Below are 144,179 nucleotides of genomic sequence, written 5' to 3' on the forward strand. Positions count from 1 at the left end.
AATACTAACATTTACAGCAGATGCTAAGTATTTGGTTTTGATTGACAACAGGAAAACAGTCACAGCCAAGATACCAGGGATCTTACTCTGTCAGATTTTTACTGATATGAGTGAAAATTTTAGATTAAAGGTTGCAGTTTACTTTCAGAACTCTTTCTACACATAGTATTATTTCACAGATAACTTCCTTTCCCACTCTCTGAAATCTCCATCTTCCTCAGAGAAGTTGAGAGCTGGGAAATAAAATAAAGCAAGAGGTACAGTGAAATAGAAGGGTGAAGATAAAGAGATTTGAGTGGAGATTTAAATAGCCCAGGAGTTGTCACTAACATTTTTAACATTTGTTAAATGTTTTAAAAAATTAATGTATAGCCATATAGATTACACTCCCAAATTTTAGATGTGAGACTCTTAGTCTTGGAAACACACAGTGTGAATGTTGGCTAAAACTTGGGGAGTTATATTCCTGTATATTCTATTTGGAGGAGAGATATTAAATACATAAATGATTTGGGAGATGATGGATATGCTATACATAATTCATTGGAAAAAGTTTGCATATGTCTTAAACTTAAATCACTGTTTCCAAAAGTACATATGTTTTCCAAGCCTATTAATTTGAATATATAATCCATATTTTCTTTTTTAACTTTGTGAAAATGCTAAAATGAAGTTGTCATAAAAGTTAAATTTTCACCTCTTATCTCGAATGCTAGATTTTTGTGTATCTCCTCAAATCACTCTTAAACATCATATTTTTTCATGACCTAATAACAGAATGAAAACTGGAATAAACAAATCATCTTGACTTTTTCAAATAGCCACGTTTGTTGTTTTAAAGACAACATGAGGTCACTGAGTGTGACTGTTTTTCTGCATGATATTTTTCAGAGTTCAGTCAGTCATATATAACTGTTTTGCCTGAAAATACTTCCTTTGCTAAGTTTTTGCATATATTTTGGCATCAAATTTCAGCATAACAAAAGCACAAAGTTAACATTTATATTAGCTGATTTTTAAAGTTTGAAGTAACTTACGCATTGAAAAGTGGGAAAAATAAGATGAAAATAGGTACTAACATTAAAAAAGAAAAATGAACATAAATTTAGGTTATTGCCTTGAAACTACATGGTCGATGTAAAACTGCTTTGTAAAAACTAATTTTACTGTCAATAGTACCTGCAGAGCCATATATAAAACCCTCTCTTTAGCAATGACCATCAATCTGATTTTTCCAGTTATCGCTTCTTTGCTTTTCTTTATATTTTTACTGTTATTATATGTATCTGTGGAAAATTATTAAAGAGATGGGAATACCAGACCACCTGACCTGCCTCCTAAGAAACCTGTATGCAGGCCAAGAAGCAACAGCTAGAACCAGACATGAAACAACAGACTGGTTCCAAATCAGGAAAGGAGTACATCAAGGCTGTCATCCTGCTTATTTAACTTATATGCAGAGTACATCATGAGAAATGCTGGGCTGGATGAAGCACAAGCTGGAATCAAGACTGTTGGGAGAAATATCAATAACCTCAGATATGCAGATGATACTACCCTTATGGCAGAAAGCAAAGAGGAATTGAAGAGCCTCTTGACAAAGGTGAAAGAGGAGAGTGAAAAAGTTGGCTTAAAGCTCAACATTCAGAAAACTACGGCATCCAGTCCCATCACTTATGGCAAATAGATGGGCAAACCGTGGAAACAGTGACAAGACTTTATTTTCTTGGGCTCCCAAATCACTGCAGATGGTGACTGCAGCCACAAAATTAAAAGTTGCCTGCTCCTTGGAAGAAAAGCTATGACCAACCTAGACAGCATATTAAAAAGCACAGACAACACTTTGCCAACAAAAGTCCATCTAGTCAAAGCTATGGTTTTTCCAGTAGTCATGTAAGGATGTGAGAGTTGGGCCATAAAGAAGGCTGAGCACCAAAGAATTGATGCTTTTGAACTGTGGTGTTGGAGAAGATTTTTGAGAGTCCCTTGGACTGCAAGGAGATCCAACCAGTCCATCCTAAAGGAGATCAGTCCTGAATTTTCATTGGAAGGAGTGATGCTGAAGCTGAAGCTCCAATAGTTTAGCCACCTGATACAAAGAGCCAACTCATTGAAAAAGACCCTGATATTGCGAAAGATTAAAGGCAGGAGGAGAAGGGGATGACAGAGGACTAGATGGTTGGATGGCATCACCGACTCTCTGGATATGGGTTTGAGCAAGCTCCAGGAGATGGCAAAGGACAGGGAGGCCTGGCGTGCTGCAGTCCATGGGGTCGCAAAGAGTAGGACACGACTGAGCAACTGAACAACAGCAAATATGTATCCCTAATAATACTAAAAAGAAAGTGGAGCACCGAAGAATTGATGCTTTTGAACTGTGGTGTTGGAGAAGATTCTTGAGAGTCCCTTGGACAGCAAGAGGATCCAACCAGTCCATCCTAAAGGAGATCAGTCCTGGGTGTTCACTGGTAGGACTGATGTTGAAGCTGAAGCTTCAATACTTTGGCCACCTGATGCGAAGAGCTGACTCATTGGAAAAGACCCTGATGCTGGGAAAGATTGAGGGAAGGAGGAGAAGGGGACAACAGAGGATGAGATGGTTGGATGGCATCACCGACTCGATGGACATGGGTTTGGGTGGACTCTGGGAGTTGGTGATGGACAGGGAGGCCTGACATGATGCAGCTCATGGGGCCACAAAGAGTCAGACACGACTGAACTGAACTGAACTGAATAATATAGATTAGTTTTGCCCGTGTTTTAAAATTCTACCTAAATGGAATCATACTATAAGAAATTTTGCTTTTTACCCAATCTTAAGTTGTTAGATTCATTCATGTTATTGTGTCTGTATATATTGTATCTGTTCTATATTGTATCAGTTCTCTTCTAATGCTGTACAATATTTCATTATGTCAATTTATCACTTCTGGTAACCATCATTTTACTGTGTTTCTATAAGATCAACATTTTTACAAGTGATTCCACTTGTAGATGAGAACATACAGTATTTGTCCTTCCCATCTTATTCCACTTAGCACAATGCCCTTTGAGGCTCATCTATGTTATCACAAAAGGCAAGATTTCATTCTTTTTTATGGCTCAATATTATTCCTGTGTGTGTGTGTGTCACATTTTCTTTTTCCCATCAGTGCACACTGAGACTATCTCCATGTCTTGGCAAATGTAAATAATGCTACAATGGACATAGGAGTACACATATCTTATGATACTGATGTATTCATTTCTTTCACATGTATACCCAGGAGTGGTGCATTAAAACCAGTAGTTCTAGTTTTTAATTTTTTGAGGAAAGTCCATTCTGATTTCCATAGTGGCTGCACTAATTTACATTCCTACCAATAGTGCAAAATGATTCACTTTTCTCCACATCTTTGCCACTTGTTCTTTTCTTTTTTTATAATGGTCACCCAAACAGGTATGAGAAGATAACTCATTGTAGTCTCATTTGCATTTCCCTGATAGTTAGTTTTGTTGACATCTTATCATATACCTGTTGGCCATTTGTATGTCTCCTTTGGAAAAAAATGTCTATACAACTCCTTTGTGCTTAGTCACTCAGTCATGTCCAACTCTTTGTGACCCCATGGACTGTAGCGCACCAGGCTCCTCTGTCCATGGGGATTCTCCATGCAAGAATACTGGAGTGGTTTGCCATGCCCTCCTCCAGGGGATCTTCCCAACCCAGGGATCAAACCCAGGTCTCCCACACTGGAGGCAGATTCTTTACCATCCGAGCCAATTGGATTGCTTGTATTTTGCTAGTGAGTTGTATAAGTTCCTTATGTATTTTGGATGTAAATCACTTATCAAATGGTCGATTTGAAAATATTTTCTCCCATTCAGTAGGTTGTCTTCTGATTTTGCTGATCATTTCTTTTGTTGTACAGACTCTTTTTAGTTCGATGTAGCCCCATTTGATTATTTTTGCATTTGTTCCTTCATTTTGATGTCATGTCCAAAAAATCATTGCCAAGACAAGTGTCAACGGACATTTTCCCTGTGTTTTCTTCTTTTAGTTTTATAGTGTTTGGTCTTACGTTTAAGTCTTGAATCCATTTAAATCAGCATATAAGCAATGCTTGCATCTTTGCATGCTTGCTGGTCATTGTCCTCAAAAATATTTTGAGGATTTTCTGATACCTGAGGATAGCTGTTTTTACCTTTAAAAAGGATTTGCTTTTCTATCTACTTGGTATCTAGGGGGCTTTTCAGGCGTGGACCACCTAAGTTCAAGCCTTGAGAGTCCATGGCCTGCCTACTCATGGTATAAATCTGTGAGGAGTCTTCCAGAGCTTCCTGGCGAAAATCTGCTTTTCTTTTCCTTCTCTGTCTACTCACCATTCCATTCCAAAGTCACCAAGGCAGCTCCCTCAGAGCTCCCAATGGTTGTGGAGGTAAGAAAGGAAAATGTAAATCAGGTTCATTCATAGCTCAGACTTTGCCCCTGGGGCCCCAACTCAGAAGAAGGGTTCTTCTGCAAACTTCCCTCCTTCAATAGGCTGAGAGCCTTGATGTCCCTCTGGACAAAATACAGACATTCAACCAAAGTTCAAATTGCTGTGGCATTAATAAGCACCTTCTGGAGAAAGATAGCCGTGATGATTCAATATTCCTCTTACCTTGTAGTTACTGGATCTCATCTAAAAACTAGCCAAGGAGGGCCCACTAGTTTTTCAGATCTTGAATATTTTTAAATTGCTGTGTACACACACACACACACACACACACACACACACGCACGCATGCACAGACATACCCACATATACATTTTGCTCATAATATTTTATTGCTTTCAGTGAGAGGGTTAATCTGAGTTACTCAGTTTACTATTACCAGAAACAAGACTTAGATGGCGTTTTTTTAATGTCTTTTATCAAGATGGTTGACCAAGCAAATAATTTCCCAGCTCCATTGGTTTGCTTTGTTTACTTTTTATTTTCAGGTTGGTTGCTGGACATTTTTTCCTGTGCCGTAATTCTTCTTTGAACATGGTCCCCTGACTTGCTACAACAGTTCCCTTCCCACACAGTCCTTTACTGGTCTAACTCTTTCTCATCCCTCCAGACAGGCCAGGAATCATCTTGGGAAGTCTTATCCCACTGCTTTTCTAAGCAATCAGCGTTGGAGTCTCCCATTCATTTTTATCAGAGATAGAGAAGATATACTTAACAACCTAGGCACTGTGGGGGTTCTAGCCAATACGATCGATATGTAAGTCAACAAGAACAAATACCAGCTATAAACAACTAGTACCAGTGTGTCCTGAGTAGATATTAGCTGTGCTTGAAGCGTGTACGACAATCAGGTGGAGAACACATGCGCACTCTCCTAGTATACTGCTCAATAATTTACTGTTTCCATGTCTCCTCTGGTAATTCATCACATCATATGGACAGGAGGCAATCATACTCACCCTGGAATCTTATGTTGCATGAATTCTTGGAGCAAAGAAAGCCCCAATAAATGTTTTTGGAATTAACAAAAACTTATATGGAAGGAATTACCTCAAAATGTCATTGAATAAATCACATCCTATTCCTTCACAGCCTTAACTACTGGGAGTTCATGGACAATGAATTTACTTCACTCATCCTGTTGTAACACCTCTGCTGAACTTTTGAACAAATCTTGGAATGGAGAGTTTGCTATCAAACCCTCAGCATGGTGGATGCCGTCATCCTTCCTTCCATGGTTGGGATCCTCTGTTCAACAGGGCTGGTTGGCAACATCCTCATTGTATCACTATAATAAGGCAAGGGCTTCTTTTTCTTTTCCATAATTAACTATGTTCTATAATTCCTAAATGAATCCTTTCTCCCTTGTAGAATTTTTCCTAATGGAATCAGATTTTGGAAACATTTGTTTAATATACTTAAAGAAGATCTATAGATATTTTCATCATGTAAATATTTTCATCAAGTAAATGCTGAGTCACAGATTTCAAAATGAAAAAACCTAGGCCAATGCTGACTGCTGAGTCAGTAAATTTTTAGAGCAGCAATTCTTATTCTTAGCCACACATTAGAACCATGATGGAGCTTTTAAAAATCCTAATACACAGTTTCGCCCCCAAACAAATTAACTCTGAATCTCAGGCAGCAGAGCCTAGGCAAGGATTGAAACTATTTCAAGGCAACTATTTTATTTTCTGGCAATAAGAGTTATCCTAAGAGGCTGATCTGGTTTGGCTGGTAAAAGAGACTCTTCTGCACTCATTTGGGCAAGAGAGAGACTCTACCCCAATCACCCAAACATTCAGGCAGTCATGCGTGGTGGGCTGTTCCCTACAATACAGACCACCCCAGTGTGGGCCAAGCTGAGAGGCATCTGCTCCCTTTCACCTCCTGCCTTTCTGTCACAACCCCCACCTAATTCAGCTAATTTCCTGCTTCCTCTCAATCCTACAGCATAAGGTTTAATTGGAGCATGAAGAACAAGTTACAGTTGGCCCCCAGTATCCATGGGCTCAGGATCTGCAGGGTCCACACCTGCAGATTCAAGCAATGTCAAAAATATCTTGAAAAAAATTCCAGAAAGTTCCAAAAAAGCAAAACTTGGATTGACCGTGCTCTGGCAGCTATTTCCATAGCATTTACATTGTATTTAATACTGTTTACATAGTATTTTCATAGCATGAGGTACTATAAGTAATCTAGAGATGATTTAATGTATTAGGGAGAATGTGTGTTGGTTATAAAGAACATGGCACCATTTTATGTAAGGGACTTGAGCATCTTCGGATGTTGGTATGGGGGGTGGGGGTGGTGGCTGTCCTAGAAATGATCCCTCGTGGATATAGAGGGACCACTGTACTTGTTCTCTACCAGCTTCAAAAAATGGATTTAGGGTTTGTATACACATACCGCATTATTACATGATTATCTTTGCTCTACTGATTATTTTCACGTTTAAGTTTTACTTGTTTTAATACATACAAGATGTTAAAACTTTTTTGACCTGGTCTCTGATCATGCTTATAGCCACCATTTTAAAAGATTTTCGACCTCAGTTCAGTTCAGTTCAGTCGCTCAGTCATGTCCACCTCTTTGTGACCCCATGGACTGCAGCACACCAGGCCTCCCTGTCCATCACCAACTCCTATAGTTTATTCAAACTCATGTCCATTGAGTCAATGATGGCATCCAACCATCTCATCCTCTGTCATCCCCTTCTCCTCCCGCCTTCAATCTTTTTGTCCTTATTTATATATATTATAAAACAATTTTAGGGCTTCCCTTGTGCCTCAGTGGTAAAGAATTCACCTGCCAATGCAGGAGACATGGGTTCCATCCCTGGTTCTGAAAGATCACACATGCTGTGGAGCAATTAAGCCCACGTGTCACAACTACTGAGCCGGTGTTCCAGAGCCCGGGGACCACAAAGACTGAACTCATGTCCTGCAACTGCTGAAGTCCACACATCCTGCAGCCTGTGCTCCACAACAAGGGAGGCACCACGATGAGAAGCCAGCGCACCACAGCAAAAGGTAGCCCCACTTGAAGACCCAGCACAGCCAAAATTAAAGAAACAAAATTATTTTTTAAAAAAAACCACATTCTGGATTTCTACCGAAAGGTGTTTTCAGCATTATAATAACACATGACTACAACAAGCTTTTGTGTAGTACGTTACACTACAAAGCACATTATAAACGCATTTACTCCCCCTCCCCAAACAGCAGTATTATTATTATTATACTCATTTGAAGAAAAAGGCTCAGGAGAGAAAATAACCTATCTAGCATCACACAGCTATAAAGTAACAGTCCTGGCACTTGAATTCAGATCCCATGATTCCAAATTCCAGGCTATTGACCCCACGTCAATGACATCAAACTGGAGAAGGAAATGGCAACCCCACTCCAGTATTCTTGCCTGAAGAGTCCCATGAACAGAGGAGCCTGGAGAGTTACAGTCTACAGGGTCGCAAAGAGCCAGACAGAACTGAAGGGACTTAGTACGCCGGCGGCGCACATGAAACAAATCAGCAAAACTGTCATTAAAGCTAGAAAGATGGCTGGACTTCCCATGTGCATGGAAGAGTCCCCACAGGACCAACCAAAAACAAGAGCAGCCCTCGGGATGGTAATACGAGTGACACTCTCCCTAAGAAAGCCCATCACTAGTCACTTTGCCCATTCGGCTTCTCATCAGCCAGGCCACTTTCAAATTTTTATTGGCATTATCTCTGTCGTTAAATATTGTTTATCAATGGTATTTTTATACCATCCATAATTGAAGGTTTATTTGGTATACCGGAATTCTACTTCTAATAAATTCAGGCATTCCTTACTGTGTCCTGTAAAACCATTTGTGAATATCAAGCATTTAAAATTATTTCTTAAGTTCTGGAAGCAGTTCAACTCAATATGTATTACTAAATACCTGTTATATGCCCAGCACTTTTATAAGTGTTACATACATACCAAAGAAATATGGCAGCATCTATCTCTAACAGTTCACGATTTAGTGGAGGAGATAAGATTCAAATACATGAACCCATTTGAAAAATAATGCAAGGTATTAAAAACAATCAAATGGGAGGGGGAAAGGTGGTTCAAATAATAAGTTCCAGGAAGGGAGAAGAAAGTAATCAAATAGTCTCAGAAAACTTTAAGGAGGCAATAGCATGGAGTAGAGAGTTAATAGAGGACTTTCCTGGCGGTACAGTGGATAAGAATCTGCCTGCCAATGCAGGGGACACGGGTTTGATCCCTGGTCCAGGAAGATTCCACCTGCCTTGGGGCAACTAAGCCCATGTACCACAGCTACTGAACCACACTCTAGAGCCCACGAGCTGCATCCACCAAGCCAGCGCACCACAGCTACTGAAGCTCAGGAGCCCCAGAGCCCATGCTCTGCAACAAGAGAAGCCACTTTGAGTAGTCTGAGCACCACAATGAACGGTAGCCCCAACTCCCTGCAACTAGAGAAAATCTGGGCAAAGCAACAAAGACCCAGCACAGCCAAAAATAAGCAAATAAATAAAAATTTTAAAATGAAAGAAAGTTAATAGAGACCTGGGGTGGGGGGTGCGGTTTCCAGCTCACTCTGTTTGCCTGTTGCACCTGATCACTTCTCCTTCCATCTTTCCTCATGCCCCTCAGAATTTCTGCCATCCTGTCCTAAAGATTTCCTGGTAGCTCAGCTGGTAAAGAATCTGCCTGCAATGGGGGAGACCCCAGTTTGATTCCTGAGTTGGGAAGATCTGCTGGAAAAGGGATACGCTACCCACTCCAGTATTCTTAGGCTTCCCTAGTTGCTCTGCTGGTAAAGAATCTGCCTGCAATGCGGGAGACCTAGGTTCAATCCCTGGGTTTGGGAAGATCCCCTGGAGAAGGGAAAGGTCACCCACTCCAGTATTCTGGCCTGGAGAATTCCATGGACTGAATAGTCCATGGGGATCAAAGAGTCAGACATGACTGAGCAACTTTCACTCACTCCTAAGGATACAAATTGTGTGCCTCATGCCTCTGGAGCCTTGGTCCCACAGTTAAGAAACCAAATTCTTATAAGGTGTTAGTCCTCCAGAAATGGTTGCATTTTTACAGACAACTTTTATTTGCAAAGACTCGAGTGAAATTCAGGCCCCGTGACAAGCAACTGAAGAAATATTTGGAGCCAGAGAAATTTCTTGGTCCCTCTCAAATTACACCAGTAGACAATGGACCTGGTTCCATCTACTCACATGGAGACCAACCTGGCAAAAAGAAGAAATTTTGAATGTGAACTCTTTTAAAGTCAATATTGAGCTGTAATTCCTAGAAACAGATTCTCAGTAGTAAGTAAACTGCCATTAAACTGGAATAAAAAAAAAAAGACGGAAAGAAGGAAAACCTGAGCTGTCATCCTTACAAACTATTTGCAATGATTGTGAAAAATCTATTACTTCTTCATATCATCACCATTTTACAGATAACATGTGAGAAGATATATATTAATAGAGCTTTTAAGATAAACCTTTTATTTGTTCAAAAATCATTTGAAGGCAACTTAGTCTTTATTTTTATTGCTAAACTGTTAATATTATTCTTTGCAAACTCTTCTCCAAAAATTTATTAATCAGTCCAAAGTCATTTGAAAGTAAATTAGTTTTAATATTTTGGGCTTAAAATTTAACACTTTTTGTTAATTAATCTCCAAAATTTTTAAGGCAATTTACATTAATGTTTCTAATCATGCTTTGCCATGATGTTTTACTTGTTACCTTCTTAACAGAAGGTAGCTCAGTTAAAGAATACACTGAATATTAGTAGTACTACACTAAACATAAGGAGAAATAGATACACTTAAAGAAGATTTAGGGCTTTCTCATTTATGATAAATACTGTATCAGAAGATAATGAATAGAATAGTCAGATCATTAGTGACACTAGGAAGCAAGAAATAACCTAACTTCTGACTTTGCCAATGGAAGACTACAAATATATGAAAATAATAGATTTAAAGAAGATGGAGCTTCTGGAATAAGATATCTAATATGGCTTTCTTAAAAACTGATTTGTGCTTTAGGAGTGTAACTATAAAGTAATAAGGCCAGATCACTATTGGTCTGTCATATTTTAAATTCATAGCAGGTCAAAAGGGATTTTAAAATGTAGGAGGAAAATTGGGCCAATTATAACATAAGACTTTCCCCTTTTCTTCTTGGGAGAGGGACTTACGAACTCGGCCCCATTACTCAACTATTCTCCACAGCCACAGTGGGTCCTGGGGAACTACTTCGATAAAGGAGACGCCGTTTTTCTCCACGGTCCTCCCCCGCCACCCTCAGCGTCCTGAACACATCCTTCTCCTGTCTGCTGACAGACTGTTCCCCAGTGGGCAGAGACTCTCGCAAGGATGCTCTGTCTCCCTATAAATAAAATGTTCCCATTGTGTCTTCCCCTGCCCTAGACTGGTTGTCAAGTCACCTAATTTACACTTAATCATGAATTACTGAAACATCTCACTTTTTAACTGCCTCCCCCCAGTGATGTCTACATTTTACACAGAGGTTACAAGAAGGATAGTGACTGTTCCTGAAGGAATACTAATGGCCCAGTGATGGAAATCCAGTTGCTAAGACAAAGATGGGAAATGCTTGAAACAAGCCTCCTCCTTTTTCCCACCCAGCTGAAATAATAACTAAAGCCCCCTCTGACCCAGCCCTCTACTGCTCTCCGAGTAGCAGCCATATGTAAGCTGTTGTTGGGGTTGACCCACACCCATGCTGCACACATAACGATATGTTTAGATGCTACGAACCTCACAGCCACATTTGTTTAAACGAACTGGAAAGATGGCTGGAGACCCTTGTTGCTATGGTCCAGTGCATCAAGACAACTCTGGAACCTAAAGGGGTTGAATGTCTTCTCCCAAGGACATAATAAATGAAGGCACAGAAATGAAACTAGAATTTCCAATTCGATTCTCTTTATGCAGAGTTAGCAAATATGTCACTCTGCTCTAAACTCTCCCATCCTTGGCAGTCATCTCTAATCACACAGGTCTGTCCTTTCCCAGTGCCCGTGTGATGACTCAAAATTCTTTTTCAGCACAGCTCTTTATGAAATAAATCACTGCTAATCCATTGGAGTTGGCTCATGCTGATCTCAAAACAAATGGACTGCCAGTTATTTCTCCAACAAAAGTGGAGTTTACTTGGGCTCACCAAAGTACAGCAATTTGGGATCTGCAGCTATGGCAAGCCACAGGCAAGACCCATCCAACAGGGGAAGAACAGTCTCTCATTAGCTAAGCTTTTGCCAGGCAAGAAGAGGAAGTCTTTCTTCTCTTCAAGCTCTGCTACTGCAGAGCGTGAGAGTATCCCCTTCTGGTGCTCTGACTCCATTTTAATTGAGGTTTCAGTTTATTGATTTTTACACTCACAATAGGAATTTAATTCAATGAGAGTTAAATGCCAAACAGGGACTGGTGAGGCAACTCAGAGATAAACAAAATTAGGAAGCTACCCCAAGGCCACCACCCCTTTCCTGGCCCTAGGTTGGATAGAGGGGGAAAAAAGTGGCTTAACAAATCCTGGAAATGTGGGATGCCTGGTGGGGGCTGCAACCACAGTGGGATCTGGGCCCAAGGAACAGAATCTGCAGGGGAGGAGGTGGAGCCATGGGAGGGAGGCTGCCAGGGCCACAGATGCCAACAACACAAAGGGGAAGGAAATGCCCCGCCTATCCTTTCTTCTCACCCTCCAGTTTCCTTCCAACAGTGCTCCCTATTGGCCAAATAAACCAGTTAGCAAGGAGACCTAGAAATAAAGGGCAGAATAAGCTGATCAGCAAAGCATCATCCTACATGTGTGGTATTACATGGTTTTTTGGTTTTATTTAACCTATTGCATATATGCACTCAGATCATGAACTCCTTAGTGTCAAATTCAGACTTAAATTGATTCAGGTATGACCTAAATCAAATCCCTTACATTTATACAGTGGAAGTGACAAATAGTTTCAAGGGATTAGATCTGATAGAACGCTTTAAGAACTATGGATGGAGGTTCGTGACACTGTACAGGAGGCAGGGATCAAGATCATCCCCAAGAAAAAGAAATGCAAAAAGGCAGAATGGTTGACTGAGGAGGCCTTACAAATAGCTATGAAAAGAATAGAAACAAAAGGCAAAGGAGAAAAGGAAAGATATACCCATTTGAATGGAGAGTTCCAAAGAATAGCAAGGAGAGATAAGAAAGCCTTCCTCAGTGATCAATGCAAAGAAATAGAGGAAAACAATAGAATGGGAAAGACTAGAGATCTCTTCAATAAAATCAGGGATAGCAAGGGAATATTTCATGCAAAGATGGGCTCAACAAAGGAAACGGTGTGGACCTAACAGAGGCAGAAGATATTAAGAGGAGGTGGCAAGAATACACAGAAGAACTACACAAAAAAGACCTTCATGACCCAGATAACCATGATGGTGTGATCATTTACCTAGAGCCAGACATCCTGGAATGTGAAGTAAAGTGGGTCTTAGGAAACATCACTACTAACAAAGCTAGTGGAGGGGATGGAATTCCAGTTGAGCTATTTCAAATCCTAAAAGATGATGCTGTGAAAGTGCTGCACTCAATATGCCAGCAAATTTGGAAAACTCAACAGTGGCCACAGGACTGGAAAAGGTCAGTGTTCATTCCAATCCCAAAGAAAGGCAATGCCAAAAAATGCTCAAACTGCCGCACAATTGCACTCACCTCACACGCTAGTAAAGTAATGCTCAAAAGTCTCCAAGTCAGGCTTCAACAATATGTGAACCATGAACTTCCAGATGTTCAAGTTTAGAAAATGCAGAGGAACCAGAGGTCAAATTGCCAATATCCACTGGATCATGGAAAAAGGAAGAGAGTTCCAGAAAAACATTGACTTCTGCTTTATTGACTATGCCAAAGCCTTTGACTGTGTGGATCACAAAAAATTGTGAAAAAGTCTTCAAGAGATGGTTATATAAGACCACCTTGCCTCCTGAGAAATCTGTATGCAGGTCAAGAAGCAACAGTTAGAATTGGACATGGAACAACACACTGGTTCCAAATCGGGAAAGGAGTACATGAAGGCTGTATATTGTCACCCTGCTTATTTAAGTTATTTGCTGACTACATAATGTGAAATGTCAGGCTGGATGAAGCACAAGCTGGAATCAAGATTGCTGGGAGAAATATCAATAACCTCAGACACGCAGATGACACCACCCTTATGGCAGAAAGCAAGGAGGAAGTAAAGAGCCTCTTGATGAAAGTGAAAGAAGAGAGTGAAAAAGTTGGCTTAAGACTCAGCATTCAGAAAACTAAGATCATGGCATCTGGTCCCATCATGTCATGACAAATAGATGGGGAAACGGTGGAAACAGCCACAGACTTAATTTTGGGGGGCTTCAAAATCACTGCAGATGGTGACTGCAGCCATGAAATTAAAAGACACTTGCTCCTTGTAAGAAAAGCTATGACCAACCTAGACAGCATATTAAAAAGAAGCGAATTACTTTGCCAACAAAGGTCCATATGGTTTTTCCAGTGGTCATGTATGGATGTGAGAGTCGGACTATAAGGAAAGCTGAGTGCCGGAACATTGATGCTTTTGAACCATGGTGTTGGAGAAGACTCTTGAGAGTCCCTTGGACAGTGAGGAGATCCAACCGGTATCCGTCCTGAATATTCATTGGAAGGACTGATGCTGAAGTTGAAACTCCAATACTTTGGCCACCTGATACAAAGAACTGACTCATTTGAAAAGACCCTGATGCTGGGAAAGATTGAAGGTGGGAGGAGAAGGGGACTATAGAGGATGAGATGGTTGGATGGCATCACCGACTCAATGGACATGACTTTGAGTAAACTCCGGGAGTTGGTGATGGACAGGGAGGCCTGGCGTGCTGCAGTCCATGGGGTCACAAAGAGCTAGACATGACTGAGCAACTGAACTGAACTGATATATGGTTATTTCTGGATGCAAAAAGAAAACATTTTTAATAAAATTTCTCTTATACATTAAACATATAAAGAATAACTCAAAATCAATCATACAGCTACTATCAAACAGATAATTACTGTGATTACTCAGACATACTATTTCAGTGTACTTTAATATTTAAATAAGTTTGGAAAAAAATAAAAATAAAAATAAAATAAATAACTAAATAAATAAGTTTGGGGTCATAACTAGTTACATAGTTGATTTTTTTTTTTTTATTCAGTAAGTATTTTCCCATTTGGGCTTCCCTGTGGCTCAGACAATAAAGAATCTGCCTGCAGTGCAGGAGACCCAGGTTAAATCCCTGAGTTGGGAAGATCCCTGGAGGAGGGAATGGCAATCCACTCCAATATTTCTGCCTGGGAAGTCCCAAGGACAGAGGAGACTGGTGGGCTACAGTCCACTGGGTCTCAAACAGTTAGACATCTCTGAGCAACTAACATTTTCACTTTCCCATTTGATTAAATATTCTTCCAAAGTATGATTTGTAAAAACCATATCATGACTGCAGTCATGAAATTAAAAGATACGTGCTCCTTGGAAGAAAAGCTATGATAAACCTAGACAGTGTATTAAAAAGCAGAGATATTACTTTGCCAACAAAGGTCCATATAGTCAAAGCTATGGTTTTTCCAGTAATCATGTATGGATGTGAGAGCTGGACAATAAAGAAGGCTGAGCACCAAAGAATTGATTCTTTCAAATTGTGGTACTGGAGAAGACTCTTGAGAGTCCCTTGGACTGCAAGGAGATCAAACAAGTCAATCTTAAAGGAAATCAACCCTGAATATTCATTTGAAGGACTGATGCTGAAGCTTCAATCCTTTGGCCAATTGATGTGAAGAACTGACCCACTGGAAATGACCCTGATGCTGGAAAAGACGGAAGGCAGGAGAAGAGGGTGACAGAGGATGAGATGGTTGGATGGCATCCTTGACTCAATGGACATGAGTTTGAGCAACCTCTGGGAGACAGTGAAGGACAGGGAAGCCTGGTGTGCTGCAGTCCATGGGGTGGCAAAGAGTCAGGCATGACTGAGCAACTAAACAATATCATTTATTTCGTGGTATTGTGGTATACCTTAGTTTATCATTATATTTAGACACAGTCATATTAACCATATGGAAAACATGTTAGCTGAAATGATCATTGGTTTACATATTTTTATTTTAAATGTTTGGTTTGTAAGAAACAGAAATCTGATGAAGTCTGACAACAGAAAATCTGAAGATTAATTAGACCTAAAAGGAGAATACAGGTTATATACTTAGAAAATTTACCATTCCTATTTAATTACTTTTAATTTTATGTTGTTACTTTCAGTTAAAAAAAAAAAGCAATAATAGGATGTGTTATACTTGTTTCCCTAGTATCTATGACCAGATAAATATATCACTTGCTTCAGAATTCTCTTTTGCTATAGACAATGTCATCTAGAAACACTTTATTTAATTCTTTTGAATTGCCAGGCAATGACCTGCACTGTCCTCAACAAAGGAATTACCATAATTCCTAATCAGTCAATGAGCACCTGTCTGAAGGAGAGCAAGGGTAACAGGTCTAATTGCTGCAATTAGGACCTATGCAACCACTTATGGGTTATGTCCCAATTCAGATGGAAATAACATCTATTTAACAGACTAAGATTTATAGGATTTTATATTATTGTGTTTCTGCTTTTTTTTTCCAGCTGACCTCTAGTGTCAGTTCCTCCGCACTGACCCTTCTCCTGGAGGAAAACCAGGAGAGGACAAAGGATTAGAGACCAAGAACAGTCACTTAGCAGCTCTTTTGGTTGACATGATCTTTTCCTCCTTCTTCTTGGTTCTTCTGATATGAGTCACTCAACAATGCCCAGAGTGTGTTGCTGAGTAAGGATTTGATGGCAGAAACTTCCTCACATGGTGTGTGGGGCCAGGGCCTGGGTAAAATATCCTGGCCCTGACTGATGCCTCACATGAGCCTTTGATGCCTTAGACGTAAAGTTCACAGGCTGTAGAATTTGCAGGCCCTGGATAACGAAGACACCCACTAGCTTTCAAACAAAAAAGCAATAGCACCAGATCCAGAGTGAACTAGTAATTGTGGTGTAATCTTCAGGCTAATTCTTCTGTGCTATTTAAATCTTTATATGTTCTCAGTACATATGCCGCTTCCTCCAAGAAATATGCCTTGACCACCCCCAGAGGAGAGAGGAGAGACTATTCTTATGTGCTCCTTGTGCTTTTTCTAGCTTTCTTTCATAACATTGTAAAGTCATCACTTATTTACCTATGCTTAGACTATAAGCTTCTTGATATTAGGGTTTATAGGTTATTTACCTTTGCAGCCCAAAGCACAATATTATGCCTGACATATAACTAGTGTTCAATAAAATATTTGTTGAATTAATAAATAATATCTCCTAGATAAAGGTGATACATGTTTATTACTGAATGTCCCAACTCGGACAATAGGGATCAAGTGAATTTTACATTAAAATTTCTGCTCTCAGAAAATTCTTTTGCCTTCATTTTCCCAAACAGGAGGAGGGAAAGCTCTGTCACCACCTGTTCAGTCACTTCATGTGTCTACTCTACACAGTCTGGATTTCAAGATCTTAATTAATAGGCTTTTCTTTGAGTTAGATTTTATTGGAATCTTTCTAAATAATGGTTGAAATTTTTTTTTAACAATGGCTTCAGTTGAGATTTGAACTTAACAGCTTCAGTGGAGGGGAAAAAAATCACATTGCACAGTGGAAACATTTATTTTTCCTGTTTAGCTGTATTTGATGCTGCTGCTAAGTCGCTTCAGTCGTGTCCAACTCTGTGCGACCCCATAGACGGCAGCCTACCAGGCTCCCCCGTCCCTGGGATTCTCCAGGCAAGAACACTGGAGTGGGTTGCCATAGGTAAATCCAGTCTTCTGCATGAATGAGTTTAGAGTTGGTATAATTTGTTGCTGTGTAGAAATTACTTCAAAACTTAGTGGCTTACTATGGAAAACAGTATGGAGACTCCTTAAAAAACTAGGAATAAAACTAGCATATGACAACAACCCCACTATGGGGCATATACCCTGAAGAAACCATAATTGAAAAAGACACATGTTCTCCAATGTTCAGTGCAGCACTATTTACAATAACTAAGACATGGAAGCAATCTAGATGTCCACTGACAGATTAATGAATGAAGAAGTTGTGGTATATATATACATATATACACACACAATGGAATATCACAGCCACAAAAAGGAACATATTTGAGTCAGTTCTAATGAGCTGGATGAACTTAGAGCATACTATACAGAGTGAAGTAAATCAGAAAGAGAAAGACGAATATCATATATGGAATCTAGAAAGATGGTACTGATGAACCTATCTTCTAGGCAGCAGTGGAGACGCAGACACAGAGAATGGACTAATGGATACAGCCGGGGAAGGAGAGGGTGGGAAGAATTGAGAGAGTAGCACTGAAATATATGTATTACCATGTGTAAAACTACTATGTTGGGGCAAAAATAATTTCAATTTTGCATTGTTGAACTTTGCATTTGATATTGGAATGCATTCTTAAATAAATGTGGTTATGTTATATTAAAAAAACAAACAGTGGGTTAAAACAATCAACATTTGTTCTCTCACACAGTTTTGCGGGTCTGGAGCAGCCCTGCTGGGTGACTGGCTCAGGGTCTCTCTCGCTGTCGCAGTCGAGCCGTGCATCTTTAGATGACCATCCAAAGGCTTGGCTGGGACCGGAGCACCCAGCCCCAGGTCGCCCCCTTACAGATCTGGCAAGCTGGTGCTGGTTGTTGGCAGGAGGACTCAATGCCTTTCCACGTGGACCTCTTTATAGTGATACTTGAGTTATTTCACAAGAGGGCAGCTGGCTTCCCCCAGAGAAAGCAATCCAAGAGATAGCAAGGAGAAAACCCCTCCGTGCCCTTATGTCCAAATTTCAAATGTCATACTGTCAATTCCACCACATCCTATTCACTAAAAGTGAGTTACTAAGTTCAACCCACTCTCAAAGGGAGGGAATTGGGCCACACCCTCCTGAAAGCAATATCAAAGAATTTGTGGACATATTTTTAAACCACGGCAGGCAGTTATCAAACAAATAGTTTAAAACGCTTGAATATACACAAGACAAGGCATTCATATGTGCATATGTGGTGCTTTCCTTTTAACTTTTAAACTTAATTTTAGCAACTGAAAAATCTGTTAACAGATGGCATAAACTGAAGATGTACCCTCTCAATGTCAATCCTCAGCTTTCCCTCCATGTCTCTTAGGTCCAGGAAAAAAAATGATTCCTGACATTTTTATCTGTAGCCTGGCTGTGGCTGATCTGGTCCACATCATTGGAATGCCATTTCTTATTTACCAGTGGGCCCGAGGAGGACAGTGGGTGTTTGGGGGGGCCTCTCTGCAGGATCATCACATCCCTGCAACCAGTTTGCCTGTAGTGCCATCATGACTGTAATGAGTGTGGACAGGTAAGTGAAGAGATTCTGAAATATCTCAACCTTATTGAGAGGTTCCTGTACTTCCCCGAGGTCATCCCAATTTCAGCAACATCAGTGCTGGTTTGTAATAGCAAAGCTCCTCTCCATTCATTTGTTTCATTGTAGGACAAATCAGTTAATATTTTTCCAACTTTCACAGAGGTCCATTTTTTAATGGAAAACTTAAAACACTGAACATTTCCTCTTCCCCAATCATTCTTTCCAACTCAGTTTCATTTATAATTGACTGAAAGAAAAAAGCCCACAAAATCATGAACTACTAGCAACCAGAATGAATTCACTCCCCCCATGCCTGCCCATCATTATTGCAAGAAGGAAGCCAAAGTGCTGAGAAGTAAAGGAAACGGCTAAAGACACACAGAGTCAGTGGCAGAGCTGATAACTGAAGTGGCTCTCCTCACTCCCTGTTCAGGGTTCCTTCTGGTAAGTTCTACATCTCACAGACCCTTGTTATCACCTAGCGGCTTTAGAGAATATATGGAATAGAGGGCTCCTTTACAGCTATGAAGAGAAGTCAGAGTTACAAGAAGACCATCCTTTGCACTCACTATTAAGATCAATTAATGCAAATGCTGCCATTTTACATCACCAGACATATCCCAGAACATTGATTGAAAGCAAAAGGAGAAGGGAACAAGAGAGGATTGGATGATTAGACTGTATCACCAACTCAATGGATATGAATTTGAGCAAACTTGGGGAGATAGTGAAGGACAGGGAAGCCTGGACTGCTGCAGGCCGTGGGGTTGCCAAGAGTTGGACCCAACTTAGCAACTGAACAACAATCCCAGAACATGCCATAGCCATGTTTACCAAACTTGTAAGCCAATGTTACTCAAGGAGATGATGGTGATGGTGAGATGTTTGTGGAGCCAGTGAGTGGTGAAGCCCAGTTCAGAGCCAGGCTGTCCAACTCTAGAGATGTCAGGTAGCTGGCAACTACCTCAGCATCTGACTTCTTGTAGGAAGCACGTGAGCGAGGGTGTTAGGATGTTCCCTGTGGCATCTACATGGTGTGGACTTTCACACCAGGTCTTAGCAGCATGCCCCAAACAGAAACAAATCCTGAAGACAACGGTAAAAAGCACAACAGTAATTCGCCCACTCAGAGAAAAACCCATGTGAAATCTCCATCCACCTTCTTTCCACCCCAGTCCCAACCCAGCACACTTAGTCCCTCTTGCTCTGATCTACTTTTTCTTTCTCTCTTGCTTTGAACATATTACAGACTTTAATTTCCTCGGTATACAGAGATAAGTGTGTGTTGTTTCTTGTCTAGCTTCCCCCACCCATCGAATGTGAATTACACAAAAGCAGGGTCTTTGGTCACTAGCACATTCCAAGTGTCTGTGTAACAGTGCCTGGCATACGGGCACTCAAACGCTATTATGAATGGATGAACGTTAGTCTTAAATTTCTCTGAGTCTATGGAGGACTATTTCTTGAGCTCTGCCTCTTTTACCCTTCCAACAGGGCCTTTTAGGGTTGGGAAGGGATGAGCAGTTCATCAGATGGCTGAACAAAGGAATAGCAACATTCCTATAAATCAAATTTGCTGGATCATTATTATTCAGGCATGAATAATGATGGTAATGTTTAATGCATTTTTTAAATCCTGCTGCCTTCCTACAAAAGAATTCTCAAAATATGCAGAGTATACTTCTCAACTTATAATTAACATCACATTTTTTAATCTACATGCTAGGTAGGTAGATCTGGTGAGTTCAGCTGATGCCACCAAAGCTCACAGTGTGTGGAATAAAGCCTGGTAAGTTTAGGGTTCCAACACCAGGGCCAGGGCCCTGTGCAAGGCAGGAATGACTGCAGAGAAGCAGCTTAAAGTACGAGCCTCACTGTTTTGATCCCATTCTCAGAAGAAGAAAAGCTTCTTCATACCACATACGTACCATGAAGGCAGAAGAGTATTGCTTTTTCTTTTAAGAGGGGAAACTGAACCTCTTCTGTAAACCTCTTACTACAAATAAAGTGAAAGCATATTGTCTGCCTTAGAACAGACCACAGAACATTTCCTAATCTTCACAGGGTTTTTCTGAGTGTGTATATGTGTGCGTGTGTATCTTACACAGTTGAATTGAATAGCATGTATTTTTTTTTTAAACTTATGGCCACAAAATAATAAGGTTTTACTTTCAAATAAAGATACTCAGGCCTTTATCTTTCTCCCAGAGGATCACACAGCCAGAGACGAATGAAGATTTTGTAACGCTGAACTTTTTTCCCAGCCTCTGGAATTTCTTGTAGTTTTAACTCTACTAAATTCATAAAAATTAAAGAAAATGTGTAATTTTGTAAAACAGAAATGAAATTTTCTCTGTAATACCAAAACTAAATGTCAGTGCCATCAGTATGTGATATTATTTATACATTTATTTTAATTTTCAACTTGTTCAGTCCCTAAGTCCATGTCTAACTCTTTGTGACCCTATGGACTGCAGCATGCCAGGCTTGTCTGTCCTTAACCATTTCCTGGAGTTTGCTTAAACTCACGTCCATTGAGTCAATGATGCTATCCAACCATCTTGTCCTCTCTCCTCTCCACCTCCTGCCCTCAATTTTTCCCAGCATCAGGGTCTTTTGCAGTGAGTCAGCTCTTTGCATCAGGTGGCCAAAGTGTTGCAGCTTCAGCTTCAGCATCAGTCCTTCCAACGGATATTCACAGGTGACTTCTTTTAGGATTGACTGGTTTGATCTCCAATTCAGTAGACCATAAATATCAAGTGTTTCCCCAAACTCTTTGATTTTCCTTTCTCTGATTAGTTAATAATTGCAAGTATGTGAAATATTTTAATAGTGGGTTCCTACCTTTAAAGTCATATGAAAAAAATTTTAAACACCCAAAATATTAAAAATATTTGCCTCCAGATGAAAGCTACCTAGACTTTTGATAGTGGTTACTTTTTAAATTAAATTTTCTGGAACAACAACCAAGCCAGTAAAAAGAAGCCAAAATTCCCTATTCATTCATTCAGCAAATATTTATTGAGCATGGACCATATGCCAGGAACCATGCAAGACACATGAGATACAGCAGCATTAAACTAATAGCCAAGGCTCCTGCCGTCATGGTGCTTCCATTCCAGAGGTGTAGACAGACATTCTGTGAAAAGTCACATGGGTAAATGTGTATTACTGTTTCCACACAATGATACATCCTAGGAAGGAAAAGTAGAGTCCCCTAAAATCCAAATTTATAGTCATGGGCCCTTGTATAGAGTGAGTGGTCAGGGGAAGCTTCTCCAAGAGGGAGACCTAATGGGGATGATAGGAAAGGCAGCGGGAACTAGAGGCAGGTCCTGCCAGATGGGCTGAATAGCAGGTACCCGGTACCGCAAGACACAGAACTTGAGGGAAGGCCAGAGACGGGCACAAACTTCAGCCTGAGTGAAAGGAAGGCCAGGTGGAAAAAGACCTCAAGGGTCATGGTGAGAGCTCTGAATTTTATCTGAAAGGCAAAGAAAAGTCACTGAAGGGTTTTCAGCTGGGAAGGTCATCAGAGACAATTCCCTAACCCACTGACGCCATGACTCCGTCGTCTTTAATCCCAGACAGAAAGATGGTGGGGCTGCTTACAATCACTAGCGATTCCCTTCCTCAGCAGGGAGGGGAGGGGAGTTTGTCTCCTTAGCAACAGGTGACTGGTAACGCAGGTGCGGTGTGGGGAAGGAGGGGTGGCTGAGGTACCCAGGGCCACAAGCCTGTCCCTGCAAGGGCTCCCTTAACTGAGTGCAGAACTGAAAAGCGAGGAGAGAGAGACTTCCATTTTCATAAATCTTCATTAAGTAGCTCTACAAAATCTTGGAGAAAATTAATGGACCATAGACCATATTTCACATTTATTGAATGCCCACTAATCCTGCTTTCCTACAGCCCCCAGGCCCCTCAAAACTGTGCTTTCTCAAAAACCCTCCTCTGGATCTGAGCTCTCTTTTTCATACTTTAGCTTGTCTCTGAAAAATTATTCTTGGATTTGCTGGAGGACCAAACATGTTTGCTCTCTCAGGATTTTCAAGTCTAATTAATGATTATCTTTTCTTCTGGATCAAAATGGGGGAAAAAAAGAAAAAGAGAACCCTTTCCCCATGAAATTAGTCCATTTCCACACCCCCATCAGCCTCAAGCTCCAGTTCTCTGAGGGATTTGCATTGTCTGTGCTAGGCGTGTTTGATTATTCTCACTGTTCGTTCTGTGACCTGAACCTCTAAGAGCCTTTGGCCCTGACTCTAACGCCCTCTAAGCAGGATGTCTGTCCCAGGGGCCTGAACCTCATGCTGCTGGGGACCCTCCCACCAGCCATCGCTCCTTCCTGTCCTACATCCGTACACCTTCCTGGGAAGTAGGCCACTCCCATCTGGAGGGAATCTCCCTGCCCTCATTCAGAGGCAGTTTTCCAGAGCCTCCTGCACAAGGGAAGCACCTTTGCAAAGAAAAGGGTTGTGGGACTTCCCTGGTGGTCCCAGTGGCTGAGACTCCATGCTCCCAACACAGGGGGCCAGGGTTCGATCCCTAGTCAGGGAACTAGATCCCACATGCTGCAACTGAGGATTTTGGATGTCGCAGCTAAAGATCTCGCATGCCACATCCCATGTGCCACAACGGAGACCACAACTAAAACCCAGCTCAGCCAAATAAATAAATAAATATAAAAGGGTCAGCAAACCTAAAAAAGTTTGCATGGCAGAGTTTTTCAGGGTCTTTATGGAAGTGACTGCTGTGTATCAGTGAGTGGTTTATTCAGACTTACAGGGTCAAGAATTGTTTTCTCTACAAGTACCGGCCAGCTCTTAAAAAATATAACTTTCTTTCACCCTGATAGAGGTGTGCTTCAGGGAGGATCATAATACTAATAATTTACTCTTGTCATGAACCTTTCATCCTTGGAGCTCAATGCTTTTATTGATTGTTCCCAAACCCTTCTCCACTGGCTTTGCGGGTACTTGGCTCTCGTCCAGCCATTTCGACTGACAAGCTGGATAACCAGGAACAAGACAATCTGCATCAATCTGGGCCTCTGGGCAGCTTCCCTCATTCTGGTGTTGCCTGTCTGGGTCTACTCGAAGGTCATCAAATTTAAAGACGGCGCTGAGAGTTGTGCTTTTGATTTAACATCCCCTGACGATGTACTCTGGTAGGTTGTTAAAACTTAAGAAAAATAGAGTTGAATTAAGTTGTGAAGTGCTTCATCCTCCTTGTGAACACGTGAGCAGCCACACGGAGTGTCCTTGGGGAGCCTCTCCGGGCCAGTCTCTCCACTTAAGTTCTCTGCTTCCCACCATCAAGTCGATAGTTTGATTTTTTTAAGGATGGGGTAACCTTTAGAAAAAAATTTTGCACTTAATCATGTAACCTCAATGGGTGCAACTATATTTAAATATGTATTCTAAAGACCCATGCAAGCCAGTTTCAGCGGGGACACAGCAATCAAAGACAGGGGGACATCACAGAAGGGTCTGGAGTTCTGAGACTCAAATCTTAACAACATGCAGCTGGAGTTTGGTTGGGTCCCTGGGAAAGATCTATCCGAGTCCTAATTCTCAGCAGTTGTGGATATGATCTTACATAGAAATGGGGTCTTTGCAGATATGATCAATTTGAGATGACGTCTTACTGGATTAGGGTGGGCCCTAAATACAGTGACTGAGGCCTGGTAAGGAGAGGAAGATTTACAGAGACACATAGAGAGCATGCAGAAGCAGAGACTGGAGTGATGTGTCTGTAAGCCGGGAACACCAAGCATGACCATGCAACTCCAGGGAGGCTGGGAGATCACACGCTCAAAACCTCAAAAAGGAACAGCTCTGCCAACACCTTGATTTAAGACCTCCAGCTTCTAGAACTGAAAGACAAATTTCTGCCATGTGAAGCCATGCAGTGTGGGGTAATTTGTTACGGGCAGTTCTAGGAAACCAGGACAGCAACCTACACAGGCACTTCTTATGTTTTAATTTTTTATTGATTCGTGTATTTATTTTCGGCTGTGATGGGTCTTTGTTGCTGCACATGGGCTTTCTTTAGTTACAGAGTGGGGGCTACTCTCTAGGTGTGGGGCACAGGCTTCTCACTGCGGCGGCTTCTCCTTGAGGAGCATGGGCTCTAGACGCACCAGGGCTCAGTAGTTGAGGCTAGCAGGCTTAGTTGCTCCAAGGTATGTGGGGTTTCCCTGGACCAGGGATCGAACCCAGGTCAAAATTTTTCTAGTTGAAACTTTCAACAGAGCATTTGGAACCCCTAACTGAAATGTTTTGATCTCCTGCTAAGGGCCAGGTATTGTGCTGTGCTTTTTACATCCATTATGGCGAGTCAGTCTGGCAGATTCCTTTTTCCTATACCACCACTTGTCAAACAGACGGGGCATTTCTGCATCCCATAGACACAGCCCCAGAGGGATGGAGCCAGAGGCCTGACAAGGCCAAGAATCCAGCAGCAAGAAATCTCCAGAGGAGTGCAACAGTGAAATTAATACCATGATTGTTTATTTGCTATTTCTCACACCAGTGCTGGCTCTACTCACAGACAGAAACCATCAGCCCATCTCAAGGAGAAGTGATGTTTAATCATGGTGGGCTGACAGATTAACCTGGGCCCCACCTGTCTAAAGAGGGCAGGACCTGAAGCTCACCGTTTGACTACAAGGCTTCGGCCTGTGTCGAATAAACAAAGACTAGCTATTTTGCACCTACAGCTGGTTCTGTTCCCTAATGCTGGTTATGGTAAGGGACATTCTGAGGTTTCAGCCTCTATTATTTCTCTCAGAATTAAGTCCTCAAGACGAACAAAAGGCTGGGACTAGCGTGCTATGTTCAGAAGCCCTGTGGTCCCGGAGCTCTTTCTCTGCCACCCTGTCCACACCCACCCAATCCGGGTTGCCTTCTTCCAGGGCCTCCCTGGTAGCTCGGCTGGTAAAGAATCCGCCTACAATACAGGAGACCGCGTTCAGTTCCTGGGTCGGGAAGATCCCCTGGAGAAGGGATAGGCTATCCACTCCAGTATTCTTGGGACTTCCCCGGTGGTTCAGACGGTGAAGAATCTGCCTGTAATGTGGGAGACCTGGGTTTGATCCCGGGTCGGGAATATCCCCTGGAGGAGGGCATGGCAACCCCACTCCAGTATTCTCGCCTGGAGTATGGACAGAGGAGCCTGGAGGGCTACAGTCCATGGGGTCACAAAGAATCGGACACGACTGAGCGACCAAGCAGAGCATACAGCACAGGTCACCCGAGTTCCGCCAGGAAGGACACCCGGAGTCTCTGCAGAAACGGAGCTGGCGCACGCAAGAGCGCCCCCTGGTGGAGAATCGGGAAATAATAGCTGATTTGACAACAGGTCCTCCTGGGGCTTCCCTGCTGGCTCAGAAGATAAAGAATCTGCAGGAGACCTGGGTTCCATCCTTGGGCAGAGAAGATGCCCCTGGAGAAGGGAATGGCAGCCCACTCCAGTAATCTTGCCTGGAGAATCCCGTGGACAGAGGAGCCTGGCGGGCTACAGTGCCTGCTGCCACAAGAGTCAGAAAGACTGAGCAAGTAAGCATGGACACCCACCTCCTGGGTGCCCATTGAGAGGACATCTGGAGCCTTGGTTACCACTGGCTTCAAATCTCACCTCTGCCACTTACTATGTGAGTAACCGTAGGCAAGCCGCCTAATTTACTCGGCTTGTAACCTGTGCCTTAGTTTCCTCTTCTGCAACATGAAGATGCTACTGACATTGTATTCACCGGGATGCACAGATTCAGTGGGTTAAAATAAGTAAAGCGCCCAGAACAGCGCCTGCTACAGAACGAATGCCACCCGTGGCCTCTTGTTGCTAATAACACTAAATGTAATAACAATAATAAGACGCTCACTCGTTCTGTACTCAGTAGTGTTGGCTGCTGAGAAGGGCTGGCGAGGGAAGAGCCGTTGTCTGTGAATAATGAAAAGCATAACTTCACACCTCTGGATGTGAAAGGACCCAGAGGTCCTTAACTTTTGCTCCAAGCACTGTTATTCTGGTCCCTGAAAAATCAGAGAATCATAAACCGTGAAAGTCAGTTCTAGCATTGTGAATGTAACAGTCATGTCCTCTCTCTCATTTTATAGGTATACTCTGTATTTGATGATACCAAGTTTCTTTTTCTCTTTGCCCTTGATTTTGATGCACTATATTTTAATTTTATGCTATACTTGGGACATGTATCAACAGAATAAGGATGCAAGACGGTAAGTGTATGCCTTATTTGTTAAAAGAACAATTCAGAATTCTATGATATCTACAAAAGAAACTTAAGCAACAGTCACTTGAAACATGCCAAGCTCAGACATATGGGCATTAATGTCTATGTAAGGCATTTTCAGAAAACAAGTCATGTTCTGAAGCAGCTATTTGAGGATCTCTCAGTGATAAATATTGAAATTAATGAGGTAATGGTTTCATAAAAATGAATGTTTGTCATCAGCACTGTTATTTAAATGTTTTATTTGTACATTTTGCAGAATTGTGTACATATATAAAGATCCTAGATATTGTGTATAATTTATAGCCTTTTCATTTTTGTGACTTTTTAGTGTAGAGAAGCAGGATTTCATTAATATTTGAATACTTAGAATAAAGTCAATTAGGACTAAATAAAGCCAAAAACTTACCTAAAGACAATAAACTTAGGAACGATCTTTAAATATTTGCTGTTGTTTGTCATTTAGTAACCAACTTGTGTCTGTCTCTTTTGTGACCCTGTGGACTATAGCCCATCAGGATCCTTCTGTCCATGGAATTTTCCAGGCAAGAATACTGGAGTAGGTTGCCATTTCCTTCTCCAGGAGATCTTCCCAACCCAGGGATCAAACCCACGTGTCCTGCATTGGCAGGTGAATTCTTTACCGCTGAACCCCTGGGGAAGTCCGCCTTTAGATAAACTTATCTCTAAAGCTACATGAATAAATCTAAATTATTTTCCACTGAAATTGTATATATCAAGTTGTTCAAATGAGTCAGTAATTATAGGTTATAGATCATTATTAAAATTTGTCTTTAGAATATATCATTGTATTTCTTTTGAAAAGACAAGTTGCTGGGTTTCCCCATACATGATACATAACATGGTGAAGATTTTTTTAAAAAAAGAATATGTGAACTACTTTACCACCATTAGTCAAAATTTGTGGCAGAACCTGGTACCAGAGGTTTAGGTGGCCTATTGACCCATGACATTTTTATTGACTTCTTTAAATTCTTTGGATGTATTATATTATTTTAAAAGAAGTCTATTTACAATGAGACCAGGAAGCAGCCACAGTTACAGGAAAAGATAGTTTCTAAATGTATCATGGGGAGCTGAGTTGGTGAAAAGGTTGAAATGGAAGCATATGGAATATTATGACATGACAGCTGGAGAGGATACTCAAGCGCTTTTAAAACAGTTCTCCAAATCAGATCACTCTGCTCCTAACACTTTTCTCAGAAATGTTACGAGCATCTTATGAAACAAGGTTCATACTGTCCAGTTATCCTTCAAAGGCAATAAGTTAGAGGAATAATGGAGCCTACTCTGATGAGCTGCACAAGAATCACTATCTCAGAATGACTTTCAGCTACCATGCTTTTATTTTATAATATTCTCCAGGCTTATTCATCTGTTTCAGTCATGTCCCAGAGAAATCTCTATGAAATGTCTAAATATGACAGAAGAGGACAAAATCTGGAAATTTTAAGTATTTTTTAATTTTAGAATAAATCTAAATTTACAGAAAAGTTGCAAAAATCGGACAGAGAGTTTCCATATATTCCTCACCCAGTTTCCCCCTTAACACCTTACCATGATGCGCTTGTCAAAACAAAGAAAATGGCATTGGTATGTTACTACTAACTAAACTCTACCCTGTATTGAACTGCAGCAGTTTTACCATGAAAGTCCTCTTTCTGCTCCAAGACTCAATCCAGGAGATCACACTGCATTTAGCTGTCTCCTCTGGTCTTTCCTTGTTTTTCATAACCTTGATGATCTTAAGTAAGCACTTGAGTAGGTATCCTGCAGACTGTCCCCCAATCTGGGTTTGACTGATGGTATATCACGATTAGACTTTAGTTATGTATTTTAGGAGAAGTCTCCTCCTCACAACATGTCAGGGGGGTGTGTGATAACTACACGACAGCTCTGTTGATGTTAATCTTGATCACTGGTTAAGAAAGTATTTGCCAGGCTTTTCTGATACAAAATTAGTATTCATCTCTTTCTCTAGTCTATTATTTGAAAAATGAGTCGTTAAGTATAATCTACCCTCAAAGGGAAAAGAAGGAGGGTGAGAATTAACCTTGGACCCCTGGAAAGGGGAATATCTGTATATATTATTTGGAATTTTTCTGTAAAGAAGATTTGTCTCTTCTCCCACATATTATTCAATTATTTATATCAATGTAGATTCATACATCTTTATTTGATACTTTGGATTATAATTAAGTCCTTTGTTATTTATTTTGTTTCTCAAAATTCTCCAGCTTTGGAAAATCAGGGAAATTTTTAATGGGATGAAAAACGGTATTTTTACAGCACTCTGAATAAGTAGGAAGAAAAATGGGCTTTGCATTTCACTGCAGAGCTATTATGGACTGTCCAAAGAGTTCTGGGGAATCATTGCCCATGATTTCTATGGTTATGTTCTGTCTTTCCAAACTTGTCCCCTACAGCTACAATCCCAGTGATCCAAGGCAGAGAGGGATGAAGCTGACCACGATGGTGCTGGTGCTGGAGGCGATCTTTACCTGAGTGCCGCCCCCTATCACGTGATGCAACTGGTGAACTTACTGGTGGAGCGGCCCTCAGAGGCTTTCCATCTGAGATATCACCTCTCCATTTGTCCCAGCTATGCCAGCAGTAGCATCAACCCTTTTCTCTACATCCTGCTGAGTGGAAATTTCCAGAAACGCCTGTCTCAAGTGCAAAGGAGAGTGACTGAGAAGGAAACCAACAATGTGGAAAACATCTTGAAACAGAGCTTTGAGGAGAGTACATGGATCATAAAAGTCCAGACAGTACCATTTTTTTAGATTCTGTATATATACAAAATATATATATATTCTGTTAATATACAAAACTTGTTTTTCTCTTTGACTTACTTCACTCTGTATAACAGACTCCAGCTTCAAACACCTCACTAGGACTGACTCAAATGCATCCATTTTATGACTGAGTAAAAATTTGTGATCCAACCAGTCCATCCTAAAGGAGATCAGTCCTGGGTGTTCATTGGAAGGACTGATGCTGAAGCTGAAACTCCAATACTTTGGCCACCTCATGCAAAGAGTTGACTCATTGGAAAAGACCCTGATGCAGGGAGGGATTGGGGGCAGGAGGAGAAGGGGACGACAGAGGATGAGATGGCTGTATGGTATCACCGACTCCATGGGCATGAGTTTGAGTAAACTCTGGAGGTTGGTGATGGACAGGGAGGCCTGGCGTGCTGCGACTCATGGGGCCGCAAAGAGTCGGACACGACTGAGCGACTGAACTGAACTGAAGTGAATACTCCATTGTATCTGTGAACCACAAGTTCTTTATCCATTCCTCTGCTGCTGAACATCTAGTTTGCTTCTCTGTCCTAGCTATTGTCAATAGTGCTGCCATGAACATTGGCGTACATGTGTCTTTTTCATTTATGGTTTTCTTAGGGTATGTGCCCAGCAGTGAGATTGCTGGGTCATATGGTAGTTTTATTCCTAGTTTTTGAAGGTACTGTTGAACCTATTTGCGCAGCAGGCATAGACACACAGATGTAAAGAGCAGACTTTGGATACAGCGGGGAAGGAGAGGGTAGGACGAATTGAGAGGGTAGCACTGACATATGCATACTATTGTGTAAAATAGAGAGCTGGTGGAAACCCGCTGTGTGGGCACAGGGAGCTTAACCTGGTGCTCTGGGACAACCTAGGGGGTGGGATGGGCGTGCGGGTGGGGGGACAGGTTCAGGAGGGAAGGGATGTGTGTGTACTTGTGGCTGACTTGTGTTGTTGTATGGCAGAAGCCAACACAATACTGTAAAGCGATTATTCTCCAATTAAAATTTTTTTTAAAAAAATAGAAAAAATATATAGACAGGGTTGCCTATGTTATTGGTATTATTAGAAAGAGCAGGCTGCTTTAGCCTGCTTGTGGTCCATGATTCTTGTGTCCCCGCGACTCAGAAACAGTGCTGTAACCATGCAAATGCAGTGAGTTTAACATGCTCACCTTAGTGACACATAAAATATTTGTCTGTGTAGACATTAGGAAGTGTGATAGTCAAAGAGACCAGAGTTCCATGGCTGTGAATGTTATTTCCAGTATCTTATAAACTAGTCACTGCTGAATATGGCCATCCCTGATCATCAGGTGAAAACTCACCAAGGAAATTGACCTTGACTATGGCCTCACTGTAACAGTGCCCTTGAGGTTCCTAAGAGGGGACCACCTTACAATGAGATCTGAAATTTGGCCATTTTTAAAATCTATAAAAATGTCAATTTCATATGGTCTAAGCTAATGCCTCCAAGAATCAGCCCTACCTGTTAGCATGACCATATAGCATGACTATATGTGATGAACACATATAACAAGTAAGATTGCATCTGTGCTAAGTCACATCAATTGTATCCAATTCATTGCGACCCCATGAACTATAGCCTGCCAAGCTCCTCTGTCCATGCGATTCTCCAGGCAAGAATACTGGGGTAGGTTGCCGCCCCTTCCTCCAGGGGATCTTCCCGACCCAGGGATCAAACCCACATCTCTTGTATCTTCTGCACTGACAGGAAGGGCCTTCACCACTGGCGCCCACCTGGGAAACCCTACCGTGTGAGATTACATGTGACACACCTGGGAGGTTAGGCTCACCTCAGTTTACTAATGAGGCTCAGAAAGGCTAAGCGGCGGCTGTAACACCGCACATCAGGAGCGCGAGCCTGACGCCCAAGTCCACCTGCCTCTCCTCCCGGCACCGCTTGGCAACCGGTACCATCATCTCGGAGAGAGCCAATAACTGGGCTTTATTGTTGTTAGGCTTTTGCTTTCTCCTACACCCCTACAGGAAAAGAACTAAGCCTGAAAGAAATGAGCTCATATTCTTAAAGAAATGTTTATGCATATTATTTTGCATTTAGCTTTGTTCTCTTATCTACAAGCGATAGAAACCAGCATCTGCATTATATTTAGGCTTCCTTAGTGGCTCAGACAGTAAAGAACTTCCTGCAATGCAGGAGACCCCAGTTTAATTCCTAGGTCAGGAAAATCCCCTGGAGAAGGCAGCCCACTCCAGTATTCTTGCCTGAAAAATTCCATGGAGTGAGGAGCCGGGCAGGCTACAGTCCATGGGATTGCAAAGAGTCAGACACGACTGAGTGACTTTCACTTTCACTTTTTAGGATATTAAGTCCACTCAGGCATATCCTCTTTAGGTTAGAGTGTATATTTGGCCAAGACTGCAGAAAGTAATTAGCTTTTAATCTCATAGATGTTCATTATGTTTGTATTTTCCTTTTTTGATTTGTATAAAATATGCCCTTTGATATAGTAAGAAAAAATGCTTTTAAAGCCAACACTCTCAACAAAGGTAAATATTTTATTTTGTTTGGGGCTGAATCTGTAAGCCCACATCCTTTGTCTAAATACTTAAAACTGCTTGCTCCATGGCCATTTAAAACTGATGCTGATTTTTAATAATAATCAGCCCTTTATATAAAAGAGTCATGGAAACCAGATTTTTAATAACCTGATCTCCACTTTTATATCTCAGTTATCAAGACAAATGACTTTTAACCCAATGTACTTGGTTCTAGATCTTATGGAGACCATTCTGGAACAAGGTAATATCCAAATGCATATCTGGATGAAAGGTTGTATAAACAGTGCGAGAACTACAAACTGAGACAGGTCATATCTGAGATATTTCGGTTCTGTAACTGAGTTCTAGAGCCACGCACAGAGGCTGGGTGTTCTTTTATAGTTTCCATCAGAAGCTGCGCTGGGGCTACAATTCCTGGAAGCTTCATTCTCGAATCTCTAAGGTGCAGCAATCAGGGTTCAGTGAATAACCCTGACATCCGAAGACCCAACACAACGGGTCTTATAAATAAACAGGGCCTATCACAATAAACAGAAGTTATTATTTGATCATTGAAAAGCAATGGAAGAGTTTGCCTCCATTGTCTTTTTAATATGGAAAATATATGACTCTAAAAATGTAAATGGCTAAACCAACAGACAGTTTTCTAATAACATTTCCAACATGCCTCACATAAGTCCAGTATATAAAGTGGTCAGTGAATTGTTTTAATTTAAATTTATTAAGAGTTTTATTTTAAAAAGTTAGCACTTAATCAAAGTATAAAAGAAAAAGCATGACTATTAAATTTATTTTTCTGCCTTTATATAGCTTTTCTATGCGTAAACATATATACATGCAGATTGGCAGAGGTGGTCTGACAAAGATTTTTCTGTGTATTTTGTATTTGTGTTGATGATATGTATGCATGTTTACTTTCAAGAGAAATCAATGATCAGTTTCATTTATCTAATTAATATTTAGGTATTTGTCATTATGTAAACTCATAACTGTGTCCCTCCTCCATACTTATTCAATTTTAGGTGACTTATTTAAATTTTGATTAACACAAATCAGTGAATAAAAATTATTTGTATATTAATTTATTTCTAGCTTGTCACTTCTATTCTTAATATTTTCCTATGTAAAAATTTTCATATTTCCTTAACATAGTTTCTCCTGAACAAACAATTAAGAATTAGTGAAGATTTAATAATTATTCAAATATGTTATAAGTATGGCTAATTGTCTGAAGGCACTCATCACACCAGATTCTCAGAAATCTAGGCACTTGCATTACATTTGACATCCCAGGAATTACTGCTTTTAAAAGGTATGATGTCACAGTGATCATGGAACCTTGGACCTGAAAGATATTTTAGAGACTATCAAATGAACCTCAGTTAGATCAAATTATTTTTAACACAGTCCAATGTGTGCCCAGAGACCTGTACCTAATGTGAGCAGAGAGAAACCAGCCCTGAGATTTTCTTACAACTAGTAAGAAAAAATCCACACCAAATGGCCTTAACAAATTGCTGAGGCTTCAGTGAGTAAATTAAGACTGGATTGAATTATGTTTTAAAAGTTGTACATTTTTTAAAAAATATCCAAGTCTTCCTGATTGCTTTGGACTTCTTGTCAGGAAGGCAAAGATTAATTTTCCATTTACTTCAAAAGCTCAATGAAATGAGCCCAGAGCAAAATATAAAACAATAATATCTTCTTTTAATATCCCATTTTTTGTTGACACCTCTCTATGCCAAGAGTCTGGTTCCTTCTATCGGTAGCCTCCTCCCTCACCTAAGGTTAAGCCTATAACTATAACTCCTTTCTGACTTCACCCAAAAGGGATAGCCGCAAATTGTTTCATTTGCCCTTTCAGCTATTAGCTCAGACACAGCTATAGTCCATGCAAAACACTAGGCTAAATTGGTATTCTGATTTCTGGTGTTTGCAAATTTATCACTTAATATGCATTTACAGAGGGGCTTCCCTAGCAGGTCAGTGGTAAATAATCCTGCCAATTCAGGAGAGGCAGGTTCGATCCCTGGGTCAGGAAGATCCCTGAAGAAGGACATGGCAACCCACTCCATTATTCTTGCCTGGGAAATCTCACGTATAAAGGAAGCTGGTTGGCTACAGTCCATGGGGTTGCAATAGATCTAACAACTAAACAACATTTACAGAACAATTTACCCCCATGCTGGGCTCCAATGAAATGAAAAAATTTGTAATTGCCTAAGACATCATCCAATCTCAAGGACTGGATATCCAGTGTCTCCTGTTTCCTGCAGATCAACTCTACCTTCTTGGGTGAACCAGAAAACAATATACAGCAGTTTCCTAACTCTAAATTACAGTGGAAGGGCCTGCCTGGGGGCTCAGTGGTGAACAGTCCGCCTGCCAATACAGGAGACACTGGCTCTATTCCTAGTTGGGGACGATCCCACATGCGGTGGAGCAACGAAGCCGGTGTGCTACAACTATTGAGCCTGTGCTCCAGAGGCTGGGAACCGCAACTGCTGAACCCACACACCAAAACTACCAAAACCCATGTGCACCGCAACTAGAGAGCAGCCTCCGCTCGCTGCAGCCAGAGGAGAGCCCACACAGCGATGAAGTCCTAGCACAGCCAAGGGTAAATAAACACGTCAACACAATTAAAACAAAAGTCAATGGATTTGTAAAATGTGCCACTGATATGCCGTTGGGAAACTAAAATACAACAATAAATGTTCACATTACCAGGACACTGCACTCCATCAGAAACACCATCATGGGAAAAAGCACATCACAAAGGTGAGGGGAAAAAAACAAGACTGACAATCAACATCTGATGCATTTTCTTCTAAGATTACATGCGCTCATCTCTACTACTCAATGAAAGAATTCTCCACCAAGTGATTTCCTCACTGCTAATAAATACTCAATCCAAACACATAAATAAATCATATAAAAGGATCAAAATAGATTTAAACACCTCATAAAATGTTTTACTTTTTTCAGGCACAAGTTTGAGGGAAAAAATGTAAATAATTTTGAAATCAATTGTATTTCTATAGCAACAAAGCCACAAGCACTTGCTACCTTAACAACTGAAAATCTTAATACTACATCCTGAAAATAAAGCTTTGAGTTTCTTGAGGATGAAAAGTTATCCTGGGTTTCATCACACTATTATTAGGAATGCAATTCTGGGATACAGCTTTAAAGGTATTCTCTTCTATCAAAATCCTATTTAAAAGTATAAAGTCACCCCCTAATCAAAAGTAAAAAAATTTTATAAAACACTGCCTGATTTCTACTGAGAATACAGTTGTTTCTGTAGCATCTTAAATAAAGTGGGGTGCTTTCCTTAACTTACAAAACTGAATACATTTGCTACCTCCCTGAAAAACTTCAAAACAAATATCTATATTTTGCTAATAAATTTAATTATTACTGAGCACTTCATTTTTTCAGATATGTACTCAGAAGTGGGACTGATGGATCATGTGGCAGTTCTATTTTTTCTTTATAACAATTTTATTTTTATATTTCTTTTTTAAATTTTGTTTATTTTTTAACTGATGGAAAATTGTGTTGGTTTCTGCCATACAACGTGAATCAGCCATAATTACATATAAATATCCCTTCCCTCCCGAGCCTTCCTCCTCTCCTCATCCCACCCCTCTAGGTCATCACAGAGTTGACTCCTTGTGTAATTTAGCAACATCGCACTATCTATTTTACACATGATCGTGTATATATGCCAATGCTATTTTTCAATTCATTCCACCCTCACCTTCCCCCACAGTGTCCACAAGTCCATTCTCTACTACATTAATCAGTACCATTTTTCTAGATTCCATATATACGTATTAACACATAATACTTGTTTTTCTCTTTCTGACTTATTTCACTCTGTATTAAAAGACTCTAGGTTCATCCATCTCACTTTGAGGAATCACCATACCGCTGTTCATAATGGCTAGACCAATTTACATTCCCACCAACAGTGTATAAGGGTTCCCTTTTCTCCACATTCTTGACAAACATTCTTTTGTCTTTTTGGTGATAGCCATTTTAACAGGTATGAAGTGATATCTCATTATCATTTTGATTTGGCTTTCCCTGGTGACTAATGATGTTGAGCAATTTATCCTCTGTTAATTATTTGTATGTCTTCTTTAGAGAAATGTCTATTCAGGCCCATTGTTCATTTTTTAATCAAGTTGTTCTGAGTTATTTGAATTCCTTATGTATTTTGGACATTAACCCTCCCATAGACATATGATTTGAAAATATTCTCTCTCATTTAATAGGTTGTTTCTGCACTCTATTGATTGGTTTTTGTGTGTGGTTTTTTTTTTTTTTTTTAGTGGTTTTTTGTTTGTTTTCATTTCATTTTTCTTTGCTTTGCAGAAGCATTTTTATTTGATCAAACATCAATTGCCTGTGCTTTTGATGTCATACCCATGAAACCAATGCCAAGACCAATGTCAAGATAATTTTCCCATATGTTTTCTCTTCTAGTTTTACAGCTTCAGGTCTTAGATTTATATAATCTGTTTTGAGTTGATACTTGTATATGGTGTGAGATAAAAGCCCAGTTTCATTCTTCTGCATGAAGGTATCCAGCTTTCCCAATACTGTTTATTGAAGAGGTTCTCCTTTCCCCACTGTGTATTCTGGGCACCTTGTCAAAAATTAGTTGACAATAAATGCATAGATTTATTTCTGGATTCTCTACTCTGTTTCACTGGTACAAGTACCATATTGTTTTGAATATTATACCCTTTAATATATTTTGAAATCAGTAGTTATGATGCCACCAGCTTTGTTCTTATTTAAGAGTGCCTTAGCTATTTGGGCCTTCCCTGATGGCTCAGATGTTAAAGCTTATGTCTGCAATGCGGGAGACCTGGGTTCAGTTCCTGGGTCCAGAAGATCCCATAGAGAAGGAAATGGCAACCCACTCCAGTATTCTTGCCTGGAGAATCCCTGGACAGAGGAGCCTGGTGGGCTACAGTCCATGGGGTCACCAAGAGTCGGACACGACTAAGTGACTTCACTTCACTTAACTATTTGGGATCTTTGGTATTTGCATATGAATTTTAGTGTTGTTTTTTCCATTTCTGTAAAGAATGTCATTGGGATTTGGAATTGCACTGAATGTATAGATCACTTTGGGTGATATGGATATTTTAACATTACTGTTTCCAGTTCATGAACCCAGGATATGTTTCTATTGGAGTTTCATTTAATATTGAACTCATTTCATCAATGTTTTTGATTTACAGTATACAAGCCTTTCACCTCTTTGGTTAAGTTTATTCCTATTTTTTTCTTTCAGTTGGTATTGTAAATGGATTGTTTTCTTAACTCCTTTGGATAGTTTGTTGTTAGCGCACTGAAATTTCACTCATTTTTGCGTGTTGATTTTGTATTTTCCTGAGACTTTACTCAATTCATTTATTAGTTCTAACAGTTTTTTGTTGAGTCTAGAATTTTCTACATATATGATCATGTCATCTGCAGACAGAAAAAAATTTTACTTTTTCCTTTCCAATTTGGTGTCTTTTATTCCTTTTTCTTGCCTCAATAGACTTTTAGTACTAAGTTGAACACAAGTGGCCAGAGTGGGCATCCTTGCCTTGTACTGAATCTTAGAGGAAAAGTTTTCCAAAGTCGAGGCCTCAAGAAGCCTTGAAGCTTCCACATTTGCCCTCTTGGAATCCTGCACTAAGACACTGTGTAAGAAAGCCAGTCTAGCCTAGTGGAGGATGAGAGGCTACCCGGAGCAGAACTGAGGTACCCCAGCTGGTCGCTAACACCAACTGCCAGACACAACTGAACCATCTTGGATCTGACAGCCCAGCTGACTGTCCAGCATTTATAGTGAGTGACCCAGGAGAGGGCAACAGAGGAACCATCCAGCCAAGCCACAGGATAGTGAAAAATAACAAACTGTTTACATTTTAAACCAAGAGCTTTGGGGCAATTTGTTCTGAAGCAATAGGTAACCAAAACAGCATCCATGAAAGTAAAAATTAATAAAATGGTACTTGGTGATAAAAACAAGTGTGAGTCTCTGAAGTGTTAGAGTTATTATATCTTGAGTCCTTCCTTTCTTCCTTCATTCTATAAATATTTATTGAGCACCTAGCATATTCCAGGTAATATATTCTTTCAGACACAGATTGACAAAATATTTTCCTGCCTTTGCAATGTTTATGAGCCAGCTAGCATTAAAAATGCTAACACGCAAATACGTACTTAACTATAAAGTGAGATAGGTGCCTAGAGAAGAGAATCACAGAAACAGACCTTAGCTGTTTGGGGAAGTTTTTTTATCAGTGCTTAGACACAGAGCAGCTGTGAAATAATTTCTCTCCCCTTGATTTTATTCTAAAAGAAATGGTTATTGCATTGAACTCAAAGGTTTAAAGTACGAGGAAACTGTTGTTCCATCTCTTTTCTATTTAAAAGAGTAGATATAAATAAATTGTCTACAGATATGAAGAAAACAGATGGATTTGAAAATTCAAGCTCACACTGAATATAATTAACTTGGAAAGAGAAGACAAGGATGGCTGAGATCATAGGTGCCCAGGAGACAGGCAAAGGGCTAACTTATTTTTAACACCTAGTAGTTTCAGCAGTAAGGAAAATTCAAACTCCATTAAAGTCTCTGAAAAGGTGAAAGAGTAAATGAAAAGAGAAAAAAAATGTGACTACTGGGGAGTAATTAACATTTTGACCCAGTTGCCAGCCTGAGGAGGTGTTCCTTGCTGATTAGCAAAGTTGGGTTTCCTAGGTCATTGCAAATGAGGTCTTGTGAAGCACTCTGGGTGTTGTTTACTATTAGATTCTGAAAGAAGTATACCTGAAGAGACAAAGAGGCTTAATTAAGCAAAGCACCACTTCAGCAAGAATGGAGGACTGCTTAATGCACAGAGGGGCCTGATTTGCATACCCAAACAGAATGCCCTGGGATAACTGACCAGGCAGATAACAAAATGATCCTTGGCCTTGAAGGGCTTGATAATGGTCCTGTGCCAGGCCACAGGTGATTGAGACTTAAATGGAGCCTGGAGTATGAGGCCCCTCACCTTTGAACCCCAACAGCCATTACCCACTTATAATTCATTTGGTCAGTCCTATATATGTTGCTGTTGTTCAGTTGCTCAGGCATTTTCTGCTCTTTGCAACCCCATGGACTCAGCACTCTAGGCTTCCCTGTCCTTCACCATCTCCCAGAGCTTACGCAAAGTCATGTCCATTGAGTCAGTGGTGACATCCAACCATCTCATCCTCTGTCGTCCCCTTCTCCTCCCGCCTTCAATCTTTCCCAGCATCAGGGTCTTTTCCAACAAGTCAGCTCTTCACATCAGGTGGCCAAAGTACTGGAGCTTCAGCTTCAGCATCACTCCTTGCAATGAATATTCAGGATCCACTTCCTTTAGGATTGACTGGTTTGATCTCCTTGCTGTCCAAAGGACTCTCAAGAGTCTTCTCCAACATCACAGTTCGAAGGCACCAATTCTTTGGCGCTGACACTTTTTTATTGTTTAGCTCTCACATCCATACATGATGACTGGAAAAACAATAGCTTTGACTACATGGACCGTTGTCGGCAAAGTTAATGTCTCTGCTTTTTAATATGCTGTCTAGGTTTGTTATAGCTTTTCTTCCAAGGAGCAAGTGTCTTTCAATTTCATGGCTGCAGTCACCATCCACAGTGATTTTGGAACCCAAGAAAATAAAGTCTGTCACTGTTTCCATTGTTTCCCCATCTATTTGCCATGAAGTGATGGGACTGGATGCCATGATCTTCATTTTTTGAATGTTGAGTTTTAAGCCATCTTTTTCACTCTCCTCTTTCACCTTCATCAAGAGGCTCTTTAATTCCTCTTCTCTTTCTGCCATAAGGGGAAATGCCTACATATAGGGTAGACATTCACAAATCCAAGGTTTTTTTAACGTGAATAGATTCCTGCTACCTAGAATATCCTATTCTCTTCTGCCTCACAACCTCCCACTTTTTAGACCCAATTTAAGTGTTATTTCTTTATACGCTCACCCCAAAGGAAGCCAAATTAATCATCCCCTTGTTAGTACTTACTATTCTGTGGCTCCCTTTACTATAACATAACCAGCAATAACACTTACAATTTTGTCTTACTCACTATTTTGTAAAGTCTTCAGACACTGTGGGGATTCCCTGGTGGCTCAGCTGGCAAAAACATCCTCCTGCAATTCAGAAGACCTGGGTTTGATCCCTTGGGAAGATCCCCTGGAGAAGGGAACAGCTACCCACTCCAGTATTCTGGCCTGGAGAATTCCATGGACTATACAGTCCATGGAGTCAAAAAGAGTCGGACACAACTGAGCGACTTTCACTATCTGTCAGACACTGTATGCCCCTCAGATGTGTCTGACTCATCTTTGGTATTGATGGTGCTTAAGCATCTGATGCTGAAGCTGAAACTCCAATACTTTGGCTATCTGATGCGAAGAACCAACTCATTAGAAAAGACCCTGATGCCGGGAAAGATTGAAGGCAGGAGAAGGGGATAACAGAGGATGAGATGGTTGGATGGCATCATCGACATGATAGACATGAGTTTGAGTAGGCTCCAGGAGTTGGTGATGGATAGGGAAGCCTGGTGTGCTGCAGTCCATGGGGTCGCAAAGAGTCGGACACAACTGAGAAACTGAACTGAACTGAAGTGTCTATCACATTACAGATATTCAAGAAACATTCAACTGATGGAATAAATAAATGAAGTAATTGATGAGAAAGAAAAATACTTGAAGGAATGCTGGGTATGTGTCTGTGCATGCGTGCATGTGTTATGTGTGTATATTTGTACCTATATCCACAGACATAGTATGGAAAGAAATATATCTAGTTGTTAACAAGTAGGAAGATTTCTCAAACGATATGATGACTTTGGTGATTGAGATGGCTCTTTAAACCACTTCATTTCTTTTTTTTATTATTATAGTTTTATTACAATGAAAGGATCCAAATTAGAACCAAAAGAAGAGATACATATGGCAGAATCTAGAACGGAGGGGGTTCCAAATGCAAAGTCTTGTGTACTCAAGAATGTGATTTCCCCCTCCGCTGGCATCCCTGTGTTGTAATACGCAGAGTAGTACCAACCTCAAGAAGTTCATCCACATGCTGTGTAGAGTCAAGAAACAGCAAGAATACAATTCTTTATCTGAAAGTAGTAATAAAACACTGCCATATCACTTGTGAGTTAAAATACTCGCAGACACTTTATCTTTAGTTGGGTCTTAGCAAGGGTTTTCTAAAAAGCAACTAATTTGTACCCCTCAAGATTAAATGTGAAAAATATTTTTAAAAAACAAGATTAAAAGATTTAATGTGGTTTTAAATGGCTTACTGCAAATCTATGAGAATAATATTTAATAAATATATAAGTGCTTAACTTAAAGCTTGCATCCTGTAAACCAATTTCTAAACTTCAAAAATGTCTACTACATTTTAGGATCAAATGACCTTTTCAAAATTATACATCAGGTATCAAGTGGAAAATACTCATTTCTGTCTTTTTTTTTTTTAATCAAAATCCTATCAGTTCAGTTCAGTCGCTCAGTTGTGTCCAACTCTTTGCGACCCCATGAATCGCAGCACACCAGGCCTCCCTATCCATCACAAACTCCCGGAGTTTACTCAAACTCATGCCCATCGAGTCGGTGACGCCATCCAGCCATCTCATCCTCTGTCATCCCCTTCTCCTCCTGCCCCCAATCCCTCCCAGCATCACGGTCTTTTCCAATGAGTCAACTCTTCTCATGAGACGGCCAAAGTATTGGAGTTTCAGCTTCAGCATCAGTCCTTCCAATGAACACCCAGGACTGATATCCTTTAGGATGGACTGGTTGGATCTCTTTGCAGTCCAAGGGACTCACAAGAGTCTGCTCTAACATCATTGTTCAAAAGCATCAATTTTTCGGATTTTACAAAATGGGATTTTACAAAATCCCATAAATGTAATCAATTAAATAACCACAATTTCTAAAGACAGCTAGGTCTACCTGGTATCTTCTCTATGTAAGTAAGTTCTTTCCTGCTTCCATAGAATTCTTATAATTTGATGGATATTTGAAGATGGATTTAAATACATTCTTGCAGTCAAGATGTGTTTTTAAATAAAGTTTAGCTTTTCTCTAAACTTATAAAAAATATAAAAACATTCATTGTAGAGATTCTGGAAAAATAAATAAATAATTTTCTTTAAAAGAAAATAAAAATCACCCCAAATTCAGCAGTCTGAGATAATTATTGCTAATATTTTATATTAATAACATTTCATTAGAAAAATAATATACATAAAAAATTTAGAAATACAAAAGCAAAAATTAAAATATTGGGTAATTTTTCTACATTAGTTTTTTCTAAGTATGTATGTTATTTTAGCACAATTTGTACCATAGTATATATTTTTAAACAGAATTTAGATCAGTCTTAGTTTTTTGAGATAATCATTAATACTGCAATGGACTTGTATGTATTTGAGTTTTCAATTACTGTTTTGGAACCAATATAGAAGAGAAATAAATAGATCAAAAAAGCACTTACTTTTGAAGACTCTTAACACGTGTTTCAAAAATACTTTCCAAAAACTTGCCATCATGGACTGTCCTACTACAATAGATAAAAGCATCTGTTTCCCATCTCCTCAATAATATTCAGTAATATTATTTTTCACCTCTCTTAATATGAGAGGCCAAAGTTGTTTCTGAATAGTTTTGTGATTTCTTTTATTATGAAGTGAAGTTGGGCATTTTTTCACATGTTAATTGACCATTTGCTTTTCATTTATTGTCAATTAAGCTCCTTGAAAATAAAGAGTGTTTGTCCCAAGGCCCCCCTTTTCTGTCACATCATAATAACTCAATAACTGCTATAAAAATAATATTTTTACATACTATGAGCATTTGCTACAATGGTTTTTAATGGTTTTATTGCTGACTTCTAAAACCCTTCTTCATCCTAAATGTTTATTGCAATTATTTCCCCCTAATTTCTCATTTTCCTTTTAATCTTGTTTATGGTATTTTTTTGTGAACAGTCTTTCATTTTTATGTAATTTCCCATTGGCCTTTTTACTTTCTTTTATTCTATTTCTATTTACAGTTCTGAGAGTGATTTCATCCATGGCTTTTATGTTTTATGAACTCCTTTATAATTCTGAGATGATTTCCTCGTGTATATAATTCACCGTTATTGTTAGGGGGGTGGTATTTATTACTTTCTGTTAATGTGGTTTTTTTTTAAGTGATGGAGGTTTTTTTAATTTTTTTAATTTTTATTGAAATATATTTGATTTACAGTATTGTGTCAGTTTCAAGCGTACAGCAAAGTAATCAGTTACACATATATAGATACCTAGTCTTTTTTAGATCCTTTTCCCATGCAGGCCATTTACAAACTATTCGTAGAGTTTCCTGTGCTATAAGGTAGGTCCCTGTTATGTTTTATATCTGTTAATGTGTTTAACTTACACAAAGAGATTCAGTGCTGAGTGAGAATAACTTGAAGTTCAATTGGTGTGTTCTGCCAGCTCCTAAGAAGTAAGAATGTGAGTCTTTGGAGAGGATACATTTTTCCTTAGAAGGATTCCTAATTCGTGGTGAATCCTCTGAGCCTATACTATTTAATATTCCACTTTCCTGGGTAGGATCTGAAAGGATTCTGTGCTTCCAAAATTCTTAAGAATCATTAGGAGTTTGTCAAAGAACATTCACATCTGAGACTACCTGGATTCCCCAGTCTTTAAACTTGAACGACTTGCCTTCAAATCCAGAGCTTGACAGTCCATGAAAAGAAAGAACAGGTTAAAGAATAGTGACTGAAGATTTCAAGCTGAAGAATAAATTCAGCACAAGCTTTTCTGAAGTTGCTGTCATGATGAACCCAAACTTTACTAGTGATAACTTAGAACACCAGATGCCAGCCTTACATGGATGCCAGCCTGTGTATATGTCATTAAAAATTCAATAAATCCTATGTCAGCCTTTTTACATAATCTAGACTTTGAAAATTTCTCAATTGGTTAAGAACTTACAAGCCTATAAGCCTTTCAGTCTCACATCAGAATCCTCTACCAAAAAATCTCTCCAACAGCCATCACCAAGTCTATGATTAAACATTTTTAGGGAGAGGGAACTCTTTACTTCTTGAGAGAATTCATTGCAGAATTTCTCCCTCCAGCCCGTCTTTCATGAAGATCTAAGTTTTCCATTTATCTTACTGAAACAGTGGAGTCCAGGTAATCGGATCCACCTGCAGGAAATCTGCTGAAACAACTTTTCAGCCTCCTTAAACGGATGAGCTAAGACATAATCAAAACAGCATGTTGCTGCTCTTAACAGATTCTTGCTGAAAGGTTTATGAAACAGTATGAGATTCTGAATACAGGGTGCTCCTTAAAAATCATGGCAGAATTTAAGTTACAAAAAGCATGCAGTAAAGTATGAACTGTACTAGTGTTCATACCCCCTAACTTGGGGAAACAAGCATAGTAGCTAATTTCTGTGTAGGTGATCATTAAGACATAAGATCTTGCTATTTTTACAAATCTGTCCTGTCATTTTAACAAAGCTAAACACACGGGCAGAGATTCTCTTTTTTGACTTGGGGAAATGTCCCATTGCCAACACAAGCAAATGTCTAAATACTCCCAAGATTGTGACTGAGAAAATGGACCGTCGTTGAGATTCCTATCAAGCAATGAGGGTGAGGCCAGCAGGACTGAGTGTGCAGCTATCTTCAAGTACAAATATGCATATGGATGCAAAGCATATGAAATAACTTCTATCTCTTTAAATACTTATTTTAAAATAACGTCCTTGTGGTTTGTCCAAAAATGGCATAGAGACTAGATATGGGAATTGGCCTGTTAATTTCTACATCACTCACAATGATGAAGAGAGGAAATTTCCATCAGAAATCCCATAGAGCAGTACTGGATTAGGGTGAACTTACTACCATCTCTGGGTCCCTAAAGTAAAAAATTTTGCTCTAGTTAAACACTTTTCTGAGTCTTGTGCTCTGCTTTAAAGTATTTTTATAAAAGGTTTTGAGGTACAGATTTTTTAATGCTTATCTGTATATTTAGGATATGAACTAACAGCATTTTTTAAGTTACAGGTTGTACATAATCAGAGATTCATAAAACCAGGTTAGTAGCTCTCAAGGAGTTGTTTTTCTATTTTTCCCTTGGTTTCTAGAAAATACCACAGTTGTGCATATATACGTGGGTGTGGTATGCACACATGCATACACCAGCATGTGATATAAAATGTGTTTCTTATTCTAAGCCAAAAGCAAATATGTTTGAAAGACATTCTTTTATAGATTAAATAGAGACTAGATAGATAGATGGTAGACAATGATAGATTCTCATTTAAGAATAGATTTTGCCCCTATATATGCCAGTGATATAACTGATAAAACCACAACCCAGAAATGATTATATTTTTGTTAAAAGGTTTTCTACCATATGCTATCAAAGGAATGTTTTCAATGACTTCATTAATCTTCATTAATGAAGACCCCATGAATCGCAGCACGCCAGGCCTCCCTGTCCATCACAAACTCCCGGAGTTTACTCAAACTCATGCCCATCGAGTCAGTGATGCCATCCAGCCATCTCATCCTCTGTCATCCCCTTCTCCTCCTGCCCCCAATCCCTCCCAGCATCAGGGTCTTTTCCAATGAGTCAACTCTTCGCATGAAGTGGCCAAAGTATTGGAGTTTCAGCTTCAGCATCAGTCCATCCAATGAACACCCAGGACTGATCTCCTTTAGGATAGACTGGTTGGATCTCCTTGCAGTCCAAGGGACTCTCAAGAGTCTTCTCCAACACCACAGTTCAAAAGCATCAATTTTTCGGTGCTCAGCTTTCTTCACAGTCCAACTCTCACATCCATACAGACCACTGGAAAAACCATAGTCTTGACTAGATGGACCTTTGTTGGCAAAGTAATGTCTCTGCTTTTTAATATGCTATCTAGGTTGGTCATAACTTTCCTTCCAAGGAGTAAGCGTCTTTTAATTTCATGGCTGCAGTCACCATCCGCAGTGATTTTGGAGCCCAAAAAATAAAGTCTGACACTGTTTCCACTGTCTCCCCATCTGTTTCCCATGAGGTGATGGGACTGGATGCCATGATCTTAGTTTTCTGAATGTTAAGCTTTAAGCCAAAGTTTTCACTCTCCTCTTTCACTTTCATCAGGAGGTTTTTTAGTTCCTCTTCACTCTCTGCCATAAAGGTGGTATCATCTGCATATCTGAGATTATTGATATTTCTCCCAGCAATCTTGATTCCAGCTTGTGCTTCTTCCAGCCCAGCATTTCTCACGATGTACTCTGCATACAAGTTAAATAAGCAGGGTGACAATATACAGCCTTGACGTACTCCTTTTCCTATTTGGAACCAGTCTGTTGTTCCATGTCCAGTTCTAACTGTTGCTTCCTGACTAATTAGGCCAGTTTAAATGCTGATTCCTTTGTTCTACATAGAGCTGCCTCTCAGCCACCTCCAAAAATTAAGAAAGCAAGGGTTCGATAAGATGGTATAAAAAGAATTCATTTGAATCAGTTCTAATGAGATGGATGAAACTGGAGCCCATTATACAGAGTGAAGTAAGCCAGAAAGATAAACACCAATACAGTATACTAATGCATATATATGGAATTTAGAAAGATGGTAACAATAACCCTATATGCAAAACAGAAAAAGAGACACAGATGTACAGAACAGACTTTTGGACTCTGTGGGAGAAGGTGAGGGTGGGATGTTTTGAGAGAACAGCATCGAAACATGTATATTATCAAGGGTGAAACAGATCACCAGCCCAGGTTGGATGCATGAGACAAGTGCTTGGGGCTGATGCACTGGGAAGACCTAGAGGGATGGGGTGGGGAGGGAGGTGGGGGGGGGATCGGGATGGGGTACACATGTAAATCCGTGGCTGATTCATGTCAATGTATGGCAAAAACCACTACAATATTGTAAAGTAATTAGCCTCCAACTAATAAAAATAAATGGGGAAAAAAAAAAGAAAGCAAGCGTTCAATTTCATAGCATTTAATTCTGATGTATTAGGTCTAGGTCTACAAAGTGTGAGCAGGGATGTGGGGTGTTCACACCAATTTTTCAGGACCAATACATGGGATGAAAAAGGAATTGTCCAGGAAGGAGAGCTTTTCATAGAGAAGGGTTCTAGAGGCAGAAGGGACCAGCAGGCAGGTTGCCCAGTCAGTTATGAGGACTTCAAAGATGTGATTGTTTGTCTCCAAGGATGTATTGGAGTTTCTTCTCTCCTGAATAGCTGCAGCAGATGAATAAGGACTAATTCATAAACCAGTAAGTTATGCTTTGAATTATATAAAGAGAGAAACTCTAAGAAAAATCAGACTTTGGATTCATGAGAAGGCTTGCATTCTGTAACTAAAGGAAATATATCAGTCCCACACTGGTGAAGGAAAACATCCTGACTACAGTAGGCAAATCGATTTCCCAAATTCTTGAGGTGGGCTACAACGTCCTTGATTCAACAATTTTGAGTAAAAATGTATTATGTCTCAGTCATCATTGATTCTACCTCCTTTAGCACTTCTCATCTATAAGAAATTCGGAGCCATCATGCCCTAGTCCATCATCAGAGCACTCTTCCAACGCACTCTGCACATTTGCCTTACCTGTGGATCTTTGGATGCTCAGCTAGGACATCACGTCTCTTCTTCCCTCCTGGTAGTATCTCTGGAATTAACAGCAGCAGTTCGGCCTCAGGGTCCCACCAGCAGCCACTGCACTCGCAGTTAACAGGGGTGGCACCTGAAGTCTGGGTAACATGCCCTTTTATTATTTGCTTGTCCATCCTTCCAACCTGTAATTGTGGCCAACTCCCTGCATTAATTCCTCTCTACTTGAACTACCTAAGGTGGTTTCTGTTTTCCTGACTTGACCTAATTAACACAGGCAATATTTATCCTCAAAGCTCATCTTCCCTCATTTATTTCTCATATTTTATTAATTTACAAATTAAATGTTTTGTTCCAATTTATAGGACTCCTAGGAAATTTTTAAAGAATTGGGGACAGGCACATTTCCTTAAGCCTGCCCTGATTACATCATTTCCCAATCCTTCCTCCAAGAAACATTTGCCATCGGAGTACAGACTGGAAGAACTTGTTGGAGACAAATTAATAAGTTATTCTTCATTCTAACTTTTTTCCACAGAAAGAAAAATATTCAGCTCATTTCAAAGGAGCCACTTAGAGCACAAATAAAATCTTGAACATTTTTTCCACATGACCTAGCATGGTAGTTCTGATTATAGAATGAGAAAAGACAACACTCATGCTGAATGCTTAATGCTAAACATCTTCTACTCACGATGATTTAGAAGGATTCTTTTTCCAGCAGAGTAAACATTTATCTTACAAACATGTTTAAAAACATTATCCTGATTACATAGCCTAAGAAGAAACAATCATTTTCACAAGTAAAGAAACTTTAACCAAATAAATTATTCCTTAGTTTTCTCACTCTCAAATAGCTGTCATATTGCCCATTTATACCCAAGGAGTTTCCATTGATTGGTCTGAAAATTGACTACAGTCTGTTTTGATCTTCTGATGATAGGATAACCACTTAACAAAGTAAGACCTTTATTCTTTACCAGCCCAATATCTTCCAAAGAACCTACAAAGGGACCAGCTGGCAGAAGGAGGCAGGAGTGTTTGAAGATTAATTCTTCTGAATCAATTTAAAACGCTAACTTGGAAGTGTGGCAAAAGCTGACGGTGTAAGCGAACATTAAATGAAATATGGTATTAAATTATCTCTGAGACACATGTGGGCCCTGAAACTATTGAAACCAAGTCTAAGTGTGTTTGGAGTTGAACATGAAACATTCAATTGGTAAATCTAATACCACCAAAATTTTTTTTTTTTTGTTTAGTTTCATAAAAATGACAATACTGAATTTCCCAAAGGCATCTTTTTTGCCCACCCCAGTTTAAAATTGAGCAACTCACAGTATTGTTGCCTGAGGAATCAGAGATCATGCTACAAATCTGGGAGTCAATTAATGACTTTCTTTGAACTATTTGAAAACAATCTGTTACAGCATAGTGACAGAATCATGGTCTCATTCTCTGTAAGCCCTAGTTAGTTGCACAAAGTTTCATAGCAGTGGGCTGCTCTCCAAACTCAAAAAAGCACCCTAAAAATATATTCTATCCATCCCAAGAAAATGAAACAATCAATGAATTATGTCATTTTAGAACATCACTGAACTTCAGAAATCTTTTCAACATATTACAATATTTATCCAAAGTTTTATCCAAAGATTTACCCACATTGATGAGTGAGCAGTCAGGATCAGAACTGAAAAGTTCCAGCTCAGTTCATTTTGTCTTGGTGGTGGTGGTTTAGTTGCTAAGTCGTATCTGACTCTTGTGACCCCATGGACTGTAGCCCCCCACCTGGCTCCTCTGTCCATGAGATTTTCCAGGCAAGGATACTAGAGTGGGTTGCCATTTCCTTCTCCAGGGGATCTTCCCCCTGGGTTGATCTTCCCAACCCAGGAATCAAACCTGGGTCTCCTGCATTGCAGGCAGATTCTTTACTGACTGAACTATGAGGGAAACCCTCATTTTGTCTTAAGCACATGGATAACGATCTTGGAAACATGTTACCACATGCAGAACATTCTCAGAGTATGATCTGCTCACAGTTAGTTGATCACACACCCTAGTCATTTACTCTTCCTAGATCTTTGGAATCCACTCTGACTACAAATTCTGAGTTCTGACTGAAAATTAGTCTGAAAGGCACTGGATTTGACCTGTGAACTCATTTTCAAAGGGGATACATGCCTTCAGCTCTCCGCCTATTTTTAAGAAAATTATCACAGAGCTATGGTTTTTATAGTAGTCATATATGGATGTGAGAGTTGGACCATAAAAAAGGCTGAGCACCAAAGAATTGATGCTTTCAAACTGTGGTGCTGAAGAAGACTCTTGAGAGTCCCTTGGACAGCAAGGAGATCAAACCAGTCAGTCCTAAAGGAAATCAACCCTGAATAATCATTGGGAGAGCTGATGCTGAAGGTAATGCTCCAATACTTTGGCCACCTGATTCAAAGATCCGCCTCATTAGAAAAGACCCTGATGCCAGGAAAAGACTGAAAGCAGGAGGAGAAGGGGGTGACAGAAGAGGAAATGGTTGGATGGCATCACTGACTCAATGGCCATGAGTCTGAGCAAACTCCAGGAGATGGTGAAGACAGGGAAGTCTGGTATGCTACAGTAAATGGGTTCACAGTGAGTCAGATATGACTCAGCCACTGAACAACGAACAATAGTAACAGAGTTTACCAAAGCTAGTAACACCATAATAAATTAATAAATACAAAAGTGATGAGTAAAGCTCAGGTGAAGACAATTTTATATGACAACGTTCTAGTAAATGTATTTTCTTGTAATAAACACTCTAGTCTAAAGATTATATGTCAACCGTTTGGAGAACTACTTAAAAATCTTTCTTTGTTACAAGAAGGATCTTTCCTCTGATTATAACAGAGGCTTAGAGAGAAATACGATTTTATAGTGATGGGATACAAATAAATATTGATCAAATTTAAACTTCTTAGTGACAGGTATGGTAAAGAATCTGCCTGCAATGCAGGAGACCCTGGTTTGATTTCTGGGTTGGAAAGATTCCCTGGAGAAGGGATAGGATATTCTTGGGCTTCCCTGGTGGCTCAGATGGTAAAGAATCCACCTGCAATGCGGGAGACCTGGGTTTGATCCCTGGGTCAGGAAGATCCCCTGAAGGAGGACATAGCCACCCACTCCAGTATTCTTTTCTGGAGAACCCGAATGGGCAGAGGAGACTGGTGGGCTACAGCCCACGGGGTCGCAAAGAGTCAGACACGACTAAGCAAACAAGAACAGCGCAGCACACGCCAAAGTCACTACCATTGTTCTTATCTCACAATAGATAATGGCTTGTTCTCCCAACAAGCCCACAGGCTCACTTGTCTGAGCTTCTTCATTTGTGGCCATTTCTGCTATAAAATATTTTCTAGACAAGACTGGGCTAAACTGTATGCGGATTAAAATTTTATGTTCCAACAATCTCTCTTTCCCTATTTTCACATTTCTAGATCATCATCACCCCATGATGTGGACATGGGAAAGAGACTAGAGGAATAAATTCCCTCAGGCATCTCCCCATGACCTGTGCCAGAAGGAAAAATCTATTCTCCCAGTGTGGTCAGCTTAATCCTCAAAACCGCATCACAGATCTCTGGTCTTTTCATTCGTCCAAATTCTGCCTTTCTCTCCAGAATCAGTTAATGAAATCTGTCTTTATTCTTCAGTGATAACGCCCTCCACTGACTTTTCCATCATTTATTGTCTATATGGCTTGCTACTTTAAGTAGCATCAATTATATTCTCACATACTAGTTCAAATTCTCACATGCTAGTTCAAATATTGCAGTCTTTGATTATTACTTTTCTACTCTTACACTAAAGTAGAAGTAAAACTTATCTTCTGTGGCCCAAATCACCTTGAATTTATCTCCAAGAGATAGCATTGTCTGATTAATCGATTGATTTTTATGACCCCTTTTGATTTTAAGAGCAATGACTTATTTACCTTTGGATTCCAGTACTTAGAACTGTCCTTGACATGAATTCAAGACTCAGGGCATGCTTGTTGGAAGTACTCAGGACATATTTTCTCCATTTTTCTGCCACTTTAGGGTAGAGAAAAGTCTTGATTTTGCCAAGCAAAATCTAAGGCACTTTGCTTTTGTCTTGGAGAATTCTGGGAAAGGAGAACTTGTGACTGTCATTAGAAGCCTTTTACTCTTTTTTAAAAAGAGATTTTAAAAGTTTATTTATTTGGTTTGTCTGTGTCAGTTCTCAGTTGTAGCTTGTGAGGTCCTTTGCTGTGGGGTGCGGACTTCTCTAGTTATAGCACACGGCTGCTCTCTGTTTGCCGTGCGCGGGCCTAGCTGCCCTGTGGCACATGGGATCTTCGTTCCCTGACTAGGGATCAAGCCCACGTTCCCATGCATTGCAATGCAGATTCTTCACCACTGGACCACCAGGGAAGTCCCAGAAGTGATTTACTCTTAGTTGGCAACTTTTCTCTGATTAACTAAAATCTCTCACGCTGTAATGGAACATACAGTCCAACCCCAGTACATTCCTCCTGGAGCTTCTTCATCTTTTCTTGGTTATTCTTTTCTGAACCCTATAAAACAGCATTGTAAAGAGGAGAAAATAAAGCGAGCATGATCCTGTAACTCTCTTGCTGGAGGAATAGCTGTGTATAACACGGGGGTCAATCCTCTGAGCCCTGTGCAGGATGTGAGGATTACCCAGAAGTTCCACGAGAGAACTGGAGAACTGGACAGCCCTTTTTCCTAGAGTAAATACTCTGAACGAGCGCAGAGGTAAAATGTCTCAGCAGAATGCCAATGTCTCGGCATGCCTGCTGTGCCATCTTCTTTGCTTGCAGAAGACAATGCCTACATAGTTGAAGCCAGAACCAGAGTCGAATTTTGGTAGAGCTGAAACTCAGCCTGCTTTATCCCTGAGTCAAGGAGAAATCAAAGTCCTCTAAGGCCCACACAGTCTGTTTAGGGAGTGACTGTGTGGATCACAACAAACTGTGGACAATTCTTAGAAGAGATGGGAATACCAGACCGCCTTACCTGCCTCCTGAGAAACCTGTATGCAGGTCAAGAAGCAACAATTAGAACTGGATATGGAACACAGACTGGTTCCAAATTAGGAAAGGAGTATGTCAAGGCTGTATATGGTCACTCTGCTTATTTAACATATATGCAGAGTACGTCATGTGAAATGCCAAGCTGGATGAAGCACAAGCTGGAATCAAGATTGCAGGGAGAAATATCAATAACCTCAGATATGTAGATGACAACACCCTTGTGGCAGAAAGCAAAGAGGAACTTAAGAGCCTCTTGATGAAAGTGAAAAGGAAAGTGAAAAAGCTGGCTTAAAACTCAACATTCAAAAAACAAAGATCATGGCATCTGGCCCCATCACTCCATGGCAAATAGATGGGGAAGCAATGGACAGTGACAGACTTTATTTTCTTGGGCTCCAAAATCATTGTCAGTGGTGAAGGCCAGGGGAGCCTAGCATAGTGCAGTCCATGAGGTCACAAAGAGTCGGACATGACTTAGTGACTGAGCAACAACAACACTATAACCAAATTTTCAAAGATCAAAGAACAAGAAAGAATTTTGAAATCACCAAGAGAAGAACTCACGCACAAAGGAATCCTCATAGATTATCAATGGAGTTTTCAAAAGAAACCTTACAGGCTATAAATTTTAAAGATTTCACAGAGGGAGGGAGCTGCTAAGTAAGTTGTGGTCACAGATTCCCATATAGTCCTCCTTCCCATAGAGTTTCTCTTATTAACATCTTGCATGAGTGTGATATACTTGTCACAGTTAATGAGCCCACAGGGAATACATCACTGCAATATAAATACATTGAGCCAAATTGATATACTGTTACATTATATTGACATACTGTATACAATTATACACTGTTACATTATAATATACACACATTGAGCAAATACTGGTACATGGAACAATATTGATATAGTGATATACTATCCAAGTTTATTCAGATTTCATTAGTTTTAACCTAATGTCCTTTTTCCTGTTCCAGGACCCCATCTAGGACCCTGAATGCAGGACCACATTACATATACTTGTTATGTCTCTCTAGGCTTCTCTTGGTTGTGATGGTTACATTTTTCTTGTTTTGATGACCTTGACAATTTTGAGTATTAGCCAATATACACTGTAGGATGCCTCTCTATTGGAATCTGATGTTTTTCTCAAGATTAAACCGGGCTTATGAGATTTGGGGAGGAAGTACACAGAGGTAAAGTGCCCCTTTCATCATCTTATGTCAAGGAGACATGCTATCAACGTGATTTTTGACTGTCGATGTTGACCTAGTCTCTTCCCCCCAACCCCATTTTTTTTTATTTTTTAAAAAACTTTATTTTATATTGGAAAATAGTTGAATAACAATGTTTTTGTTATAACAATAACAACTGAAAAACACTGCTAGCCAAACCTGGTTCTATCCACTGGAAAACCATTGCCTTCATAAACAAAAAGTAAAAAATTGCCAACTGTGACTTTAGATTTTATACACGCTGTTTATTTTGATGCCCAGCATTAAAATTGGTTTTTAACTTTTATTTGGATTTGTGCTCTTGTACACATGTCATTTCTCCTTAAAAAAAAATCACAGTTTTTTTCTGAGAAAGCCACCTGTAGAAGAGAAATTGTTTTGTAAGTATTTTGACATGAATCTAGGTTTTGTAAATAAGCTGTCTGACTAAACATGTACATTACTAATACATCTTCCCCCGATGCTTAAACAGTGATTTGTATCCTGTATCATCTGAGTGCCTGCAGCCTAATGTTGAGCAGTGGCTTCACTAAAACCAGACTATAAGTTTTCATTGACTTTCAGTAAAATTTAGCTGCTTGCTCCAGGACCCTAGCCCATGCAGATGAACATAGGTCGTGGCTCCCTCTGGCTTCCCCTTGGGTTCTATCAAAGGAGATTGGAAAGAAGGAAGTGAGGTCAGGGTGTTTATTCCCCAGGTTGGCTCTCCATGAGGTTACCTCAGTCCGGCCACATCATGCCTCTCACATGTCTTCGCTCCTCCCCCTACTCCCCTTTTTCATCCTGAGTTTCAGAGTTTCTCCCATCCCTGTCCCTTCAGGCCTGAGGGGTTACAGCTACACATGTTCCAGCCCCATCTTCCTATATCATCCCTTGAGGTTTTCCTAGGCTCCACTCACACCTATATAGTGAGTTCTTTCATAAACAAACTCTCCTAGAATTATAGTAATTCGACTATGCCTTTGGTTTTCTCTTGGGACTTGAGCAGAATCAAGAGTCCCTGAATAAATGATATTTTCCCCCAGAAGGGGAGAATGCAGAAAGAAAAGAAGTACCAGGAAAAATACTGCATGGGAATCCTTTGTTCTTAAGAGGGTGGGGAGTGGGGGAGCCACCGCAAAGGAAACCATCTGTGAGAGAAGACTAGAGAGGAAAGGATGGGGCAAGTGGTGTGTAGACTCAGGCCAGCTCCCATCCCGGCCCAGCCGTTGAAAAAGATGTGGTGATAACAGTCGTAAGAAGGAGAGTAAAGATAAAGATGGCTGCCTTGAGGCTGAATGCATCGATCTACAACTTTCCAAATCGTACTTACTCTAATTTCTCTTAACACGAAGCAAAGACTTGGGGGTTGAGTGCATCCCACCCGTCGTCAGCCACCAGCCACTCTGCCAGTCACCACCACCCACCAGGAACACCAGTCAACTACCCTCGATCCTGCCACCCTACCCTCCACTAATGACCAAGACTCTGCTGTTGGAGGGAAGGACTTATTGCCCAGCTGCTGTGAGTCCTGACAGCTGAAAGTGCTCAGCCAACAGTCCTCTATGGAATTTTCTATGCAATCATCATTACCGAAAGATTGCTGGACCAGTGAGAGAATGCTTCAATGTTCTGTGTGATGGTTCTATGAATTGATTTTTCAGTCTAAGTGCCTGGGATTTGGTAAATAGAAGCTGACGCCTCAAGGTTGCATTACAGCACATATTTCCCAGTTGTTTGCTAAGCCATACGACTGGAATCTGGGCTTTCATTGCTGCAAGTTGTTCAACTAGAAATGTAAAATGATTCATTTATGGAATATTTGACGTCAATCTATGTCTTCATAAAACAAGCATTTCTGCTTCTAATCCAGATAATTTCTGCACCTGCCAAAGACCAAATACCCCTAAAACTCTCCCTGGTTTCCCAAAGTATATGATCTAATGATAACACATGAAAATTTTGGCTTCTATGACATGATATGGATATGTCACTGAATGACACAAGACAAAAAGTAATCAAAAAAAATTTTAAGTATTTATTTATCCTTAAATCATTCATGCGGAAGTTAACCTGAAATTCATACCACTTATTAAGTACACACTCTGAGCCAGGGAGCATCTAGGCATCTTATATTATGCATTCATTCAAAAATAGTTATAACGTGTTAATCCTCAGAAAAATACTTCGAGGTGAATAATTTTCCATTGTGCACTTATTTGTGCTTTCAGTAAATATTTATTGATTACCTACTATATATAAGACTGTTCTAGGAAGTGGGATACCCAAGGTGAACAAAAACACATGCAATTCCTGCATACATGGAGCTTATGGCTTACTGAAAGCAGCCAACACTATTAAATATCACACAATTAACTGCAGAGCTGTGATAAGTGACATGAAGGAAAAGTATATCTTGCTGAGAGATGAAGAAAATCGGGGCCTGAGAGATTAAGCAGTGTCTGGCATCCTGCCTCCTTTAGTGTATGACCTGTTTCACAGCATTATGGTGGTCTCTTTGGTCTTCCCAAGCTGCCCCACTCCCACCACCAGCAGCCCACTGTCCCTTCCATGGGAGGACAGTCACCCAGAGTTGCTCTGCGCACACTGGGGCCCCAGCCACCAGCTCATCAGCCTTGCTCCTGAGACATGATTAAGTTGGAGGGAGTGTCATCTATCTCTCAGGGCACAAAATCTGGCCCCAGGACAATAATCTAAATAACACTGGCTTGGAGCTCATTCTGAAACAACTCTGCCAAATCACAGAAACACATTATGTTAACCCTTTCAAAGCAGTGGTCACTTTATGGCTTAACATTACAACAGTCTGTATCCATGGCAACCTACTCATCTTTATAGCCTCACCAAGAAACAGCGGCAAAATAAGTCTCTGTTGGTAGAAGGGAAAAGTGAGAGAAAAGAAAGTGGGAAGAAGGACAGAGAAAAAAGAGGCAGAGAGAGGAAGGGAGGGAGGGAAGGAAGGAAGGAGGAAAGGGAGATGGGAGGAAAGGAAACAAGAATGGAAAGAAGGAGATCAACCTCTGCCAATATTCCCACAGCTATACACCAACAAGGAAAAAAATGTAGTATAACAACAGGGAGGATAATTTTCAGGAAAAAAACAAATCAGCAAAATTAAATACTATTTCCACTCTGACACAAAGTTGTAAACCTAATTAAAATATAATTAATGAACAATAAGTGGTATGAGTCCTAGCTATTTATACACAGATATAGTCTTCCATTGGACATTAACATCTTGCAACTGGTATGTGTGAAAGATGTAATAATCAGATTTGTTTTGTAAATATTGCAATGTTCCTCAAAAATAAAACTTATTTTTTCAACTTTACCAGGTAAATTACATATCTTATTTCATACAAATGATTAGGCTAAATACTCTGTTTCTGTGGCAAGGTGCCTAGCTTGATTGTGACACTGAACAGACTGTTATCAGGGCTGAATTTTTCATTGTGCTGCAAAGCATGTGTGCTGTTTTCAGCACGTGTTACAAAGTATCCTGCCACATCTCAGACCTGGCAAATTGGGGGTCAGGCAAACCATGACTCTAGGAACAGGGTCATGTACTGTGTATATCACCAGAATATTAGAATATAGGAATGTTACACTTGTCCTTAGTATATAAAACATTAAATTATGATGTATTCCACAAAAATATAGGAAAATAATGATCAGCAATTGCTGTGAGTAGCCCAAGTTCCTGATTTGTTCATGGGAACATGTCTCAATGTATAAACTTGGGAATAGGGCTTCCCTGGTGGCTCATTGGTAAAGAATCCGCCTGCCAATGCAGATGAGGGTTCGATCCCTGGGTTGGGAAGATCCCCTGAGGAAGGAAATGGCACCCGACTCTAGTATTCTTGCCTGGAGAATCCCATGGACAGAGGAGCCTGATGGGGTCACAGTCCATGGGGTCACAAAGAGTAGGACATGATTCAGCAACTAAATAACAACAACTTGGGAATAATAACTACAAGCGTTCTTTGCATGACCTTTGTTGTTCATTTGCTCAGTCGTGTCTGACTCTGCGACCCCATGGACCGGGGCACACCAGGCCTCCCTGTCCCTCACCATCTCCAGGAGCTTGCCCAAACTCATGTCCATCGGGTCGGTGATGCCATCCAACCATCTCGTCCTCTGTCGCCCCCTTCTCCTCCTGCCCTCAATCTTTCCCAGCGTCAGGGTCTTTTCCAGTGAGTCGGCTCTTTGCATCAGGTGGCCAAACTATTGGAGCTTCAGCTTCAGCATCAGTCCTTCCAATGAATATTCAGGGTTGATTTTCTTTAGGATTGACTGGCTTGATCTCCTTGCAGTCCAAGAGACTCTCAAGAGTCTTCTCCAACACCATAGTTTGAAAGCATCGGCTCTTGGATGCTCAGACTTCTTTGTGACCTTAAAGATTCAAAAACTGAAGACTCTAAACAACTAGCAAAAGGTTCTGTCACTTTCCGGCTTTATAAAATTTCTTGGTAGTTGCCCCCTGAGAAGTAGAGGAATCATCACTGAATTATTTTGACTCACATTCACCTGAAACAACAGGTTATAAATTGGTGTCAGGCTATGATGACTTTGCCATCTGTTCTAATCACTCATTAAAGAATAAGAAAGGCAATTATAAGGTTGTTACCTTAGTGAATAGGTCAATAGGAAAGAAAAACATAATTTGCCTTAGGAAATTTTCTTCTAGCAAATTATGATTTGCAACATAATACCAACTTTGTAACTTTTGTAAATTTCTTATATTTGTTCGAGCCTTTATTTGTAAGTCAGATTTTTATTTAGCAGGCAGTAGGGGGGAAAAGAGGCTTCAGTATATAAAAATTCAAAACAACAACTATGACAAAAAAATTCCCGTAAGATAATATAAGCTCTTCTTAAGCTGCTTCAACTACTTATCTGATCAAGGTTGCAAGACAGGAGTCAACCTGAGAAAAGGCCCCCTGGCTGGTGTTCCAGGAAGCTGCCTACAGTTCCATGAGGGGGAAGGCAGTCTCTGATGAGGACACCGAGGGTGGAAATCTCTTTCTTTCCCCAAGGGAGTCTCCTTCTTTGAATTCTCCCTAATGAACACAGTGTTAAGAAGCACTTGGAGGCCTCATTTCAGCTTGGAGACAGAGTGTCATAATTAACTATCACTGTCTTCCTTGCTCACAAAATGCCAACCATGTGCCAAGTATGAGTTCTGCCCATTATGTCATTTCTGATCTTTTTCCAGAATAATTCTTCTGTCCTTTGATGGACTTGATCCTCTGAGGTAACACATTCTTGTCTTAGCTGCTAAGAATCACTTGGGAAACAACTTTATCACTCCCTTGGTCTTAAAGTTTACTTTGGCAATCATAGAGGAAAAAAAAAAACTTTTCCCATTAATTGCTCTAAAACTTAAAAAGTGGGATAAAACCTAGTAACATCTCTTAGTTAGGCAACATGTCATAAAAGTTGAGAAATTCCAGCAATTGTTTGAAGTAAAGAAAAAGGAGGAAATGCATAATACCCACATACTTATCTCAATTACTCTTCATAATAATTCTTCAAAGACGTTTTATCCTCATTTTACAGTTGAAGAAACAGTCTCAGAGATACCGAATAAATTCTTTAATGTCTCAAAGCTAAACTATGACCCTAGATCCATCCATTTCGAAATTACATATGCTTGAGTGACTCACACACAAAATTTGGGGAATATCTTTGGCAATATCAGCGACCCCTAACATTTTTGGTACCAAGTACCAGTTTTGTGAAAGACAATTTTTCCATGGACCAAGAGTCAGGGTGGGATGGTTTAGGGATGATTCAAGCCCATTACACTTATTGTGTGCTTTATTTCTATTATTATTACATCAGCTCCACCTCAGAGCATCAGGCATTAGATCCCAGAGGCTGGGATGCTATGTGTCTATGGAAGTGCCTATGGAAGCTGGTTTACGCTAGGGCTAGTATCACTGTACACGTTTCAGAAGTACTCCTTCTACCTGTCCAGATGAACTAAATGCTTTCTCTTTAGGTCATTCCACGTTTTTCTTTTCACTCTTTGCTTAGCTAAGACCAACTAGCCTTTATGATGCAGATTAAATTAGCCCTTCCTCCAGAGAGTCATTCCCAAGTTTCCAAACATGCACCCCACAGAATCCAGTAGCCATCTCTCTCACCATTTTCTGTATACTTCATTGTACTATAAACTCCTTGAGGGCAGGTCCGTGTCTTTCTCATCTTTGCATTTCAATGTCTAACAGGGTGCCTAGCCTGTAATAGGCCCTCAGAACTGGCTGAAGGTAATTAAGAAAAGAGGTAAAGTGTTTTAATCTCAGTATCTGACTGTGTAAAATTGTTTCAGCTTTTGCCAGCCTAAATAAGAATGTGGCTAATAACTCCTAAAGACTGAACTGAGGCTGTTGTTCAGTTAATAAAGTAACAAGTGTCCGTAAGCCTCTTTTCGGTGTTTAGGGGCCTTCAGGAGTCCTGTAATTACTAAAAAGGAAGGCCAAGTATTGTCAAGCTCACAGAAACTTACGAGATTTAGCTCATACCATGATGCCCACAACACAACAGGAGTTAGGGATGAATATCGTCTGCCTAACTCTAAAATGATCCTTTATGAAAAGGAACGAGGAAAGACTTCTTTTTTCTAGTTTTACATTTCCATTTCCTCTAGTTCAGCTCTCTCCCAGCACAATTCCCAAACCACCTTCATGTTCCAAGGGCTCGGGAGAAACAGATGCAGTCACTGTAATGGGAATGCAGACTCACTCATTACCACGTCCACTATTTGGCAAAAACACAGTGCATGTTGTTTCTGATACAGCCTCCCTCCTAAGCCACAATATACTGAGGAATAGTCTAACATTATTTGCTACATTATCCAATCTAATAAACAAAGCAACCCTTTATTAGGTATCATCTTTTAGGTAATACATTCGGTCTATTTTAATCCTGCCCTTTTCTTATTTGAACACACCACTCTGCCCTCCAAGTTGACCTCTGGGTTCACAGTAGCCACTGAATGAATGGGTGAATGAATGACCTCTTACAGGCAGCGTGATGGGCCATCACAGCCTCACGGTGACCTCCACACCCCTGCTGGCCCCACTGCGAATGGCTGGTCTGGCACACACCTGGGCTGTGGCTGACCAGGTCTCTCTGTGGGTATTCTCCCGGTCTCCATGCTGATATCTGCAGTGGTAAATTTGTGGACTTTCTTCTTTGATGTGGCCAGGGCCTGGTGGGATACTACGGCTGACTCAGCATATTAACCACATTTCTAGCCGCTGTAAACTTGACGCTTTAACAATTGCCCCATAGGCATATGCCAAAACTCCTTGTCTTAGACAATGTGATTATATGCTTGAGTCACCCTACCTTGGCCTTCTGCCTCACTTGTCACCTCTCCCCCCCTAGGGAGGGAGGAATCCTCTTGGGGTTGTGGAGTCAAGATGTTCAGATACAAACCAACCAACCCAGAGTCCACACCTGCAAGCTTTATTAGGCTCTCACACTCCAGGCCACCGTGTTGCTGTTGTTATTTACTTGCTAAGTCATGTCTGACTCTTAGTGAAGGCATGGACTGTAGCCCTTCGGGCTCCTCTGTCCATGGGATTTCCCAGGAAGAATACCAGCGTGGGTTGCCATTTCCTTCTCTAGGGGGTCTTCCTGACCCAGGGATCAAACCCATGTCTCCTGCATTGACCAGTGGGTTCTATACCACTGAGATATCTGGGAAGCCCTAGGCCACTATACATCTGTCCTAACCACCCCAAGGCCAGGTACTAAATAACTAGAGACAGCCCTTGTGATGGAAAACTGCTGAAATCATTCAAACTAGCCAATTCTAAGCTTTTTATCCTGTTCCTTTCCACAGAAATCACTCACAAAAAAATTCTTAGCCACAGCTCCTCTCTGTTCCTCTCCCCTCCCCAGCTCCTCAACCATACCCCCAGCCCGCCTCCTGACCTGCATCATTGCTTCCCATGTGGCTGCCAATGCCATAGCGTGCCCCTTCCTCTGTGAGTAACAAACTATTTTCTCAATGGCCACGGTCTCCTGATCTGCTGACCTTGCTATATCTCAAATCTTCTATTAACACACTACATTTTAAAACACTCAGCTTCCTTCCTCTTGACTCTCAATGGCCCCATTCTAAGTCTCTGGTGCATCTTCCACGTGGTCCCCCAGACCTGGATATTCCCACCTCAGCTTCTACCGTGAGGTCACCTGGACCCTACACAGGTGGATGATGGCTCAAGGAAGGCTTTCTGATTCTCAACTCGCCGTCTATGCCCCGCCGGGATCGAGAGAAATTCAACAGTCAAACCAGACTTGCTGTCTGGCCACACTCTCCTATCAAGCTGCAACATACTGGTCGTGGGCACTCATCACGGGGTCCCAAGCAAGAGGTGAGCATGTCGTTCCTAACTTTGAAACTGCCTCAAATTTTAAAAAACATCATCTGTGCTCTGGCTGAAAGCCTGGGGCAGAGAGCTGTCTTCCTTCTCTTGCCTTCTTTCTACATCTATTTCTGTTCCTTACCATTCCTGGGCCCAAGAGGGATGGCCTGTCCTCCTTCTCTTCCTGTTTACTCTTATACTGTTCTAAAACCCTATGTTCAAGGCCACCAAGCCTGCCTCTTGATATGTTAAAGAGGGAGGTCAAAATAAAGAAAATTAAGCATATCTTCATCTTCTTTCCCTTCCCTCTCTCTTTCTCCCCTCTCTTTTTCCCTCCTCCCCTCCCTCCCTCTTCCCCGCCCTCTTTCTCTCTCTCTTAATCAAAGATCTAACTTTCTTGTGTATTATACTATCCTCTCCTACACAGAAAGATAAGCTTCATGGCTTAGATTAAAAATGGAAGAGAGCAGAAAGTGATAATTTAAGCAGGAATTTTAATCATTTATATTTGCAACAATGTTATATTAGCTTGTGATCACAATCTTCAATCTTAACTGCAGGTATAAGTCTTAAGACCTCTAAGAAGTGAGCATCACTCCCCAGAAATAAAATCCTTCTCCCATGTCTAGTATAAAAGGTCAAGAAGACAAATGCCCCAAATTACAAAGAATATATATTAGTATACATTACAGAATAAATAATTAGTATATATTAACAAAGTAAAGGTGAAAACTATTCTATAAAACAGGAGTGTAGGTCATTAGTAAGTGGTTCTAGTCATTATATAAAGAATGGTGGATGTGTGGCTATAACATTACATAACCCCAGAGCAAATTCAACTTAGGCCTCAATTTTTAGATACAGTCTAGAAATCTCACCTAAGTCTGCCTTACACTGTCCTCAGATATAACATTAATATTTCCCCCACTTTATAGCTGAGCCATTGTAATGGTTTTGGGAGAGACTCTCAAAAGCTGGTATGTGGAAGTCATTATTTAAAACACATCTCCTCATTTTCTGACAACCTAAGATACTCTTACCCCCCCTAAATATATTCAAATCTGTGCTGAGAGCTTTTCACACATTACAATCCAGCTATCACTTTCACATTTTTTTTTTTCTGCTAAGAGTTGCCTAGAAAATAGATTAGCCAGACACTAGGTGTGAAAACATAAGATATGTGAGAAAAGTGAGGTTTAATATTAAAGTTAAGCAGTGGATTTTTTCTCTTCCATTCTGTGAGTATGTGTGTGTGCACACGTGTGTGTGTGTACACACACGCACATGTGTGTGAGAGCTGGTGCCACCGAGTTTCTCTGCATACGTAGGAGTCCCTATGTATGTACCATGTGTGGGTTCTTATTCTTACTTGAGATTTGAGGGCAAATAACAGGTTTTCCAGTTTTTAGAGAAGGGCCTACAATAAAAAGCTAATTTGGATATGCACAGCAAGAAAGGCTGCAGTGAAATGCCATAAGATGTTAACAAAGGTCGCGATGGGAGTTACGATAGATTGTGTTTCTATGGCCTCTACTTCAAATTTACCACCATGTTACACTAAAACATCTTTAAAATACTATTCTAAGGAATTCCCGAATAAGAGCTTTCACTGCAGTCACCAAATGCTGATTTGGGTTATTTATTAGGACAGTACAGGTAGAGTGCACACATTTAGGACTGTGCCTGTAGGATTGGTTTCTAAATGAAAGGCATGGAATTGTATTCATGTCAGATTAAAGCATGGAAGTTGGCAAAGTATAATGTGGTTTTTATGGGCTCAAGAGTGCAATTCCCAGTTTTACAGATCTTGGCTGCCTGCTAAATCGCTAAGGTGTGTTCTCTCTTTGTGACCGCATGGACTGTAGCCAATCAGGCTCTTCTCTCCGTGGGATTTTCCAGGCAAGAATACTAGAGTGGGTTGCCATTTCCTTCTCCAGGGGATCTTCTCCATCCAGGGATCAAACATGCGTCTCCTGTGTCTGCTGCATTGGCAGGCAGATTCTTTACCACCAGACTACCAGGGAAGCCTTTAAAATATCTCAAAACCATGTTGTTCAAACTTCAGGTAATGACTCATTAGGGGTCATGAAATCAAGTTAGAGGGTCAGGACTAGCGCTTTTTTAAATATTAAATTAGAATGGGAAATATTAGAATATAGCCATTCCAATAAAGATATTGCTTGTGTAAAATATGTGTATATGTGTATTTGTGTATGCATATTAAATATTTGCACACCTATATTCATATATATTAATAGACATGTATCATAAAGACATTTTATAGATTGTAAAGTGAAATATGTTCCTTCTATAGTTTACAAAATCTTTTCCAAAAGTTTAGAAAATGATATTTTAAAATATGCATCACAGGGCTTTAAACATAGCGAGTGTAGCCCAGTGTAGCACACACACACTCGCACACACACACGTGTGCGCGCGCACACACACACACACTTTCTCTGTCCCCTCATGTTTTCCTCTAGGAGAGATGGTGTTTTATTTAACAAAGCACCTCACTGCCCCACTTGCTTCCAAAAAGATGAGCTTTTGGCAAGTTGGAAACAAGGAGAACGAGAATTGCTCTACACAATGAAAAGCATTTTGGGGATCCAGGTCACAACGCAGAGCTGGAAGGAGGGGTTCCAAAGAAAAGAAGAGAGAGATGGGGGAGAACACTACAGTGCCTGGTAAGGGGTGTCTGGAGAAAGGATACCACGGAGAAAGGAGAGAGCAGAGGACGGTGTACTCAGTGTCCAATTTCAGAATTAACTCCTTGTGGCCATGCGCTCTGACACTGTTCTGTGCTGTAACTGACTCCAAAACCACCAGTGAATTCAGCTGCAGACACAGCCCTCAGTAGGTGATACCTTCAGGTTTAAAGAACTGATGCAGACATGGACGTGAGATATCATTTTCCAGTGTGCTAGAAGAAGCTGATTCTTGGATTTCATTTTTACCAGCTGCCAACTCTTTTTCCAACCTCTGCCCCAACCCTACAAGCTCTGCTGGTTACAAGCAGCAAAACAGAAGTTAATGGGTTTCATCTCCTTTTATTTCTAGCTTCAACATGTGAAGAAAATGGATGAAAGCTTCAAAATGGATAAAAGTGAGACAGTGAAAATTAGGAAGAAAAAGAGTCGAGGACATGGATAATCAAACGGAGATCAGTCTCGAGTAACCAGGAGTTTAAACTGGCACTCCCAGGTAGAAAAGCAGGTAAAAAAATAAATTTGTGTGTGTGTGTGTGTGTGCGCTCAGACATCCAAGTCTTTGCAACCCCATGGATTTAGCCTGCCAGGGTCCTCTCCATGGGATTTCCCAGGCAGGACAACTGGAGTGGGTTGCCATTTCCTTCTCCGTGTATCTTCCTGACACAGGGATCGAACCCGCATCTCTCACATCTCCTGCGTCTCCTGCACTGACATCTAGATTCTTTAATGTCACCTGAGTGGAGTAAATCCAAACATTCATGTTTTTATGCCCGAAAGTAAAAGCACTCCCATATGCAAAGACCGTGCTAAATGAGGCAACAAATAAACAGGACAGAATGTCCATCCCTGAGGTATGCACAGAGTAGCTGATGGCATGAAACATGAATGTTAAAAAATAATAAAAAATATTTTTAAATAATTACCAAAGGTTTAGAAAAAATTAATAAACATTGTAGAAGTTAAGAATACAGGATCTATTCTGACCAGTGAAACATTTTTCCAACTTCCAATATACAAAGTTTTCCAACTTTTCAAGATACCTTCTAGCTTGCTCCTAGACACCAGCTACCAGCATATTCAGGGATGTCCCACAAGAATCCCTCCACTTGGTTCTAAACCTCTTCTAAATCCCCCTTAACTGGCACATGCTAATTTGTTTTGGCGTTCCATCTCAACAATGGTACAAAGGAGAGAAGAAGAAAGAATAAGTTACAGGGAGAAGAAAATTTCAACAGAAGGAGCTGAGAATCAAATCTGAGCTATTCTGCCAATGACAGGGGAATAGACACTGGATGAGGGGTTGTTCAAAAAAGAGGTTCAAAAAGAACCTCTTGAATAAAGCGAAAAAGGAGAGTGAAAAAGTTGGCTTAAAGCTCAACATTCAGAAAACTAAGATCATGGCATCTGGTCCCATCACTTCATGGCAAATAGATCAGGAAACAGTGGAAACAATGAGAGACTTTATTTTGGGAGGCTCCAAAATCACTGCAGATGGTGATTGCAGCAATGAAATTAAAAGACGCTTACTCCTTAGAAGGAAAGTTATGACCAACCTAGACAGCACATTAAAAAGCAGAGACATTAGTTTGCCAACAAAGGTCCATCTAGTCAAGGCTATGGTTTTTCCAGTGGTCATGTATGGATGTGAGAGTTGGACTATAAAGAAAGCTGAGTGCCAAAGAATTGATGCTTTTGAAGCATCAAAAGGTGTTGGAGAAGACTCTTGAGAATCTCTTGGACTGCAAGGAGATCCAACCAGTCAGTTCTAAAGGAAATCAGTCTTGAATATTCATTGGAAGGACTGATGTTGAAGCTGAAACTCCAATAACTTAGGCCACCTGATGCGAAGAACTGACTCATCTGAAAAGACCCTGATGCTGGGAAAGATTGAGGGCAGGAGGAGAAGGGGATGACAGAGGATGAGATGGTTGGATGGCATCACCGACTCAATGGACATGAGTTTGTGTAGGCTCTGGGAGTTGGTGATGGACAGGGAGGCCTGGCATGCTGCAACTCATGGGGTCGCAAAGAGTCAAACACAACTGAGCGACTGAACTGAACTGAATTGAGGGGTTGTTACCACAGTTGAAACTTGGTGGCAGGTGAGGCAGAAGGCAGTCGAGCTGTCGGTGGTCAGAAGCAACCTGCCCCCAAGGCCTCAATTCACTTTATGTAAGAGGCATTCCCTGGGGGTGGGGGAGGGGGCCTTAGTGTTGGGGGAACGGCCACCGGCCTTAGAGACAGAAATGGCCTTGACTCTCTCCTCTGCCATCCACCAGATAAAGCCACGCCCGGCTCCGCGTTTGCTGAAACGGGCTTGCGCCACTTCTGCCTTCCGTTGTTCCCTCCCCTCCCTTGCTCTCAACTGTTCCCCCTTTCCGTTATCAGGTCATCTGGTTCGCTACTCACTGGCTTTATTAAAGACACTTCTGTGGTGCCTTTATGTCACTTCCCCAGGGAAGGCTGCAAACTGGAAGCAGGACCATAGAATCTCAGAATGTGAGCAAAGGAATGAATCTCAGTGATCATCCGGCCCAAGAACCAGAGTCTAAGAGAGGAAACCGGGCTTTCCAAGAGCAGCAGCAACTGACGAACGTCGCCCGAGCCCACCACTGCCCACGCTCAGCCCAGAGTTCCTCCCGCTGTGACACACTCACGCCCCATGTCCAGTGAAGCCTGTTACAGAGCTAGATCCCCAAACCTGAGGCACAGCTGAAGAAAATAAAGTCTAAATCCGAAAGACAGTTGGGTCATTTCTACAGGCGAATGCCAATTATGAAAACGTGAAGTGTTAATTGTGACACTGTGGGGTGCTCAGGATTTGCATCAACTCTGGGGAAGCAGATGGCCTCGGAAACATCGCTTTACCACGTAAAATGGGCGCAGAGCGCCACCTGCTGGATGCCTGGGCTTCAAGGCGCCTGCCAGAGTAGGAACAGGAAAGGCTTTAATTAAGCAGTTTATTTCTTGTTGGTGACTCCCAAACACACACAATAAAACCTAGCTCCATATTGCTCCATATTTATTCCTTTTTCAAATTTACAGTGCTTTATTTTTACCCTTTAATATGCTATGGCTATCTCTCCTTATTAGTAACATAAATTGAGCTAATTTCTTTTTTAAACTTCTTTTAAAATCGTATTATGAACTGTCCACATATACACAAAAGAGAATGGCACAATAAACTCCCATATATTTTTCCCCAAAATTTAAAAATTGTCAAAAATTTGCCATACTCACTTCTCTATCTCCCTTTATTCTTTGCTAAAGTAATCCTAAGTATCATATATGACTTCAAACTTCAGGATGAATCCCTTTTAAAAATGAAATTTTTTTCATAAGCACAATATCATCATCAGAGTTAATATAATTATTCTTTGTTACTATCTAATGCCCAGTCCACAATCAGATTTCTCTGGTAGTCTAAAAACAATTTGTACCACTGGTTGGTCAATTCAGAATCACAAGGATTCGATCTAACAAAGCATATTTAAAATCCATGAGTTCATATACATCTAAAGGAAAATGAGAAAATTTGCCACCAGAAAGAAAGAAGGAGGGAGGGAGGTGTTAGGGTTCAGGGCAAGCCACCCCAAAATATGCCTTACCTGTATCTTGATAATTTTGAATTAAAGTTACTTAAGATATGGCCAACGCAAGAGGGACACTCTGACCCTCTCGTCTGTCTCCCTAAAAAGAGGAAATCAGTCTCCCATGTGGAAGGTGCACTTAATGCCTCTGGAGGAAAAAGGATATCCTTAGATAGCCAGACGTAGGGGACTCAGGGCTGAAAAGTCGGTGTTTACAAACACTGTTACGTCTTTTGACTATTCCAAGCCCAACTGTTTGAGATTCTTCACTAATTGAACACCCAAAACCTGTGTTTCTTTGTCCTGTCATTTTCTCACAAATATATTATTTTTTGTGATAAATATAAAAATAAAATATTTTTGTTTTGTCTATAGAAAAAGCTCCCTGCTTTGGCCGCTTCTTAGGTACCGCTTCTATAGGACCTGCATGCGCACAGATTAAAATTTGTATTTTTCTCCTGTTAGAGTCCAGCCACAAGAACTCAAGAGGGGTAGAGGGGAAATCTCTCCCTCTAACAGAGGGAACGAAGCAACCCTTTCTCATCAGTTAATGCAAGTAGGTCACAAACTCCTTACACTGAAAATTGGCAACTCAAGAAAAGAATTGAGGAAAAAAATACATACCCTGCCTTTCATGAATGAACTGTACTTCTGTGTCAAAGTAGCTCTTAGTGAAGGACAACCTTCTTTACAGAGAATCCCATATAATAAAAGTGGAAGGAATGATAGAGTTATAAAATCTGCATTTTGCAATTCCTGCTGAACTGGTTGACGCTCATCAGTGGATGAAACCATGGGATAAAAGTAAATGAAATGTTGATGGGGAAGTAAATGAAATTTTTGCAATGGTGTTTCACATATCAATGCAGCATATGAAATGCTGTGTGCAGACAAGCAAAATTTCTTTTTCTGATCTATAAAATGTGATAACACCATCTCATCATCTTTAACTTGAAATCAAAACTATAGATTTTATTTTATTTATTTTTTATAATTTAAGGAAGGTGAAGTTAGGGAACTAGAAGACTTCTAAATTGGCCTCTACACGTCCAATAATTTAAATGTAACCAGTTTTTGTTGGGACTTTATAAAATTATACTTGTGTTTATAACTGTTAGGGGCTTCCCCAATGGCTCAGCAGGTAAAGAATCCACCTGCAATGCAGAAGACACAGGAGACACGCGTTTGATTCCTGGGTTGGGGAGATCCTCTGGAGAAGAAAATGACAACACACTCTAGTATTCTTGCCTGAAAAATCCCGTGGACAGAGGAGCCTGGCGGGCTACAGTCCATGGGGTCACAAAGAGTCAGACATGACTGAGTGACTAAGCATGATATAACTGTTACCTACTCTGTAAACTGCAATAAATGTATTTGCAACTATTAAACATTACTTGATATTTTGATTCAAAAAAAAGTCGATGGGGAACCTGCAGAGGAGAGCTCAGGCCGTCATCACTACTCCCACTCAGTAAACTAACACCACTAAAAGTTAATCTCCCTGGTTTCCTTCATAAGTTGTTTACAGTCTGTTTATAGTCTGATTTCAGCTCTTTTGGAGGTTATTTTCTCAGTTTAATACTTACACCTCTATTTCTTATTTTACAACATTATGCAGTATATATACATTATAAATTATTCCTCTTCTCCCTTTTTCTCCCCAAATGAACTTATTTATAAAAGAGAAATATACCTACATACATAGAAAGCAAACTTACCATTACCAAAAGGGATGGGTGGAGGATAAATTAGGAGTTTAGGATTAACAGATATACACTACAATACATAAAAAACAAGGACCTATTATATAGCACATATATACTCAACATCTTGTAATAACCTATAATGGAAAAGAATATGAAAGTATATATGTATATTACTGAATCACTTTGCTATACACCTGAAATTAACATGTTATAAATTAGCTATAATTCATTTTAAAAAGCACACACAATACCATTTAACCTAATCTGTAAGCCCTCACATACTCAGGCCCCAGTGCCTCTCTAGCTTCAGTCCTTACCAAGCTCAGCCCACCTTGATTTCTCCATTTCACCCACGAATGGGTCCCACACTGGCACTGTCAACCTCAAATGACAAACAGGCAGAGGCCAGAAACCCTCTTAGCACTTCTCTTTGCCTAGTTAACCCTTACGCTTCCTTGAGACTTCAACAGAAAGTTGCTTCCTTAAAGAAGACTTCCTTGACATTCTCGTCACAATTTTGAGTAAAATTTGGTTGATTATCTGTCTCCTACATTAAACTCTAAGTCCTAGGGTTTAAATTTGGCTTTGCTCACATCACATCCCCTGTATGTAACTCTGTCACCTGGCGCCAAGTAGACAATTGATAAACGTTGAGTCAGTAAGTTAATGAGTTGCTGGAGGAAAGCGATGTCCAGGTTGAAATCCGAAGGACCACAGGATTTAGAACAGCACCGAGGGGGACTGGGTACTCCACTGTTGCCCTGACTTTTTTTTTTTGCTGAATTTCTCACTTTGAGTAGCACTTAAAATGGTAGCTTTCTTCTACCCAAACTGACAGAAGCCATCTGGAGCAAAATGTTAGAAGTCTTACTGTCAGGACCTGACCAAGACAGCTGCAAAGTTGGGGAGAAAAGGGAGAGCTATCTCTGCTGATGGTCGCTGCATTGCCCATTGTGCCCGTAGCAAGTCAGAACCCATCAAATAATTCCAATGGTGCTCAGTTGGCATTTTGTAAAGTAAAGCCCTTTCAGCTGCTGCTTCAAGTTTTTATCTCCAGTCTCACTGGGATCATCATTTGGGTGCAGACTGCATCAGTGATGAAATTTGTGTGGCACATCTTGAAATGGTAGTTTATGGAAAAAGTATTATTAAGGCTCAAAAAAAAAAACTATATAATTTCTCTTTCCAAGCACAGGGAAAGCATAGACACTATCTCCCTGTGAAGAAGGATCCTCCTAGCACTGAGCCACCTCCCTGCAATTACATTGTCTCCCCAAAACAAATAAAAAGGATTGCCCATCCAATCACACAATTGTGAGAAGTGAATTATTGTTTCAAGCCATTAAATTTAAGGGTGGTTGATTATGCTACAATAGGTGGCTGATGTTTTTTGAGTTTTTTAAATCTTATTAGATGGGTTATAACCTTCAGGACAATGTAAAGGGTGATAGCAAACAACTGCCCATGGCTATCAAATTTTGAAATTTGCATCCACTCCTGGATGTACATCTGGAAAAAATAAAAACTCTAATTTAAAAAATATAAATGTACCCCAATGTTTATAGCAGCACTATTTACAATAGCCAAGATAACAAAAGCAACACAAGTGCCCATCAACAGATTACTGGCTTAGGAAGCTGTGCAACTCATATTTATATCTATATAATATAAATGTATATACATATGAATATTACTCAGCCAAAAATGGAATATTACTCAGTCATAAAAAATAATGAAACATTACCATTTGCAATAATATGGATAACATGGATAGAGAATATAATGCTTAGTTGAATAAGTCAGACAGGAAAAGATGAATACTATATAATATCGCTTATATGTGGAAAACAAAAAATAATCTAGGTGAATCTATACACGAAACAGAAACAGACTCAAATAGAAAACAAACTATACTACACTTACCAAAGGGGAGAGGAAAAGTAAGAAAGGACTAAAGAATATGGGATTAACAGATCCCAAGGACTATACACAAAATAGATAAACAACAAGGATATACTGCATACTACAGAAAATTATACCCAATATCTTGCAATAATCTATAATGGACTACAATCTGCAAAAAAAAAAAAAAAGAATCACTATTCCGTACACCTGAAAGTAACACAATTTAGTAAACCAATTACAGGTGAGGTGAAGGTGCTCGGTCCTGTCCGACTCTTTGTGACCCCACGGACTGTAGCCCACCAGGCTCCTCTGTCCATGGGATATTCCAGGCAAGAGTACTGGAGTGGGGTGCCATTTCCTTCTCCAGAGGATCTTCCCAACAAAGGGATCAAACCCAGGTCTCCCGCTTTACCATCTGAGCCACAAAAATCTTATTATTTATCTCAAAAACGTTGAAATACATATTGAATTCTATGCTCCAATATTCCATCCATCCTCTTTTCAGGTCATCTGCAAACTTAATCATCATGATTACACAGTCAATAAAGTATTTTTAAAATGCTAAATTACCAAGAGGTAATACAAAAGCAGATTAAAAATTGAAATTTTCACTCTCATTTTTTATAATCACTTTTAACACTGTATTTTCTATGTCAGACAATATAAATATTCCTTCCCTTTTTGTCCCAGATTCTCAATGCTCTTACAAGTCCTTACCAACATGTTTTCAATTAGTTTTGCGAGCATCCTTACATCCCATGTACAGTTGGGCACTCTTCCCATCTTCCCCTCGCCCAAATACATATTCTCTTGTTCTCCTAATTTAAATATATTTACATTTTATTGTCTAGTTTTCATTTTTTGAGCATTGCATTTTCTTCCCAAGGTGCCTTCCTAATTCACTCATTTATTTATGCAATAAAACTCTATTCAGCAATCAGTATATATTTGGCAATGTTGTAAGCAACAAGACCTCAAAGATTAAAAGACACGTTATTCAAAAGGCACTGTCTAGTGGGAAAACAGACACATACACAACTAAAACACAATGAGCTGAGTTCAATAAAGAGAAATATGCAAAGGGTTATGGAAGCAGATGTATGCAAAGGAACGATTACATTGATGGTTTCCAAATTCAACCCAGGTAAGGAAGGCAGCGAGGTCTAGAGGGCCTAGGGAGAAGACAGAGTCTGAAAAGGTAATAGGGTCCTGACAGTAATGTGCCAGAACTAGCTAATATCAGCTCAAGAGAGGCACACCTCTTCCCAATCCTGTTTTCAGAGACTTCAGGTTGGTAGTTGAAACTGCCCATGGAGGAAGTATTTACATGACAGAAATTGGCAAATGCTATGGACCTAGGCACTTTGATGGGAGAGCCAGTTGTTAAATATCTTACAGCACACCACAAAATCAATGGATTGGAGGAGCTGTTATAATTTTTTTTTAATTGTTAGAGTCCAAATTCTAGAGGGAATGAGCTGGAAAGATAGAAAAAGGGAGTCGGAATGGATCACTGATGCTGGTTTTAGCAACTGGTCTAGGGTTCCTCTTTTCCCTCTCCATGGCCTTCCCACAACCACCCTCGCTTTGCACACTTCTCTGGATGGACCTGAGTTAGTCCTCTTCATGTTCATTTCCTCCTAGGACTACTGCTTCTCACCTGCCCAAGAAATCAAGTCTGAGCTAATAATCGCCATCATTTTTTTTTTGTCATCATTTTTGATACACTAAAATTACTGTCTACATTTGAACAGAATATCCCTGGCCACTTCTGCATAGAAATCTGAGAAAACTCATTTGTAAAAAGGACTTTCTTCAGCATCCTTTATTCAACCACTAATGGCTTAATTGGTCTGAACACTACAGAGGGAAATGAGAGGAAAAGTGGACAAGGTGGCCCGAGCGATTATACCGTGACCAGTAAAAATTGATCCAGAGAGTGAATCCACAATGAAAATTGACATTTCACCTCTGCTGTAACCTAAGGGAGCCCAGTACTTTGGAGCATACCATTGATTAAAAATTACTGTGCAGTTACAAAATATACCGTGTCTATAATGAAAATGACAAATAGAATGCCTGGCATTCCCTTTTGTCCTGGTATCTGATATGGCACTAATTTTCTCTGATGCTCGTTGGTGCCCCTGGGCATTCAGAAATATTTTCTTTCTGTTTATAAATATGTCAAGTATTCCCTTCTGTTGCTTTGATCATGCACAGCTGTTAAGTTAGGGCTGGTTTCAGAAAATGGCACTACAGGGTGAAAAGGACTGCCTTCAGACTTTATCAACCATCTGGAATGGTGAGCTGCTTTGATGTCCTAATATCTCTCTGATTTGATTTCTACAAAGAAGGAAAATTTCTAGCAAAAAGTACATCAACATAGATGTAATTGAGTAATGCTCATACCTCTAGAAACATGGGCTTTCAGTTTTTGCTGCTGCCATATTTACAGAATTATCAAGGGAGCCCCTTTACCCTGTTCAAGAAGGATGGACAGGAACTGTTTCAGATGCTTGACAGTAGGTCGTGCTGCCATTGACAGAATCTTCTTTACATAATCCATTCTTTTTATTTCATATCAGCTTGGAAACTTCTGTTGAGAAGGTCCAGGAAACTTGGATCTATATACTGGAATGAAACCTATAGCGTGGTACTTTTAAGTCAAGTAAAGAAACCCGCACCACCCCTTGCCAATTCTTGAGAGTACCTCATCAGAAAAATAAAACAGGAAGGATAATGAATGGCTTCAGTCCTTGTGAATGAGTTCATTCCTTTTCCTTCATGATTGAAACTGGGGCCACAGTAATTACCTCCTCTATTAACAACTGCAATTACGGCTTCCCTGGTGGCTCAGTGGAAAAGAATCAGCCTGCCAGTGCAGGAGACACAGGGTTCGATCCCTGATTCAGGAAGATTCCCACATGCATGCAGTAACTCAGCCCATGCACCTCAACTATTGAACCTGTGCTCTAGAGCCCATGCTCTGCAACAAGAGAGGTCACCGCCATGAGAAGCCCATGCCCAACAACTAGAGAGTAGCCCCCAGTCACCCCCAATAAATAAGATTGTTTAAAAAAAGAACTGCAATTAATTTCATGCATGTCTATGTCATTAACTCAAAATGAAATTAAAAATAACTTCACAAATGCAATTTTAGAGAAGTAAAGATGTCAAGTAGCATGCCTTGGTTTCCCCCAGTCCTGATGCTTCCCAGTTTTATCTCACTTGTAAGATGTCTACATGTATTCTGAGCACTGTACATTGATGGTACAGATCTTTACAAACATAATAAATATGCAGTTACCTAGAATAATGTAACATTTCAAATGTTTTCATAGTCACATAATAGAAATCCCAGCTTAACTGGCTTCCATGAATACGAAAACCAGCTATCTTCACTTGACAAGCCCTGAGTCTGGACAGCTCTAGAACTGGCTGTTGCCAGGGATGCCATCAAACACCCAAGTCTTTTCATCTTTCTGATCTGCATTCTTTCAAGTCAGCTGTCTCTGCTGTCTCCCCTCAAGATCAAAGTAGCTGCAGTAACTATGGTTATTATATCCACAAAGAGGAAAATCCAGGAAAGATCTATCCTTTCCTTGTGTTCCTTTATGAGAATGAGGAAATACTTCCCAGAAGCTTCCATCCAATTACACTTCATGTCTCACTGACTCTACCCTAAAGCAGTCCCTGTTAAGGGGAATGGGAATACCCAGATAAGCTTAGATTTTTCCAGATTTACCCTGGGTCATGTATGAGAGGCTGCTCTGGAATATAAAACCAGGATCTTCCCACAAGTAAAAAGCTTATACTAAATCAATAAGGCTCTCCAGTGATGGAGTTGCCCCAACTTTCCATCCTTTTGTCTTTCTTCTATTTTCACTTTATTCAGATGCATGATTTTATATATTTTCCTGATACCTATTTACCAGTGGCAAATTTACATCTCCAGCCCACAAATGTAGCTCTAGCTTTAGAACCAAAATTCAAACTGCCAACTACTGCAGACGCTACAAACTCAACATGTATGTGGAACTAGTTTCCCAATATGTGGTTTACATCCAATAACCTTTATCACAACTAATAAATGAACTATGCAACCAGTCTAACAAGCTAGATATATCAATATCACTATGACTTTATCCCCTTCTCCTGATACATTCATTCCATTTCCAAATTGTGCTGATTCAATTTTCTAAATGGTCCTCAAATAAGACCTCTATTACCCAGTCTCCAATTTGTTCTGTATGACTCAAATTTCCCTGCATCCATTTCTACCTCTGCTGTTACTTCTAGTTTGATCTTTATCAAACTAAGGGGAAGTGTCAGTGACCTCCTTAAGTGTTTTGGGAAACCTCAGTGGCCAAAGGAGGAAAAAAGAAAAGAAAGAAAAAGAGCATCATCTTAAGGCCCTTGACAATCCATTCCCAACCAGTGTAGCCTCCTCCTGCAACTCTCCCAACAAGCACCCTCTAAACTCCTGGACACTGAGCTCCTTACCGTCCCCTGGTTATATCAAGCCTTTCACAAAGTTTGCTTTTGCATATAACATAGTTTCTACCACCTTGAATTCTCTCCCTCAACTTTCACTTAAGAAATTATTGGTCATTCTTTAACAGTTCAAAATGCTATCTCCTCCAAACAACTGATATAAACATATGTGAAAAAGAATTCAACTCCAAAAAGAATTAAGGAAATGCATAATAAAAACTATATTGGTTCAGAAACAGTACACTGAGTGAAAGAAATGGGCACATGAGGCTACAGACAATATTATCTCACTTACAAGAAATGCTAGAAATGGCAAAACTACAGGGATGAAAAATGAGACCAGAGGTCTCCTGGGACCAGGAGTAGGTGCCAGGCCATCTGAATGATACAAAGAATCTTTTTAAGGGGAATGGAAATGTTCTAAGTCTGTGTGGTAGTAGTTACATTACTGTGTACATTCCCCAAAATTCATCAAACTGTACATTTTAAATTGGTGAGCTTTTCAATTCCAAAAAAATAAATAACCCAATCAAAAAATGGGCCAAAGATCTAAACAGACATTTCTCCAAAGAAGACATACAGATGGCTAACAAACACATGAAAAGATGCTCCACATCACTCATTATCAGAGAAATGCAAATCAAAACCACAATGAGGTACCATTACACGCCAGTCAGGATGGCTGCTATCCAAAAGTCTACAAGCAATAAATGCTGGAGAGGGTGTGGAGAAAAGGGAACCTTCTTCCACTGTTGGTGGGAATGCAAACTAGTACAGCCACTATGGAGAACAGTGTGGAGATTCCTTAAAAAACTGGAAATAGAACTGCCATATGACCCAGCAACCCCACTCGTGGGCATACACACTGAGGAAACCAGATCTGAAAGAGACACGTGCACCCCAATGTTCATCGCAGCACTGTTTATAATAGCCAGGACATGGAAGCAACCTAGATGCCCATCAGCAGACAAACGGATAAGAAAACTATGGTACAAATACACAATGGACTATTACTCAGCCATTAAAAAGAATACATTTGAATCAGTTCTAATGAGATGGATGAAACTGGAGCCCATTATACAGAGTGAAGTAAGCCAGAAAGATAAACACCAATACAGTATACTAATGCATATATATGTAATTTAGAAATATGGTAACGATAACCCTATATGCAGAACAGAAAAAGAGAAACGGATGTATAGAACAGATTTTTTGGACTCTGTGGGAGAGGGCGAGGGTGGGATGATCTGAGAGAACAACATCGAAACATATATATTATCAAGTGTGAAACAGATCGCCAGTCCAGGTTGGATGCATGAGACAAGTGCTCAGGGCTGGTGCACTGGGAAGACCCAGAGGGATTGGGTGGAGAGGGAGGCGGGAGGGGGGATCGGGATGGGGAATACATGTAAATCCATGGCTGATTCATGTCAATGTATGGCAAAAACCACTACAATGTTGTAAAGTAATTAGCCTCAGACTAATAAAAATAAATGAAAAAAAAGAGAGAAAAAATCAGTGAGCTTTTATATGAAAATTAGACTTTAATAAAGATACTTCAGATATGCCTGCACCCAAACCTCAAAGAAACACTTTAAAAGCAACAGTAAACTAGAAGCGTCCCCTATTAAGCTGGCAAAGCTTAAAATGCCTACTACTTCATGTTGGCACTGTGTATGAGTGTGAAAGTCACTCAGTCGTGTCCAACTCTTTGTGACCCCATGGACTATACAGTCCATGGAATTCTCCAAGCCAGAATACTGGAGTGGGTAGCTTTTCCCTTCTCCAGGGGATCTTCCCAACCCAGGGGAAGACCCCAACCCTGGGATCAAACACAGGTCTCTCGTATTGCAGGCAGATTCTTTACCAGCTGAGCCACAAGGGAAGCCCCAGAATACTGGAGTGGGTAGCCCATCCCTTCTCTAGCGCATCATCCTGACCCAGGAATCGAACCGGGGTCTCTTGCATTGCAGGCGGATTCTTTACCAACCGAGCTATCAGGGAAGCCCTCCATGATGGTAAGAATTCATTAAAATGTGTATTCTACTACATGCCTACATGAGAGCGATAACTGATAGAACCCTTTTTAAAAATAATTTGAAGCTGAGTAACATTCCATTGCATACATGTACCACAATTTCTGTATCCATTTATCTGTCGATGGACATCTAGGCTGCGTCCATGTCCTGGTTCTTGTAAATAGTGCTACAATGAACACGGGTACATGCGTCTCTTTGGGGTATGGTTTACTCAGGGCCTGGAAACATTACCATCTGTGAAATCGTCAGTGGGAATTTGTTGTGTGACGCAGGGAGTTCAACCCAGTGTTCTGTGACAATCTAGAGGGGTGGGATGGGGTGGGAGATAGGAGTAAGGTTTAAGAGGGAGGGGACATATGTATACCAATGGCTGATTCATATTGATGTATGGCAAAAACCAACACAATATTGTAAAGCAAATATCTTGCTTTAAGTGATTTGAAAATGTGTATCAAGATATTTGGGGGGTTTTTTTATTACTTTTTAATTTAGCAATTTTACTTCTGGAAATATTTTCTAAAGAAATAATCCAAAGAACATAAAAAAGGCTCAAGTATAAATATGTTCATTGAAATATTTCTTTACTATATGAGTCCCCAGAAACAACTAAAATGTGACAACAGAGGAAAATAGTTAGGTAAATCATTAGATATCAATTTTGCATGGAATTCCCAAATGTCCCAAGCATCTGACAACACCATTCACTGTGTCTGATACTTATCTTCATCAGTGGCCACTCCCATGGGACTGTGACCTCCCAACAACAGGAGTACATCGTATTTATCTTCAGAGCCTCACTACCTAGCACAGTGCCTGGCATCTAGTAGATGCTCAGCTCAAGTAAATGAACATCTTTAACTGGAAAAGATGGTCTGAGGTCCACCAAAAGTTGTTCTGAGTCATTGGCAGAGCACGTCTGCATAAGGACACGGTGGCCTCCGCTTTGTATTTTCATCTCATTCTAGAGTCTTTGCATTGATCAGCTAGACACACCCCAAATACAATATGATCTTCAGAGTATTTTTATCAAAAGATGTTTAATCATTCTAAGAAGGGTATCTGGTGGCACTGAGCAAAATTTGTTTGCAAATGAGATTGAAAGATCAGTGTCTGTACTGGGATGTTACCATCGTCATCCTTGGGGTCTAGCAGAATTTTAATTCCAACCCAGCCACACCATCCCACAGGTACTCAAGTTCACTCGGCTTCCAGCTGTTGTTTTGCAGCTGAATGTTTTATTCTAAATGTTAAAAGGACAGAAAGTGCTCCCAGAACTCTATTGAGTTCAGTGTCTCACTAGACACAGAACAATATATGTCGGTTACAAGTTTGTTTATTCTCCCCCCACCTTCTAAATGCTCTTTGAGGTCTTGTGTTCTGTCTGTTCCTCAGAACCCCCAACCACCCAATGTAATGTTTTGTTTTCACATTTATTTAGTACTTTCCCGTTTACTAAGCACTTTCTCATGAGTACCAGGAGAAAGGGGAATATGCACTCCAACATTTCAGGCAAAGTCCGAAAGATAACAATGCAATGCTATATATATTTGGGTTTACTCCTTATTAAGATTAATAGCTCTTCATATGAGAAAAAAGGTAAAAATAACAAATAAATTCCAAGAATTTAAGAAAGAGGAAAAGGGAATTTCTCCTCTGTACATGAAGGCATTCAATTACAAAAGATCTTGAAAATTACATCTTTCTGTTTCCCTAGCACAAAATAAAGTTTAAAAGTCCTACACAGTAATAACATAAAATAAACTTCATTCTGCCCAAACCTAAATTCATTACACCGTGAACTAAAATCCTTAATCTCTCCCATCAGCCTCTGCTCAGCTTTTCTACCCTATTTATGACACCTCCACATGGTCACCCAAGCTAGGACCTATGGGACGACAGTTAGAGGTATGGCTGACATTTCAGTCAACACTTTCGAAATGCTGAAACATATGCCAAGTATTCATTTGATTAAGGCAGTTGACAAATCTATGAATTGAGACCTATTAAAGACAATAGATTGGATTAAACCAAATTGAAATAAAACCTCTGTCTTCTGTTACAATCTTTGTCATTCTTTCCCTGTCAGTTGATTATTTGGTGAAATGTCTTTTGATAAACTAATTTTTGACAAATTAATTTCAGAGGATTTGTTTCTTTCAGCTAACTTACCTAGAGGTGTAGACCCATTCTGAATACCTGGACCTGAAAATCCACCTAATTCAGATTCTTTAATAAATTTTAAAATGGTACTTTAATTTGACACTTTATAAAAACAATAGGGTCTCTGAAAATATGTATACTATGGAAGAATGCAATACAGCAAAGCTAACTTCAGCACAATTATCACACACAATAAACCATACAACAAGGATTTACAAAACTCAGCCAGACAACTGAGGAAAACATTTCTGCCCTAGTCTTGCCCAGATTGTCATTACCTTTGCCATTCTAGTTGTCATTTTCCACTTTCCTTGTTCTATGTTTGAAAATGCTCAACAGTCTGCTCTGTGTGCAATATAATGATCACTTGTTTATACCTGGATATTTCAGGGATTATTGTGAATGAAAATCTGTATAAGAATTATCACCTCATGTAAGAATTCACATGTAAAAACATTAATTTCCACCTGATTTTGTTCAAATTTCATATTCTAAGTTCAGGGTCGTTCTATAGCTTCATGTTTTCTATTGCAGGGATCTACAGAATGTCTGGGCTTCCCTGCTGGCTCAGTGGTAGAGAATCTGCCTGCAATGCAGAAGACGTAGGTTCAGTCACTGGGACAGGAAGATCCCCTAAAGAACGAAATGGCAAACCACTCCAGTATTCTTGCCTGGGAAATCCCGTGGACAGAGGAGCCTGGCGGCCTACAGTCCTTGGATCACAAAGAATTGGACACAACAGTTGGACTAAACAACAGAATATCTGCTCACATTCCGGTTCTCCAGGATGCTGCCTCTGGGCGTGCTGTGCTGGACTCAGTGCCCCTATTTTGGGAGTCCCCTGGCCTTCTTTGTGTTTCAGTGGAAGTTCCATAAGATCCTGGGTTTAAGAAGGAAAGGGTAGCATCTTGGCTGGCTTCTCTCCAGACTGGGAAACTTCTGTGTAGCTCTAGTAAATGTCATGCCTGGTCAGAGCACCCCCAGGTATCATGGAGACCCTATCATAGGCTGTCACGCAACTGAGGCTTTTATACAACAATGTGAATCTTTGCAGGTTCTCTTCAAATACAATTTAGCACTTCCCACCGAGATATACAAAGTATGTGGTGTTGGGTAGTAGCACCAAAGAGTACGACTGTATATGAGGAAAAAAGAAAATTCAGAAGAATTGCTCCTGGTATCTTGCTCAAAAAGCAGGATAACTGCAAACCTGATCTCTGGCAGTAGCATCTGGAACTCTCTAAGTCCAAATGGCATTAGATTGAGAATGCATTTGGAACTGCCCACTAGAAAGGTACTGCATAAAAACCAGAGCTCATCTGAAAGTGACTTATTATAGTCAGCCAATTTGTTATAAGAATGCCTGAGAAAATACAAATAACAGTATCCTTCAAGTAACCTGTACACAATATCAACACCTCAGCCAAAAGGAAAACTCCCAATGGCCAGGCATTTGGAGAGTCTCCAACATTCCCACAGTCAGCTCTGGGTTGTTCTCTCAACATCCAAATGTAGAAGTTTTCATGCCAGTCCACCTCCTTGATTGTAGCCCCCACCCTCCATTTACAACGGAGCATTTTGGAAACCGTACTTATTACAAAGCACTGTTCTCATGATGACCACTCAGAAATTATGTTTTTTTAAAATACCAATAAAAAAGAAAATCAGGTTTTTCAGAGGTGAGTGCATAACACCATGAACCATGCAGACCTTTGGTAGAAACTAATCTCAAACACCCTGGAAGATTAATCCATTTTTAATGAAGCTGAAAGCAAGGATGCTGATCCAGTTGTATGAGCTCCACATGTGCACATTAATCCTAAATACACTTTTGGCTTTGTTTGGGAAGCAATTTCCACTTTCAAACTTTGGAAAATGTATCAGAACCGAAGGAGATATTTGCATTTAAATTATAGTACATGCTTTTCATATCAATTACTCTGGGGGGGGGGGGGGAAGACAGTCCTGATGAGATGACCAAAATAAAATTTACACAATATTACTTATACAGTTTGTTTTCAACATCCATGGAGCAAAAGAAAATAAAAGGCTGCCAAGAACAGAACATTGACTATAGTCACATAAAGAAAATGTGACGTGGAAACAGGATATACTTTCAATGCATTTCCAGAACTTTGTTACCAGTTAACAAAAGATTCTTATGGAATGAGTCAGCAGTGTTGACTTGTTCAATCCGTAAGTCGTGTCCAACTCTTTGCAACACCATGGACTGTAGCCCATCAGGCTCCTCTGTTCAGGGTATTTTTCAGGCAAGAGTTCTGAAGGGGGTTGCCACTTCCTCCTCCAAGGGATCTTCCTGACCCAGGGGTCCAACCCATGTCTCCTGCATCACTTGCATTGCAGGCAAATTCATCACCACGGAACCATCAGGGAAGCCCCACCTAGCATCTGTGCTGCGCTGGGCTTCGTTGCTCAGTCGTGTCCAACTCTGAGACCCCGTGGATGGCAGCCCGCCTGGCTCCTCTGTCCATGGGGATTCTCCAAGCAAGAATACTGGAGTGGGTTGCTATGCCCTCCTCCAAGGAAGCCCCATCTAATGCCTGATTCCCTATAAATACCTTCTCTCTCCCATCTTTAAAAGTATAAAGTATACTTTTTGAAAGTATAAAATTTATCCTTTAAAAATATAAAATTACCAGTTCCCTGAGCCCCATATACTATCCTATTTTTTCCTTCCCTTCACAGCTAAGCTGTGTTAGTAACAGCCTCCACTCACTTTAATACTATTAACACTTTTTTCTTACACGTTTATCGAGTAATGTGATTATAAAAGTAGTAAGTGCTATGACAATTTAGTATGTATCTTCCCAAAATCTTTATTTTGTTTACACAAATATATAGAGGGCTTTTTAAAGGAATAGACTATGCTTATTATACTACAACTTTTCCTTTTTTATTTAATAAAATGTTGACGATATCTTCTGAGACCAAATATACAAATTTACTCCTTTCTTTTTAATAGTTGCCTAATATTTCATGGCATGGATGTACTATATTTTATTCAACCCTCTTGATAGACATTCAGATTGTTTCCAGATTTCCACTACTATAAACATACTGCAATAAACTCACTCATACATATGTCTTCACATAATCACACTTTTATTTATGTTGCATAAACTCCCTGTTCAGCCTTAAACTTGCTACAATTAATCTCTTGCCCGTTATCCCAGCTCCAGTCACACTGCAACAGCAGATGTAACCCAAAACCCCACCACTAACTCCTTCCTCCCCTGGAGTTCTATAGGAAAAGCACGCAAGTAGGAGCGACAGCCAAATGGGAACCAGAGTTTGATTACTTCGATAGTTGGAGAAGCACTCAGTACCTATCCAAGTCAGCTAAAGCCAGGAGGCCTAAGGAGGCCATGGAGAACTGTGAAAGCTCTCTAGGGACGTCTCCGGTGGTCCAGTGGTTAAGAATCCATCTACCAAAGCAGGCAACAGGGGATCAATCCCTGATCTGGGAAGATTCCACATGCGGCAGAGCAGCTAAGCCCTTGTGTCATAACTAGTGAAACCCACACGCCCTAGAGCCCACGTGCTGCCACGACTGAGCCCACACTGCATCTAGAGTAGCCCCCGCTCACAACAACTAGAGAGGGCCCACAGGCAGCAACGAAGACCCGGCACAGTCAGAAATAATAACATAAATTTAAAACTGTGAAAGCTCAGGCGTTTTACCCAATCTGCAAGCTAATATGTTAGCCTCCTCTGGTGTCATGGATGCTGGCAGAACATGCAAGACTCTTATCTCAGAGACTAAAGATGTATCACTTCACTGCAAAGCAAACAGCCTGCGATCATGGTCACGTCAGTTACTTGTCCCTGGGTCCCGCAGGACATTGCAAAGTCGCCCAGAAAGATGCTGCTCACATAGTGGGTTGCATCACAGCTGAGAAAACTCAACTTAGGGGACCCAAATCTTTTATAATGGGCTGCAAATAAATCTGCCTGAACTTTGCCCAAAGGAAGACTATCTTTATTGTACTGGAGAATAAAAATCTTCTCGTTCCTCCAGAGAAAGACACTATCCTTATGCTCCAAGGCTTTTTCACTATAGAAATAGCCTTTAAAATATATTCAGTGCCTCATTTTTCAAGAGGTATAGAGACACAAGAGACCCAGAATTGTCTCCAGTAGCAGCTCCCACCCTCCCTCCAATTCTAAGATGGCCAATTTGACAGTACAAAAATTGACCTCAGTGGAGAGTCAAGAAAAAAGAAAGAAACAAAGAGAGTGGAGGAGAGCTCAATTTATCACAGGGAAGCAGATCCTGATCAGATGTGCTTACCCCACTAGGGAAAGCGGTAAGAAGAAAGAGCCTGTCACACATAGGCTCAGAAAACACACATCTTCCTCATGCCCAAAGTAGGTTAAATGGTGCCCTCCGCCAAATCTATCCATTCCCTAATTCCTAGAAACTGTGAATGTTACTTTATTTAAAAAAAAAAAAAGTCTTTTGAAATGTGATTACGTTCACTTCCGGCCTCCAGAACTGTGAGAAATGAAGTTCTGGTTTTTAACTCCTCATGCTCAGCTGTGTCCTACTCTTTGCAACCCTGATGGACTGTAGCCCACCAGGCTTCTCTGTTCATGGAATTTTCCAGGCAAGAATACTGGAGCAGGTTGCCATTTCCTACTCCAGGGGATCTTCCAGATCCAGGGATCAAACCTGCATCTCCTGTGTCTCCTGCATTGGCAGGCGGATTCTTTACCACTGGGCCACCTGGGAAGCCTCTGGTTTTTAAAGCCACCCAATGTATGGCAATGTTATGGTAGCCACACAAAACAATATATTTCTGACCAACATCGCATCTGTTATTTGTCCCCTAGCTTGGATTTCTAGAATCCAATAAAGTCCAGGAGGTCTTCCTACCATTTATGAATATTCAGAGCCCAGACTAAGTCATACTCTTTCAATGCCTACACTTTAAATACCTTTTGCCACATTTTCCCTATACTATCCCTTTTTCCTCTGTTGTTCTCAAGAGTCCTTCCAGAAACAGCTAGCTGAAGTTTAAAATAAGCTGTTGGGAGATTTTTCTTGATTTATATAGTTCTATTATTGTTGGTTGGATCAGAATGCCTCTCTTCTTTCTTTCCCTGGGACCTTTGCTTTCTGACCTAGAAATTTTTTTTTTCCTAACATCTATCTACAGATTCCACCTTTGTTGACTTCTTACAGAAAATGATACAAGATGAATGGGTTTCACATCTGCCAAAACAAATCCTGTCCACTTTCCCTTCCCCAGAAAGGGTAATTCTCACATCCAGGCTCACCATCCATCAATCCCATCTCTAATCCATGTCTGAGCACATTGTATTGGAATGCTATCTGACTCCCATTTAATACATCTCATGGTCTCTCTTTCTGAGAGTCCTATCACCATAAATCTCCCAAACAGTCTCCCTTGGGGCAAAGAGCCAAATCTGCCTCTCTACACGTACTGACCACAACACCTTAGGACTTCCTTATTAATAACTGATGGATTCTCTGCTGATATTCCCAGCTTTCCAATATCAAATTTTCCAAATCTTTTATAACCTCTAGTGGCTGTCTTAGTCATCAAGGGTATGTTCGCCAGTTTTTCTTTTTGTTGACTCCTTGCCTACAGCTTTCAAGAGCACTTTTCAATAGTTTTGTGTGTTCAGATCAGAGAGAGAAGTCTTCCCAGTTCATTCTCCAAAATCTTGAATTTTCTTCCCTAGTTCTATCTTTAAGCACATTTTGATAGGCATACATTTTCTTCTCCCTTTCATGTGTGACTACCTTGGACTCAAAGTTCAGTCCTTTTCATGAGAAAGTGTCTCTTTTTTCATTGTTTCTCAATCAACTCACCTTCTCTGTCATCTTCCACTTTTTCTAGAAGCAAGACCTAAAGCTCCAGTGTTTTGATAACTGTGTCATTATTCTCACTGTCTCTGAACAAACTGACTCTTGTAGACAATGTTTCATAAACAGGGCTTTTAAATTTCCTCTTAGCCCTTGGGTTTTCTAAAATTCTTTATAAGACTTCTGTCTATCATGGACCCAAGAACATAACGTCTTTGATATAATCCCCTTTCCTCTTTATCTCTTTATTAAAAGATACTCCCATCCCTCTGTGATTAAATCCACAGTCTGAGCTCCTAAAATCCTCAACCCAGGTAATATCACCATTCAGAGTCAACATGAGAACATGCAGGATGGGTGGATAAGGCAGCTCCAGCAGCCCTTGGATAGATCAGAGCCCAAGTCCCTCAATGGCCTGGAATTTGGTTAAACTAAAATAAGGAAGGGCGACTTGGGAAAGCAGTCTAGTGTAGCTACCTATGCCTCACTATGGCCACCTCTGCCTATGCCTAAAAGGAAACTGTTTCACACGGTGGTGCTTGCTCAAACACAAAGAATCTAGGTGTTTTACACTTTAAGGGACTTAGTTTTCCATCTTAACTCAGGAAAAAAGGATAAAGGAGAAAATAAACTTTGGTATCAACATTTATTCTATTCCCAAATGCCTTCTAAAAAAGAGGAAAGAAGAAAAGGCTTATATCGCTTACATACTCTCTCTTCCCAATAACCTAAATATCAGCAGCATCTCGGATGCCATGTGCCTCAGCTGTACCAAGAATGCCAATCTCTTTAACGCTTTGATCCCTCAAATGCTCTTTCTTATGTATATGCCTATTTGACCCTACCCACATTGGACACCCAATATAATTTGGATAAATTGCCAAACATTTGCCCATTTTACCTCTAAAACCCAATAGTAAGATTTTTATCTAATAAACAAGCAAAAATGTATATGCAAATTGAAAAAAATGCTATGAAAGCAATAAATAGAGAGTTGTGGTACACAATAAAGGAAGAGACCTACTACATATGACCCAGCAATTCCACTCCTGGGTATATATCCAACAAAAGAACAGAAACACCAATTTGAAAAGATGCATGTGCCCTCAATGTTCATAGTAGCATTATTTACAACATCCAAGATACTGAATCAATCCAGGTGTCCATCAACAGATGAATGGATAAAGAAGATGTATCTAAATACGATGGAATATTACTCAGCCAGAAAAAAGGAGATTTTGCTATTTGAAGCAACACGGATGGACTTGGAGGGCATTGTGCTATGTAAAATAAGTCAGACAGAGAAAGACAAACACTGTATGATATAATTTATATGTGGAATCTAAAATATACAATAAACTAGTGAATATAATGAAAAAAGAAGCACTAACAGATATAGACAGCAAACCAGTGGTTACCACTAGAAAGGGTGTGGAGGGGCAGCATGGGTTTGGGGAGTGGGAGGTACAAATTACTGGGTGTAAGATAGACTTGAGAATGTATTGTATAAAACATCATATTCTGGGACAAATCAACTGTTCTTCCAAATAGTTTCAAAGCTATTTCTTGATAAGGCAGTTACTCATGCTCACCAACAACTCCAGTGGGCCCTGTTTTGCAGAGTTGGATTCATCCAGAATGAAGATTTCCCAGTGAAGTACACTCTCTCTATCTGATCATTTGATCTACAAAATATATGGGTCTTTTTCAGAACACTTTAGAACACTAGTTCTTCATCATTACCTGAGAAAGAAGAACTTACAATATTTAGTACCCAGACCTGTTCAAAGCCAGCAATGTCTGAGGAAAAGAATATAAAGAACTATCCATACATTTCTTTAGAAATATCCTCCTACCAGATATTAACAGATTACTATCAAGCTCTACACATGAAAGTCTCTAAGACTGCTCCCTACAAAAAACATCTTTAACAAATTACATTTTAAAGCTGTGCTCTCAGTTTTTGTTTGAATAATACAAGAAGTGGTGCTATGAAAGAAGTTTCTGAATTTCCTCAAACACCATTAAAAAAGTTTTATGTGTATATAGTTTAAAATATATATAAACACTGTAATATACATAAAAATTCAGTTCAGTTCAGTTCAGCTGCTCAGTCATGTCTGACTCTTTGCGACCCCATGAATCGCAGCATGCCAGGCCTCCCTGTCCATCACCAACTCCCAGAGTTTACTCAAACTCATGTCCATTGAGTCGGTGATGCCATCCAGCCATCTCATCCTCTGTCGTCCCCTTCTCCTCCTGCCCCCAACCCCTCCCAGCAACAGGGTCTTTTCCAACGAGTGTCTGTTTATATATACATATATGCATATACATGTAAATATTTACAAAAAGGGCAACATTTTGCTAAATGGACTGATTCCTAAATTGATAAGAATTTATATATTCAATTCTTCTACAAGTTTTGGTGAGGAACCAGTTTATATGTACCCTTATAAACAAACCATCATTGTAGCTAAAAATATAGAAATGGTCTTATTATACAAATAATACGTCAGATCCACTAAAATAGGATACAACTTGTAAGCCACTTCGATTTTCTGTAAAAGAAATATAATACTGAAATAAACAATATCACAAATAACAAGATGAAAAATAATTCAAAATTTGAAACAAGATTGTCAGATGAAAAAAAAGCTGCGTGTTCAAATAATCTTGTGTCTGCTGTTAAAATGAATGTATTATATGACAATTTGGAACATGTTTCTAACCAAATGAAGTTCTATTTATAGGTAGTCAAGTTCATGTGCATGCATGTATTTTAATATTTTAGAATAATACTGTCCTTTCTGGGAACGTGAGAGATAAAAATACTGAAATTATTCCATGAAACAGATGCCTTCCCTTAGAACTTGCTTTTGTTAGAAGCCACTAATTCATGAGCTGACACATTCAATTTACTTTGAAAGAGGATAACAATAATATCTACTACTTATTAAACATCTAACTTGTCCCAAGCACTTTACAAACTTTTTAATAATAATAGCTCTATTAGATGGGCAGTATCACCCACATCTTACAGATGAGGAGACAGAGGTTCAGAGAAGTAAATAGTCAGCATCTCTGAATGGAACTGAGATTGAAACCCGTCTATGTCAGTACATTCATGAGCTGACGTGGCTCTACCCCTGTCACCTGTAACACTGTCTCATGAAGTCACAGTGACTCTCCTGAGTTGCCTTAGAGGAAAGGACGACAAAATTTCTGATGAGGCAATGCCCCAGTGCCCCACCCTGCATCAATTCAGAGAGCTTTCAAAAAATATTGAGCCCCATTGGTCTACACACCCCATTCTGACCTGAACATTCCCAAACCCCAAACCTGCAGAAGAAGTTGCTATGGCTCCTCCACCAGCCCCCACTTCATCCATTCATTCATTCCTTGAAAATTCATGTGAACTCATGTGTCTGCTTAGCAGGAAAATTAAAAATAAGTAAGTCGTAAGGTTGAGATTTTTTTTTTCTTATTTCCTGAGCTAAGTTTGTATTGCTACAAACTTCCCTCCTAGAACTGTTTTTGCAGCATTTCATAGGCTTTGGATTGTTGTGTTTTCCTTCAAAAAGAACACAAGAAATGTTGGTGAGGATGTGGAGAAAAGGGAACCCTAGTACACTGCTGGGAAACAGTATGGAGGTTCTTCAAAAAAATTAAACACAGAACTACTATATGATCCAGAAATTCTACTCCTGGACAAATATTTGGACAATATATGAAAGCTAATTCAAAAAGATATATGCATTCCAATGCTTACAGCACTATTAGTTACAATCTCTAAGATATGGAAGCAAACTAAATGTGCATCAACAGCTGAATGAATAAAGATGTGAAATACACACACACATATACACACATACACACAGTGGAATAATACTCAACCAGAAAAAAGAAGGAAATTTTGCCATTTGCAACAACATAGATGGACTTGGAGGGTATTAGGCTTAAGTGAAATAACTGAGAAAGAGAAAGACAAATACTGGATGATACACCTACATGTGGAATCTAAAAAATACAACAAAATAGTGAATATTGAATACATTAATTATCAAAAATAGAAACAGACTCACAGATACAGAGAACAAACTAGTGGTTACCAGCAGGAAGAGGGAAGAAAGGAGGGGCAATATAGGAGTAGGGCAATGGAGGGTAGGAGATTAAGGGATACAAATCATTACGCATGAAATGAACTACAAGGATATACTGGACAACATAGGGAATATAACCAATATTCTGTAATAACTATAATTGGAGTATAACCTTTAAAACTTGTGAATCACTATATAGAACAACTGTAACATATAATATTGTACATTAACTATAATTTAAAAAAAAAATAGCTAAGACATAGTCAAGCCCTTCAAACATTTACATGCACTCAGATCAGGAATCTGAAATTCAAGTACTTTTGAAGTCCAGGTAGATAATAAGAATGATTGAAGCCAGCCAGATGTAAGTAGAAGGCAGTGCTGAAACATGGGCTGATGAGGCATCCCAGAAATTAAATCCTACAGGAAGCTGCTACCACCCATCTGACTAGCAGCAAACGGAGAGCCCCCGAGCCTAGACCTGGGGCTGGGAGCTGGGCCTGCAGGCGGGACCCCAGCAGGGCCAGGAACTACAAAGGAGATACACCAGTGGTTTTCCTCTCCCAACCCCCTCAACTTCCTCCCACCGGCCAAGCCTACTCGGAAGCCAGTAAGTAAGGAGTTGATGGGCGGGCCCCGGGACGCAGAACAGAGCTGGGGGAAGGGCATGGCACGGCTCCGACAGCACAGGCACCTGACGCGTGCAATCCAGATTCACCAGAGGCCTCCTGAGTCCCAGACCTCCAAGCGTCCCATCTTCTGCCACGCAGTCAATCTCCCTACCACCGTCTCCACGCCCTGCCTTGTTCTGCCTTTGTTTGCTGCAGATGTTAAATCGTAATGACTACTTGTTCCATAAAGCCATTCTCTGCTTGACCCGCCTCACCCTGCGAAACACGTGGCTCCAAACCCCAGCTCCACTTTGCCATCGACTCCCAGGAGGCCCTCCTTCCCAGTGAGCCTTGCCTGTGAGTTTTTCAATCAGGTTTTAAATTGTTGGACCTGGACACTGTCACAGCTCCATGCGAGTTCTCAGCATGCTGCCAGCAGGCATTGCTCAAAGGCTAACATTTGGTAATATTCATAAGTAACTAAAATAAAAATTAATTCTTCCTCTCCCTCACCAGGGCATAGTAGGGGAAAAAAAGTGGCATAATATAACCATTTGCATTTAATGAATAATTTATTTACTTCTGAAACTAGATTAGAATCTGGACTGTGATAAATCTACTAATTACACATGAAAATAAGGCTCATTCGTTGCTTCAAAATTGGTCCAAACCACTTAGCACAATTTTCATATGAACTTTGACCTTTGATATTACATTGAATAGCACTGATGGATCCTTCAAGCAAGAAATGTCACATTAATTATTTTACATTAATAAATGCAAAGCCAAACCACAGAATGTCGACATTAACTTTTTTCAAAGTCTATTGAATCATAAATCAAAAAGCTTATTAGCAAGTATTTTCAAATTTCACACACGAAAATGATGTCATCCAATATCTTTTTATAAGGGAAAATGTCTTTTTCTTACCTTAAAGAACATTGAAATCAATTCCTTCTAATTGTCCCTCTCATGGGATGTTCAATTCCTAACAACAGCACTCCAAGCACAGACCACTTCTTCAAACTCCAATTTTATAGCTTTCCAATTTTTAATTACTTTGGGGTCTACTGAAATAAAAACTCCTTCACAGGTGCACTGGAAGTGTGCCTAGTAGAGAAAGAATATGGATAGGAATTATCAGACGGCATATATCATCAAGAAAATTCCAGAAGGGCAGCTCGCTAACAAGTGAGAAAAACTGAAATGGAGGCAGTCATCTACAAATGTAAGAAATTAGTATTAAGTGTCTTCCTGCATTATCAGATCTTAGCTGATATTTTTGAAAGCTTGCTTTTAGAAGAGAATTATTCAATGGTATTTAGATTCCTTAATAAAGTCATGATTATGGTGTTTGGAACTCCAAAGGTATAACTGCAAATTAAATATAAGTTCCCTTGGTATTGGGCATGGGGGATTCCTAGGTGGCAGTGGTAAAGAATTCGCTTGCCAGTGCAGGAGACGCAAGAGACACCAGCTCGATCCCTGGGTCTGGAATATCCCCTGGATAAGGATATGGCAACCTGTTCCAGTATTCTTGCCTGGAAAATTCCATGGACAGAGGAGCCTGGTCCATGGGGCTGCAAAAGAGTCGGACATGACTAAGCAGCAGGCGTGGCATGGCCCTTGGCATCAGACATATTTTCATATATAATAGTTCAGCAAGATAATAAAAATGCTTCATTTGGTTCCAGTGAAGGCAAATCCACTGAGTGCATTGATTTTTCTTCTTGAGTTATTCATCCTTGTAACACTTCTGCAGCCCCTCTGAGGAACACAGATTTTCTCAGTGAGATACTTGCTGTATCTCATCGTGTGCCCTACCTGTGGGGGAGACATTCACCCCACTCTTTTAATCATCCAAAAGGGGCATTCCATGGAACCCTGGTGTCTCAGGATGTTAACGATTACTTTACATATCTTTAAACACACACACACATAAAGTCAAGTCATTTTGAGAAATGTTGGATCAAATTAAGCTACAGGAGTTTCTTTTTTTTTCCTTGCAGAACTGCACAGAGAATTTAATATGCTAATGTGTACTATGAGTCTCCACCAATAGAAAACAATTGGCTTTGCTAATTATTAAGATCATGTAAACACAGTCCTTTTATTACAAAGCAGCTCTTAGGACTAAGGCGCTACAGAAGCATACTTCGGCAAATGATGCTGAGGCCTTCCTTCTTCAAGGAAGATCAGCTCCATGATGTAGGAGAAAGATGCTCACACAAAAATAATGGAAGTCAACCAGGAGACACGCCAAGTAAAAGAAGCTCAAGAAACATGATCAGGCCTGGAAATAATTTAGGAATATTGAATAAGAGTTACCATTTATTTACTCTCTCCTATATGCTCAGTATTTTGAGTTACCTTTTTTTTTAATTGAGGCATAATAATGTACAACATTATATTAGTTTCAGGTGTACAACTTTATTTTTGGGGGCTCCAAAATCACTGCAAATGGTGACTGAAGCCATGAAATTAACAGACACTTACTCCTTGGAAGGAAAGTTATGACCAACCTAAACAGCATATTACAAAGCAGAGACATTACTTTGCCACAAAGATCCATCTAGTCAAGGCTACGGTTTTTCCAGCAGTCATGTATGGATGTGAGAGTTGGACTGTGAAGAAAGCTGAGAGCCGAAGAATTGATGCTTTCAAACTGTGGTGTTGGAGAAGACTCTTGAGAGTCCCTTGGACTGCAAGCAGATCCAACCAGTCCATTCTAAAGGAAATCAGTCCTGAATATTGATTGGAAGGACCAATGCTGAAGCTGAAATTCCAATGTTTTGTCCACCTGATGCGAAGAACTGACTCATTTGAAAAGACCCTGATTCTGGGAAAGACTGAAGGTGGGAGAAGGGGACAACAGAGAATGAGATGGTTGGATGGTATCACCGATTCAATGGACATGAGTTTGAGTAAACTCCAGGAGTCAGTGATGGACATGGAGGCCTGGCATGCTGCGGTGGGGTCGTAAAGAGTCAGACACGACTGAGCAACTGAACTGAACTGAACTGTACAACATAATGATTTGATCTTTGGATATAGTGCAAAATGATCACCACCATAAGTCACTATATATAGTTACAGATTTTTTTTCCCTTGTGATGAGAACTTTTTAAATATACCCTCTTAATGACTTTCAAATTTAAAGACAGACTATTGTATTAAATCTTAAACAAAAACTTTTAACCAGTTTTGCTATTTTTTATTAACAAAAAAAAAATGTATATAACCAAAAAACGTATTATTTTGTTTAATTTGGAAGACAGTTAGTACAAGAAATACCTAGCTACCACTAGGACTTCATTAAAATTTGAACATTTTAGTTATTTTCCAGGAGCCACTTTTGCGGATCTCTTCCCAACTGCATGTTCACTGATGCCAGACTGGTAGCTTGACATTGGCCACAATGGGAATATTTACACAATGGAATTTGACGAACACAACAAAACAGGGAATTTGTGGTGGAATTTTTTTCCAGGGAGCTAGTTTTTATATATATACCACTGACTGAGTCTTAACTAAAAGGTGGAAGAGATTAGAAAGTGGCAAGATTTCCATATAGTCAAACCTATGGTTTTTCTAGTAGTCATGTACGGATGTGAGAGTTGGACCATAAGAAGGCTGAGTGCCGGAGAACTGATGTCTTTGAATTGCAGTGCTAGAGAAGACTCTTGAGAAGTCCTTGGACAACAAGGAGATCAAACCAGTCAATTCTAAAATATCAGCCCTGAATATTCATTGGAAGGACAAATGCTGAAGCTGAAGCTCCAAAACTTTGGCCACCTGAAGCGAAGAGCTGACTCACTGGAAAAGGCCCTGATGGTGGGAAAGATTGAGGGCAAGAGGAGAAGGGGATGACAGAGGATGAGATGGTTGGATGCCTCACAGACTCAATGGACATGAATCTGAGCAAACTCCAGGAGACAGTGAAGGACAGAGAAGCCTGGCGTGCTGCAGTTCTTGGGGTCACGGGGAGTAGAACACAACTTAGCAACTGAACAACAACAAGATTTCCAGCTAAACAAAACGCCATTGTAATTATCTTCCTTAATGTCAAATTCAAATATTAATCATGTGTATACACGTGTGCTAATGGAAAGCAGCGTCAAGTATAATGAGAGATTTGCTTTTTTTCCCTGCTATCCTCTCATAAGCTGTATAACGTAGGACAAAGTATAGAACTATCTGAACAGAAGCCATCCGTGGCCTCATCTCCTATCCTGGTATAACACTGCCCAAGCGCTGGGAGTCAGAGTTACTTGTTCTAGCACTCAGCACAGTACAAATGGGACTATGTCTCACTTCCCTTTCTGACAGGTATCAATGGATCCCAGGCTGCAACTCTGGCTCCCTTAGAGCTCAACAGGCGCAGGAGTGAAGATACAGAGATGCACAGACTTCCAATATTCTAAAGGTCTAACATAAATAAAATGTTAATTTCTAACAAAACCACCCAGCCCAAGTAAATCTTTAAATTTTTACATTTGTTGTTGTTGTTTTGCTTTTGCTTATAACAACTCAATCTGGTCATATCTTTCCAACTGAAAACCATGTTTAAGAAATTTTTAAAAATTGGACAATGAGCTAATTCTGCCATAGGTGATCTTTGTGTGATAAAGCCTCCTGAAGTGGAACAGTGAAGAACCAATGAACATCCATAATAATATCTGAAAGTAAAACTGGTTCTTTGAGCAAATTAGACTTGCTCAGAGGAAGAGATTCCCACCGGACATTGAAAACCCAGATAATGTATCCCATTTTCCTCCTAGTAATACTTTTAACGGGCTGCCCAGGTGGCGCTAATGGTAAAGAATCCGCCTGCAATGCAGGAGAGGTAGGTTCGATCCCTGGGTGAGGAAGATACCCTGGAAGAGGAAATGGCTATCCACTCCAGTATTCTGGCCTGGGAACTTCCATGGACAGAGGACCTGGCAGGCTACAGTCCGCGGGGTCGCAGAGAGTAAGATACGATTTAGCAACGAAACAACGACAATCCTCTTAACAGGCTTTACGTGCGGGAATCTTCAGCACCTGCAACTACTCCGTGATAGTGAGAGCCCAGAGCCTTAGAGAGGAAACCTTTCACCGAGTGAGACAGAAACGCTGTACCTAATAACTCACAGGCCACCTGCCCGCACCATCCCCAGTCTCTCCAGGGAACTCCTGGAGCCACCCGAGATCCCCGCTGAGGACCGCAGGAGGACCGCTGTAAACCTCACCGCAGGAGCGTCGGCTAAAAGAAAACCGCCTGAACCCCGGCCCTGTGCTCATGTACACAAGCCACCAGCAGATGGCGCCCTCTGCTAATCCAATAGTCCTCCTGGGGCCTGGTTCAGTGGTCTGCAACACTGAGGTCTGGATTTCAGGCTCACTCTGAATTCCTATCATCACTAGGTTTACCTCACTATTTTACTGTGTACAGAAGCATGCTGGAAATATCTCTATAACCAGACAATAGGAAAATTAAGATGAGTTTTGTTAGTATTAGAGACAATACTTGATGTTGGTGCTTTCGTTCATTGATTCCATTGAATATTAAGACTTTGTGAAATAAAAATATCTCCTGCCATATTAATCAACAAGAAATGTCACAGCCACCAGCAATGTCTGGCCTCCAAATGTGAATGAGGGCCCCCACAACTGCAATCCAGCAGATCCTGCCACGCCCCCAGGGTGATTGCTGAGGAGCTGGGGGAATGCAAGAAGCAAGGTGAACAAGGGAACAGGATTAGCCCCAGATAGTAAGTGAGTAAGTAAAGTCATTCAGTCGTGGATGACTCTTTGCTACCCCATGGACGGTAGACTACCAGGCTCCTCTATCCATGGGATTTTCCAGGCAAGAGTACTGGAGTGGGTTGCCATTTCCTTCTCCAAGCCCCAGATAGCTGAGGTGCATATGAAAAGAATTAATTCAGTGAGCCCAGAGGCTTGCATCTTCCCATACATAGAATGCTAAATTCCTTAACTTGAGACCTAATTTTTTTTCCATTTATTTTTATTAGTTGGAGGCTAATTACTTTACAATATTGTAGTGGTTTTTGCCATACATTCACATGAATCAGCCATGGATTTACATGTGTTCCCCATCCCGATCCCCCCTCCCACCTCCCTCCCCATCCCATCCCTCTGGGTCTTCCCAGTGCACCAGCCCTGAGCACTTGTCTCACGCATCCAGCCTGGGCTGGTGATCTGTTTCACCCTTGATAGTATACTTTTTTCAATGCTATTCTCTCAGAACATCCCACCCTCGCCTTCTCCCACAGAGTCCAAAAGTCTGTTCTGTACATCTGTGTCTTTCTGTTTTGCATATAGGGTTATCATTACCATCTTTTTAAATTCCATACATATGCGTTAGTATACTGTAATGTTCTTTATCTTTCTGGCTTACTTCACTCTGTATAATGGGCTCCAGTTTCATCCATCTCATTAGAACTGATTCAAATGAATTCTTTTTAATGGCTGAGTAATATTCCATGATGTATATGTACCACAGCTTCCTTATCCATTCGTCTGCTGATGGGCATCTAGGTTGCTTCCATGTCCTGGCTATTATAAACAGTGCTGTGATGAACATTGGGGTACACGTGTCTCTTTCAGATCTGGTTTCCTTGGTGTGTATGCCCAGGAGTGGGATTGCTGGGTCATATGGCAGTTCTATTTCCAGTTTTTTAAGGAATCTCCACACTGTTCTCCATAGTGGCTGTACTAGTTTGCATTGAGATAATAGCTGAAAACTTCCCTAAAATGGAGAAGGAAATAGCTACACAGGTCCAAGAAACCCAGAGAGTCCCAAACAGGATAAACCCAAGGTGAAACACCCCAAGACACATATTAATCAAATTAACAAAGATCAAACACAAAGAACAAAATAAAAAGCAGCAAGGGAGAAACAACAAATAACACACAAAGGGATTCCCATAAGGATAACAGCTGATCTATCAATAGAAACTCTTCAGGCCAGAAGGGAATGGCAGTACATACTTAAAGTAATGAAAGAGAGTAACCTACAACCCAGATTACTGTACCCAGCAAGGATCTCATTCAGATATGAAGGAGAATTCAAAAGCTTTACAGACAAGCAAAAGCTGAGAGAATTCAGCACCACCAAACCAGCTCTTCAACAAATGCTAAAAGATCTTCTCTAGACAGGAAATGCAGAAAGGTTGTATAAACGTGAACCCAAAACAACAAAGTAAATGGCAATGGGACCATACCTATCAATAATTACCTTAAATGTAAATGGGTTGAATGCCCCAACCAAAAGACAAAGACTGGCTGAATGGATACAAAAGCAAGACCCATATATATGCTGTCTACAAGAGACCCACCTCAAAACAAGGGACACATACAGCCTGAAAGTGAAGGGCTGGAAAAAAATATTTCATGCAAATGGAGACCTGATGTTCAGACTGCCTGCTCCCTTTGTTGCAAACTTGTATAAAACCTGACTTCCCCTCCTGCCTCCTTGGAGGGGTTTTCTCAGAGCTACTGAGATGCTGTCTCCTGACTAGGAGTCCTAAACATTCCCACCAAATAAATTAAGTCTCTACTTTCAGGCTGTGACTATATTTTTTAGTTGACAACCTGGATGTGTTGTAAGAAACATCATGTTTATTCTCTATGAAAGTTTATGAAAGTGAAAGTTGCTCAGTCATGTCTGACTCTTTGCGACCCCATGGACTGTCCATGGAATTCTCCAGGCCAGAATACTGGAGTGGGTAGCTGTTCCCTTCTCCAGGGGATCTTCCCAACCCAGGGATTGAACCCAGGTCTCCCACATTGCAGGCAGATTCTTTACCAGCTGAGGCATCAGGGAAGCCGAAGAATACCTGGGAGCTCTTGTATATAACCTGACTTATATACAAGACTTATATATATGACTTATATAACTGGTAAAGAATCTTCCTGCAATGCAGAAGACCCTGGCTCGATTTTTGGTTCGATTCCTGGCTGGGGAAGATCCACTGAAAAAGGGATAAATATTCAAGAGTTTGTGCAGTTTCAAAGGAAAAGAAAGCATGAAGAGAAGTATAGCTCTGGACATTGGTCATCTCTTTGGCAAAGTTACCAGGATGTGTCTTATTGGTTCTTTCTCTGCTCCTTCCAAACCAAATGCGGGATAGAGGAATCATCTGAGACTGGAAACCTACTGAGGCCCATCTGGTCTTCTGTCCCTAAAGAGGGCAGGACACAGCCATCCTTCTCTGGAGTGTTGCAGGAACACAGTCAAATTCCCTGCTTCTCTGGGAAACATAGGCCTCTCTCTTCCCAGCTCTGCAGAATCTCATTTTTAAGTCAAAATGCTTTTCCCTTCCTATTTCCCTTAGAGTAATAGTCATCAATCTTAGCAATACATTGGAATCTCTTAGAGAGCTGTTTAAAAAAAAAATGTTAATTCCTGGAACCCACCTCCAGAGATACTGATATCAATGGGGCACAGTCTGGCTGGGACAATGAGTATTTTAAAACTTCCTGGGTGATTCTAACGTACAGTCAAGGTTGAGAGGTATCCCTTTTGTATCCCTTTTCTCATGACTTTCTCATCACGGGCTGCCTCTCCCCTTAGTGGGCCTGACATTTAGAAGCATGAGCCAGACAGATAAGTGCCTTTTCTTCTTTCTACCCTGAGAGGATGCTACTACACTCCTGAGCAGGCAGAAGGGAAACACCAGGTATACACATATATCATAATTGCCAAACCACGAGCTTATGAAATATACTGTACAAAATAAGATTTTCATTCTATTAAATCTTTTTTCAAAGTGGTTTTTAGATATTTGTATTGAATTATTCTTATTTATAATGAAAAATGCTCTCTGCATAGTTCAAATGATATATTACGGGGGTCAGAAATTCTGACCAGCAAAACCCTAATGCAGATATGTATAAAATGGGCAAAATGACTTAATACCTTGGTGTCGCAAGGTTAAAATTCTCTGTAATTCGAAACAGAGGAAAAGGTGAATCTTCAGTCACAAAACAGGTTGGGCAAACACTAACTTTAGGGGAGTTGCTTTATTAAAGATTTTCTTCCATCTTAATCTATCACATGGTTATCTAGAACTCTGCAAAAATTGAGGATGTAAGGTTTCTGTAGCATAGTTATCCTTCACCTATCCGCCATTTTAAGCATTAAACGTGATTTCCAATTTATTTATGCCATCGTTTATATTGTTAAGTTTTCAGTTTTTTAGCTTTCAGTTCAGTTCAGTTCAGTCAATCAGTCATGTCTGACTCTTTGCAACCCCGAGGACAGCAGCACGCAAAGCCTCCCGGTCCATCACCAACTCCCAGAGCTTGCTCAAACTCATGTCCATCGAGTCACTGATGCCCTCCAACCATCTCATCCTCTGTCGTCCCCTTCTCCTCCTGCCTTCAATCTATCCCAGTATTAGTGTCTTTTCAAATGAGTCAGTCCTTCGCATCAAGTGGCCAAAGTATCGGCACTTCAGCTTCAGCATCGTACTTCCAATGAATATTCAGGACTGACCTCCATTAGGACTGACTGCTTTGATCCCCTTGCAGTCCTAGGGACTCTCAAGAGTCTTCTCCAACACCACAGTTCAAAAGCATCAATTCTTCGGTGCTCAGCTTTCTTTATACTCCAACTCTCACATCCATACATGACTACTGGAAAAACCAGTAGCTTTGACTAGATGGACTTAGCAAAGTAATGTCTCTGCTTTTTAATATGCTGTCAGGCTTGGTCATAGCTTTTCTTCCAAGGAGCAAGCATCTTTTAATTTCATGGCTGCAGTCACCATCTGCAGTGATTTTGGACCCCAAAAATATAAAGTCTGTTTCCATTGTTTCCCCATCTATTTGCCATGAAGTGATAGGACCAGATGCCATGATCTCAGTTTTCTAAATGTTGAGTTTTAAGCCAACTTTTTCACTCTACTCTTTTACTTTCATCAAGAGGCTCTTTAGTTCTTCTTCACTTTCTGCCATAAGGGTGGTGTCATCTGTATATCTGAGGTCATTGATATTTCTCCTGGCAATCTTTATTCCAGCTTGTGCTTCATCCAGCCCAGCATTTCACATGTTGTACTCTACATATAAGTTAAATAAGCAGGGTGACCATGTACAGCCTTGACATTCTCCTTTGCCGATTTGGTACCAGTCTGTTGTTCCATGTCCAGTTCTAACTGTTGCTTCTTGACCTGCATACAGATATCTCAGGAGGCAGGTAAGGTGGTCTGGTATTCCCAACTCTTTAGGAATTGTCCACAGTTTGTTGTGATCCACACAGTCAAAGGCTTTGGCATAGTCAACAAAGCAGAAGTAGATGGTCCTCTGGAACTCTCTTGCTTTTTCAATGATCCAGCGGATGTTGGCAATTTGATCTCTGGTTCTTCTGCTTTTTCTAAATCCAGCTTGAACATCTGGAAGTTCATGGTTCATGTACTATTCAAGTCTGGCTTGGCAAATTTTGAGCATTTCTTTTCTAATGTGTGAAATGAGTGTAATTGTGTGGTAGTTTGAACATTCTTAGGCATTGTCTTTCTTTGAGATTGAAATGAAAACTGACCTTTTCCAGTCCTGTGGCCACTGTTGAGTTTTCCAAATTTGCTGACATATTGAGTGAAGCACATTTACAGCATTATCTTTTAGGATTTGAAATAGCTCAACTGGAATTCCCTCACCTCCACTAGCTTTTTTTGTAGTGATGCTTCCTAAGGCCCACTTGACTTCACATTCCAGGATGTCTGGCTCTAGGTGGGTGATCACACCATTGTGGTTATCTGGATCATGAAGATCTTTTTTGTATAGTTCTTCTGTATATTGTTGCCACCTCTTCTTAATATCTTCTGCTTCTGTTAGGTCCATACCATTTTTGTCCTTTATTGAGCCCATCTTTGCATGAAATGTTCCCTTGGTATCTCTAATTTTCTTGAAGATATCTCTAGTCTTTCCCATTCTATTGTTTTCCTCTATTTCTTTGCATTGATCACTGAGGAAGGCTTTCCTATCCCTCCTTGCTATTCTTTGGAACTCTGCGTTCAGATGGGTCTATCTTTCCTTTTCTCCTTTGCCTTTCGCTTCTCTTCTTTTCTCAGCTTTGTAAGGCCTCCTCAGACAACCATTTTGCCTTTTTGCATTCCTTTTACTTGGGGATGGTCTTGATCACTGCCTCCTGTACAATGCCACAAACCTTGGTTCATAGTTCTTCAGGCACTCTGTCTATCAGATCTAGCCCCTTAAATCTATTTCTCACTTCCACTGTATAGTCATAAGGGATTTGATTTAGGTCATACCCAAATGGTCTAGTGGTTTTTCCTACTTTCTTCAATTTAAGTCTGAATTTTGCAATAAGTTGTTCATGATCTGAGTCACAGTGACCTCCTGGTCTTGTTTTTGCTGACTGTAAAGAGCTTCTCCATCTTTGGCTGCAAAGAATATAATCAGTCTAATTTCGGTATTGACATCTGGTGATGACCATGTGTAGAGTCTTCTCTTGTCTTGTTGGAAGAGGGGGTTTGGTATGACTAGTGTGCTCTCTTGGAGAAACTCTGTTAGCCTCTGCCCTGCTTCATTCTGTACTCCAAGGCCAAATTTGCCTGTTACTCCAGGCAAATTTTTAGCTTTATTGAATTTTATGTTAATTTATATAATTGAATTTAAATTTAATTTATATAATTGACAAAGTTGCAAGATATTTAATGATTATTGATATATATTGTGAAAGAATTTCCCCCATCAAATTAATTAACACATCCATCACCTCACATATTTACCACTTTTGTGTGTGTGAGAACATATAAGTTTTACACTTTTAGCAAATTTCAGTTATAAAACACAGTGTTCTCAACTCTAGTCACCATGTTATACATTAGATCCTCAAACCTTATTCATCTGCAAGCTGAAAGTTTGCACCCTTTAACCCAAGGATCCCGAACCTCCAGGATCTAATGCCTGATGATTTGAGGTGGAGCTGATGTAATAATAATAGAAATAAAGTGCACAATAAATGTAATATGCTTGAATCATACTCAAACCATCCCGCAGGTCCACAGAAAAATTGCCTTCTGTGAAACTGGTCCCTGGAGCCAAAAATGTTGGGGACCACTGCTTTTACCAACCTCTCCCTATTTCCTCTGCCCTCATAGCCCCTAGAAACCACTCACTCCTCTGTTTCTAAGTTTCTTTGTCTTTCAGATTTCACATATAAATGCTACTATGTAGTATCAGTCTGTTTTATTTCACTTAGTATAATGCCCTCCAGGTCCATCACATTGTTGCAAATAACTGGATTTCCTTCTTTTTAAGGCTGAATAATATTCCATTGCATATATTACACATTCTCCTTGACCTGTGCATCCATTGATGGATATTTAGGTCGTTTCTGTGTCTCGGCTATTGGGAATAATGCTGCGGTGAACATGAGAGTGCAGATATCTCCTCATGATAATGACTTCATTTCCTTTGAATATAAACTCAGAGGTAGAATTGCTGGGTCATATGGTAGTACTATTTTTAATTTCTTGAGGAACCTCCACACCATTTTCCATAGTGTCTCTACAAGTTTACATTTCCACTAACAGCATACAAGTGTTCCCTTTTCTCCACATCCTCAGCATCACTTGTTATCTCCTGTCTTTTTAATAACAGGCATCCTAACAGGTATGAAGTGATAACTCATGGTGGTTTTGATTTGCATTTCCCTATGACTAGTGGAGTTGAGCACTTTTTCATGTACCCATAAGTCTTTTATATGTCTTCTTTGAAAAAATGTCTATTCCAGGATTTTGTCTATTTTTTAATTGGGTTACTTAGGTTTCTGCTATTGAATTATTCCATAGTCGCTACTTCTTCAGCATGACTGAGTTTCCACAATGACCTGCTGACCTATATACATGCACCTTGATTTTCTGAGTCAAACACTCAATCAACTCTCTATATTCCTTCCTCAAATAGAAGGCAGGGATAAACAGAATGAAAATCCTAAGGACAGTGGATTATCTCTCCTTAAGGAAGGGGAGCATAACTCCCCACTCCCTCAGTGAGGGCTGTGTAAAGGGTCTTCTCTCCAAAGAATATAGAATGGCAAGGGAGGAAAAAGAGTAATTTAATGTTGGAGAAACCTTGCAAACATTATCGCAAGCCATGTGATCAAGGTGAACATTAACAGAGGTAAGTCATATAGACAGCTTCAATACAATGTACTGAAGACAGCTCATGACCTCTGTGGCCTTCTTCCCCAGAACACCTAACCCTAGTCTAGTCATGAAAAAAAAAAATCAGACAAATCCTAATTCAGAGACATCCTGCAAAACACCTGACCAATGTTTCCCCAAATTGTCAAAACCATCAAAAACAAGAAAAGTCTCAGAAATTGTCACAGTCCAGCAGAGCCTGAGGAGATGTGACAGCTAAATTTAATGTGGTGTCCTAGATGGAATCCTGGACCAGAAAAAGGACAGTGAGGACAGACTGAGGACATCTAAATGCAGAATAGACTTTAGTTAATAATAATGTATCAATATTGGTTCATTAACTGTGACAAACATACCATATGAATACAAAACATTAATACTAAGGGAAACTGGGCATGGGGTGTATAACAACATTATATACTTACTTGGCAATTTTTCTCTAAGTTTAATACTGTTCTAAAATTAAAAGTTGGTTAAAAGCAAAAAAAAAAAAAAATCAAAGGGCACAAAACCTCCTTGTATGTGCAAATACATTTGATGTACACGTATGGGTTCGGATGGAAAGCAGTGTTTTTACTTTTTAAATAACAAGCTGCTGTACTGTGCTTAGCCGTGTCCGACTCTTAGTGACCCCACGGACTATAGCCCACCAGGCTCCTCTGTCCATGGGGACTCTCCAGACAAGAATATTAGAGTAGGTTGCCATGCCCTCCTCCAGGGGATCTTCCCAACCCAGGGATGGAACCCAGGTCTCCAGGATTGCAGGCGGATTCTTTACCATCTGAGCCTCCAGGGAGCCCAATAACAAATACACACACTAAAAATAATTTTCAAATATTACTAGAAGTTTAAAAATGAAACTAAAAAAGTAAACAAATTAAAAACTCTGTAGTAAAGAAGTGAGATACCAAAAAATGCATTTTTTTCATTTTTTAAAAAAAAAGTTTGTATCCATGGAAACTACTTGATGCTATTTTAGAAAATTTGTGAAGTGTGAGAGTGAGTGAAGTGAGTGAAGTTGCTCAGTCGTGTCCGACTCTTTGCGACCCCATGGACTGTAACCTACCAGGCTCCTCCGTCTATGGAATTTTCCAGGCAAGAGTACCGGAGTAGGTTGCCATTTCCTTCTCCAGGGGATCTCCCTGACCCAGGAATCAAACCCGGGTCTCCCACATTGCGGGCAGACGCTTTACCATCTGACCCACCAGGGAAGCCCAAGTAAAGTATAAAAGTCACCTGTTCTCTCAGTTTAAACGTGAGAAAACACTCACCTATACTCATGAGAATGAACTTTCAACAATAAACTATATTTTTTGTTTTTCTCTCTAAAAACATAAGGTTTTTCCATAATATAAGATGCTGTTTTAGGAAAAAATGTAAATGCAGAAATGTAGGGAAAAAATCACCTAAATTCATAAGAAAACTGATTCTTTTACTGTAAAAATTGTTTTTGTTTTATCCCTGATTGGAAAATAATGCAGAAAATACTGAAAAGTATATAGTATGAAGAATAAAATTACTGATATTCTCATGAGCTTCTGAGAAACTTTCTTTTCCCCCCATATTTGAGCGTACATGGCTGAGAAGGTATGTCAAACTACACATTTACACATTGTGACGTAGGAAAATGCGTGTGATCAAATGCTAGGTAAAGAAAGCACAATGCAATAGTGTATTACAGTCAAAACCTCCTCTAAGTAGATGAGGTTATGTATCTTGAAATTATATTGACTACTTTGTACTATGCTTGACTTACTTAATTTAAATGCTTCCATTTATACATGTCATCAAATATTATTCACCATAAAAATAAAGTTAAAGGGGGCTCCTTGCGAAGTATATCTTTGTGCTACGTCGTGCCAGTGGTGTCCAACTCTTTGCGATGCCATGGACGTGTAGCCCGCCAAGGGGTTTCCCAGGCAAGAATTCTGGAGTGGATTGCCATGCCCTTCTCCAGGGAATCTTCCCAACCCAGAGATTAAGCCCAAGTCTCTTAAGTCTCCTGCACGGGGAGGCGAGTTCCTTACCACTAGCTCCACTATAATAAAATGCTACTTTTATCCCTTTCCTCTAATCTTTGATCCCTGAGGCGGGGCACCCTCAGAGTCCAGACAGCTCTCTCCTCAGCTGGCAAAAGGCTGAGGGGTTGGGTTGAACCTAAGACATCAATCAAGACAGCAATCTCCACTGGTGCAAGCACTCAGCCCTTTTCTACCGAGAAGGGTCAACTCCCCAAGCTCCACTCATATCAGAATGGATGCTGGCTTTCATTGGCACATTGACTTCTAAGACCCACACAGAAAAATAGGAGTTTGATTTATACTAGCTCAGCTGCTTTACTTTACTTAAGGAGGTAAAGTTTAATACTAGTACTCAAAATATTTTACGTGACCAGGTTATGATGACCAGTACAAAATTATCTCTGACTCATTTTTTTCAAAACAGCACATTCTAAACCAAGCAAATTCATTGCGACTTTTCATTTTTATCCTTTAAAAAAGAAGTAGCCTTTTTTAGAAAATCCCTCCTTAATTACAATTTTCTAGGACTCCCTTCCTTTGTTTGTGTTGTATCATGAATGTCTCATTTCTGAATGGATTGCCTTCTATGTTCCAGAAATTCCTCAACATTTCTTCTCTTCTGACATTTCTTCTCTTCCTGCGGTCATTCCTATGACGGGTTTGTTTGCACCACATATTTCCTCTGCCGTTTCAAAGGTAATTTGGGGAGACAAAGAGGTCAATGCAGGTGCCATCTGCTGATCTGGGAGTAGTTGCCCTTCATTCAGAGAGAACTCTGGCAGCAGTGACAAGAATGAATGTAAGACCGTAGACCAGGGAACAGACTACTGTGGTCATCCAGATGATGAGAAACGGATTCTGGAGAGCCAGAATCAGACCCGCACCACTGTGATAGAAAGGAAGGAATATATTGATCCCCTCTTTTGAGGAACTGTACTGTGTTGGTGGAAAGACAAACTCAGCCTGACTTTCTCAGGCTTTATTAACCTAGTAGAGGTCATACAAAGAGCATGCAAAGAGTAAGTTTTCCCACCTGCTTAAACAGGACCCCAGTCCTTGATAATATCCCCCTTTGTTATTTGAGAAGTTGCCAAGAGGTGGCAAGTTTATCCTGCCAGACTCCACTGCTCCAATGAACACCTCTAGGGATCAAGTCCTTACAGAACCACACAGTGTCTTAAAATAACACCCAAGCTATAATCAGGCTGAATCCCTTGACAAATAAACCTTTCTTACTGGGTCAAGCTCTGTATCTCCTTTTTCTCCAACTGAATTCTCAAAAAGAACTTCAGTTCTCATGTAAATAGACCTCTGGGATGATCATATCCACTCCCCAGTCTCCACAGGATTTATGTGTACATAACTGAATCCCATTTGAATTCTAACTGTGACCTCCCTGCTCACCACTCCCATTATCCCTCAAGTAAACATTTAAAATGATAAAGTAGCAATTTGTGAAATTCTTAAAGTATATACATATTCACAGATAAGAAGATTACTATAGTTAAGGAGAAATTGTCTGAAGTAAAGGAGAATCATAGTGGATCCTTGAAGGTCCTTGAGTGACTGGAGACCCAGAGTGGATAAAAAGCAAGAGGGTTCCAGGAAAATTGATCAGCAAGAAGACAGCTGCAAGGCAGAACGATGTTCACACATCCAGTGGATATGTGCAAGGTGCTATGACAAAACTTGGGGACACATACAGATGATTAAGGTAGGGCTCTGCCCTCTGGTAGCTTAAAATCTAGCTTAGATAATAAGATCTCTATATAGTCTTTACAACTCTTAAATGCAGCAAATGCTGTATTCGCCACACTTAACAGAGTGTTAATATTCAAACAGAGAGGAAGGGACAGAAAGCTTTAAGGATGAGGTGATATTAGAGTCGGACCTAGAATGGGGAGCACTATGTCAGGCTCAAATGGGAAAAAGGAAATCCCAAGCAGAGGAAAAAGTACAAGCAAATATATATGATGTGTATTAGTCACTCAGTCATGTCCCGCTCTTTGTAACGCCATGGACTGTAGCTTGCCAGGCTCCTCTGTCCATAGCATTTTCCAGGCAAGAATCTTGTAGTGGGTTGCCATTCCCTTCTCCAAGGAACGTTCCCAACCCAGGAATCAAACCTGGGTCTCCTGCATTGCAGACCGATTCTTTACCATCTGAGCCACCAGGGAAGTCCAGTATATGTAGGGTATGTTCCAGAAATTATGCCTCTTGCCTAGCTGGACCAGGAATGTGGTAGGAAATAGGACAAGAGCATTAGGACAGGCTCAGGCTGTGGAAAAACTTGAATCCCAGGACTGTGGACTTGGTTCTGTGAGCATTGGGGATTCAGTGAAGAGCAAGCTATAGAGCTTGAGCTGAGTTTTGGCGCTGGGGGGAAAAAAGTGAAAACAGTGTGTGGTATGGAAAACAAGAGTAGAGAGTACATTTATCTACAGATACAAAGATGAGTTAAGAATCTTGTTAAAAAAAAATTAAAGTAGAAAAACAAGGCTTTGAAAGACATCAAATGAATAACCAGGAGGTGAAGAACATGAAAGATGTTGCAGAGTAGATGAACCAGGATTCAGCAATTGGTTGAGGTAACAGGTGAGAGATAAGGATGAGTCAAAAAGAATCACATGGTTTCCAGCTGGGTGACAAGGAGGTTGCTGGTGCAGTTAAGAGAAATGACTTAAAAGAGAGGAGGGAAGAGATGATAGGGACTTACTGAGGCCCATATTCAGCGACTCAACCCCTAGAATGGACTGCTCAATAGAATCTTTGGAAATTCATGGATCCCAAAGTTCATGCAAATTTTGACTGTTTAATGTTATTTTTGTTCGTGTGAGGGATTTTGTTGTTGCTTTCGTTCAGATTTTTGGAAAGAATGCACACACACACACACACACAAGTATAAATAGACTGTCAATCACATCTGAACGCCCCCCCCACCCCCACCACCCCAGAATCAACCCGTCTAAATGGACAGAGATTTCATGTTGAGGAGTGAGCGGTTTAGAGGTGAGTATGAAAGGGTTGATGGACTGGAGAGGAACTTAAAAGCCAGACGGGGGATCTTGCAGAACTGGTACTTTTGGAATTGGGGCAAAAAGCAATGAAAGTCGTGTTTGAAAAGATTGATTTGAAGTGGAATGCAGAAATGAATGAAGAAAAATAAACCAGAAGTTAAAAGACCAGTTAAGAGGACGCTGTAACAATCTCAGTAACAAGCGGGCACTGTGACAACAGTGAGGGGAGAGCCTGGGGATAACCAGAGAAGCCCAAGGACTGCGTGAGCTGAACACAGCGTGGGGGAAAGGCAAGTCTGGCCTGGTGATCATGACGCCACTCGCAGACATGGGGCAGCAGGAAGAGATGGGTCTCCGTGAAGAGATATGTGGACTGTTCTCAGTTTGAAGCGATGACGGGACACACAAGCAGAAGTGTTCCAGAAAGCATAGGAGTTAAAGGTAGCGCTCGGGGAAAAGCTCGGAGGTGGAGGTTGGGATTCAGGCATCAACACCACCAATAAAACCCTCAAAGAACACTCATGAGAAAGTGATTACTGAGAAAACCGGACTCAAGCTTGAATCAGAATAAACAGGAAATTATCGGAAACACAGAAATAGAAACAAAATGGCAGAGATTAGCTAGGTCCCAGTCCACAAAGTCGGCAACTTCCCACTGAATAAAGACAGCCCATCCGGTGACCATACTCAGCACTGTCAACCTCTTTTGAGGAAAATAATAGAATGTCAGAGCTACAAAAAGTGTTCAAGGCACTTTATTTTTCTAAATTGACGTCTTAAAACCTTGAAAAAAGATCACCTCATCTGAAAGCCTTGCTTCTCTGTAAACAGCAGTGTGGCCCTTCTGGGTCTCAGGGGGAGGCTCTGAATTTCACACGTTTCTCTCAAGCTGGGCATACCCTGAATATTAGCCAGAAGAGGGGATGGTTCAAAATAACCAAAAGACAAGTTGGAAACATTCACTTTTGCCCCTTCCCTTCTTACCCAACACAGGCCTCTCTTCCTCTCCCTCTCACACCTATCCCAGCACCATTGTTCATTCTCTGGGAAGATCCATAATTGCTCCAGCCCCAACCCAGCTGTCAGGAAACAACAGGCCCAGCTTACATGGCACCTGAAAGAAAGCACACTTCAGAAATCCTTGGAAGATGAGAACACGGGCAAAGAAGTCATTTCAAGATGCTGCAGCCATAACTCAAATTTACCGAGAGAACTGGTGCTGAAGCAGAGCCAGACCTGCCTTGTTCTTAGTCCACAGGTTCTTCTTAAATGTCTGCTTTGGAATTAAGCAGTGGGGGTGAGAGAGGGCGGGCAGTACCAGAGAGAGTACTTGGGGGAAAGAGGGGGAAAACTACTTTTGTTTTTTCCTGCAGCAAAGAGATGATGATGAAGAATTCTCATGCAATTCATTGATCTTAGCTCTTCAGAGATTCTTTCAGTAGTAATTAGAAGCTTTGTTCATACCCAACAATTCTGCACTTAAGGAGAGCTGTTTCCTAGGTGAAGTGAATTGATCATTTTGAAGGCGCCAGCTTAGCATTTTTAGACAACTTTAGGTTGAAAAAGTCAATTTGATAGGATGTTCTATTTCAATCACATGATGAAATACAACTTTTTGCTTTGGGGTAGTTGGGTGTTTTCCATATGAAAATGCAGCAAGAGATTCTTTAAACTGTTTTTTATAGATAAATGAAACATGAAAAAACATGTCCTTTAGAATCCATGCCCTTTAGAAAGTGATTCTTTGCAAATTTCATGGAGTTAGGCTGAAAAAGAAACAAAAGCCTACTCATTCCTGAGGCATTTTTGTTCAAAGGTATCGTATTATGATATACAATATACAGGGGCATCCCTGCTGGCTCAGCGGTAAAGAATCCACCTGTAATGCAGAAGACATGGGTTCAATCCCTGGGTCGGGAAGATTCCCTGGAGGAGGGTATAGCAACCCACTCCAGTATTCTTGCCTGGAGAATCCCACCGACAGAGGAGCCTGGTGGGCTACAGCCCATAGAGTTGCAGAGTCAGACCTGACTGAAGTGACTGACCACACATGCAACATATACACATACATGTATATACGCTAGTTGCTCAGTCATGTTCAACTCTTTGTGACCCCACGGGACTATAGCCCGCCAGACTCCTCTGTCCATGGAATTCACCAGGCAAGAATAAGAATACTGGAGTGGGTTGCCATTTCCTTCTCCAGGGACAATATACAAGTTGACATACATAGAACACTTCACAGAGACACAAATTGCTGGAGTATTGTTGGGAGTGAATTATACTTTAAATTCTTAGCAAATGTCATGCTAACCTAGCATCCCACCAGCAGTCACCCCCCACTGGTTGAGAAGAACTAAAGAAGCCAAAAGTCACATAAAAGTAAAGTGTAAACGAAGTTACAAAGTCAGCCTGGGGTCGGTGCTGATAGAAGCCAGCGTCCAGTCAGGAAACAAATATACTAGCTATTTTTAGTGAAGAGAATTTAATATAAAGAATAGTCAACCAGGCAGTGGAGAATTAGAAATCCCAGAGGGACAACACTGACGTGAAACAGAGATGTAACTGCAAGGAACAGTGACCATCCCTAGGGTGGGAGGATGAAAGGAGGAGGTTGGAAGCATTACAACCGGAAGTTTGAAGGAGGGACCCCAGAGAGCTGGCACCCAGACCTCTGAGGGTGTTATAAAGAGAAATAAGACTTGCTTCCTGACCTCAAAAGCTTGGTTAAGGAGACACACGTGTGCATCCAAAATCCCAGCAAAAATATGATCTATATACCTTACCAAGACAGAAGGGAGCACAAAGTCAATGGATGGTATTCATTCAAGGGAGGAGGCATTTATACTTAGCCTCAGAACATGGGGAGAAGTAGAGAAGAAGTAATCAAAGTAGGGAATTGAGTCGAGAGGAAAGGATTCAAAGCAGAAGAAGCCACATGCCAGTGTAGCAAGAATATAATGGCAAGTTCAAGGAAGCAATGCTAGTTCAGCTGAGCACAAACACATGAAGAGAGAAAAAGAAAAGGAAAGAGAATTTAGCAAACAGGAGCTCTCACGGAGTCCTAAGGGCACAAGGTCTCAAGCTGTGGTTCCTTTCTTTCTTAAACGAAGACAGTGATATTTACCAAATTAGATTTTCTTAAGGGTTAAAGGAAGCAGTGTATATGAAATCACTCTATAACAGCTTTATGTATGATTAGGATTAATCCACAGAGGAGTTGAAAGTTATACCATGACAAAGATTGGAAACTAATGGCCCATTGACTGTTTTTTTTTTTCCCCATGACATGCAGATGGAAAAATGTTCTTTCTAAAATAAGAGCATTTCAAATAAAAATCCATATTTTCAGCTTCTCTTGAATAATATCAAGATCTGATCTGCTGGCCTCTCATACGCACATGGCAATGATGGGCTAAAGCTAAGAAGCAGCTAGTCCTTAGATTCTGACCTCTGCAGTCTGCAACAGAACATCCATGCCCTACTGTCCTAATCCAGACCACTTCATTTACATCACTGCCCCATCATGGGGTTTGCTGACCTCTGTGCTAAGTGGTTACCAATTTAGCAATGGTTCTATCTGCCCAGCCATCATCAGAGACATCATGACATCTCCAGTCAGATCCTAAGCCACTGATAACCAGCAAAGCAGTGTATTGGGAGCTCCTTCCTCACAGTGGTTGAGTTTGGTGGGTTTATAGTCACCTGCTTAAATCTGAGTAGCCAAATAGTGCTGGAGATTCACACAACCATGCTGACTGAACTCACTTCAGATTTCTGTCCACAAATCTCAAACAGGTTGAAATTGCCAAAAACTTCTTCTGCATTTTCCTAGTAATTCACTCTCCTTCTAAGATCTTTATATCTACCTTAGTCTTCCTTTAAATCACCAAGCCACTGCTAACCACACCTCATAATCACCCTTACAATTTCACCAGTCTTTCTGCATGTGCTTGACTCTCTCCTCTGATAGAATAGATAGAAGTAACTCTGCTCCTAAATTCAACCCCACTTCTAAGACACAATCCTAAAATCCCCTCTAGCCTGCATTTATTCAAAATGAAACCCCTTCAAAGAAGTTTCTCCACTTTCCAAACCTCCCATTTTTCCCTCAACCTACTCCAACCAGGAAATATGGGTTTTGTCTCATTCATCCCAATGAAATGACTTCAACTAACAACTACCCTGATGATTTCGTCTTGTCAAAGTCAATTTTGAGTTCCTAGTATTCAACTGATCTGACTTCTCAGTGAGAGTTAAGAGAATTGATCACTCCCTCTCTAGGCGTCTCTGATGCTTAAAAGTGAAAGTGTTAGTCTCTTAGTCCTGTCCGACTCTGCGACTCCATGGACTGTAGCTCGCCAGGCTCCTCTGTCCATGGGATCTCCCAGGCAAGAATACTGGAGTGGGTTGCCATTTCCTTCTCCAGGGAATCTTTTCATCTGAGCCACCAGGGAAGCTCCTCTGACACCTAATTTGATTTGCTATTCATCTCATTCACTGGCCACTCTTTCTCATTCTCTTTTGCTAGACTCCTGGATCCCTAAATGGTAGAAGACCCATGGGCTCGGTTCTCAGGTCAGTTCTCTACAAATATTTTCTCCTTTAGTTTCACAGAATGATTCTCAATTTACATCACCCTCTCCAGATCTTTCTCCTGACTTCCAGACCCACGTATTCACCTGCCTGCCCAACATATCCACTGAATGCCTAATAAGAACCTAAAACTTACGATGGATAGATGTTTATCTTTTAAGTTATTTTAAATAACATGGACAGATGTTATTTTTATTATGTAGCATATAATAACTATAGCACTTTCTAAATACTGTACTTAAAATGCAAAAAAATTAAAATGTACTTTTATTTGTCATTGTTACTTTGGTCATTTATACCCACGTGCTGATTATAATGATAGTAGAAGAATTTTTACTATATTTCAATAAGTAATTCCAGTCTAACAGTGGGACTTTATTAAGGTAAATGTTTATATTCTTAAAGGAATTTTTCTGATTAACAAGGAGACCATATATCTAACTGTAGTAACTCTGATCTTAAAAGTCACACTAAGTCTTCTGACTAGAAGTTGTTTTAAGTTTTATGTTATGCCATGGAAAGGATAACAGTTCTTCAAAATCACTTTGCATTTAATTATGCTAGTTGTCAAAGGAAGCAGGTAAAAGCACTTAATCTTTCAACTCGACTATGCATTTAAATGGATGCACTGCCTAACCCAGAAACTATTGCTAGTATTTCCTTTAGAAAACAGATTGCTCTATCTCTTTATTCCAAAGAAAGTGAAAATTATTTCTGGCTTACTTAACAAATGCAATCAGAGTATTTCATGCTGAACAACCTGATTCAGATACATGATTTGCAATCTGAAAATTGTAGAGATGCACCAATCATCCTTGCTATTCAGCCAAAAATCTGCTTGTTGGCTTCAGCTCTGGCTGCAGGCTTTGGAAGTTTGAAGAACCAAATGCTCACTTGAGCATCATTTCAGTTATCCCTGAATTTGTGCCTGGTCAATGATCACAAGATGACTTAGGTTAATATATCTAGTCATCATGACAACATCAGTAATAGCTACAAGGCATGTCATTCTGTTTTATCATTATTATCTGTGTATTTACTTTCAAGTATAAATAAGCTTTTTAGATATAAATCAAAATGAAAATATATGACTTATACGTTGAAATTCTACCTAGTTGAATCAAAAATGCACATTACTGCAAGAATAAAATTCTGCAATAATTAATGAAAATTAAGTAGGCTGTTAATTTTATTCATGAAAATAATCAGACTGTTCAGATATCAAAACTGATAAGGAAACTGAGCTATAGTTAATGTAAATATTAAGAAAGTATATTAACAATTGATTTAGTAAGAATATCTTTTTTTAAGCCAACAAATATTCATAAGACTTTAATAAGGAATGACTAAGCATAGACATCAGATATAATCTAATCTTCTCGTACATCAGCATGAATAACACGAAACATACATTTTAAGAAAGATACTTAACTTACACTTTTTAAAATGTTACTTAACTCATGAGTATCTTAACGAAAATTGCTTTTCAGAATTCTTCACCTCTTGTAAAAATAAACTTGGAGCAGCACAATTTTTGTTACCTCAAAATTTTATATGGAGGAAAAAATTGCAGAGTCACATATAACATCCATGACTAATCATTTCTGGCCCAGACATCATAAATAATATAAGAAACATGGACAAAAAAGAAAAGGAAAGAAAGTACTAGAGAAGAATGAAATTACAAAATTATTTCTGCTCATCTATCAGCCTCACTTAGACGTGAAAGACTTTATTTTGGGGGGCTCCAAAGTCACTACAGATGGTGACTGCAGCCATGAAATTAAAAGATGCTTGCTCCTTGGAAGAAAAGTTATGACCAACCTAGACAGCTTATTAAAAAACAGAGACATTACTTTGCCAACAAAGGTCCATCTAGTCAAAGCTCTGGTTTTTCCAGTAGCCATGTATGGATGTGAGAGTTGGAATATAATGAAAGCTGAGCGCCAAAAAATTGATGCTTTTGAACTGTGGTGTTGAGAAGACTCTTGAAAGTCCCTTGGACAGTGAGGAGATCCAACCAGACCATCCTAAAGGAGATCAGTCCTGATTATTCATTGGAAGGACTGGTGACAAAGCTGAAACTCCAATACTTTGGCCACCTGATGCGAAGAAGTGACTCATTTGAAAAGACCCTGATGCTGGGATAGATTGAAGGTGGGAGGAGAAGGGGACAACAGAGGATGAGATGGCTGGATGGCATCACCAACTCAATGGACATGGGTTTGAGTAAACTCCAGGAGATGGTGATGGACAGGGAGGCCTGGTGTGCTACAGTCCATGGGGTCACAAAGAGTTGGACAAGACTGAGCGACTGAACTGAACTGAGCCAATCTCACTTGGATGTAACAGTCTATTTACATATCACCAATGAAACTACAAAAGGAATTTAGCAGCAGACAAATGGTTATCCTGCATGTTAATGTCAAAGATTTTAATTTTCATTACCAAAGTTCTTTATAATAAAGATAATAGTAGGTATATTTATTATGAAATTTTAATTTTAATAGTAGGTACAGTTATTAAGAAATTTCAGAATTATTTTTGTATCCCAGAAGTTCATTCTGTTTGGTTTCAACCAAATATTCCTTTCATACTCAGCTATTGGACATTGTAAACTACACAACTACTTCTACCAGAGAAATAAATATCCTAAAGAAGAAAGTCACATGGGAAATATTCTCTTTCTCTGTATGCTCACCTGGCTTGTAGACCCTACTATGAAGTACCTTAGAGTTACTGAGTGAAAAAGAAACCGCACTGTAGATAAAGCTCCATAAGTATTTATTTCTCTGCTTCTTTACAAATCATTATGCAGAGAGGTAAAAATTTGCCAAATTCAGGTTCCTTCAGGGCTGGGAAGTACTTTATCACGGATTAGACACTGGCTAAAGACTTTCCATAAGAGGAGCCTTCTTCAGAGCGCAGAACAGGAGACATCAGAGCACTTCCCCGACAGAAACATCAACTTAAACCACCACCCATGGGTCAAAGCTAACTTCACAAGAAGTGAGAAGAGATTACAGCACCTGGAGAGACCACAGACATAGAAAAGACATATTGACAAGGATGGAAGGACAGTGACACATTCCCGTGTCACGCTTCCTCCAGGCCTGCACAATGCAGCACAGAAACGGATACCCTCCTCCAAGAGGAAGGACAGTGAAGTCAGCACCCAACTTTGCTGCAGAGTCTAGCTCTAGACCCTCCCCCAGTGAATCCCAGTAGCCCCAGAATCCCAGCCAGTCCCTGTAGACCCAAGTTCCCAGGCCACCCCAGCTCTGAGCCATCCCCTATGGACCCAGACTCCAGGACTGCCCAAACATCAGGCCACCCCTCCCCCCCTCCATGACCTCATGCTCCAGGCCAGGCCTTATGGACCCAGGAAGCAGGCTTGCCTACCCACATTAGCTCCAGGCCTGCTCCCCTGGCCCATGCACCAGCCCTCCCCCTGTGGATCCAGGCACCAGGCCAACCTTGGTGGACTTTGGCATCAAGCTGGCCCCCACAGACTCAGAACCAGGCTCATTCCTGTGTACCACAGGCTTCATGCTGGTCCCTATAGACTCAGTCACCAGGCCTACCCCAGCACCAGGCCAACCCACTCACCGATGCAAGCACCAGGCAAACCCATCCAAGAACTCCAGCATTAAGCCCACCCTAAGACCCCACCAGCCAGCCACCCAGAATCTCTGGATGCATTAACTGGTTATGAGCTTTTCCTGTTGAAGCCAGTCTATAAAGACTGGAAAATACGCCAACTTTTTCACAGAAATTACCCTTCCCTCCTTCTGTAAGTATTCCACTGAGCTCAGTCTTCTGGTTATTTATATGCCAACAATGAGTAGATAAAAAGATATTCCATGGAAATGGTAACCAAAAAAAAGCAGGGGTGACTATACTTATATCAAACAAAATAGACTTTATGTCCAAAAATGTAACAGGAGACAAAGGAGGTCACTATATAATGATAAAGGGGTCAAATTATCACAGAAAATAACACTTATGGGATGCAGTAAAAGAAGTTCTAAGAGATAAGTTTACGGCAATAAATGCCTACACCAATAAAAAAGAAACATTTCAAACAAACAACCTAACTTTATACCTCAAGTGTCTAGGAAAAGAAGAACAAATCTTAAAGTTAGCAGAAGGAACGAAATAATAAAGATCAGAACAGAAATAAGTGAAATGGAAGCTAGAATATATTGAAATATCACACTGTGTACCTTAAATATATACAATTTTTATTTGTCAATTATACCTCAATAAAACTGGAAAAAATGAAAATTAAAAGTAATTTCATTAGCAGAAAAGTGGTAATGTTAGGAAAAATATTTAGAATGTACAAGAAAAGAAAATCTACATCTTGTGAAGGTAATAAAAGGAATTTAACATAGCTTTTTTAAAATTAATTTATTTTTTATTGAAGGATAATTGCTTTACAGAATTTTGCTGTTTTCTGTCAAACCTCAACATGAATCAGCCATAAGTGTACATATATTCCCTCCCTTTTGAAACTCCCTCCCATCTCCCTCCCCATCACCCCCCTCTAGGCTGATACAGAGCCCCTGTTTGAGTTTCCTGAGCCAAACAGCAAATTCCTGTTGGCTATCTATTTTACATATGGTAATACCCGGGAGTTGGTGATGGACAGGGAGGCCTGGCGTGCTGCCATTCATGGGGTCGCAAAGAGTCGGACATGACTAAGCGACTGAACTGAATTGAACTGAATGTAACTGTCCATGTTACTCTATCCATACATCTCACCCTCTTCTCCCCTTTCCCCATGTCCCTAAGTCTATTCTCTATGTCTGTTTCTCCATTGCTACCCTGTAAATAAATTCTTCAGAACCATTTTTCTAGATTCTGTATATATGTGTTAGAACATGGTGTTTATCTTTCTCTTTCCATATATATGTGTTAGAATACAGTATTTATCTTTCTCTTTAAATACTGTAAAGATACAGTATTTACTTTCTTTGAATAAAGACAGATATTTATCTATCTTTCTCTTTCTGACTCACTTCACTCTGTGTAATAGGTTCTAGGTTCATCCACTTCATTAGAACTGACTCAAATACATTCCTTTTATGGCTGAGTAATATTCCATTGTGTATATATACCACAACTTCTTTATCCATTCATATGTCGATGGACATCTAGGTGGCTTCCATGTTCTAGCTATTGTAAATAGTGCTGCAATAAACAATGGGATACATGTGTCTCTTTCAATTTTGGTTTCCTCAGGGTCTATGCCTAGAGTGGGATTGCTGGGTCATATGGTGGTTTTATTCCTGCTTTTTTAAGGACTCTCCATACCGTCTTCCATAATGGCTGTTATCAATTTACACTCCCACCAACAGTGCAAGAGTGTTCCCTTTTCTCCACACCCTTTCCAGCATTTATTGTCTGTAGACTTTTTGATGAGGGCCATTCTGACCAGTGTGAGGTGATATCTCATTGTAGTTTTGATTTGCATTTCTCTAATAATGAGTGATGTTAAGCATCTTTTCATGTGTTTGTTAGCCATTCTGTATGTCTTCTTTGGAGGAATGTCTGTTTAGGTCTTTTTCCCATTTTTTTGATTAGGTTGTTTGTTTTTCTGGTATTAAGTTCTATGAGCTGCTTGTATATTTTGGAAATTAATCCTTTGTCAGATGTTTCATTTGCTATTATTTTCTCCCATTCTAAGGGTTCTCTTTTCACCTTGCTTATAGTTTCCTTTGCTGTGCAAAAGTTTTTAAGTTTAATCAAGTCCCACTTGTTTAATTTTGTTTTTATTTCCTTTTCTCTAGGAGGTGGGTCATAGAGGATCTTGCTTTGATTTATGTCATTGAGTGTTCTGCCTATGTTTTCCTCTGAGAGTTTTATCATTTCTGGTCTTACATTTAGGTCTTTAATCCATTTTGAGTTTATCTTTGTGTATGGTGTTAGGAAGTGTTCTAATTTCATTCTTCTACATGTAGTTGTCCAGTTTTCCCAGCACCATTTATTGAAGAGGCTGTCTTTGCCCCATTGTATATTCTTGCCCCCTTTGTCAAAAATAAAGTGCCCATAGGTGCATGGGTTTATTTCTGGGCTTTCTAGGTTGTTCCACTGGTCTATATTTCTGTTTCTGTGCCAGTGCCATACTGTCTTGATGACTGTAGCTTTGTAGTATAATCAGAAGTCAGGAAGGTTGATTCCTCCAGCTCCATTCTTCTTTCTCAAAACTGCTGTGGCTATTCGGGGTCTTTTGTGTTTCCAAATGAATTGTGAAATTTTTTGTCCTAGTTCTGTGAAAAATGCCATTGGCAATTTGATAGGGATCACACTGAATCTGTAGATTGCATATGGTAGTATAGTCATTTTCATAATATTGATTCTTCCTACACAGGAATATGGAATATCTCTCCATCTGTTTATGTCATCTTTGATTTCTTTCAGTGTCTTATAATTTCTGTGTACAGTTCTTTCATCTCCTTAGGTAAGTTTATTCCTAGATATTTAATTCTTTTTGTTGCAATGGTGAATGAGATTGATTCCTTAATTGCTCTGATTTTTCACTGTTAATATACAGAAATAAAAGTGATTTCTGTGTATTGATTTTGTTTCCTGCAACTTTGCTAAGTTCACTGATTAGCTCTAGTAATTTTCTGATACTATCTTTAGGGTTTTCTATGTACAGTATCATGTCATCTGCAAACAGTGAGAGTTTTACTTCTTCTTTTCCTATCTGGGTTCCTTTTATTTCTTTTTCTTCTCTGATTGCTCTAGCTAGGACTTCCAGAACTATGTTGAATAATAGTGGTGAAAGTGGACACCCTTGTCTTGTTCCTAATCTTAGGGCAAATGCTTTCAGTTTTTCACCATTGAGAATTAACATAGCTTTTTGAAGAGGATAAATGTAGCTGCCTTAGAAACTTAGAGAGCAAGCCAACAATAACAGAGGTCAAACAAAAATATAACATCAGAACAATCAGTACTACTATCTAAAAGCAATCTGAGTTTCTGTGAAAAAAAAATCCAAATACCCAAGAAAGAAAAGTAATATACTGGTTAAAAATATTTCAGTGAGAATTCTAAAAGCACATCAGATCAAAACCTTAAAAAATAGCTACACTGAGAAACTTAACTGATCCATTGTTCTTAATTACAAAAATCTTTAACCTGGGGACTTCCCTGGTGATCCAGTGGTTAAGACCTCACCTTCTAAGGTGTGCAGGTTTGACCCTGGTCAAGGAGCTAAGACCCCTACATGCCATGTGGCCAAAAAAAAAAACAGAAGCAATATTGTAATTGATTCAATTAAAAAAATTTTTTTTTAATATCTTTAATCTGGAATTATGTTCATAACAGTGAGAGTCAGTCAGATTGTCAGGACTGTGTGTAGAGTGGCTGTAAGCGGGTGGGGGGAGCACATGGAAGATGACCAGGCGTGGTAGAACACAGGGAGCCCAGCCTGGTGCTCTGAGGTGACCTGGGAGGGCAGGAGCGAAGCTCAAGAGGAAGGGGATGGATGTATACATACAGCCGATTCACTTTATTGAACAGCAGAAGGTAACACAGCATTGTAACGTAATTGTACTCCAATTAAAAAAAAAAGAAAGAAAAGAAAATAGAAAAAGGCCAGGCATGGAGAAAGAAGGTCTGAAGTCCCAGTGTGCACAGAACCTGGGACTTCCTCCCTGAGAGGTGGTAGCTTGAATCAGGGACTCTGAGGTGCTGAGGAAGGACGCAAAACAGTGGAGAGCCCTCTTGTCATAAAGCAGTCTTGTGCCCAAGTCAGACAGCAAAGCCTTAGGTAAGCCCAGAGAACTTTCCCTGAGTCAATAAATAAGAAGAAAGAATCAGAGTCTCTGAGCAGAAAGGAAACTAAGATGGAGAAAGTGTAATAAAACTGGTCAAAAATGATTGGCAAGGATACCAATTATATTTAAGTGGGAGTTTTTTCTTTTAAATTATGCTATTCATTTACAGTATTAAATATGGTTTTGAGTTCACTATACAAAATTATGACTTGCATTTCAGTTAAAAGATTCATGACTCAGAAAAAAAATAAGCACGGTGTCTTCACCTCACTGATTTCGTAAGCAGACCAGTCAAGCCATTTATTAAAGAACTAATGTTACCTTCCCAAGATCTTGCAGGCCTTCAAGATCATCCAGAACACCACCATGAAACTCTCCTTTGCCAAGAAGTAGCTCCCTTTTCTCCACGCTGGCCCTGACCTCCCCTTCAAGGTCTGACCCTCCCGGTCTTTGTTGTGTAGATCGGCGGAGGGTCTCCCTGGATGTGTGGGAGGAAATTCCTATAAGACAGGAAACAACCACTGGAACAGAGAAGGCAGAATAATTCCGAGTGTACACGGGGCCAGAAATAGATCGAGTGCTTCCCCTACCCCCCAACCCCGCCCCACTTCCAGCCAGAGTGGAAAGACCTCCTGTAGACGGGCATCAAGTGAAGTCCTCCAGCGGGTATTGCTTCAACGTGCTGTGCTTATTCACTCAGTTGGGTCCGACTCTTTGCGACCTCATGGACTGTAGCCACCAGGCTCCTCTGTCCATGGGGGTTCATCAGGCAAGAATACTGGAGTGGGTTGCCACACCCTCCTCCAGGAGATCTTCCCAACCCAGGGATGGAACCCAGGTCTCCTGCATGGCAGGCGGATTCTTCACCAACTGAGCCACCAGGGAAACCTTCAATAGTGGGGCCAATAGCCTTTGACTAAAGACTGTTTAAACATTAAAAGCCAGGTTCTAAAGGGCTAAAGGATGATGTATTGGGCTTCCCAGGTGGCTCAGTGGTAAAGAATGCACCTGCCAATGCTGGAGACTTGGGTTTGATCCCTGGGTCAGGAAGATCCCCTGGAAAAGGAAATAGCAACCCACTCCATTATTCTTGCTTAGAAAAATCCCATGGACAGAGGAGCCTGGTGGGCTACATTCCATGGGGTTGCAAAAGAGTTGGACATGACTTAGCAACTAAGCAGGAACAAGGATTAATGGTTTCCAAGTAATTTAATTGCATCTCAGAACAAAGCCCCCAAATATTCAGTCATGCCAAAAACCCTCAGCATCCCCAAACACTTCATTTACCATGTCTGGTAAGCAGTCAAAATTGCCAACATGTAAGTAAAAATCACTCAGATGTAATAGAATGACCATGAGTATCAGTAGGTCCTAAGGGAAAATCTACCCAGAAAATTACCCAAGGAAGAAAAGAGAAAAGAGATCACATGTGAGGAGAAGGCAAGTCAACAGGAACAAACTGCTCTTTCTTGGTACTTGTGGCCTCAGCCTGTCACAAGAGAGTAGATTCAGCTATGCCTTAGAAGAGACCAAGGACCAACTCGTTCAGGATGAGCTGGGAAATCCTCTGGGTGGTGTTTAACTCCGAAATAACGATAGGAGTTCAGTAGTTAACTGACTGACAGTGTAAAGGGAAGGAAAACTAACAAAGAAGAATATAAATGTCAACGAACACACTGGGGAAACTAACCTGCTTGAGGAACAGGAAGTTAGAGTTGACAGCACCTTCCTAGTACAGTCGGTGAGTCCCTCCAGCCTGCAAGTGTCTGATTCTGAGTTTTGCTCCCTTTTTTTTTTTTTTTTTTTGTTTTCCTGAGAATATCCTGGGGAGGGAACTTGGGGTTTCTGTTGGAGGCAGAGACTTTCAGTAACTAATTGACAAGAAGAACCTACCAGAGAGGAGTTAACAGGAAAGGAGTCGGGGGCGGCGGGGGGGATAGGAGGGTGAGGACATAACAGATGCTTCATTCTCACTGTAATTTTCCTCCTACAAGTATAGAAACTTCCAGGCTCCTAATGCGAGCGCTTTTGCAGTATTTCAACAATGACTTCACAGTCTCCCTGAATAGAATACTTACATGTGTGGGTAGAAATTATCAAAAGTTCATAGCTTCCCTGTGACTAATGATTAGGCTAAGAATATAAAATATTTAGCTTTCCTCTCTGCCTTTTTCATTAAAAAAAAAAAGTTTTCTAAAGGAAATAGCTTAAACTCTGTAAGACATTGACAAAGAAGCCTTTTCACTCACATTTAGCCTAGCTCTGCTTCCATTTACTATCAGTGTGACATGGGAAGAAACACTCATTATTAAATCCAAAAAGACACTGTATCTGCGAGCTGTTTTTTTTTAAAGGATGCTCCTAGATTTCCAGAATATTCAGGACAGATAGACATAATGAGTAACTGGGTGGTGATACAGGCTAGATTCAACTGAGACCATAACATTTTATATCAAATTGGTTACAGAGTGCTTTTTAAAAGCCTTCAAAGGTGGGATTTCAGGGATGGACTAAAAGGCTGATAAACTTTAGTGGTATGCCCTACCGGGGAATTTTGTCAAACAGACATGCCAAGAGTCATTGGCTCACAGTCCAAAATACTATATCACCACCTCTTACCATTACTTTTCGAGGACAGAAAATCATTCAGCTGGTTTTATCTAGCCCTGCTTCCTATTTATCTTATGTTAGTATCTAAAACTTCCATTTCTTTTGCCTTTATTTTACATCATCTGCAATTGTAGAATGAAAGTAATTATCGCCCCTGAGGCCCAGTTATTTGCTAACATTTCACAGTAGCTTTGTATAGTTCAAGTAATAAATCTTTCACTAAAATTATCAAGCCTTATCTCTCGGCCTATTTGAAGTGATTTCTCCTCAACTGCATAATATTTAGCTCTGACAACACCCATAGGATGAAACAAGAAAAGGCAGGTTGTCCTGTCAGCAACACACAGAGTGGTTTATTGGAGTGTACGAATTAGTCTATTATCCTGCTATTTGTTCTTGTACCAACGGTGATAGATAGGGCTACAGAGAAACTGGGTTTGCTCTTATGGGGGTTAACTGAGGAAGCCAGCAGTACTTCAGCATTATATAAGGTACCTCCCATGGAACTCTTATCTTACAGGACTAGCTGTTCAATTCAATGTCAAATTTACCGAACTCCTGCATGGTGCCTGGTCCTAGGGCGTAGAAAGGGTGGGTGTACATGATCTCTGCCCTCAAGAGGTTGTCAGACTCACAGGGTAAGGAAATCATTACAATGCAATACATCTAAAATTATAAAATGATGTGCAAGATGAGAGCCAGCAGAGATGAGAGGCCTATGAAGTTACCTGAGAGACAGAAAGCATCTCAGAGGAGATGAGTCCTGAAAATTACAAAAGAAATTACAAAACTGCTAAGTGTGGATGGGGCTCAGATTCCAGGCAAAGAGAACAGGATATGTAAAAGCCCAAGGGTGTGAAAGGGCCCCCACCTTGTTCAGAGATCTACAAATACTCACATACTGATGGGACTATGATATGGAGGGTGCCCAGAAGAGGTAAGTTCGGAAAGAAAGTGAAATGAAAGGTGGGGTTGAACAGGCCTAGGAGAGCTGATAGTGAAAGGTCTTGACTGTCAAGATGCAGAATTGCCTTCATTGAGAGGTTATGGGACACCACTGAGGACTTTATGCAGGGGAGTGACATGATTGGATTTGCATTTTAGAGACAATAGTGCAGAGGGAGATCTGGAGACAAAGTCAGACCAGAGTCAACTGGGGACTGCATGCAATAATTCAGGAGAGAGACTGTGGGCTTGAACTAAGGCAATGACAGTGGAAGGGAATAGGAAAGAGGGGATGGAGAGATCTTCAGAGGCTGGAATCAAAATTATTTGGTGACTGGTTGGACATTGGGGGTCAGGAAAGAGAATCACTGACCACCCAAGTTTCCCTCTTGGGAGACTCTGGTGGGGATGGTGGTACCAGCCTACAGGCTGAGAACAAACAGGGTGTATCCGTCAGGTTGCACATGGGACAGCCAGCTGAGAATGCTGGTTTGGCAGTGGACAGGGGGCTCTAAGGGCTTCCCTGGTGGCTCAGTTGGTAAGGAATCCACCTGCAATGCAGGAGACCTGGGTTCCATCCCTGGGTCGGGAAGATCCCCTGGAGGAGGGCATGGCAACCCACTCCAGTTCTCTTGCCTAGAGGATCCCATGGACAGAGGAGGCTGGCCAGCTGCGGTCCACAGGGTCGCACAGAGTCGGACACGACTGAAGTGACTAAGCAGCAACAGCAGCAGAGGGTTCTAAAGCTCAGAGATGATGTCAGGACTAGAAATGTAAATCTGGAAGTTTATCTTACAGGAGAGAGCTAGAAGCACTAGGAGTAAAGGCACTTAGAAAGAGGGACTGGAAAAAGGGACAGTCAACAAGGTTCTCCCTGAGAATCTCAGCATTAAAATATGTGAATGAAGGAAGAGGAACTAAGACAAAGGGTCATACCCTTAGCTCCTAAGGATGTTATTTCATTAGGCCACATTCAATAACATTGTATGCAAAAATACGTTTCTCAAAATAAGGTACTTGATTTCCCCCCGCAAAAAAAAATGAAGAGCTGCCCATTAAGAAGATTCAATCATAAGAGGAGAATCAGGAGAAAGTAGTAAGCATCATGGTGGTGAGTGAAGTTAAACTTTTTTCCCCCACAAAAAAACAAAGTTAGGAGATAATTAAACTGTGATTCCTCCAATGGAAAAACTTTAGAACAAGGAGTTAACAAGGGAAGAGAAAGTCTACAGCAGCTTCCTATCATTGCAACCACCTTCTGTCTACCCTACTTCAAGTTCAGAAATAATTAAAAAAGAAAGTGTGATTGCCCCATGCATACCTGGACTGAGTCTGAATGAAACAGAAAACTCATAAACACAGGTTGGACCGCCTCTAAAAACTGACTATTTTTTTAAACTAGAAAAATTTGCAGATGCTACAAAACTGACTAAATTGTACTCCCAAATACTCCACTTCTATGCAATCTCTAAACTGCCTGAAAGGTTAATTTTTTCCTTCTCTGGCCCATCCTGGGGGTCCTTTAATCTCCTTATGTAACATAAACCATGTACCCTCCTGGTTTTCAACCCTGCCAGCTTGTTCTTTTTAACAGAGACCAAGAATACAAAGCACTTTTCCTTACATTTTATTTCATCTTCATTTTATCGGATAGTTGAACAAGAAAGAAAAAATGACTGGTGTTTAGGATTTTAAGTGTAAAAGCATCTGGAGTAGGACAGGATTCAGGGGTTCACAGGGTCTTGAATCTCTGACCCAGCCATCAATCTGTCTAGCTCTAACTCTCTGCTCTTCTACCCAGATTATTCCTCAACTATTTCTTTGCTCCTAGCATTCCCACTAGAGTCTAAACTCTATGAAGAAAGAATTTTGTGTATGTGGCTCACTGTTTATTCTCAGCTACTAGAACAGTACTTCATACATAGTAGATGCTCAATAATAACACACCAAATAAGTAAATGAATAATTTTAGGATGTCATCAGAAGGAAATTTATCTCTAAGAAAAATCACTGCCATGGTAATATCTCATAACCATGGATTTCTTTGTGGGATTTGAAATTTTGCTTTGCATTCTTGTCTTGCATGGGAGTTTTTATTCCATTCAACTTTTTCTCCTGGGCTTGGGTTTGCCACAGCCTGACCCACTTGGATAGGCACAGACCAGGTAACAGGGTCAGCGATGTTGCCCGTTTATAGACAAAGCATCTCAAAGGCTCCTCCCACAAGAAGCACAGGCATCCCCTCTATGCTGACTCAGGTGCTCCTCCTTCCCATGGGAGGCACAGGCGGGGCTCCATTTCTAGCTGCAGCCCAGGGAATGTGGCATAATGAGTTCAGCGCCCGTTTTTCAGCTGGAAATGAGGTCCAGTTCTCAGGTCTGTTCACCTGAGGAAGCTAAAGCTGTGTTCTCCTTTTCTCCTCCTCTTGTTTTTAAGCTTGTATATGTACTTTGTAATTTCTTAAAATATTTTTTCAGCTATTTCCTAGACCTGTGTAATAAAGAGAATTATGCAATACATCATCTTGATTGAAAGTCAGCATAATTTTTGAAAGTTCAAAAACTTGGGGAAGTACTAGGTTTTCCTTTTCTTTGAATTTCCTTAATGAAATATCTCATTTCATTAAGGTTTTATACCTTAATGAATATGAAAATACCCATATCTTTAGCTCCATAAAACTACTTTCTCGGAGCTAGATTTTTTCAGAAAATTTTAATTAATGGATTGTTTCAATGGTGAAATATCTTTGCATTCCTGCAATTGACTGTATTGATCCCTTATTTATGTGACAAATATTTATGTAACACCATGTGCCAGTGCTTACAGAGGTTAACTCATCTAATGATTTGGGTAGATTGTTTTCAAAGACAGTTGCAATAAATCCCCCCATCCCTGTATGTACACCCCTTTACAAGGTGATACTATCATCCTTCGTATTAAGAGGTAGCCTCTTTCTCTGTCCCTTGAAACTGGGCCACTTTGTGACTTACTTTGACCAACAAAATGCAGCGGGACATTGTATGACTTCCAAATCTAGACTTCCAAAAGTTTTACAGTTTCTGTTCTCACCTTCTTGCTGCCCTCTGAAAAATGAGAAAGCACGTGGAGAGAAAGATGCAGCCGACAGCCAGCACCAAGTGTCAGACAAGTGAGGGAGAAGACTCTGGGCCACGCAGCCTCCTCAGCAAGCCACAGAAGGCTGCCGCCACCGGGATGACCACAGCCAGACGAGCAAGAGAACCACCTCTTTGACCCTTGCACAGACTGCCAATCCACAGAGTTATTAGCTTGTTAGTGATTGTTAATTTAAAATTCTAAGATTGGAGACTCATCTAAGAACACTTACATGGCCCTAACACTAGACACTCTCTTGAATCCTGGCCTGATTCTTTGGGGGCATAGCTTTTTCTAATACCCAACTTTTGTTTGCCTCACTCCCTGCCTGTTTGCGTCTTTTTGAGGCATATCTTTCAGACTCTGTGTCTGACTCCTATTCACCATAAAGCTGAAAACAAACCCGAGAAGTACTACTGGCATTTTTACTGCAGATCTGTTTGCCTGATGTCAAATAAACTCAATGTAATTATGCAAAATGTAAATTATGCAAAAAAAAAACCCTCTATGATTGGTGTGGTATGTTGTGAAATATTCAAAAATTAAGTAGAAATAAATAGAATTATTTATTATTATTTAAATACTACTGCATTCCATATGTCAATTTTTTTAAACTTAAGGACTATGTTCCTACACGAAAAGGACCCAGAGTTTTCTTTGTTGAGGCACATTATAGTTCAGTTTGATATTGCAGTTTACTAGACTCAGAAAACCAGCAAGGTAATTTCCAACTTCTATGCTATGAAATAGTTTAAACAGCATAGAATTAACTATTCATTAATGATTTAATTGAACTTGCCCCCAAAATTATCTTTGCCTGGTGGCTTCATTCACCACAGATATTTTACTGACTTTTCAACTTATTTTCAGCTTATTCTTTGCCTTTTAGGCCATTAATCTTCTACACTTAACAGTGACATTTTCCATTTTTAAGCCTGTTAAAATACTGCAATTGATTTTTTTCATTTATACAGAGAGTTAACAAAGAAAAGCTAAAGCTATGACAATTCTCTTATCTTTTGCCTTCATGCTGACTAAAAGAATTTAAGCAACAGTAATATTCAAATGGGGCTTCCCTGGTAGCTTAAACAGTAAAGAATTTGCCTGCAATGCAGGTGACCTGGGTAATATTCAAATAACTTCATAAATATTAAGAACTAATCAAGGTCTATGCTATGCCATTTTAAAATCTACCAGAAGGTGGAGCTCCAATATTAAATCATATAATCTTTGATAGCATGTACTTTTTTTGTTCCTTGCAATAATCTCAATTTGCATGTTATTAAAAAAACTATATTTAATCCTAAAATCAAGCTTGAAAACAAGATGACATTTTATAATAATTTTGGAAGTATACTACATAAATAGAGATTAAAATGTTGTTTTTAGAAAAATAAATACCTACAAAAGAGTCACCTACATGTATAAAAGGAAAACAAATCTCTATTCATTACATTTATATACTTGAAACAATTTAAGTATCTAGAAACAGAAAAGTTAAATAAATTACAATACATTCATAGGGAAATGCTCAAGGAAAAAAGTAAAATACAAAACTAATTTTACCTGATTTTTATAAAAGTTATACACATGCACAGAATAAGAACCTGGAAAGATACCTAGATGGTGAAATCACAGGTGGTTTTCATCATTTTGGGGGCACCTCTTTTTATGTCCCAATTCTCTATGAGGACACTAATTGGCTTTCATAATTTAAAAAATTATTTAGAAAGTTATTGGCATTCTTGTTAGAGTGGTATTTCACTAGTAATAAATATATATCAGATTAATTAATGATATAGACAATGACCTTCTTACTTAAAATCCTTAAGTGTGTTTTTTCATGGCACTGTAAAAATTCAAGCTTTAACATCTCCCCATTTCCCCCTTAGTTTCACTTATCCAAAATGAGTAAGATCTACAGATCTAGGGTACAGCTTTGTGACGATAGTTAAGCATACTGTATTACAATATGCTTACAATATACAATACTTGAAATTTGCTAAGGTAGATCCTAAGTGTGCTCACCACACACACAAAGTAAATATATGAGATGAGTATGTTAATTAACTTGATTGTGGTGATATTTCATAATGTATACATACATCAAAATATCAAGTTTTACATCCTGAAAGTGAAAATGAAAGTGGAGGTCGCTCAGTCATGTCCGACTCTTTGTGACCCTATGAACTACACAGTCCATGGAATCCTCCAGGCCAGAATACTGGAGTGGGTAGCCTTTCCCTTCTCTGGGGGATCTTCCCGACCCAGGGATTGAACCCAGGTCTCCCGCATTGCAGGTGGATTCTTTACCAGCTGAGCCACAAGGGAAGCCCAAATAAACACAATTTTTACTTGTTTTTTATCCCTCAATAAAGTTAGGAAAAAATTCAAACTTCAAAAGGGAGAGAAAAAAGAGATCAAAAGAAGGAATAGGGCATAAGAAAAAGTATAGACAGGGGAAACAATCTTAAGTATCTGTCAATCGATGAATGAATAAAGAAAATGTGATACACACAGAAAGACACACACACACAAAATAGATTGTTCAGGCTTAGAAAGGGAAAGTGCCATTTGCTACAATACATGTGAAATCTGAGGCCATTATTTAAGTAACATAAGTCAGAAAGAGAAAGGCAAATACTGTATGATCTTATTTTCATATGGCACCTTAAAGAAAAAAAAACTCATAGAAACAAAGAATAGATTGGTGGTTGCCAGTGGTGAGGGGGTGCAGGAAACATGTGAAGGTGGTCAAAGGTATCCTTTCAGGTAATCTTCCAGTTATAAAATGAGTAAGTTTTTAGGATATAATTTACTAGTGACTATAGTTAATAATACTGTATTTTATACACTTGAAAGTTGCTAAAAGACTTTACTTACCTGCCTCTTGAGAAATCTGTATGCAGGTCAAGAAGCACAGTTAGAACTGGACATGGAACAATGGATGGTTCAAAATTGGGAAAGGGGTATGTCAAGGTTGTATATTGTCACCCTGCTTATTTACATGCAGAGTACATCATGAGAAATGCCGGGCTGGATGAAGCACAAGCTGGAACTAAGATTTCCAGGAGAAATATCAATAACCTCAGATATGCAGATGACACCACCCTTACGGCAGAAATTGAAAAGGAACTAAAGAGTCTCTTGATGAAAGTGAAAAGCAGTGAAAAAGTTGGCTTAAAACTCAACATTCAAAAAACAAAGATCATGGCATCTGGTCCCATCACTACATGGCAAATAGATGGGAAAACAATGGAAACGGTGACAGACTTTATTTTCTTGGGTTCCAAAATCACTGCAGCTGATGACCGCAGCCATGAAATTAAAAGATGCTTGCTCCTTGGAAGAAAAGCTATGACAAACTTAGACAGCATATTAAAAGCAGAGACATTACTGACAAAGGTCCATCTAGTCAAAGACATGGTTTTTCTAGTAGTCATGCATGGATGTGAGAACTGAACCATAAAGAAAGCTGAGCGCCAAGGAATTGATGCTTTTGAACTGTGGTGTTGGAGAAGATTCATGAGAATCCCTTAGACTGCAAGGAGATCAAATCAGTCAATCCTAAAGGAAATCAGTGCTGAATATTCATTGGAAGGACGATGCTGAAGCTGAAGCTCCAATACTTTGGCCACTTGATGCAAAGAACTGACTCATTGGAAAAGACCTTGATGCTGGGAAAGATTGAAGGCAGGAGGAGAAGGGGAATGACAGAGGATGAGATGGTTGAATGGCATCACCTACATGAGCTTGAGCAAGCTCCGGGAGTTAGTGATGAACAGGGAAGTATGGCATGCTGCAGTCCATGGGGTCGCAAAGAGTCAGACACGACTGAGGGACTGAACTGAACTGAACTGAAAATCTTAAAAGTTCTCAACATACACACACACACACAAAGTAACTATGTGAAGTAACGGATATAACTACATTGTGGTAATCATTTTGCAACACATGTGTATCAAATCATTATGTTGCACACTTTAAATTTAAACAATGTTATATGTTGATTCTACCTCAATAAAGCTGGGGAAAAATAAATTTAAAAGAAAAGAAAAGGGACAAACATGCTTTACTGTGATTGGAGGTTCATTAATGGAAAGATAAGTAAACTTCTTTCCTCCTTTAGTGCAGTTACTTGTTCCTGGAATGCGTGAGTGGTTTTATAGGTACACATAGCCTTAATGATGAGAGGAGAGTCTCCAAGTTCCTAAGGGAAGGGGAAGGAGCTCTATAACCTGCGCTCCCAGTGCAGTAATTGGCTTCAGAGGGGACCCTAGCACCTTCAGATGAAGAATCCATGCAGCCTTTCAGCAGCTGGTCAAGCTGGATTGAAATGATCAAGATGGGGTATTGCTCAGTGGTATAGTATTTGACAGCAGGTCAAGATGACTGAGGATATTTTCATCACTGATACTTTTGTTTAAAGGCATGTCATTATTCACAAGGCTTTGGTCAGAAGTCACTGCACTGATATTTTATCCTTTGCCACTTTGATGCATACACTCTGATTTCTTTTGAGAGCAGGGATATGCAGATGTCCTGGGGACCGCTCCCTAAGCTGGCAGGGGAACACATAAGGACATCACGGGTCACACACTAGTTCTCAGAAAAGATGAAAAGCCTGAAAGGATAAGAATGCACAAGGACAACCTACTCCACATGGCAACTTTTAGTGGGCAGGCAGCCACAGTCAACATGTTGTTTCTAGTTTATATTCTTAGTCACTTTTTTGGAAGTATGATTGATGTGGAATTAAACTCATCCATTTTAAAAGATATATTTGATAAGTTTTGACAGATGTATACCGCTGCATAATCACCACCACACATGATCACCTTATTGAACATGTCCATCATTCCTGAAGTTTCCTCCTGACACTTGACAGTCAGCTTTCCCTCGTACTTCACATTTCAGAGGGATACAGGGCCCATATGTCCCAAACAGGAAGCTGTGACTCATGATTGACAGCTACAAAGATACTCATGGGGATAACTTAAGACTGCCCCCCAAATCCTGGGACACCAGTTTCCATTCAGATGAGACTAAGTAATTTCAAGTTTTAGGAAAGTAGAGACAAAGGATACAGCAGAAGACAGTGAAAAATTGGACAATATAGAGATAGAAGCAGAGATGAAACATTAATTTTAAAAAGATGGAAGGACTCCCCTGGTGATCCAGTGGCTAAGACTCCACACTCCCAATGCAGGCACCCGGGTTTGATCTCTGGTCAGGGAACCAGAGCCTGCATGCCACAACTAAGAGAGCTCACGCTGCAACTAAAACCTGGAACAGCCAAAATACACACACAAAAAAAATTTTTTTAAAGACTGGAAAGGGTGGTGGTAAGAACAAGAGAAGAGTTGATCAAAACATAAGTATGTATTTTTAATTATTTCTACACTTTCCAAAATAATCCAAATACTGCAGTGGGTAAGGGAGAAACCACTGAAAATAGAATGAAAAACTCTAGTAGGGGTTAGAAGGGAGAGAAATGGAGGGGGGATCCAGCATTTCTCCATTGTTCTCATTGAAATACCGAGCAAGTCTATTTCCCATGCACATCTATCCAGGCTATGTTTTGAAATAGTCACCATTTACCTCACAGTCCCAAAGCCAGTGGTCCTAATTCTGTTGTGTACATGTCTGTGCCTGGCAAACTCTCAAACACCAGGGATTTAATCAGCACCCTTGAGAGGGCAAATCTGCCCCCACTGTGTTGACTGCACACTCTGGGGACCCTCAGCAGGTAGAGCGAATCGTCTGAGTGTGAAAGTCTGGACCCTGGCCTCCTGCAGCCTCCAGGGGCAAAGGAGTTCCTTCTTCGGCACCTGCGCGACTCAGACTGCCTCCCACCTCCCACCTCTCATTCCGAGCAAATGGCAGGTTGCTTCACCTACTCAGCTCTGCCTTCATCTGTGAGGCAGCAAGATAAATATGTGCCTGCTCAGGCCTTCACTGGTGGTCCCGGAGCTAAGATTCCAAGCTCTCAATGCAGGAGGCCCAGGTTCGATCCCTGGTCGGGGAACCAGATCCCGCATGTGGCAACTACAGGCCCCATGTGCCACACTTAAGACCTGGCATAGCCAAATAAATAACTATTTTAAAATAACAGTAAATAAGTAAATATGTTCCTGCTCGATTGAAGCAGAAAGTAATTTTTCAAGTTGACCAATGCTTGTCCCCTTGCCTATAAAGGCTTTGCAGGACAGGAGTGCCCCTCAGCAGGCTGAATGACTCCTCACTTCTCTTGATGCCATTCTCCCCGCTTTGGCCATCTCACTTCTCTCACTTTGGGGTGCAATTTCTAGGCTGCACTAGCTCCCAGGTGCAGTGTTTCCCCACCACACTTTCCTTGCCCTGTACTTCCCTGTTTTTATTCATCAGCCAGACCCACATCCCATTCCTAGCCTGGCTCTTAAGCTAGAAAATCAGGCAGCTCATGGATGCTAAGGTGTTCTTGGTTGAAGTGGTGGATTTTCCTACCAGGTAACATGTTTGCATTTGAACAGGGGCTCTTTCGAGGGCCTTTAAGATTCTCTCAAAGCAGGAGTTCTCCACCAGGGTGATTGTCCTGCCGGGGGATGTTTAACAAATGTGTGGAGACATGATTGTTCAGGACTGCGATATGGGGAGTTGCTGTTGCATCCGGCAGGTAGAGGAGAAGGGCGCTGCTAAACACCCCCACAGTTCACGGAACAGCCTCCATGACAAAGAAGGATCAGGCCCTGACCATCCATCATGAGGAGACGGCGAAACCCTGCCTTGAAGAAATGGCTCCCCCAGAGGAGACTCTGTCAGGCAGGCAACAGGAAGTATTTTGCGGCAGTCCAGGTTTGTGGTATTCTTCAGCTCATACTGATCTAGGCCTATTGTGCGTGCTGTCATTTCAGTCGTGTCTGACTCTTTGCAACCCTATGGACAGTAGCCCGCCAGGCTCCTCTGTCCATGGAGATTCTCCAGGCAAGAATACTGGGGGGGGGGGGGGGGGGGGGGGTTGGTTCCTAAGATGGCGGAGGAATAGGACGGGGAGACCACTTTCTCCCCCGAAAAATTCATCAAAAGATCATTTGAACACTGAGCAAACACCATAAAACAACTTCTGAATGCTGGCAGAGGACACCAGGCACCCAGAAAGGCAGCCCATTGTCTTCAAAAGGAGGTAGGACAAAATATAAAAGATAAAAAGAGAGATAAAAGAGTTAGGACTGGAGATCTGTCCCGGGGAGGGAGGCGTAAAAGTGGAGAGGTTTCCAAACACCAGGAAACCCTCTCACAGGTGGGTCTGTGGGGAGTTTTGGAATCTCAGAGGGCAACACAACCAGGAGTAAAAAATAAATAAAACCCACAGATTACACACCTAACCACAACTCCCAGTGGAGAAGTAGCCCAGACGCTCACGTCCGCCACCAGCAAGCGGGGGCTGAACAGGGAGGTGCAGGCTGCATTGCTTAGGGTAGGGACCGGGACCAAATGCCCTGAGGGCAATCTGAGGGAGCTAACGTGAGATAGCAACCCAAACCGTGGGATAGCCAGAGAGAGGAGGGGGAAAAAAAAGAGGAAAGGGAGAGAGAGAGCTTACCCGCAAAAAGCTCTAACCTAAGGCACTGCTGGGCCTGCTCACAGAACAAAGGACTGAGCGAATATCAGAGGAGAGCTAGCCGGCAGCGGACCAGCCCATTCCCCCACCAGAGGCAGGGAGGCAGGCGGGGGACAGCCAGAGCCGGAAAGCGAGGGGCAAACTTGGCCCCAGAGACACCGTCCTCTACCAAACTGCCAGCAGGCTCCCAGTTGCCACCCAAGTCTTTCTGGGATCCTGGACGGTTGACATCCACCAGGAGGGTCACAGTCAGAGATCAGCTGCCCAGAGGAGACACACCACACACCTGAGACGGCGCTCACGCTGGACACCCAGGAAACCGAGGGGCCGGGACCGTGAGGTGGTAAGACGCACCGCCCACCTGGGGAGTGTGCAGTCACCAAGCACCTGGTCGCCTGAGCTGCTCGGACCTGGGAAGTGCACGCAACCCAGGGCCCACTTTAGACAGTTCCCCTGCAGGGCAACCTGGAGCCTGAGCAGTGTAGACTGGGAAAACACACACGCCGTGAGTGGAGGCAAACCCAGCATGGCCCAGACACTGCGAGCGCTCCCCACACACGCCAGTGAGATTTGTCTGCAGTGTTCCTCCCTCCCCGGGGCACAACTGAACAAGGGAGCCTAAATAAGAGACCACCTCCGCCCCCTTGTGTCAGGGCGGAAGTTAGATACCAATGAGACTTGCAAACAGAGGAAGCCAAAATAAAGAAGAGGGAACTGCTTTGGAAGCGACGGGTGCAACAGATTAAAACCCTGTAGTTAGCACCAAATACATTGGAAGGGACCTATAGACCTTGAGAAGAAGTATAAGCTGGAACAAGGAACTATCTTAAACTGAACTGACCCCACACTGCCCTCAACAGCTCCAGAAAAATTCCTAGATATATTTTACTATTATCATTTTTTAATTTTTTTAATTTTTAAGTTCTCTATTACTCCTTTAATTTTCATTTTTAAAACCTACTATTACCTTGCAAAAAAAAAGACTCGATTGTTAAAGCAAATTTCATATATTTTTTTAATAACTTTTGCGATTTTGTTTTTTTTAATATTGTATTTTTGAGAGTCTAACCTCTACTCTAGACTTTTAATCTTTGATTTTTGGTACTTGTTATCAATTCTGTACCTTTAAGAATCCAATCTTCAGTACCCATTTTTACTTAGGAGTGTGACTACTGGCTTGATTGCTCTCCCCCTTTTTGACTCTCCTTTTTCTCCCCCCAGGTCATCTTTATCTCCCCTCTCCCCCTTCTCTTCTCTACTTAACTCTGTGAATCTCTTTGGGTATTCCAGGCTGTGGAGAACACTTAAGGAACTGATCACAGGTTAGACTGGTCTCTCTCCTTTGACTCCCCCTCCTCTCCTCCTGGTCACCTCTGTCTCCTTCCTCCCTCTTCTCTTCTCTATGGAACTCCATGAACCTCTCTGAGTGTTCCAGACTGTGGAGAGCAAATAGGGAATTGATTACTGGCTAGATTGCTCTCTCCCCCTTTGATTCCCCCTCTTCTCCTCCTGGTCACCTCTATCTCCCTCCTCCCTCTTCTCTTCTTCATGTAACTCTGTGAATCTGCCTGGGTATCCCCCACTGTGGAGAACATTTTCACCATTAACCTAGATGTTTTATCATCAGTGCTGCATGGATGGAGAATTCTTGAGCCTACTGTAAGAATAAAACTGAAAACCAGAGGCAGGAGGCTTAAATCCAAAACTTGAGAACACCAGAAAGCTCCTGACTCCAGGGAACATTAATCGACAAAAGCTCATCCAAAAGTCTCCATACCTACACTGAAACCAAGCTCCACCCAAGAGCCAACAAGTTCCAGAGCAAGACATACCAAGCTAATTCTCCATCAAAGCAGGAACATAATCCTGAGCACAAAATACAGATGGCCAAAAGTTGCACCAAACCCATAGACACCTCAAAACTCACTACTGGACACTTTATTGCACTCCATAGAGAAAGCTCCACCCACCAGAACACCAATGCAAGCTTCCCTAACCAGGAAACCGTGACAAGCCACTCGCCCAACCCCAACCACAAGGAGGAACCTCCACAATAAAGAGGAACCACAAACTTCCAGCATACAGAAAGGCCACCCCAAACACAGCAACCTAAACAAGATGAAAAGGCAAAGAAATATTCAGCAGGTAAAGGAACATGATAAAAGCCCACCAAACCAAACCAAAGAGGAGGAGATAGGGAGTCTACCTGAAAAAGAATTCAGACTAATGATAGTAAAAATGATCCAAAATCTTGAAAACAAAAGTTACAGATAAATAGTCTGGAGACAAGGATTGAGAAGAGGCAAGAAAACTTTAACAAGGACCTAGAAGAAATAAAAGAGTCAATCAATAATGAATAATGCAATAACTGAGATCAAAAGCACTCTGGGGGGAACCAACAGTAGAATAACTGAGGCAGAAGATAGGATATGTGAGGTGGAAGATAGAATGGTAGAAATAAATGAAGCAGGGAGTAAAAAAGAAAAAAGAATTAAGAGAAATGAGGACAACCTCAGAGACCTCTGGGACAATGTTAAACACCCCAACATTCAAATCATAGGAGTCCCAGAAGAAGAAAACAAAAAGAAAGGCCATGAGAAAATACTTGAGGAGATAATAGTTGAAAACTTCCCTAAAATGGGGAAGAAAATAGCCACCCAAGTCCAAGAAACCCAGAGAGTCCCAAATAGGATAAACCCAAGGCGAAACATCCAAGACACATATTAGTCAAATTAATGAAGATCAAACACAAAGAACAAATATTAAAAGCAGCAAGGGAAAAACACAAATAACTCACAAGGGGATCCCCAAAAGGATAACAGCTGATCTTTCAAAAGAAACTATTCAAGCCAGAAGGGAATGGCAGTACATACTTAAAGTGATGAAAGAGAAAAACCTACAACCCAGATTACTGTACCCAGCAAGGATCTCATTCAAATATGAAGGAGAAATCAAAAGCTTTACAGATAAGCAAAAGCTCAGAGAATTCAACACCACCAAACCAGCTCTTCAACAAATGCTAAAGGAACTTCTCTAGACAGGAAACACAGAAAAGGCTTATAAACTCAAACCCAAAACAACAAAGTAAATGGCAATGGGATCATACTTATCAATATGTAAATGGGTTGAATGCCCCAACCAAAAGACAAAGACTGGCTGAAAGGATACAAAAACAAGATCCATATATATGCTGTCTACAAGAGACTCACCTCAAACCTAGGGACACATACAGACTGAAAGTGAAGGGCTGGAAAAAGATATTTCATGAAAATGGAGCCCAAAAGAAAGCAGGAGTAGCAGTAGTCATATCAGATAAAATAGACTTTGAAACAAAGGCTATGAAAAGAGACAAAGAAGGACACTACATAATGATCAAAGGATCAATCCAAGAAGAAGATATAACAATTATAAATATATACACACCCAACATAGGAACACCGCAATATGTAAAGCAAATGCTAACAAGTATGAAAGGGGAAATTAACAGTAACACAATAATAGTGTGAGACTTTAATACCCCATTCACACCTATGGACAGATCAACTAAACAGAAAATTAGCAAGGAAACACAAACTTTAAATGATACAATGGACCAGTTAGACCTAATTGATATCTATAGGACATTTCACCCTAAAACAATGAATTTCACCTTTTTCTCAAATGCACATGGAATCTTCTCCAGGATAGATCACATCCTGGGCCATAAATCTAGCCTTGGTAAATTCAAAAAAGCTGAAATCATCTCAAGCATCTTTTCTGATCCCAATGTGGTAAGATTAGATATAAACTACAGGAAAAAATACAAACATATAGAGGCTAAACAACATACTTCTGAATAACCAACAAATCACAGAAGAAATCAAAAAAGAAATCAAAATATGCATAGAAACAAATGAAAATGAAAACACAACAACCCAAAACCTATGGGATTCAGTAAAAGCAGTGCTAAGGGGAAGGTTCATAGTAATACAAGCCTACCTCAGGAAACAGGAAAGAAATCAAAATAACCTAACTCTACACCTCAAACAACTAGAAAAAGAAGAAATGAAGCACCCCAGGGTTAGTAGAAGGAAAGAAATCATAAAAATTAGGGCAGAAATAAATGGAAAAGAAACAAAGGTGACCATAGCCAAAATCAACAAAGCTAAAAGCTGGTTCTTTGAGAAGATAAATAAAATAGACAAACCATTAGCCAGAAAAAAAGGGAGAATAATCAAATCAACAAAATTAAAAACGAAAATGGAGAAATCACAACAGACAACACAGAAATACAAAGGATCATAAGACGCTACTATCAGCAACTATATGCCAATAAAATGGACAACTTGGAAAAAAATGGACAAATTCTTAGAAAAGTATAACTTTCCAAAACTGAACCAGGAAGAAACAGAAAATCTTAACAGACCCATCACAAGCACAGAAATCGAAACTGTAATCAGAAATCTTCCAACAAACAAAAGCCCATGACCAGATGGCTTCACAGCTGAATTCTACCAAAAATTTAGAGAAAGCTAACACCTATCCTACTGAAACTCTTCCAGAAAATTGCAGAGAAAGGTAAACTTCCAAACTCATTCTATGAGGCCTCCATCACCCTAATACCAAAACCAGGCAAAGATGCCACACACAAAAAAAACTACAGGCAAATATAATGGATGAACATAGATGCAAAAATCCTTAACAAAATTCTAGCAAACAGAATCCAACAACATATTAAAAAGATCATATACCATAACCAAGTGGGCTTTATCACTAGGATGCAAGGATTCTTCAATATTCACAAATCAATCAATGTGATATACCACATTAACAAATTGAAAGATAAAAACCACACGATAATATCAATAGATGCAGAGAAAGCCTTTGACAAAATTCAACATCAATTTATGATTAAAAAAAAAAAACCAGAAAGAGGCATAGAAGGAACATGCAACATAATAAAAGCCATATATGATAAACCCAGAGCAAACATTATCCTCAATGGTGAAAATTTGAAAGCATTTCCTGTAAAGTCAGGAACAAGACAAGGATGCCCACTCTCACCATTACTATTCAACATAGTTTTGGAAGTTTTAGCCACAGCAATCAGAGAAGAAAAAGAAGTAAAAGGAATCCAGATTGGAAAAGAAGAAGTAAAACTCACTGTGTGCAGATGACATGATCCTCTACATAGAAAACCCTAAAGACTCCACCAGAAAATTACTAGAGCTAATCAATGGATATAGTAAAGTTGCAGGATATAAAATTAATACTCAGAAATCCCTTGCATTCCTATACACTAACAATGAGAAAACAGAGAAATTAAGGAAATAATTCTATTCACCATTGCAATTAAAAGAATAAAATACTTAGGAATAAATCTACCTAAATAAACAAAAGACCTATATATAGAAAACTATAAAACACTGATGAAAGAAATCAAAGATGACACAAACAGATGGAGAAATACACCATGTTCATGGATTGGAAGAATCAATTTAGTGAAAATGAGTATACTATCCAAAGCAATCTATAGATTCAATGCAATCCCTATCAAGCTACCAACGGTATTTTTCAAAGAACTAGAACAAATAATTTCACAATTTGTATGGAAATACAAAAAACTTCAAACAGCCAAAGCAATCTTGAGAAAGAAGAATGGAACTGGAGGAATCAACCTGCCTGACTTCAGGCTATACTACAAAGTAACAGTCATCAAGACAGTATGGTACTGGCACAAAGACAGAAACACAGATCAATGGAACAGAATAGAAAGCCCAGAGATAAATCCATGCACCTATGGACACCTTATCTTTGACAAAGGAGGCAAGAATATACAATGGAGAAAAGACAATCTCTTTAACAAGTGGTGCTGGGAAAACTGGTCAACCACTTGTAAAAGAATGAAACTAGAACACTTTCTAACACCATACACAAAAATAAACTCAAAATGGATTAAAGATCTAAATGTAAGACCAGAAACTATAAAACTCCTAGAGGAGAACATAGGCAAAACACTCTCCGACATAAATCACAGCAGGATCCTCAATGACCCACCTCCCAGAATATTGGAAATAAAAGCAAAAATAAACAAATGGGACCTAATTAAACTTATAAGCTTTTGCACAATGAAGGAAACTATAAGAAGGTGAAAAGACAGCCTTCAGAATGGGAGAAAATAATAGCAAATGAAGCAACTGACAAAGAATTAATCTCAAAAATATACAAGCAGCTCCTGCAGCTCAATTCCAGAAAAATAAAATGACCCAATCAAAAAATGGGCCAAAGATCTAAACGGACATTTCTCCAAAGAAGACATACAGATGGCTAACAAACACATGAAAAGATGCTCAACATCACTCATTATCAGAGAAATGCAAATCAAAACCACAATGAGGTACCATTACACGCCAGTCAGGATGGCTGCTATCCAAACGTCTACAAGCAATAAATGCTGGAGAGGGTGTGGAGAAAAGGGAACCCTCTTACACTGTTGGTGGGAATGCAAACTAGTACAGCCGCTATGGAGAACAGTGTGGAGATTTCTTTAAAAACTGGAAATAGAACTGCCATATGACCCAGCAATCCCACTTCTGGGCATACACACCGAGGAAACCAGATCTGAAAGAGACACGTGCACCCCAATGTTCATCGCAGCACTGTTTATAATAGCCAGGACATGGAAGCAACCTAGATGCCCATCAGCAGACGAATGGATAAGGAAGCTGTGGTACATATATACCATGGACTATTACTCAGCTGTTAAAAAGAATGCATTTAAATCAGTTCTAATGAGGTGGATGAAACTGGAGCCTATTATACACAGCAAAGTAAGTCAGAAAGAAAAACACCAATACAGTATATTAATGTATATATATATGGAATTTAGAAAGATGGTAATGATAACCCTATATGCAAGTCAGCAAAAGAGACACAAATGTAAAGAACAGACTTTTGGACTCTGTGGGAGAAGGCAAGGGTGGGATGACTTGAGAGAATAGCATTCAAACATGTATATTATCATATGTGAAATAGATCGCCAGTGAAGTTTGATGCATGAGACAGGGTGCTCAGGACTGGTGCACTGGGATGACCCTGAAGGATAGTATGGGGAGGGAGGTGGGAGGGGGGGTCAGGATGGGGAACACATGTGCACCCTTGGCTGATTCATGTGAATGTATGGCAAAAACCACCACAATATTGT

General features: G+C 40.3%; 1 protein-coding gene across 1 annotated transcript; it reads left to right on the forward strand.

Annotated features, from left to right (window-relative positions):
• The first annotated feature begins 5,596 nt into the window (after positions 1-5,596).
• MCHR2 (melanin concentrating hormone receptor 2) lies at positions 5,597-68,348 on the forward strand. The gene is given in 11 exon segments (XM_043890151.1): positions 5,597-5,666; positions 5,669-5,760; positions 18,176-18,239; positions 18,761-18,882; positions 18,884-18,912; positions 18,914-18,963; positions 23,945-24,140; positions 27,091-27,210; positions 29,672-29,742; positions 29,745-30,016; positions 68,133-68,348. Coding segments are annotated over 11 exon segments (1,302 nt in total).
• Positions 68,349-144,179: the final 75,831 nt, after the last annotated feature.

Source organism: Cervus elaphus, chromosome 28 (assembly GCF_910594005.1).
Source record: "Cervus elaphus chromosome 28, mCerEla1.1, whole genome shotgun sequence".
Taxonomy (NCBI): Eukaryota; Metazoa; Chordata; class Mammalia; order Artiodactyla; family Cervidae; genus Cervus; species Cervus elaphus.